Below are 144,179 nucleotides of genomic sequence, written 5' to 3' on the forward strand. Positions count from 1 at the left end.
AGAGCAGATGCATAAAATAAGTCTTAATTCCAGTAACTTAGTCTAGTCTGGGTTGCTCCCCACACTCCTCATACCCGCCCTCCCACCCCCAGACCATCCCGCCTCTTAATCCCTCTCCCACCCCATTCTTCATTAAGATTCATTTTTAAATTATGCTCATATACAGAAGATCAACTCTATACTAAGTAAAGATTTCAACAGTTTGCATCCACACAGACACACAAAGTATAAAGTACTGTTTGAAGACTAGCTTTCCTGTTAATTCTCATAGTACAACACATTAAGGACAGAGATCCTACATGGAGAACAAGTGCACAGTGACTCCTGTTGTTGATTCAACCATTGACACTCTTATTTATGATGTCAGTGATCACTCGAGGCTCTTGTCATGCTGGCTGCTTCACTTTTGATCCAGCTCTCTACTATGACCTGGGAAAGCTGTAGAATATGGCCCAAGAGCTTGGGCACCTTCTACCCACGTGGGAGACCCAGAAGAACCTCCCGGCTCTTGGCTTCAGATGGGCTCGGCTCTGGCCATTGCAGCCATTTGGGGAGTGAACCAGTAGATGGAAGACCTCTCTCTCTGTCTCTGTAACTTGATCTTTCAAATAAATAAAGTAATTATGAAAAAAAAAGTTAACTGTTTAAGCTCTGCCCTTTTGTATTCCTTAGCAGCATGTTCATTCTTCTATTGTAGCCTTAACCATATTGCAGAACATGCAATTAGGTTGAGGTCTTCCTTCAACTTTTTGAAATAAAGGTCAGTATGGTACATGACATCCTGTACATTCATTCAGTCATCAAATACATATATATTAAACATAGGCAGGCACTCTGATTTTGCTGTAGGAAATAGACAAGATCTCAGACCTCCTGGGCATACAATATAGTGGAGAAATGGATAATAAAATAATTACAGTAAAGTGTGGTGAGCATAATGATAGGTGGATGACAGGAGGCATGAAAATGTGTAATGTAATTATATGAGATTAGAAAATGGTTTTCCTGAGGTGGCAACATTTGATCTGAGACATAAAAGATGAGTTAGTGTCAGCCAGATTAAGAAATGGGAAGGTGAATGAGGAGGGAAAATATTCCTTTTGAAGGAACTATAATGTGCAGAGACCCAAAGTTCACAGAGAAGTGACAGAAAACATTGAAGAGATTGAAAAAAATACTGTCAGCCTATCAATAATGACTTATTAAATGCATAAGGTATGGAAAAATGAGTCTATATGTACTGCTGTTTTCTGAACAACATAAAAGAATTTTTGGTCAAACTGTAAAACAAAGTTTTAAAATAGTTCATAGACTTCCTTGCACATTTAAAGAAAAGTCATTTATTTTCACTTTTGACAATTCAAGTTATTTGATGTTAATTTCCGTAATTGCATTGATGTGATAGTCATTGTTAGTCACCTGTATTCACAACTACTTCAATTTTATGTCTCTCTTGTTAACAAAACCTGATTCTATTGCAGTTGCAAAATGCTCTGTTCCAGGCAATGAATTATGACTGCTTTAGAGATCCAATATCCTATATTGAAACCACTAACCACATGCGGCTACTGAACACGTGAAGTGAGACTAGTCTAGGGGGCTGGCACTGTGATGCTATAGCTTATGTAGCACTGGCATCCCACGTGGGCACTCGTTCAACTCTCCACTGCCCTGCTTCCAATCCAGGTCCCTGCTAATGTACCTGGGATGGCAGTGGAGGATGGCTTAAGTCCTTGGGTCCCTGCTACCCACATAAGAGACTCAGAAGAAGCTCCTGACTCCTGACTTTGGCCTGGCCCAGCCTTGGCTGTAGTGGCCATTTAGGGTGTGGATCAGCACATAGAAGATCTCTCTTTCTCTTGTCTCTCCTCTGTCTCTGTAACTTTGCCTTTCAAGTGAAATAAATCTTTAAAAAAAAACCAGAAAAACAAGAAATAAGACTAGTCTGAATTGACAATACTATAAATATAAAATATACAATGAACTTCTTTAAAATTTTTTACTTATATAAGGTGAATACATTTCATGTATTTACTATAGAAAGATTGGAAAGCATAATGATTCTTCCCACCCTATTCTCCCTTCTTCCCACACTCTCACCCTCCGTCCTGTTTTCCTTAAATTTTTATGATGACATACTTTCAGTTTATTTTAGAATCACAAACTTAACCCTACAACAAATAAAGAATTCACCAAGTAGTAACTAATAAAAACCACTGATCCTCAAGAGTCTAGACAAGGGCTGTCAACAATAATCATATCTTAAAATGTCAATTTCACTCATAAACATTACATTTTTTTGGTGCTCCTTGTATTAATTCCACAAATCAGGGAAAACATATACTTGTCTTTTTGGGACTGGCTTATTTTGTTAAGCATAATGGTTTCCAGTTGTATTCATTTTGTTGTGAAAGACAGGATTTCATTCTTTTTTATGGCTGAGTAGTATTCCATAGTGTACATATACCACATTTTCTTTATCCAGTCATCAGATCATGGACATCTGGGTTGATTCTATATCTTAGCTATTGTATGTTAGGCTACTACTGATAACTCTTTCATGTGCTGATTTAATTTCTTTGGGGTAAATTTCCAGAGTGGGATGGCTGGGTCACATGGTAGATCTATTTTCAGATCACTGAGGAACCTCCATACTGTCTTTCATAATGGCTATACTAGTTTAAATTCCTACAAACAGTGAATTAGGGTACCTTTTTCCTTACATTCTTCAACATTTTTGGATGATGGCCATTTTAATTGTGGTGAGGTGAAACATCATTTATGGTTTTTATTTGCATTGCCCTGATGGCTAGTGATCCTGAGCATTTTTTCATATGTCTGTTGGCCATTTGTATTTCATCCTGATTTGAAAATTAAAAATTGCTGGTTTATATCTTTTCCCCATTTTTCTTTTTTTTAAAAAATATTTTATTTATTTGAAAGGCAGAGTTACAGAAAGAGAGAGGGACAGACACAGAGAAAGATCTTCCATCTGCTGGTTCACTCCCCAAATGGCCACAATGGCTGAAGTTGGGCCAGCCTGAAGCCAGGAACAAGGAGCTTCTTCTGGGTATCCCACATGGGTGCAGGAACCCAAGAACTTGGGCCATTTTCCACTGCTTTCCCAGGCATGTAAGCAGGGAGCTGGATAGGAAGTAGAGCAGCCAGGACACAAACCAGCATCTGTATGGGATGCCAGTGTCACAAGCGACGGCTTTACTTGTTAAGCCATAATGCCGGCCCCATGCCCAGTTCTCAACTGGATTGTTTGTTTTATTGTTGTTGAGTTTCTTTCTTTATTTTTTAAAATAATTATTTTATTTATTTGAAAGAGTTACACAGAGAGAGAGAGAGAGAGAGAGAGAGAGGGAGAGAGTCCTTCCATTCCATTGGTTTACTCCCCAAATGACCACAACAGCCAGAGCTGAACTGATCTGAAGCCAGGAGCCAGGAGCTTCTTCTGGGTCTCTCACACAGGGGTCCAAGGAGTTGGGCCATCTTCTACTGCTTTCCCAGGCCATAGCAGAGAGCTGGATCAGAAGAGGAACAGCTGGGACTCGAACTGGCACCTGTATGGGATGCAAATGCTGCAGGTTGGGGCTTTAACCTGCCACACCAGAGCACTGGCCCCTGCTGAGTTTCTTGAGCTCTTTATAGATCCTGGATATTAATCCTTTATCAGTTGCATAGTTTGTAAATATTTTCTCCTATTCTGTTGGTTGCCTCTTCACTTTATTGAATGTTTCATTTGCAGTATAAAAGTTTCTTATTTTGATGTAATCCCATTTGTTTATTTTCATCTTTAGATTGCTTGTGCTTCTGTGTTTTTCTCCAAGCAGTTTTTGCCAATGCCAACATCTTGCAGTTTTCCCAATGTTTTCCTTTAGTAATTTGTTGGTACCAGGTCACAGATCCTTGATCCATTTTGAGTTGAGTTTTGTATAAGGTATAAGGTAGGGTTCTTGTTTCATGCTTCTGCACATGGAGATCCAATTTTCCAAGCCCCACTTGTTGAAGAGACTGTCCTTTCTCTTGGGATTGATTTTAGCTCATTTGTCAAAGATTAGTTGGTTGTAGATGAGTGGATTAATTTCTGGGGTTTCTATTCTGTTCCATTGGTCTAACCTGTCTATTTTTGTGCTATTTTGATTTTAACTGCCTATAGTAAGTCTTGAAGTCTGGTTTTGTGATGCCTCCAGCTTTGCTTTTGTTGTTTTAGATTGCTTTAACTATTTGGGTCTTTTGTGTTTCCATATGAATCTTAGCTTCTTTTTTCTTCCTCCCCCTTCCCCCTCTTCCTCCCCCCCCTTCTTCTTCTTCTTCTTCTTCTTCTTCTTCTTCTTTTTTTTTTTTTTTTTTGTAGATCTGAGAAGAATGTCATTGGTATTTTGATTGGAATCACATTTAATCTGTAAACTGCTTTCAGTAGTATGGACATTTTGATATTAATTCTTCCAATCCATGAACATGTAAGATTTTTCCTTTTTCATTCTGTGTGTGTCTTATTCTATTTCTTTCTTTAATGTTTTAGAATTTTCATTGTAGAGATCTCTCACATCCTTGTTTATATTTATACCAAGGTATTTAATTTTTTTTTTTTTAGGTGTGGTGAATGGGCCTGACCTTACAAGTTCTTTCTCAGCCATTGAATTGTTTGTGTATACAAAGTCTATTGATTTTTGTGTATTAATATTATATCCTGTGCTGCTAGAGCTGTGGCACAGCGGGTAAAGCTGTCACCTGAAACGCTAGCATCCCATATGGGTGCTAGTTTGAGTCCCAGCTGCTCCATTTCTGATCCAGCTCTCTGCTATGGTCTGGGAAAGCAGTAGAAGATGGCCCAACTCCCTGGGGTCCTGCACCCATGTGGGGGACCTAGAAGAAGCTCCTGGCTCCTGGCTTCAGCTCCAGCCATTGTGGCCATCTGGGGAGTGAACCAGCAGATGGAAGACCTCTTTCTCTAACTCTGTCTTTCAAATAAATAAAATAAACCTAAAAATGTAATCAACACATCTTTTCCCTAGTCAGCCATCTTGGAATTCCCCCTACCTGACAGATTTCAAGAAGTACAAAAAAAGTAAAATAATTCAATAATTTAAATTATGATTGCATGTTGGAATAATTCTTTGGATATATTGAGTAAACATTAAAATTAATTCACGTGTTCCTTTTTACTTAAAAATGACTACTGGAAAATTATATATGATACTTGCATTGCATCTACTGGAAAGCAATGATCAAGATGAATCTTAACCATTCTCTTTTCTCTTCTAAAGATAAAGATCACCGTGGAATCTAGTTCTGGCCAGCAATATTTGAGCATAATTCTGCCAAGAGTTTTCTGGGATTTTTTTTTAACTTGTGGCAAGAAAGGACTGAAACTTCACTGCCCTTTTTCTTTCCAGCTTATTTTCCATTGAATTGTAGACAATGTAGTCATTTAAAATGTTTTTAAACTGCTTTTTTTAATGGTTCAATATTTGTGAGAGAAAGGTCAACAGAATCAGAGATTTTTATTGTTGAAAACATTGATCCATTGGTGCTGTATAAGAAAATGCCATCTTATACATTTAAACTACTGCTGTTTCCAGATGCTGTTCCTTATAGTCAGATGAATTATTAACTGATATGATTGTGTCTAGTGCTGTCCTTCAGGTGAATGGATTATACCTGTTCTCAGCACCTTCTGACTACTATGTACTTAGGTTTGCTTTTTTTCTTTTTACTATTCATGTCTGCTTTTTTAGAAGTAATCGAGGGGGATGGAGCTGTGGCTTAGCAGGTAAAGCTGCCATCTGCAGGGTTGGCATCCCATATGGGTGCCAGTTAGAGTCTTGGCTACTCCACTTTCAATCTAGCTCTCTGCTACTGCATGAGCGAAAGCAGCGGAAGGTGGCCTGAGTACTTTGGCTCCTGTACCCACATGGGAGATGTGAATGAAAGTCTGGTTCCTGTCTCATATCTGGCCCAGCCCTTGCTGTTGTGGCCATCTGGGGAGTGAACCAGTAGATGGAAGATCTCTCTCTTTCTCTCTGCCTCTGCCTGTCACCCTCTGCAACTCTACCTTTCAAATAAATAAATAAAAACCAGAAAAAAAGAAGTAATTGAAAAAATTGTTGGGTAAAGTGTTCTGTAAATGTCAGTTAGATCAAAGTATTAACAGTGTTGTTCAAGTCTTCCATAGCCACTCTGCTACTTTCCCCAGTTTTTAATCAACTATTGAGAGAGGGATGTTGAAATCTCCAACTAGGATCATGATTTAACTGTTTCTCTTGTAAGTCTATTAGTTTGTGGCTTTATGTTATTTGAAACTCTATTATTAGGCACATTAATATTTGGAATAATTATGAATTCATGATTAAATAATACCCTTTATGAAATGATCTTTACCTCTGATAATATTTTTATTCTATAAATCTGCTCTGATATTAATGTAACCACTCCAACTTTCTTTTTATTAATGTTCACATGTATAGTTTCCTAGATCATTTTATTTTTAACCTATTTTTATCTTAATATTTAAAATTCGGTTTCTTATAAACAACAGGTGTTTGAGTTTTATTGTCTTATTCAATTTGATAATTTCGCTTGTTAATTTGAGGTGTTTAGGGCATTAACATTTAACAGGATCATTAATAGGATTGAGTTTAAGTCTATAAATTTACTATTTTCTATTTACTTCATCTGTTTTTGCTCCTGTTTTATTTTAGATTAAATATTATTTCATGAATTGTTCATTTTTGTTGATTATATCTCTTCAATTTAGTATGACCATTAGACTTTCCTTGTTTCTCTCTCCTTGTTATAACCTAGAAATTTTCTCTAGCCAGTATACTAGGGTAATAATAGGATTCTCTTCATTTATCTATTGACTCTCAGAGACTACTGCCTTGCATTGCTTAAGTCCATTGTATTGAAAAACCATTGTGTCTCATATTTTATTCATTTATCTCTTTATTTGAAAGTCAGAATTACACAGAGAGAGAAGGAGAGGCAGAAAAAGAGAGAGAGGTCCTCCATCTGCTGGTTCACTCCCCAACTGGCCGCAGTGGCTGGAGCTGCGCTGATCTGAAGCCAGGAGCCAGGAGCTTCTTCTGGGTCTCCCATGTAGGTACAGGGGCCCAAGGACTTGGGCCATCTTCTACTGCTTTCCCAGGCCATAGCAGAGAGCTGGATTGGAAGTGGAACAGCCGGGACTTGAACTTGAACTCAAACTGGTGCCCATATGGGATGTTGGCACTGCAGGCAGCGGCCTTACCCGCTACGCCATAGTGCCAATCCCTGTCTCTCATATTTTGACTGGGTTTTGAGTTGTTTCCAGTGGGACAGTAAACCTAATCCATGATACTTCATTTTGGCTGGATGTAGAAGTCCACGTATTTTTAAATATAAAACTAAATACATACAAAATAAGTAACTGACATGTAAATAGTGAAATGTAATTTGCTGCTTTTTTTTTATAAGTTTTCTGTTATCTTCCTTTAAAATGGTGTGTTGACTTTAACTTAGAACAGAACAATCCTTGTTTCTCTTCTTTTACACCTCACTAGAAGTCAATTTAGCTCTTCTGTAATTCCAACTTTAAAAATATATCCCAGCTCAACTACATTTAAGGCCAGTACTACCTGCGCTAAGCCACCATCAGCCTGGAGACTGCTTAAATTGAGCTTAACAAGTTTCCCTGATCCTAACTCTCACCTCCTCCACTGTGTTCCCCCAATACCAGATACACATTTTTTACCAATTTAAAATTTTTTACTGTAATTTGTAGTGATCTATACATGTCTTAAGCATAAAATTTTATTTTCTCTGTTCTAAAATATGTGATTTTATTTTTTTCTTGACTTATCACACTAATGAAAATACACAGTGGATAGAGTGGCAAGAATAGACATCCTTGTATTATTTCCATTTCTAGAGGAAAGTTTTCAATCTTTTTTTTTATTAAGTATGGTGAAAGCTCATGTTTCTGGATTTACATTTCATGACATATTGTGAGATTTGGTTTGTTAATATTTTTACAGAACTGTTTTTATCTTTATTCATGAAGGATATTATGTGTATTTTTCTTGTAAAGCTTTTGTCTGGATTTTGAAATCAGGGTTATTCTGGCTTCATACAAGGTATTGAGAAGTGTTTTTTTCTCCTTTATTTTCTAAAAGAGTTTGTGTAAAATCAGAATTATTTCTTCCATAAATGCTAAAAGGAATTCATGAGTTCATAAGTTTCAGTCACTTTAGTAGCACCAAAGTTTGATCTCTTTTTCCTGCATTTGGCAAAAGCTCAATGTTTGGGCTCCCACTTCCTCTACTGGATTGGGAAAGTGCTCTTGAAAAGAAAACAAGGGGCAAATAGGGGTTCACTTTGTGTTTTCTTATATTAAAGGATCATGGACTTGCTGGCCTGGTTGTCGCATGCTTGAAAATTCTTGCTTCATACACAGACATGTGCACATAAGGTTGTTAGGTTAATGATGGACCATATACTACTGTGATCCTATAAAGTCACATTGCCTAGTAACATTGTAGTTATCTTGGTTCTACTGAGTACACTCTATGATGTTGGCACAGTGACAAAGTCACCTAGTGATGCAATTCTCAGATTGTATCCACATTGTTAGTAATGCATGACATTTTATCCAGTTTTATAGTTGCTAATGACTGGAGCATAAAACCACTACCCATTTTTTCCATCGTAGTCAGCATTGAATGTTTGGAGCAATGTTTTGTAATGAAAATCACATTTAGTCAGGCCTTGCTTCCAAACTCTCTGTTCAAATGGAGTGCCACCTTATTCAGAGCAGAATTCAAATTGTTTTCTATGACTAACAAGACCCCACATAAGCTGGCCTCCTACTCATGGACCAGCCTACCTGTTTGATCTCAATTGCTATAATTCTCCCTCTCACTTTGTTATAGGCACGCTGGCCTTTTTGTTATCCATTAATATACCAAGCTTTTCTGTTGGTATTCTCTATCTACCAAGCTCTTCCCCAGATCTTCCCATGATTTAGTAACTCACTACATTCTTGTCTCTGTTCAAATGTTACTTCTTCACAGTAGCTTTCCCTGAACACTCTAACAGATAACCACAGCACCCTTTTCATACTCTGTTGTTCTGTCATGCTTTATGTATGTTCAAAGTGCTAACACTCTCCAGGAATCATCTAGAGTTGTGTGTGGGGGTCTCAAATTGTGTCCTATGAAGCCAGTTTTATTCCATATCTTAGTAAGTAGTTCTAAAAATACAAAGGTGTGAGTCTTGTCATTTAATAACTTTGGGAAATAAATTGGTTTAAAAACACTTAACTTTGAGTTCTCTAAACTTTTATTATACTAAAGTAGATTATAAATTTCTAATTTGAGAACATTATGTACAACTATGCAGTATATTTGTATTTCAATTATTTTAAAATTTTTTTCTGTGATTTTCTTTTCTTAAACTTTTATTTAATAAATATAAATTTTAAAATCTTATTTGTAGACACCTCTGTCAATCATCATATAAAATCACCATTTCACTAGAACAAAATATGGCACCCATTGATCCAGTGTAGCTTCCTCACTTAACAAATTACTATGTTGAATTTCTTTCTTTCTTTTTTTTTTTTTTTTTGACAGGCAGAGTGGACAGTGAGAGAGACAGACAGAGAGAAAGGTCTTCCTTTGTCGTTGGTTCACCCTTCAGTGGCCGCCGTTGCCAGTGCACTGATCAGAAGCCAGGAGCCAGGTCTTTCCTCCTGGTCTCCCATGGGGTGCAGGGCCCAAGCGCCATCCTCCACTGCACTCCCTGGCCACAGCAGAGAGCTGGCCTGGAAGAGGGGCAACCGGGACAGAATCTGGCGCCCCGACCGGGACTAGAACCCGGTGTGCCAGCGCCGCAAGGCAGAGGATTAGCCTAGTGAGCCGCGGGGCTGGCCACTATGTTGAATTTCAAAAAGCTTCCTTACTTGTCCAACCTAAAAGCTGTTTAGCCATACGATTGCATTCTGGATCCAGGTTTCTGTCCTTTTGAACAATATCATTTCCACTGAATCAAGTTTTCACTTGTGTCTGTGGACTTTTCTATAGCCTTTCCCTTCTTGCCCTGTAGTTTCATGCTTCTCTTCTGTTGAATTATAACCAAATATCTTTGCCCAAAATATTAGTAAGTGGACTCTTATTAAGGGTTTTAGGTATTCTCTTCTGATTAAAATATTGAATTCAAATATGTCAATTTTATGATACTTAGAAGTCATTGTTCCCCATTCTTTCTAAGATACTGGCTCTGCTCTATAGAGATAAGTTGGACTCTGAGCTCCAGTTAGGGTATATTTTATTAAAAAAATAATGTAGAGTTGGGGCCGGTGCTGTGGCGAAGCAGGTTAACACCCTGGCCTGAAGTGCCGGCATCCCATATGGACAACGGTTCAAGGCCCGGCTGCTCCACTTCCAGTCCAGCTCTTTGCTATGGCCTAGACAAGCAATAGAAGATGGCCCAAGTCTTTGAGCCCCTGTACCTGCGTGGGAGACCCGGAAGAAGCTCCTGGCTCCTGGCTTTGGATCAGCGCAGCTCTGGATGTGCGGCCAATTTAGGAGTGAACCAGTGGATGGAAGACCTCTCTCTCTGTTTCTCTCTCTCTGCCTCTCCTCTCTCTGTGTAACTCTTTCTAATACAAATAAATTGAAAAATAATGTAGAGAATAAAAATTGAAATGATAAGGACTGAATTCACTGACTACCTGTAGCATAAATTATTTTTACCTCTGTTTCAAAGAATAAGCAGTTGCTAATTAAAATAAAATTTTATGTGTAGATCACCAGTTATTGGTACAGAATGAGCCTTTGTCAAGAAATATAAGCTATAGAAAATTCTGAAATCCTCAAAATTAAAACATATTTTAACAAACATGCAGACATGGTCATATTCAATCAAGAATATTCATTTGCTAGTACCTAATGATTATTTTTCATGGTTGGTATGTAATGAGTCTTAGTTTGACACTGTCTATTCACATGACTTAAACTTCCAGAACCTTTTTTCTTCATCTATCACTTGAAGAGATTGGCTGAATAATTGTTAAATTTGCAGACCAGACTAGGAGTGATGACAATTATTTTCTAAACCAAGTGTCCACAAACTTTCTGTGAAGGGCCAGAGCAAATATTTTAGGTTTTACCAGCTGCATGTTCCCTGTTGCAATGTCTCAGCTGTACATTTGTGGTTTAAAACAGCCATAGTCAATATGATAGTCCCTCCTCTTCAATGGGGGATATATTCTAAGACTTCCAGCGAACTTACCACATTATAATACCAAATCATAGTTTTTCCTACACATACATACCTATGATAAAGTTCAATTCATAAATTAGGAACAGTTGGGGTCGGTGTTGTGGTGTAGAGGTGAACCTGCTGCCTGCAGTGCTGGCATCCCATGTGGACACTGGTTCAAGTTCTAGATGCTGCACTTACAATCCAACTCCCTGTTAAAGCACCTGGGAAAGCTGGAGAAGATGGCCCAAGCACTTGAGGTCCTGTACCCATGTGGAAGACCTGGGTGGAGTTCCAGACTCCTGAATTTGGCTTGGCCAAACCCTGGCCATTGTGGCCATTGTGGGGAATGAACCCACAGATGGAAGATCTCTCCTCCTCCTCTCTCTCTGTAGCTCTGCCTTTCAAATAAACAAATTAATCTTAAAAAAAAAAAAAGGAACAGTAAGAGATTAGCAACCATAACTAAAAATAAAATAAGGATTATTTGAACACAAGTATTGTGATTCCATGATAGCCAATCTGATAACTGACAAATAAGTGGGTAGCATTTATAGTGTGGGTACTCTTTACAAAAGGTTCATTTACATCTGTGTTTGGTGAGACAGAGTAGGACAGCGTGTTTTCATCATACCACTGAGGATTCTGTGTAATTTAATTTAAAACCTATGACTTTTTTTCTGGAATTTTCTATGTAATATTTTTGGACCATGCTTGACCATAAGTAACTGAAACTGCCGAAAGCAGGTTTTGCTGTTTTCAAATACAATTTTATTTACACATGAAAGTGGAGTGAAGGGGAAGACATTTGGCACAGCAGTACGGTGCCACTTCAGATGCCAGAATCCCATATTGAAGTGTGTGTGTTCAAGTCCAACATCCACTTTCAGTTTCCTGCTAATGCACACTCTGGGATGGCTTATACAATGTGAAGTCATCTCATGTGTAAAAATGACCTCTTTTTATAAGTATGGCATTTCCTCTTTGGTGGCTGTAGACAGCATGGATGCAGTCTCCATCCACTTCTACAGCTTCTACTGCAGAAATCAAGTGCTTTTTTTCTTTCAATTCTTGCTTGCCTTTTATAGGAACTCCTGATCCTATGGTGGAAAATAACCCAAGCTTTTCAGAAGACTTTAAGGGTAATATTAAAATTGCTTCATTCACATTTTGAAATTCTGCTGATATATCAGGTAAGGACTCTTACAGCTACAAGTAACAGAAAAGCAGAGACTTCATTATCAGGACGCTTATCGCTAACAGGAATTCTGGAGGTAGGTGGCAGTTCAGTGACTGAGTGAACACTGGGCCATCTTTTCATTCTGCCATTGCACCACTCAGCTTGGTAGCTCTATTTACCAACATACAGACAAGATGAGGACAAGATGCCTACCACAGCTTCAAGCATCGTGTCCCAACACAAGTATTCCCAGTGGAACAGAGAGAAAGGATGAAGAGACCTCCTTATATTCTCTCTGTTTTAACGTGAAGCAAAATATTTATGAGAAATCTGCTAGCAGACTTCCCCTTACCGCACTGGATCCCTGGCATCTGCTTAGATCAGTCATTGGCAAAGAGGAGTGGTTTCCTATGACTGCCTTAGACCAGAAGTTTGTAGAACAAATTCAACCAGGGCCTGTTTTTGTAAATAAAGTTTTATTGGAATACAGTCATTCCCATGCATGTTTATATCCTCCATTTATGACTGCTTCCACACTACAACAGCAAAGTTGACCAGCTGTGACACGGACTATCTGCTCTGCAAAACCTCACATATTTACTACCTGGGCTTTATAATGAAAGTTTGCTGTCCTCTGGCTTAGACTATGGTTCATCCTCTAAGACTGGCCACAAAATCAGGATTCTTTTTACAGGAAGAAGAAATGGCTCTTTGGAAAGCAGCTAATAGTGAGACCACCACCTTCACTTATAACATTTAGCAGTAAGCTAATTCAAATTCCACTAAATGGCCAACAGATACACTTTTTAAAACTCTTCCAAATTCTGAGTTTAGACACTTGACCTCTTGTTTCTTATCTTTTTTTAAAAGATGTATTTATTTGAAAGGCAGAGCAACATTGAGATAGGGAGAGAGAGGAGAGAAGGGGAAGAGAGACGCAGAGAGAAAGAATCTTCTATCTGCTTATTCACTCCACAAATGGCCACAACAGCCAGGGTTTGACTAGGTTGAAGCCAAGAGCCACGAACTCCATCCTGCTCTTGCAGATTGGTGGCAAAGGCCCAACCATCTGGGCCATTATCCACTGCCTTTCCAGGAGCATTAGCAGGAGGCTGGCGGGAAGCAGAGTAGCTGGTACTTGAATGGGCACTGTGATATGGGATGCTGGCATCACAGACTGTGGCTTAAACGGGTGCACCACAATGCTGTCCCCTCTCCTCCTCTTGTTTTTGTTTCTATTTACATCATCCTTAATAATAACCCTAGCTCTTGGTTCTTCTCTCTTGGCTCCTCTCCTCCTCTCGTCTCTCTTCTCTCTCCTCTCTGTCTCTCTCTCTCTCTTACAGTCTCCTCTCTTTTTCCCTCTTCTCCCCTTCCCTCCAGTCTACTTAAAAAAAAAAAAAAAAACCTAATCTCTTGGCTCTTCTCTCTCAATACTTCCTTTTAGCCTTTAGGGATGTAAGGGGAGTTCTTCAGGGTCCAAAGTTTTACAGAAAATATAGTTTGGGATTCCATTATTGTATAAAACTAAATTTAAATTTTTTCATCCTGAAACACATGATAAGGATGGCTCCTTGCTTCACATTACCCTGGTTCCTGATTTTCTTTCTTGGCAAGGTACTGTGGACCTGGCTAGATTTTTCCCTTGATTCCTGAGAGCTGAAGAACTTTGAGGAAAAAACTATGTTATCCCACAGAGAAATTGGTACCCACCAAATGCTAGTCAACAAGGTGTGCCAATCTTTAAGGAAATTTGAAACAAATGAAAAGAGATACTGGAGGAATTTTCCGAGTTCACTGAGTTCAATTTCTGTAACTTAGAGGTGCTGCTTTTGTGAGTTTGGGTTGCAGCCAGTTGAAGGAATCTATGAGGGTAGGCATAGTTTTTATTTTATTTTATTTTTTCAATCACCATAAATCTCCTACTCTTTTCCTGCCCCAAATCGTACAGCTTTTTATCTAGGTATCACAACAGAAGGGTTTAAAAATAGAGGCACTGCATGAAGAAGCAGGGTCTGAGACATGAAGGAGAATGTCTCAATTTGTTCATCAGCCATCAGAAGCTAGTTTCAACATCTTCAGATCTAAGCTTCATTGGGAGGTCTAACCCAGGATTTGTTTAAAAATTCAGCCAGAGTGCAATTTTGGAATATAGGAGATCTATGAGCTAGGGCAGACAGATCTTCCATGACCTGTTTTGTGACTGCAATTTCGATTCAAAAAAGAGAATGCAATTTAGTTGATCTAATTGTGCCTCCTCTTTCCTGAGCATAATAGCCCTGTGGGGCAGGAGGGTGGAGAAAAAGGAACTTCCAGGATTTGACTTCAAAATTTGCCTGTTTAAGCCCCTGGACCTCTCAGTCCTCCCACATCCCTGTGTTCCTGCCCTCTGCATAGGGATTGTGTGGCAGCTGTCGCTCTGCACTCCCTAGCCCAGTCCCTTTGGCTCTGGGCCATCCACCTCTCTCGCTGCAGCTGCCATCCTTTCTGCTCTCACAGGGGAGTGGAAGTGTTTCCTTCTCACCACACTCACAGCTGTTTTCGGATCCCAGTGTCAGCCTGCCTCTTAGTGTGTAGGCACTTCTGCCAAATATCTGGAGCATTTCCTAGGGCTTGGGAGGAAATGAGTTTGAGTGACACAATCACGTGTCTTCCTAAAAAGTTTTCTTCCTCACTGCTAGCAATGGGTGCCTCAGCATGTGTTCTGGACAGCTTGACCTTCTGCTACACCAGATGAGGTGGTGCGTTTTTCTTTCTCTTTCTGGATGGGAGGACATCGTTTGTGTTTTCCAGGCATTGCATCTCAGTATTTCAAGAGCACAAGCAGGTTCTTGGGCAGCTAGAAGCCCTGGAGGCCTGTCATTTCCCCCCAGATTTCCAGTGCCAGTATGATGATTAGATTATTCCATTCTTCCCATTCAATTGTCATCCATTGGTCCTCAACACACTTGAAATAAAACCATGAACGTCTCATGTTAATAGCTGGTTTTCAGGTGCCAGGGTTGTGGCACAGCCTCCTATAAGGGCTCCAGTTTGAGTCCTGGCTGCTCCAGTTCTAATCCAGCTCCCTGCTGCTGTGCCTGGGAAAGCAGGGGAGGATGGCCCAAGTGCTTGGGCCCCTACACCTCCACCCATGTGGGAGACCCAGATGAAGCTCCTGGCTCCTGGCTTGGGTCTGGCCCAGCTCCTGCTGTTGAGACACTTTGGGGAGTAAATCAGCAGACAGAAGATATCTGTCTGTCTCTCTCCATAACACTGCCTTTCAAATAAATTAATTTTAAAAGAATATTTGGTTTTTAGGTGTTGAAGTTGTGGCACAATGGGTTAATCTGAAGGCTGTGATGCTGGCATCCCATATCAAAGTCCTGGTTCGAGTCCTGGTTGCTCTGCTTCTGATCCAGGTCCCTGTTACTGCACCTGTAAAGTAGCAGATGATGACTCAAGTACTTGGTCTTCTGCCCACCTAGTGGGAGACTGGATGAAGCTCTGGCTCCTGGCTTTAGCTTGGACCAGCCTGGACCAGCCTGGGTGTTGTAATTATTGTGGGGAGTAAACCAGCAGATGAAAGATCTCTCCCTCCTTCTCTATCACTCTGCCTTTCAAATAAATAAAATAAATCTTTTAAAAAGAAATTTTAAAAAAGTTTTATTTTATTTATTTGAAAGAGTTACACAGAGAGGTAGAGAAAAAGAGAAAGAGAGAGACCTGGTTCACTCTAAAATGGTTGCAACTACCGGAGCTGGGCCGATCCAAAGCCGGGAGCCAGGGCCTTTTTCAGGGTCTCCCACATTGGTGCAGAGGCCCAAGCACTTGGGCTATCCTCTGCTGCTTTCCCAGGTGCAATGGCAATGAGCTGGACTGGAAGTGGAACAACTGGCACCCATATTGAATGCTGGTGCTGCAGGCCAGGGCTTTAAACCACTGCAACACACAGCCAGGATCAGAAGAGGAGCAGCTGGATCAGAAGAGGAGCAGCTGGGACTAGAACTTGTCTCCATGTGGAATGAAGGCATTGCAGGCAGAGGCTTAGCTCACTACTCCACTGCTTTGGTCCCTGGGTTAAATTTTTCATATTTAGAGGGCTGGAGTTCATTGTCCAAGATAAAAAACACTAGATTCTCTGGCTTCAGGGCCAGAGAATTGCCTGATACTTCCCTGCTATCCAAATTTTTATTTAGAACACTTTAAAAACAATTTTATTATGGTGCTGGCAATATGGAATAGTGGTTAAAGCCACTGCCTGAAGTACCAGCATCCCACATGGGCACCAGTTTGAGTCCCAGCTGCTCCTCTTCTGATCCAGCTCTCTGCTATGGCCTGGGAAAGCAGCAGAAGAAGGCCAAATTCCTTGGGCCCCTGCACTCACATGGGAGACCCAAAAGAAGATCCTGGCTCCTGGTTTTAGATCAGTGCAGCTCCAGCTGTTGCAGCCAGTTGGGGAGTGAACCAGTGGATGGATGACCTCTCTCTCTCTCTGCCTCTCCTTTTCTCTGTGTAACTCTTTCAAATAAATAAATGAATTCTAAAAAAAAAGAAAAGAAGTTTCATGTATCTTATTACATCCAAGTATATTTAACATGCATCTCTGAAAAATAAGGACATTCTCCTACAGAACAAATCTTTTTAAGCCTAATAAAACTATTAATTCAATAATATCTAATAGTGCATCTATTTTTAGGTTTGTCTGTCTCACAGTGTGTTTTATTGCTGTGGCTTTTTTCTTTGTAGGAACCAACTGGGGATCCTATATAGCATTTGAGTATGATGTCTTTCATACCTTTTAACCAGTTGTCCACTTTTTGTTCTTCATGCCATTATCTTTTTAGAAAAGTTCAGGTCACTTGCCATGAAGAGTGCCCCAAATTCTATATTTGCTTGATTGTTTCCTCACAATTAGATTCAGGTTAAAGTACCAAGATCAATGCCAGGTTGCTGCAGCGCTGGCTGGACTAAATCTGATTACTTGATTGAGATGGTGACTGCCCGATTGCTCCATTGCAAGGTTAAACTTTCCTTACTGTAATTAATAAGTTACCTGTGGAATAATACTTTGAGACCAAGATTTCAGCATCCATTGATGATCCTTGCCTGAATTAGTTATTCCATTAGGGGTTGCAAAATTCCTATTATCTCTGTAGGCTGCCTATAGACCAGGCACTGTCTCCTCTGAAAGTTATACTTCAGTGTTCCGGGACCATTATGTCTAGTGTATCCCCCTGTGGACACCAGTCCTGGAGTGGTGATGGAGAAGATGTGAGCCATGGGATCACATAGCAAACGAAGTAGCAGATCAGCTGATCTGAGTTTCAGAAATGATAGGCAGCACATGTTGTTGTGATACAGAAGGGCTGCTATGGTGACAGCAAAGTTTCAATTCTACAATTTTTGAATGGTCACAATTGTGTTTTCCATATCATAGCTAAATTTTCCTTCAAAATATTCTTGAAGGGAAAAACTTAAAGCAACATATATTTGATGTAAATCTATTTTTAATCCCTTGCCTACTGTTTTCTGTTACCTCAGTCTGCTTTTTCTGCTTCTTTTTTTTTTCTCCTCTATCTAGAAACTTTCTTTTTTTATTATTTTGTCATTGAGAGGCAAGACAAAGAGAGAGACTTCACACAGACAGACACAGACGGAAAACTTGTATCCACTGGTTTACTTTCCAAATGTTCACAATAGGCAGGGCTGGGTCAGGCTGAAACCAGAGCTTAGAACTCAATCCAGGTCTCCCACATGGGTGACAGGGCCCAGCTACTTGAGTTATCACCACTGCATCTCAGGGTATAGAGAAGCAGAAAGCTGGACTCAGGAGGCAGCTGGAACTTAACCTCCAGCTTCCCCAAATGGCCTGTGGTTGTCCTGACATATTACTTGCTAGGTCAAATGCCCAGCCCCAAATACGCATTTTAAAAATCTACTCAAGGCCAGCGCCGCAGCTCACTAGGCTAATCCTCCGCCTTGTGGCGCCAGCACACCGGGTTCTAGTCCCGGTCGGGGTGCCAGATTCTGTCCCGGTTGCCCCTCTTCCAGGCCAGCTCTCTGCTGTGGCCCGAGAGTGCAGTGGAGGATGGCCCAAGTGCTTGGGCCCTGCACCCCATGGAAGACCAGGAGAAGCACCTGGCTCCTGCCATCAGATCAGCGCGGTGCGCTGGCCACGGCGGCCATTGTGGGGTGAACCAATGACAAAGGAAGACCTTTCTCTCTGTCTCTCTCTCACTGTCCACTCTGCCTGTCAAAAAAAAAAAAATCTATTCAAAATGTTTCTAAACTTGAATTTTCTGTTTTCTCAATTTACCTCTTCTAATTCACCAGTTCACTATTTTCTTACGGTTGGTCTGTCCCTCCTGCTCATCTAGGTAGAATGAGGACATCAGAAATGTTAAGGCAACTTTCAGTTATAATACATGATGCCCTAGGTTTGACTGTGAATATAATAAAATACCCGATTTTAGAAAATACTCACTTTAGAAGATATTACAATATACTCTCGAACAACCATTGATGGATTTAGATGTCTCAGCAGTACTCTGTCTATTTTAAACCACATTATTTTGTTAACCACACCCTTTGTTTTTCTACAAAGCTGAAAAATAGGAAGCTATTTTTTCTTGGCAGTTCCTAACCACATTTTTGCACTGTGCTTTCACATAAGCAGTTGTTGATAATCTACTGATAACTGTTGTTATGTACAGAAAGCATGCATGTGAGCTACAGAAATGAGTGAAAAGAATGTATATTTAACTTTGCAAACATCAAGTTCTTATGGTAACAAAAACAAATAGATTCTCTCTAGTTTTCTCACCTGTCCTAGAAACAGCCCCTTGGTTGCTCAAAGATCATTGTCATGATCTACTCTGTAATTTAAAACAGGGCAGCCTTTTCACCAAGATAGCCCCAAGGGTAAAGAAGGGAGCTCCTGCCCCTCCCAAAGCTGAAGTCAATCAAAGACTTTGAAGGCCAAGAACCCAGTGCTGGAAGGTGTGCACATAAAATGGACCTGCAGGTTGCTCACCCTCCAACAGCCCAAGACATTGTGGTTATAGACAACTGAAATACCTCCAGAACAAGTGCCCCTGGGAGAAACAAGCTTGACCACATGCCATCATCAAGTTCCCAGGACCTGAGTCTGCCAGGAGGAAAATGGAAGACAACAACACATCTGTGTTCACTGTCGATGTCGAGGCCAACAAGCACCAGATCAAACTGGTTATGAAGAAACTGTGACTTTGACGCGGCCAAGGTCAACACACTGATCAGCCATGATGGAGAGAAGAAGGCATATGTTCGACTGGTTCCTGATTACGATTCTTTGGATGTTGCCAGCAAAATTGGAATCATCTAAACTGAGACCAGCTGGCTAATTCTAAATATATATTTTTCATCATATAATAAAATAAAGATGAAGATTCAAAATTTCTTTGGTCGCGATGTGATTTATTTATTTTTAAAAAACCCCACAAGTCTCTAGCAATTCTTTCCTGAATAATTTATAACTCAAAATAATAGTGGCAATGTTGTAGCGTGTGACATAATTCTAAACTGAAAGATGCAATCTTTCTAACTGATACAGCTTTAAATTCAATTCTCGGAACTACAGGTAGGGGTGAAGCTCACGCACAGGGTTGGAGAAGGCCTTCGGTATTGGCAGCACCTGAGACTGCTGATCAATGTCGCAGGGGTTTGGAAGCAAAGAGCTGAAGGAGACTTTTTCTCCATCCTATGAAATCCTTTTTTTTTTTTTTTTAAAGATTTATTTATTTATTTGAAAGTCAGAGTTACACAGAGAGAGTAGGAGAGGCAGAAATAGAGAAAGGTCTTCCATTCACTGGTTCACTCCCCAGTTGGCCACAACGATCCGAGGCCAGGAGCCTCCCAAGGACTTGGGCCATCTTCTACTGCTTTCCCAGGCTACAGCAGAGAGCTGGATTGGAAGTGGAGCAGCCGGGACTTGAACCGGTGCCCATATGGGATGCCAGCACTGCAGGCGGTTGCTTTACCTGCTAGGCCACCATGCCAGTTCCCTATGGACATTCTTAACCCTTTACTTTCCATGCTGTTTTTCTAGACAAGTCCCTCCAAATGCTAATTCAATCCCTCTGTAAACCTTCTGAGGCTAGACATATAGGGAACTTACCTAGATAAATGACATTTCAGGAATGAAGAAGATCAGCTTTGAAGTCTGTTTAATATTAGCCAACAGTATCCTAAACTTAGTTAGCCTTGGCAATTTTACTTCTGGCTGAATAAAGCAAAATGATATCAAAGACATTTTAAAAGAAAACCAGTGATAGTTGTGTTCTGTAGGACTCTCTTTGGAAATTAAAATTTAATGACTGTATATTTGAAATTAAGGCCTAAGTCACATAGCTTCTGAAGGCTCCTTTAATCCTTGTAACAATAAAATTCTGGCAAGGTGTTAGTGAGATCTTGTTTCAACATTAAGTATTATAAAACACTATAGGTACATATCTGCTATAAGGTAAAAAAATATATTTTATTAACACAAGTGCAATGAATTTTAGTTACATGACATTTAATTGAATGGTTAAAAAACGACATCATCACATATTGGAGGCACTGGATGATGACACAAGTACTTGGTTTCCTGCCATCCATGTGGGAGACCCAAACTGAGTTCCCACATCCTGGTTCTGGTCTGGCCCAGCCGTGGCTGTTGGAGGCATTTGGAGACTAAATCAGGTATGGAAGACTTTTCTTTCTCTGTCTCTGCCTTTAAAATAAAATGAAAATACATAAAAGATTTTTTTAAATGACATCATTTTAAATTGAAAACAAAATTTTATTATAATCTAAATATGTATTAGGTTTAAGACTCAGATGTTTTTTATTACAATTTTTAAAAGCATTCTCTTGTAGTTTTTTGAAATTAAAAGACAAGAAAAAGTGAAAATCTGCCTTTGAAATTTTTTTCTTTTTTTAAAGATTTATTTTAAATATTTTTTTTTATTTTGACAGGTAGCGTTAAGACAGTGAGAGAAAGAGAGACAGAGAGAAAGGTCTTCCTTCCATTGGTTCACTCCCCAAATGGCCGCTATGGCCGGAGCTACGCCTATCTGAAGCCAGGAGCCAGGTGCTTCTTCCTGGTCTCCCACATGGGTGCAGGCGCCCAAGCACTTGGGCCATCTTCCACTGCCCTTCTGGGCCACAGCAGAGAGCTGGACTGGAAGAGGAGCAACTGGGACTAGAACCTGGCACCCGTATGGGATTAACTAAGTGAGCCATGGTGCCAGCCCCTAAAGATTTATTTATTTAATTGAAAGGCAGAGTTATAGAGAGGCAGAGGCAGAGAGAGAGAGGTCTTCCATCTGCTGGTTCACTCTCCAATTGGCCTCAACCGCCAGAGATGTGCCAATCTGAAGTCAGGAGTCAGGAGCTTCCTCCAGGTCTCCCACACAGGTGCAGGGGCCCAAGGACCCGGCCATCTTCTATTGCTTTCCCAGGCCATAGCAGAGAGCTGGATCGGAAGTGGAGCAGCCAGGACTCGAACTGGCACCCATATGGGATGCCGGCACTTCAGGCAGCAGCCTTACCCACTACGCCACAGTGCCGGCTCCTCTAAAGTCTCTTGATGACCTTTCATTTCTGGTGACTAGAATAGTTACTTAGTTAATATGTTGGGTGTCTTATATTTGCATTTGGAGGAATATATATTTTCAATAATTTTAGCATTATGAAGAGTTCTTTGCAATCCAGTCTTGCTTTAGCATCTCTTAGAGAGTACAGTAGAGAACAGATGTTCATTGTTAACAAATGTTAAAACATGTTGTTCATTGTAAGAAATGTTAAAAGAGGCTTACATTCTTATTTGAAACTTACTGAGGCATATGATATGGAAGGAATCTTTGGAGAGGACAGGAGGGATTGAGGCAGGGCCACAGACACATCTAGACCTGGCGCTCAAAGGCTACCGTGACTCCACATTTTTCATCTCCTGTTCTGGGATTTATCTGTGTACTAGAAATTGCATTTGCCAGTTAGCTCCTGAGTTTTACATTTGACACATCAGCTACCTGGACTTTCTCAGTTCTATTTCTAAAAATTCCTGGAAAGATTCTTATTGGCTTAACCTGGGTGACCTTATACTTGAATTGTGTTTCTCTGAAAGATGTCAAAATCCTAACCTCAAGTAGCTGTGGATATGATTTTACTTGGAAATAGAATCTTTGCAGATTATCAACTTCAGTGGATCCTAACCCAATAGCACCAGTGTCTTTATAAAAAGGGGCATTTGGACACAGAGACAGATAGGTGCGCAGGAAGAACACCATGTGAACATGAAAGCAGACATGTGGTGATGCATCCACAGCCAAGGAATGCCAAAGATTGCCATCAAAGCAGTAGAACCTGATTCTTCCTCACAGCTCTCAGAAGGAATCAACCTTGCTGACATGTGTATCTCAAACTTCTAGCCTCTAGAACTGTGAGACAGTACATTTCTGTTGTTTAAACCATCCAGTTTGTGATATGTTGCTACAGTTGTCCTAGAAAACAAAAATACAGGACCATAATGGCTTATGGATGAGCTTATGTATACCAAGAGAACCCTAAAAAAGGTTGGGGTGGAAGCTGTTTCTCAGAAATTGGTACTAGGAAGATAATGTTACAGATTTTCACTACTGATTTCCCAGTGCAATTTATTATGATTTGAAATTCAATTCAGATCAATAAGCTTGAAAAGTTAGGCTGTGAAAATATTTTGTAGGGGGCTGGCGCTATAATGCAGTAAGTTAATCTGCCACCTGCAGTCCCACTTCCAATCTGGTTCCCTGTAAAGTGCCTGGGAAAGCAGTGGAAGATGGCCCAGGTCCTTGGGCCCCTACCACCCTTGTGGAAGACCTGGAAGAAAATCCTGGCTCCTGGCTTCAGCCTGACCCAGCCCCAGCCATTTCAGCCATTTGGGGAGTGAAATAACGAATGAAAGATCTCTCTCTGTCTCCTTCTCTTTCTCTGCAACTCTGCCTTTCAAATAAATAAGTAAATCTTATTAAAAAATATTTTGTGGAACTGATTTAGTTTGGCTAGGAATTGGGTAGATAATTAGAAATAAATTAGTAATTTTCAGAGAGAATTTAATTGGCATACCATAATTATAGGAAAAGTAAAAAGTCTGGTTTGCTCAATGGTAGGTTGATACCTTAGAAAAATATAATTTGTGCAAGGGAACCAAGAATATTTAAGAATCTGCTGATAAAAGATTATGTTGATTAAAATGCTGGATTCTTGTCTTGAAATAGTAATGTCTCTGATTATTTAATGACTGGAGTTCTGTTGTAGTGGTTATTTATGATAGGCTCCACTTGAGACACCATCTTGTATCTATTGCTAACTTATACTCTATCTCAACTTGTTATTCCTGGTAAGTATAAGTATTCAGGTTAGACTGCATGAATAAGTCATTTGCATCAGAAAGAGTACAGACTGCCTTTTTCTACTATGTTTTCTCATCTGGGAATATGGTATGGAAGACTGTAGATTAGGGATTAGGCAACTACAACCTCAAGGCCACATTCAGCACGCCATCTGTTTTTAGAAATATAGTTTTGGGGGCAGACGCTGTGGTGCAACAGGTTAATGCCCTGGCCTGAAGTGCCAGCATCCCATATGGACAATGGTTTGAGTCCCAGCTGCTTATCTTCTGATCCAGCTCTCTGCTATGGCCTGGGAAAGCAGTAGAAGATGGCCCAAGTCCTTGGACCCTTGCAACCATGTGGGAGACCCAGAGGAGGCTCCTGGCTACTGGCTCCTGGCTTCGGATCGGTGTAGCTCCTGTCATTGCAGCCATCTGGGGAGTGAACCGGCAGATGGAAGACCTCTCTGTCTCTACCTCTGTCTGTAACTCTGTCTTTCAAATAAATAAAACAAATCTTTTAAAAAGAAAAACCAAAATACAGTTTTGTTGGAACATAGCCATGTCCATTAATTTCTATTGACTGTGGCTCATTTTATGCTACAAGAGCAGAGTAGAGCAGTTGCGACAGAGACTATAAGGCCCACAAACCCTAAAATATGTACTACTTGGACTTTTACAGGAAGTCTGCCAACCCCTGAACAAGATAGCTGTGTGAAGGGGAAGCAAAAGTGTGTGTGTGTGTGTGTGTGTATGTGTTTCAGTTAAGTCTACTAAGGACAGTCATTTTGGTTTTTAGAGTAAAATGTAATAGCCAAATTATTAATAATATGGATTCCACATCCTTGAAATGGACCAAATGGTTTAAAATGCTTTCTTGAGCTCATTTTTTTCTTATAGTTGTAATTAGCAATTAGTTCCTTCAATTATTTCAATTATTTTTTCTATTGCAAATAACTAGTTGCAAGACTTTAAGATGGAAGGGTTGTCATAGGCATCATGTAGTTTTTAGGGTTTTTGCACTAATGCTGCTTAAAGTCAGGAGGATGTTTATGCTCATCATCAGTGGCTTCATTTCCTTAAAGGAAATCACCTGGGCCAAATGCTAACACGTTCAATATATTCTTATTGCTTCATTGATTTGAAAGAACAGAAATGGGGGCCAGCACTGTGGCACAGCAGGTTAACGCCCTGGCCTGAAGCGCCGGCAACCCGTATGGACGATGGTTCAAGGCCCAGCTGCTCCACTTACAATCCAGCTCTCTGCTATGGCCTGGAAAAGCAGTAGAAGATGGCCCACATCCTTGGGCCCCTGCATCGACGTGGGAGATGTGGAAGAAGCTCCTGGCTTTGGATCGGCACAGCTCCGGCCATGGTGGTCAATTGGGGAATGAATCATCGGATGGAAGACCTCTCTCTCTCTCTCTGCTTCTCCCCTCTCTGTGTAACTCTGACTTTCAAATGAATAAATCTTTTTAAAAAAAGAACAGAATTAATGAAGATATTTTTATTTGAAGAATGAATTTTAAAAAACCACTCATAGGGGTAGTGGCTTAGCAGGTTAAGTCACCACCTACAATGCCAGCATACTCTATGGGCACCGGTTTGAGTCCTGGGTACTCCACTTTGATCCAGCTTCCTGCTAATGTACCTGGGAATGCAATAGAGGATAGCCCAAGTGCCTGGGCCTCTGTTTCCACATGGGAGACCATGAAGAAGCTCCAGGCTCCTGGCTTTGGATTGTCATAGCCCTGGCCATCACAACGATTTGGGGAGTGAACCAGTGGATGTAGACCTCTCTGTCTCTCCCTCTCTCTCTCTCTGTAACTCTACCTTTAAAGTAAATAAAGTAAATCTCAAAGTGTATATATATATATATGTGTGTGTGTGTGTATATATATATATATAGCATTGTGACTTTAGAATATTACCTAATCTTGGGGCCGGCACTGTGGCGTAGTGCATAAAGTCGCCACCTATGGTTCCAGCATCCCATATGGGTACTGGTTCTAAATTAGGCAGGCGTACCCTAGTAGGCCAGACCTTCGAGATGAGCCCCTGGAAAATCCAGATGCTGAATGGTTTACTGATGGCAGCAGCTATCTGAAGGAAGGAGTTAGAAAGGCAGACGATAGAAGCCCAAGAATTACCACACAATACTATAGCCCAAAAGACAGAGCTTATTGCATTGACTAGGGCTTTACAACTGGGAAAAGGCCAGAGAGTTTATATATATATATATATGCAGATAGATAGATAGATTCCAGATATGCTTTCCTTGTGTTGCATGCACACGCAGCAATCTGGAAAGAGAGGGGCTTAGTGACTGCAAAGAGTTACCCTGTTAAATATGGGAAAGAGATACTGGCTCTACTTCAGGCAGTCCCGGAGCCTTTAGAAGTGGCCGTCATCCACTGCAAGGGACATCAGAAGGGAGAAAATTATATTAACCAGGGAAATGCGTTAGCAGATAGAGCAGCTACACAGGCAAGTTTGGAAATGGCCCTTATATGTCAATCTGTGGAAGTAGCTAAGGAACCTCACTATACGGAGCCTGAAAATTAATGGGCTCAACAGCGAGGCTATACTAAAAAGCAAATGGATAGTAGATGCTAAATCACAGAATTATGCTACCAATGGCCACTTAATGGAAAATTACACAGCTCTACCCACTTGGGAAGAGATGCCTTAGCACAACTGGTCTCCCGAGCTTTTGGAGGAAAGGGACCAGATATGGTCATAAAGGAAGTGACTCGTTCTTGGCCACTATGTTTACAGAATAACCCTCACCACGTAAGGCCACCTCCCCTGTTGACTCCTGTGCAGAGGAGGGGAACATAAACAGGTGAAGATTGGCAGGTTGATTTTACCAATATGCTCCCTACAAGTAATTATAGGTACCTTCTAGTCTGTATTGACACTTTTACAGGATGGATAGAAGCCTTTTCAACCCAAACGGAGAAAGCACACGAGGTGCTTAAAGCCTTGTTGAAAGACATCGTGCCACACTTTGGACTCCCACGGTCACTCCAGAGTGACAATGGACCTTTGTTTATATCTAAAAGAACCCAGTAGAACCCAGCAGCTCCTGAGAAAAATGATGACCATGCAGGAGACTCTGAGGATGGCAGTGACTGAAAGAGATCCAGCTCGTGAAGTGAACTCATTAGATGAGATAGGCAGAGACTGCCAGACCGAGAACAGGCAGGGTCTGAGCCCGCATTCAGCAGGAAGTAGCTACAGAAGATGGAGACTCGATGCCCATCAACATCCCCTTAAGATTAAGGTTTGGAGTCTCTGAGGGGGGAATGAAGTAGGCAGGCATACAGGTTAAAATTGGTCAGATTTGTGAACTGGAAGACCACGCCCCTGTGTGACCTCATGCTCCTACCTGATGCCTCCTACCTGTGGCCTCATTCCCCTACCTGGCCACTCCGGGGTGCCCACCAGCCAATCAGGTTAATTAACCACTCCCCTTTGGAGTGGGTTAAAAGCCTGGGGCTCAGTGTGCTCGAGGCTCTGCCCTGCTCTTCTTCCCTGGCCTCTCGCCAGGACAGGGCTTGCTGTAGCCCTGCGCCTCCAGGGCACATGGCTTTTGGGCCAAGTGCTCTAGGCTTCCTGGCCTAGATACTCATCCACATGGCTGGTTCCTGGTGCTCGGTATGAACCCCCATTCACTTCTCTCCCCTAAATAAGCTCTCACCCTTCTATGCATCTTTCTCACTAAATAAAAGCTTAAAACGTACCATGCTGCCTCGTTTATCTGTGCCAGTATTTAGAATTCTTCTCTAAATACTAGGCAAGAACCCTCTCGGGCTTATTAATATCGGGGATTTGGTAATAAGCCCGTGGTGAAATCGTAAGGCACCCCAAATAGCATTTCTAGGGAACTTTAAGGGGCCACATTTCAGGGTAAATTTTAGGGGGTCTTGTCTGATTTCAGTTCCAGTAGCTGCTGCTCCACTTCCAATCCATCTCTCTGCTATGGCCTATGAAAGCGGTGGAGGATGGCTGGAGTCCTTGGGCCCCTGCAACCAAGTGGGAGACCAGGAAGAAGTGCCTGGCTCCTGGCTTCGGATAATCGCAGCTCCGGCCATGCAATCAACTGGGGAGTGAACCAATGGATGGAAGACCTCTCTTTCTTGCTCTGCCTCTCCCCCTCTCTCTGTATAACTCTGACTTTCATAGAAATAAATAAATTAAAAAAAAAGAGGGGCTTGCACTGTGGCGCAACAGGTTAACACCCTGGCCTTAAGCTCAGGCATCCCATATGGGTGCCAGTTCTAGTCCTGGCTGTTCCTCTTCTTTTTTTTTTTTTTTTTTTATTTTTTTTTTTTTTTTTTATTTATTTATTTTTTTTTTGACAGGCAGAGTGGACAGTGAGAGAGAGAGACAGAGAGAAAGGTCTTCCTTTGCCGTTGGTTCACCCTCCAATGGCCGCCGCTGCAGCCGGCGCACCGCGCTGATCCGATGGCAGGAGCCAGGATCCAGGTGCTTTTCCTGGTCTCCCATGGGGTGCAGGGCCCAAGCACCTGGGCCATCCTCCACTGCACTCCCTGGCCATAGCAGAGAGCTGGCCTGGAAGAGGGGCAACCGGGACAGAATCCGGCGCCCTGACCGGGACTAGAACCCGGTGTGCCGGCGCCGCAAGGTGGAGGATTAGCCTATTGAGCCACGGCGCCGGCCCTGTTCCTCTTCTGATCCAGCTCTCTGCTATGGCCTGGGAATGCAGTAGAAGATGGCCCAAGTCCTTGGGCACCTGCACCCATGTGGGAGACCAGGAGGAAGCTCCTGGCTCTTAGCTTCGGCTCGGCGCAGCTCTGGCCGTTGTGGCCATCTGGGGAGTGAACCAGCTGATGGAAGACCTACCTCTGTCTCTATCTCTCTCTGTAACTCTTTCAAATAAATAAAATAAATCTTAAAAAAAAAAAGAAAAAAAGAACATTACCTAATCTCTGTGGGTTGCAGTGACTTTCTCTATAAAATAGAGATAATAAAAGCACTTGCTGTATGGAGCTCTGATGATTAAATGAGATGGTCCATTTAAAGTGTTTATTGGGTATCTTGCATATAATGAAAGCAGAATACACTCATTCCTTGATATTATTATTGCTATTTCTTCAGCTTCATATCCTAATTCCCCTGTTATATTTTAGCTGTACAGGACACTAATTCATCTATTTATTTAGTAAATGTTTGTTGATTGCTCAATGTGTTGGTAACTATTCTAGAGAAAAGAATTCATAGGATTTTTTTTTCATTTGTTTGTACAGATTTATTATAAAGAATTATCTGGAGACTGAGAAGTTACAAGACCTGAAGGCAGTAACAGTAACCTGTAGACCAGAAAACCAGATGATATAGTTCCAGTCCAGGTTTAGAAGCCTGAGAACTGTGAATGTAGCTAGGTAGACATTAAGCTCTTTATGTATAAGAGGGGCCAAAGGAAATGGGAATTTTTGTGTGGATAGAAGCAAGCCTTGGGAGCAGACCAGCATCACATATCTGAAGCATTGCTCTCCTTCGATAACCCTGGCGGGCAGCTCCTCACCCCCTCCCAGGGTGCAGCTTTGGGGACTCTTCCCCACCCTACAGGCAGGGGCTTTTAGGTTCATTATCAAGTTCTGAGAGGAATTTTAGGAATTCTACACCTTGGAAGTCTTCTACCCAGTGACATTCCAGGCAGGGTTTGAGGAGAGGACAAACAGGCGGTCCATATCTGATAGGTTTTAGGATTTTAAGGTTTGAAGAAGGCGAGGAGGTGGCTGGTTAAAGCAGAAAAGGCTTTGTTTTAGGCTGGGGCGGAGGGGGAGGGTGAAGAGAGTGGGGGTTTGAAGCAAGGTTCCATTGCATTCACGCAGCAGAGTCCCTTCTGAAGGTGCTTGCTGGGGGACGTGCAGAGAGCCAGGAGAACCTGATAAGGTGGGTGGGGAGTGTTTAGAAAGTCTCCTTAGTAAATGTTACAGTGCATTGTCTTAGCAGTTTGAATGTCCCAAGTGAAGGGCTTCCTCATTCCACTAGCCTTTAGATTATCTGTCTGTGACTAGTTTCATCAGGTTTGTGGATTTAGGCCTCCGCGGCCTAGAAGGTTCTAACAATACACAAATCCATAAGAACTGCAGTCTGAATGCAGACTGGCTCTCAGTTCTTTACTGAGATGCCCACTCTGTCTGTCAGGTATCCTCCCTTCATTGCGTCTCTTCATTGACGTTGGCTAGCAAGCTTACTGCTACTCTGTCTCATGTCTGATTGCTTTCTTGCATGAAACAAGAAACTCTGAGCAGCCCTCTCTGGTAACAGAACCAGAAGAGCTGATAATCTAATTTCCAGTCCAAGTCCAGAGTCCAGTTGAGGTTCAAGTTCAGTTCTGAGGCAGGAGAAGACAGATGTCCCAGCTCAAAACAGGTACACAGAAGGACTGAATTTTTCTTCACCCTGCCTTATTGTTCTATTCAAAACTTTAATGGATTCAGTGGTGCCCACCCACACTGGGGAGGTTTTACTCAGACTGCTTGTTCAAGTCCTAATCTCATCCAAAAGGATCCTCATAGACACACACAGAATAACGTTTAACCAAGTATCTGAGCACCACGTAACCTATTTAAGTTAATGCATAAAATTAATCCCAAGTCTGCACCTTGTCAACCTGACATCCATATACATCCTTAAGCCATAGTTGCTCTCCCAATAAAAACAATACCAGGGTAATAATTACATCTAACATAATAAAATTATCCTGCATACAATAGGAAATGCACTAACCTCTCCCAGAGAGGTGATATTTACTCTTCTCCTTGGTGTCCTGTAACATAGATACTATAATGTAAACTAAATAATTTTTAAATGCCATGATACATTGTGTCCTACATAAATTAATGAGGGAAAAAAGGTATTTCTTAACAAACATAAATAAATATGCACAAATATGAAAAAATAAGGAGGAAATATTCACCACAATTTCAGTTCTCATTTTTGTCACTGGTCACATGGTTGTGGCTGGTATTTATAACTACTGTCTTCCACGATCCATTTTCTACTGCCTTTGCCTTTAGCAAACACAGCTGGCTAGAGTTCTTGACCCAGTGAGGTTGTAACCACAATAAACCAACTTCCTTTCCCTTCTTTCTATATTTTACATAACAAAACCCAACTAATGACAATGTGAACTACCTGTGACTAGTCTAGGGCATAGTTATATTTGCATGGGACTTCCAGGAACCTACAGAATGGAATAGAAGCCTAGACCCAGCTGACAAAGGAGCTTCCACCCAGCTGATGCTGAGCCCATTGTCTAGAGGCCTCCACTGGCCTCCGTGGAACAAAGCCTGAAATCAGATCTGCATAATCTTCAATTAAATATTTTTTGTTCTAGGCCAGTGCCACGGCTTATTAGGCTAATCCTCTGCCCCCGGCACCCTGGGGGTTCTAGTCCTGGTCGGTTGGTCGGGGCGCCAGATTCTTTCCTGGTTGCCCCTCTTCCAGTCCAGCTCTCTGCTGTGGCCTGGAGTGCAGTGGAGGATGGCCCAAGTCCTTGGGCCCTACACCCGCATGGGAGACCAGGAGAGGCACCTGGCTCCTGACTTCAGATCAGCACGGTGCGCTGGCCGCAGCGGCCATTGGAGGTGAACCAAGGGAAAAGGAAGACCTTTCTCTCTGTCTCTCTCTCTCTCACTGTCTACTCTGCCTGTAAAAAAAAAAAAAATACTTATTGTTCTTTTTCTAACCTCTTCTGGAAGCTACCCTGCCCTTTTTTATTAGATTTATTTATTTATTTGAAAGGCAGAGTTACAGAGAAGTAGAGGCAGAGAGAGAAAGAGAAAGAGAGAAAGTCTTCCATCTGCTGGTTCACTCCCCAAATGGCTGCAATGGCTGGAGCTACATCAATCCAAAGCCAGGAGCTTCTTCTGGGTCTCCCGCGCAGGTGCAGGTGCAGGTGTAGGTGCAGGGGCCCAAGGATTTGGGCCATCTACTGCTTTCCCAGGCCATAGCAGAGAGCTGGATGGGAAGTGGAGCAACTGGGACTTGAACCGGCACCCATATGAGATACCGGCATTGCAGGCAGCTGCTTTACCCGCTATGCCACAGCACTGGCCCCTACCCCTGCCCTTTAAAAACCTCTCTTACTGGCTGAAAGAGCACATTTTGAATCCAGAGATCTCTCTTTCCCCAAGACTGCCAGCTTCTTGATCAACACTCATCTCTGGTAAATTGGCTACCCAAGCTGTGAACAGCAAGGAGCAGCAAGGACCTGAGTAATTGTCAGGTCACAAAGTGACACAAACCTGCATTCCTGAAGGGCCCAGCGCCATCAGTAGTCCTGCCTGCATTTGATTGTTAGAGTTTTCCATTGACTCAATTACAAAGCACGGTAATACTAAGAGATACTCTAAGGGGTCTTCTGTTTCCCAGACATGCTTTCCTTTATCCCTGGTGTAAAATAGCGATCCAGCCACCCCTTGGATCAATCAAGCCAGCCAGCATAGTCACTTCCTTCTTTGACTGCTGATTCAGAGCCATGAGGACTCCAAAGTGGCTGTGTAGCAGTCTTAACTTCCACTTTAATCGAATTGTGGAAATATTCGTCCATTTGAAGCCAAGCCCTGTAGGCCAGCAAAGCGTAAGTTTGTGGCAATAGGAAGCAAACATTTTGCTAGTGGACCAACTGGGGTAGTAGTAGATGGTGTCATTCCTATTTCTGCCCTTGAATTATTAGATGACAATTTAAGATACACATCCTTCTGGAGAACCTGTCCTGGCCCTGTAAGGTATTGCCACCCAGCTATACTGTAACTGAGGCTTCGGAAGCCATTCCATCACTGTATCAACCACGCCCCTCCAACATGGGGGTGGGACATATTATGTATAACCACCATAAATCAGGCTCAAGTGTTCCTTCCCTCTATCAGTTGATTGCAGGGAACTTTCTACAAAGCCATAGGTGCAAACTGGGAGAGGGCAGGTGCTACAGCAGGAGCAGGGACCAAGGACATCTGAGCCACTCCATGTGACTTACCTGTGCTTTCAGGTCTTGCTCAGGCATATATTGATGGGACAAGGACCTGAGCCTCAGCCATTCTCCCTCCTTGCCCAAATGATAGATAAGCATTGGAATGCATTCCTTGCCCTTGAATCTCAACTGGGTCTCATACCCTATTGCCTTCATACCCCACCCTGCATTCTTTTCCAGGTTCCCAAGGCCTCACCCAGTTCCAGGAATTCCCCTCTGCCTGCTACCCTGTACCCCCACATCCATCCCTAGCCTTTCTGAAATATACAAAGGCCTGGGCTCTGTGGCCTGGGGCCTTCTGCCATGTGTTCCGTCAAGTGCTTGCCAGCAGTTGGTCACCCACCTCTGCGAATTTATTTTCTCTGAATAAATTTGGTCTGGCTATAAATTCGTATCCTGCCTCCTCTCTATTCTGTAATAACCTCTTTTCCTAACATATATCAATACATACCACTTCCATTTGATGACCACGTGCTGATGCGCATACCTAACTTTATGGCCTAGTGGGTCGGATAACAGCCCTTCCATGGTGGGCAGCTCAGATCACATGGGAGCTTGTGATTGTTCAGACTCTACTAAGGCTCGGCATCAGGCCAGGGACTATTTCAAATAGAGAATAGTTACCTGAAGAGGATGACAGGGCTTTGCTAAGAATTCTAAGGGCCTGCATTGAAATTCACCTGCAGAGACCTGCCAAATGTTCCAAAGAGCATCCCTCCCCGCTACTGACACCTCAGGCACCATTAGATTTGCTGGATCAAGTGGCTCACTTGGAGAGAAGCTTGCACAGCAGTCTGAACTTATTGTAGAACCTTGTCTTCCTCTGGTTCACGTTCGAAACTAGAACTTTTTGAGAACACACCTAAATAAGGAATATGTAGGTTCACTAGGGGTTGTGCCTCTTTGCTGATAGTAGAAAGGGCCAGATAAGCTTTCCTATACCTTAGAAAGGGTATCTTGATGTGCCCTTCACCCCTGATCCCTACAAATTTAATTGAGCTAGAAGGTCTCTGAATTAAAAAAAAATTATTTCTTACTCTGATACACAAATGTCTTGCTGGTATGTCAAGAACAGTTGTGACTTCTTGTTCACTAGGGCCAATTAGGGTAATGGACTGATCAACAGTTTGTGGAGGGGAAAGGCAATCAAGATCCTTGTGAAATGAATTATGACACAGTGCTGGAGAGTTAATATACCTGTGAGTTAGGACAGGGGATGTGTATTACTGGCTTTAACAGCTGAGAGTAAAACTGCTTCTGGTGGTCTTTACTATCAGGTATCCAGAACAAAGCATTTGCCAGATCAATAGCTGCATAGCAGGTACCAGGGGATGTGTTAATTTGCTCAAGCAATGAAACCACATCTGGTACAACAGCTGAAAGTGAAGTCACCATCTGGCTAAGTTTACAATAATATACTGTCATTTTCCAAGATCCAACTGTCTTATGCACAGGCCAAATAGGAAAGCTGAATGGGGATGTGGGGGAATTATCACACTGGCGTTTTTGAATGATGGTACAACGTTGATAACGGCACAAATCTCTGTGACTCTTCCAGGAATGTGGTTTTGTTTTGATATACTATTTTCTTAGGTAGAAGCATTCTAGTGGCTTCTCCTTGGCCTTGCATACCATAACATCCTTTACTCCACAGCTCAGGGAAAACATGTGGGGGTTCTGCTGGCTGCCGAGTACATCTATTCCAAGTATAAATTCTAGAACCAGAGAAATAACCACAAATGGGTTCAGGACCTATTGAGTTTATTGTGTTATGGTCCTGAGCTAAATTCCACTGGTCACCTGACCCTTATACCAGATTAGTGAACCACAGTGATGTTTTAGATCTCCTGGAATTAGTGTCAGTTCAGAGTCAATGTTAGGTAGTCTCTCATAGATCTTTTTTTCTTTCTCTCCAGTGTACAGTTACCCTGGTAAAAGGTAAAAGGTTCCTTTGGGGAAAACTGGGAGAGAAGTAATAGTATAAATTTTATACAATGTTTTGTGATCCTTTCTTTCAAAAGTTCTGGGTCTGAAAACTAGCTCAAATCTTGGAATCCACTTACTTTGCCTTGAACTGTCTAAACTGATCAAGAATTTAGTAGGTTTTCTATCTATTTCACTTGCAGGTAAACCATGACCTGTTAATCAATGCCATAGGTCTATGTGAGTCAGACTTGTTAGGAAAATGGCGCAGTTTTATCTAGGCGTGATCTACACCCTGACCCCATCCTTGGCTCTAGCCCCCGCGCCATTGCTGGAAGCCAGGTGGCCACATGGCCCACCCTCATCCTAATGGGATTGGCTGCTCCTGCTTCCCTGCCTGCCCTCTGGCAAAGTTTTAAAGGATGTGCTCCAGAACATGCGAGGCTCCTCTCTCGCTCCTCCCTTACCCCCTCTACCCCACTTCCTCTCCATCTCCTGGCCTCTGTCTCTGTCTCTCACGCTCTCCTTCTCCCTCTTTTCCTTCTTTGCTCCTTTCCTCCAGTCTGCTGGGTTTTCTCTCCCTTACTCCAGTGTTTGGTGTGTTTTGTGGCAGCCATACAAGACTATTCTGACAGCTGTTTCAACTCTGTTTTCCATTATAGTAACCATGTTGCTTTTTGAGTATAAACACTTGACCTCAGCCAAACAGTTCATTACAGTGTAGGGTAACTCACCATAGGTCACACTTCATACTTCACCTTTAAGGCCCTCTGTGGCTTGAGTCTAGTTATAGGTCTACAAGCAAAGAGAGATGGAAGGGGTAGGAGGCGAAGGAAAACCAGCAGGTGTCTTGGATGGTAACTGCCTCAATAGAGGTCAGAGTTTCCCCAGGGAATTCAGGGTTAATTCTGCCAGATGAAAATAAAGGGACCTCTTCCCTTCTACTGATTCATCAGAATGTAGAGGCTGAATGTCTCCATATACAGTTTCCTCCCATGTAGCCATTATAGTGTGAGGGATTGCCTTTTATCTCCCCAAAGTACACACCCTGCAAGGCCAGGAGTTCAACTTGCATTGTAATTCAGCCAGGTATAAGATGAGATTCTGTGTTTGATTTTCCGCAGTCTCAGCTCTACAACTTCTGGAGATAAGGGTCTCCTTCATGATACAAATACAATAGTCCCACTTTATCTATGACTTCCTTTTTTGTGGTTTCAGTTACCTGCAGTCAACTCGAAATACAAAATGGAAAATTCCAGAAATAAAAGACCCATAAGTTTTAAATTTCATGCCATTTTGAGTAATATGATAAAATCTTATGTCTTCTGCTGTGTCCTGGCCAGGACATGAATCATTTCTTTGTCCAGCATATCCATACTACTGTATACATTACCCACACATTGGTCATTTAGTGGCTGTCTCAGTTACCAGATTGAATCTTGCATGACTTAAGTTCAAGTGATCCTAATTTACTTAATAATGACCCCGAAGTACAATATCAGTAGTGCTGGCAATTTGGGCCTTCTGAAAAGAGGCCATAAAATGCTTCTGTTCAGTGGAAAGGCAAAATTTCTTGACTTAATAAAGAAAGAAAAGAAAAATATGCTGAGGTTGCTAAGATCTATGGTAAGAACAAATCTTATATGAAACTGTGAAGAATGAAAAAGAAACTCAAGCTAGTTTTGCTATCATACCTCAAATTGCAAAAGTTATGGTCATAATTACACAGTTAAGATGGAAACAGCATTACATTTGTGGGGGACAACAATAGAAAATGTGCTTCAGCTGACAGCAATATACTACACCAGAATGCATTGAGTCTGTATGAAAATTTTAGGAAGGGATCCCCTGAAATGTGACACCAAGCCACTTATTGCAAGTAAGTGATGGTTACACAGAAAAATATGACAATTACTGGAGAGGATGCATCTACTAATGAAAAAGTTGCTGGGACTGGCACTGTGGCGCAGTGGGTTAAAGCCATGGCCTGAAGTGCCGGCATCCCATATGGGCGCCGGTTTGAGTTCCAGCTGCTCTTCATCCGATCCTGCTCTCTGCTATGGCCTGGGAAAGCAGTAGAAGATGGCCCAAGTCCTTGGGCCCCTGTGACCATATCAGAGACCCAGAAGAAGCTCCTGGCTCCTGGCTTCAGATTGTCGCAGCTCTGGCCATTGCGGCCAACTGGGGAGTGAACCAGTGGATGAAAGACCTCTCTCTCTGTCTCTACCTCTCCCTGTAATTCTTTCAAATAAATAAAAATAAATCTTAAAAAAAAAAAAAGAAAAAGTTGCCACCACATCTCTAGCAGTTGAAGAAGTTGACTAAGAAGAGGCTGGCGCCGCGGCTCTCTAGGCTAATCCTCTGCCTTGCGGTGCTGGCACACCGGGTTCTAGTCCCGGTCAGGGCGCCAGATTCTGTCCCGGTTGCCCCTCTTCCAGGCCAGCTCTCTGCTATGGCCTGGGAGTGCAGTGGAGGATGGTCCAAGTGCTTGGGCCCTGCACCCCATGGGAGACCAGGAGAAGCACCTGGCTCCCGCTTTCAGATCAGCGTGGTGCACCCGCAGGAGTGAGCCGGCCATGGTGGCCATTGGAGGGTGAACCAACGGCAAAGGAAGACCTTTCTCTCTGTCTCTCTCTCTCTCACTGTCCACTCTGCCTGTCAAAAAAAAAAAAAAAAAAAAAAGAGTATAGAAGTTGACTAAGAAGAAAGGATACTCTATTAGTCATCTTTTGTCTCTATAATAAATACCTGAATTGCTATATTTCAAAAGCTATACCTAATGAAATTTACATTTATTAAATAAAAGCTTTCTAAAAATAAATAAATAAATAAAATACCTGAAACAAACCACTTGTAAATGAAAGAAATTTATTTTGGCTCATAAATTTGGAGGTCCACCACCCAAGAATGCATGGAATCCACTGGGTCAGTTTTTGGTGCTGGCGTTGTATCTGGCAGAGTCCCAAGGTTGTGCAGAGCATCATCACACAGCAGGAGGGAATGCATGTAACTGTCTATTCCTGTGTGGTTTCTTATAAAACCACTGAGATTAAATCATGGAATCTCTATTGTAACAATTCAATCCAATCCAATCACGCCCTGAAGGCTCTACCAGAAAACACCACAACTGCATTAATTTCCCAAATTTTCCATACCATTAACATAAAATTTTGGTGATTAGAGCTTTAACACATGGGATGTTGGGAGAGACTCAACATCCAAACCATAGAAGATATGATCCAAAGCAAGTCTGAAACTGTGATTAAATTGTAAGCTTTTCTGGAGTAAGATTCCAAATAGAGTCCACATTCTTCTAAGTGCTAAAGTGTCACCAGGGCACAAAACATGGAAGGATAGATACCTCTGGTACTATGTGTTAATGCTACTGGGCATATGACACCAGACATAGTATACAGAACAAAGAATGTGCCCTGTTGGGCTGGTGTTCTTGTGTAGGGGTTAAGCTGCCTCCTGTAATGCTGGCATCCTATATGGGTACCAGTTCACATCCCTGATGCTCTACTTCTGATCCAGCTCTCTGCTAATGCACTTGGGAAAACAGTGGAGGATGGTCCAAATATTTGGGCCCCTGCTATTCACATGGGAGACCCAGATGAAGCTCCTGGTTCCCGGTTTCAGCCCGACCCAGCCCTACTCAATGGGGCTATTTGGGGGAGTGAACTAGTGGCTGGAAGATCTCTCTCTGTCTCTTCTTCACTCTCTGTAGCTCTACATTTCAAATAAATAAATAATTCTAAAGAGAAGAAAAAAAAGAATGTGCCCTTTCAAAAACAAAAACAAACTCTCTTCCCAAGTTCTGGCAACCTACTCAGACAGTGTGGGTGGCAGCCATCTTGCTTATGGTCCCACTAATGCTTCCTATCAAAAATGGAATAATATTTAGAAGAGGAACAAATGGAATTTAAATCCTATTTATAGACAATGCACTTGGACACTCTGAAATTTTACCTTCAAATACAACTTCATTTTTCAGCTCCTTAACCAGAGCATTACTCAATTTGTCAAGGCCACAAACATCCACCTGGTATTTGATCAGCAGTTGGTGTAAAAGCTTAAGCTGGGCATAATACAGTGCTGGAAATCATTCACTGTTACTGACGCAATCACATTCATCAAAGTTGCAGTGGATGAATTAAAAACAGAAACTGTAAGTGCCTGCTGGAAGAACTTATGGAGTGAAATTATGAATGATTTTAAAGGCTTTCTGGGGATGAATGGAGAAGTTAGGGAAATCATTTGCCCAGCAAGACAAGTTGGTGGAAGATTGGTTGACATGTTTGATGAAGGAGCAGAAAAACATATTGAAGGCCATAAAGAAATGAGGAATTGGAAGAATGTGTTGAGTCATCTATAGAGGAAGAGGAAGATGAAGATGAAGAAATTAAAGCAGAACCAGCAATCTGAACATTACAAAAATTTTCCAAAGTGTTTTGAATTGTATATACATTAGAGTACAAATTTATGGAATATGATCCTCAGATATAATGTAGCATTGATATCATATGTATGACCACCAAAATATGATAATGTCTGCAGCAACACTTTGATGAGGTAAAAGAAAGACACAACCATTTCTGACTACAATGTTCTTCCCAAAAGTTTTGGCAAAAACAAAAACCCTGCAATTATTGAGGATTCCCAACCACTGACACTGTCTGCTCCTGACATTAAACCTGATGCAGAATCACACAAAGCAGACCATGGTTCTTCTGATTATTGTCAGAAAGTCAATGGCAGCCAAATGCTGGGGCTGGCATTGCAGCAAAGCAGGCTAGGCTGCCACCTGCTACACTGGCATACCATATGTGTGCTGGTTGAGTCCTGGCTGCCCCACTTCCAACCCAGCTCCCTGCTAATGCATCTGAGAAAGCAGCAGAAGATGGCTCAAGTCCTTGGTTCCCTACCACACACATGGGAGACCTGGAAGAAAATCCTGGCTTCTGGCTTCAGCCTGTCTCAGCCTTGGCTGTTGCAGACAACTGGGGAGTGAACCAGTGGATGGAAGATCTCTCTCTCTGTCTCTTCATCTCTATCATTGTGACATCCAAATTAATAAGTGATTTTTTGGAAAAATGTATTTATTTATTTGAAAGGCACAGTTACAGAGAGAGAAAGGAAGAGACAGAGAGATCTTCCATCCACTGGTTTACTCCCCCATTGGTTCCAACAGCCAAGGCTGGGCCAGGCTGAAGCCAAGAGCCAGGAGCTTCTTCCAGGTCTCCATGTGGGTGCAGGAGCCCAAGAACTTGAGGCATCTTCTGCAGCTTCCCCAGGCACATTAGCAGGGAGCTGGATCAGAAGAGGAATAGCTGGCACTTATGTGGGATGCCAGCATCACAGGCAACGGCTTTATTTGCTAAACCACAGCACAGACCCCAAGAGTATGGTATTATGCGTGGTTCCAGGCATCTACTGAGGTTGGGTCTTAGAATGTATCAGATAAGGGGCACTACTAAAGAAGTTTTCAGAAAATATCTGCATTGTTTGTGCTGGGAATTCAAATCTCTAAGCTAATTCTTTTTTTCTTCCCACCATTTTCTCCATCGACATCAGGAGCAACCAGCGAACCTCTTTATACTTGTTTTCTAAAAATATTTGAAAGTATCCTGTGCCATGATCATGCCCTCACATATATGTCTACTCTCTTACTACTGGAAATAACATTATTAGCATCTTTAAGTGTAATCAGGTTAGGCAACCATTCTAGAAATCCCAGAACTGATTCACAGAGCTCACCCTTAAAATTTTCTTCCTCTAGAACCATTTTCATTATCAAAATCTGGATTGTTAAGAGGAACAGAACTCTTCCCCTCCCTCCCCCATGAGTATGAGAAGGTACTTCAAAAAGTTCATGGAGACATGGAATTAAAAGGTAATACACTGTTTCCATGAATCATTTGAATATTCCTCATTCTATCTATCATCTAACTTTATTATTATTTGATCATGTGGTTATGAAGATGAGGTTCTAAGATTTTAGTTGGCAAGCTGAGGACCAGTGATGTAAGTTTCAATATCTGCCTAAGTCCAAAGGCAGGAGAAGTCATCCTACTTCAATTCAACTGTACGGGAATGCTATGAGATAGTGTTCAAAGAACAGAATGCTTGAAATCTTAAACTTTAGATTTTAAAGCTGCACACAGTTGGAATAATGACAAAGAGACTATAGGAAATGAAGAACCTGGAGGCCAGCGATTAAGAATGTATCTGGGGGCCGGCGCTGTGGCGTAGAAGGTAAAGCTGTTGCCTGCAGTGCTGGCATCCCATACGGGTGCTGGTGTGAGTCCCAGCTGCACCACTTCCGATACAGCTCTCTGCTGTGGCCTGGGAAAGCAGTGAAAGATGGCCCAAGTCCTTGGGCCCCTGGACCCACATGAGAGACCTGGAAGAAGCTCCTGGCTCCTGGCTTTGGATCGGCTTAGTTCCGGCCATTGCAGCCAATTGGGGAGTGAACCAGTGGATGGAAGACCTCTCTCTCTCTCTCTCTCTCTGCCTCTTCTCTGTGTAACTCTGACTTTCAAATAAATAAATATTTTTAAAAAAAGGAGTTTATATGCAGGTCTGTTGAAACTATGAAGAGTGATAACAAAGGTACCCTACCAACAGAGTTGCTGAGCATGGTGATTAATATGCCATGGAATCTCATTGAATTCCCCTGAATGAGCTGTGATTTTCTTCTTCCCTGAGATTTGCACATACTGTTTCTGTTGGAATTCTCTTTCCATTCATTCTTTCAGTTTAGACATCACTTTTCTCTGTAAGGCCTATATTGACTTTGCCCAAGTTGGCTGCTTGCCCTTTGTGATTCTTACAGTACTTCAAAATTACTTGTCATGGGACTCATCAAATTGCAGAGGATGTTTTGTTCCTAAATCAGCCTCTTTACATAGACTGTAATGTCCCAGAAAACACATTACATATCTTTGCATCCATTCAATACACATCTGTCAAGTGACAAGTGGTTTCCTATTAGAATGTGAGCAAATCAAGAACATGATTGCATCCCCAGTATATAGAATAGTGTCCAACAATGGTAAAGTCCCAGTAGATATTATTGAAAAAGTTCCAACAAAGGCCAAGATTCATTAACAATGATTATTTTCAAAAGTTTGTAGTAATCAAAACTTGGTAGATGAGCAACCCAGTGAACATTTGATTATAAGAAAACCTGATCATATCTGAGCTTTTTTTTTTTTTATCTAAAAATGTTTCAAGCATACCAGCTAGCTAATAAAAGGCAAATGGAAAGTTGAACCAAAGTGAACATTTACAGTTAAACTTTAGGAGGGAGTTGAGGAGATTTAGATGCAAAGGTTGGGTCAGTTTGCATTGGAAATATGCTTGGAATTTATTGCAGCTGCTGCAAGTGGGATAGCCTGGAGGTGTCTGCATTGTGGGAGGACAGCTGGTTTGTGGAGCAATGAAATTGGGGTAGCTCTTCTTAGTAGTCAAGTTCTCCTTATCATGGCACATTTCTTTTCCTTCAAGTTTGTATGGCCATATGCTAATTCTGCCTAGAGAAAGTTCACCAAAGAACTACTTATGTATTACATAGATCAGAATTCTTAATCTTGCTTCTGTGCTAGAATCACTTGTGGAGCATTTTCAGAGAAGTTTGCCTGTTCCTTCAGAGGTTTTCATTCAGCAGGTGCTTTTATAGGCTTTGCAGGTACTTCTAATGCGTGGCCGAGGATGAGGACCACTGAAAGAGTTACCCTTGTTTATTCCAGTGAAGGACTTCACTGTGAATTATTTATTCTCCAAAATCCAAATCACTGGAATCTTCAGTGCCCTACAGGAAGGTCCCCATTATGTTGCATGATTCATCCAATAAATGGAAACATTTTGTTTGTTCTGGTGTTGTACAGGTTAAACATTCATCCATATGGACAATTCTCTGAGTTTCATTTCTTGAACTTCGTGACTAAGCTGTGAGATAGTGATGGCCTTGCCCTGAGGTAAATGCTCAAGAATAGCATGCTTCCTGAGATAGAGGCAAAACACAGCATTTAACAATCTTACATGAAAAAATGCCCAATTTCTAAATAACAGAAATTATTAAATTTTCAGATTAAAACATTTTAGCATTTACTTAACTCTTTTTATACTAAGCAAGTATTCCTAAAGTTATAAGAGAATATAAGATGATATTTGGGTTCTGTGTTAATAGATTAAAAAATGGATTAGGAATAGATAAAAATAAATTAGATAATAGATAAAAAAGATAATGCAACACTGAGTACGTCTCCATATTTTTAAAAATTTTTTTTTCTCAAGATTACACTTATTACAATCATACACTGTCATGCATTGGTCAATGGCAGACTGCACATATGATATTGGTCCCGTAAGATTTTTTTTTAAGATTTATTTTATTTGGAAGGCAGAGTTACAGAGGCAAAGGCAGAGAGAGAGAGAAAGAGAGGTCTTCCATCTGCTGGTTCACTCCCCAGATGGCCACAATGGCTGGAGCTGTACCAATCCAAAGCCAAGAACCTGGAGCTTCTTCTGGGTATCCCTGGTAGGTACAGGGACCCAAGGACTTGGGCCATCTCCTACTGCTTTCCCAGACCATAGCAGAGAGCTGGAGAGGAAGTGGAGCAGCCAGGACTCAAACTGGCATCCACATGGGATGCCGGCACTGGCTTTATCCACCACTCCACAGAGCCAGTCCCAGTCCCATAAGTTTATGTTGCCTGGTGACTTTGTGAGGAGTCAGATGGGTTAATAGGCAGTCAGGGTCACCCCAGTGCTTGCTTTTCTTCCCAAAGCTATCTACAGGAAGATCAAAACTGCCTGCCCACTCCTTCAAAGTTTCCAATCTTATCTTGAAAGTAGCAAGGGAGGGGTGACTCCACACTTCTGACCTCTCAGTTTACTGTAAATCAAATTAAGTATCCCACCCTAGTTATGGCTCTTGTTTTATCATGAGCAAGCCAGACAGGATAAAAGATTGTAAATCAGGTCTTTTGATGGGGTTTGTCTCCGCCTTGTAACTCAAAGTCAAGTTTTATTCTTCCCCAAAATTGTTCTTAAAAACCCCACTACCACCAGCCCCTTCAGGTTTTGCCTCTCTTGGAGCCTCTCTCCATGCTACTCTGGCTGGAGGTCTCTGACTACTAAATCTTGCTTTTAAACCTTTAAATCTTGCTTTTCTCTTTGCCTTGTCCTTGGAAATTCTTCCATGTGAGCAAAGAACTGAGGTAATACTATTTTCTCCACCACTATTTCACCTGTAACAATATTATTGTCTTAGTTTGTGTAAGTATGACGTTCCTACAATTAGATCAGCTATATTTTTCAGAATATATACCTGTTGTTAAACAATATACAACTGTATGTTACCATAAAATTATTCCTATGGGGAGGGATGGAGGAAGGGAATATCATTATAGTCTTAGAATTGTATCTACAAACTATATTTTAAAATTAAAAAAAATCTTAAAAATTATTTCTATTTTCTATATCTGTTTTTGCTCTTTAAAGATAGTAGGATCCTTTCCTATCTTGTTCTTTTTCTTCTTCTATTTCTTGGAAGGAATCTTTAGAGCAGGTGCTTTGTCTTTTTCCTTGTGCATTTAGAGAAGAACCATACCTGTGCAGGCTAAATGTATAGCAGAAGTTTGAACCGTCTACCTGTGGCCTTACTCAGCCTCTTTGAGCCTCCATTTCTACACACAATCCCCACTGATGGTGATTATAATAAGGGCTGACCAGAACTGCAGAGGCCCCACATTTATAATGGCTGAAGCATAATGAATCTTTGATGTCTATGAGTTTTATTGCTTCTTTTCTTGCAATGCATCCATAGAAATGCAGTTCTTTCTATGGAAACTGGGGCATTGGTATTTCTACTCTAGCCTCCAAACCATTGTCATTTAAAACACTCAGAATATGCCCCAGGTTGGTAACCTAGAGATATGGTAGAGAGAGAGAGATCTTCCATCCATTCCACTCCCCAAAATGCTATCAAAAGCCAGGGCTGGGCTAGGCCAAAGATAGGACCCTGGAATCCAACCTGAATCTGCCCCCTGGGTGGCAGGAATCCAAGTACTTAAACATATCATCTGTTGCCTCCTAGGGTATGCATTAACAGTAGTTGGATTAGGGAAGCAGAGTAGCTGGGACTTGAATCTGGCACTCTGGTATGGGATGTGGGCATCCCAAACAGCAACTTAAGTACTACAATAAATGCCTGTTTTCTTGGTTTCTTTCTTAATGTCTTAGTACCATCCGTAATATTGCAGTAGGCGTTTGCCATGTCTACCTTATGTTGATGGCCCCTACCCATCTAGTTCTTTTCTTTCACTTCAACTTTGTGAGGTTCTTTTCCTTGACTTCAACTCTGCTGAACCAGGCCAAATTTCTTGCCTGACAAAGCCCTTTTAGCATTTCATCTCTTCTGCTTTGTCTACCACCATCACCTGCAACTGTGCAGTGTGGGACTGGACTATTTAGAATCTCACTACCCCCAGGCAGAGGCCTGACTCTACTATACATCTGTACTGGTCACGTGTGGAATCTAGGCCTTTTCCATTGCTGCAACACATTTTAGAAACACATGACGGTCCAGTTTAATTTCTAATTCTTCTAGGAAAATTTTCCTCTTCTAACAAAAAAGGCCACCAAGGGTTTTCTCGCTTCATAACTTGATGAATACCTCCGTTAGATAGGAAGTCAGATATGAGCTTATGTGTGTGTAACAATGGCCAGCATATGCATCTGCATCTCAAAGCCATCCTGACAATGTTTCAGGGGCAGCCCTGTATTCGCATCCTGCCCTGCCCCCTTCTACCTGATAACCTGCCAGGTGGGGGTCTCCTCTCTACTCAACCATGTAACCCACCCCTCACCTCCCACCCCCGCCCCAGTCCGAGCCACTGGGCACTCTCTGGTTCTGTCTGGAGAGGTGCCCACCCGTCCTTATGGATGTCCCTTCCCTAATAAACCTTGCTATTTTACCTCCCACTACTCTGTCTCACGCCTGAATTCTTTCTTGCATGAAGACAAGAACCCTGCATTTCTCCGGTAACACCTCCATTTGGACTACTATTCTGTTGCATGTTATTAATTATTTTCTCTATTTTGTGAGGTTTTCAGATAACATTTCTGGGAAACTTTTGCTACAGCAAAGAATCTAGGCTATTTCAGAGTAGAAAATATGGTGAGTCTCAGATCTGTAATTTACAGCTATGACCTTTAGCAAGGTACTTAAATATTTTTGTTTTGATTTTTTAAAATTTATTTATTCAAGAAGCAGAGGGGGACTGGGTTGGGGGAGGGAGAGAGAGAGAAACAAAGAGAGAGTGAGGAGTGAGTGAGAGTCATTCCATGCAATGACTCACCCCCCAAATGCCCTCAAATGACTGAGGCTTGGCTGGGGCTGAGCAGGGCTGACGCTGGAAGCCAGGAACATAATTCAGGTCTCCCACATGAGTGGCAGGGACCCAACTTGTTGAGCCACCACTTGGTGCCTCCTGGGGTCTGCTTTGGTAGGAAACTGAAATTGGGAGCCAGAGCTGGGAACTGAATTCAGGTGCTCTGACAAGGTTCGCAGGAGGCTCAACTAGTGTTTTAGGTCAAATGCCTGCCTTTGCTTTGATTTTTAATCTCTAAAATGAGGATGATAATATTCTCCCTATCCAGACTACCACATAGGATTGTTATGTGTGACAGATGAAACTCCATTATTGAAATCCCTTGTAAATGGTGATAGCACCATGCTAACTGAAGAAGACTTAGTGTAAACTCATATAATTGAATTAAAGAAATTGATACACTAATAAACATGTGAAATTATAGCACTCGGTATTATGGTATACTTTATTGGAGGGACACAAAGGAGTCGCTATTTGACATTATTAAAATTTCACTGAAGCATTCATAATAATATGGTATACGTCTACTTGTTCTGTGTAGCATAGTAAGCACTTAGGTTCTTGCTACTCTAATAGAGTAGTTGCTTGTTTGGACTGGTAGTTGGAAATCTGAATTCCCCTGTCTACCTGGGCAACAATGGCAGGAGTGAAAGTAAAAAATAGATTGATCTTCACTCTGATGATTCTAACTTTTCTTACCCTCACCTCTTTCCTCTGAATGACCCAATTCTTTATAACTGATCACTGTAGATCAATCAACTTTATTTTTCTAACTGGCATCTGTACTGGATCCGATTAAATCCTAGGTGAAGCTCTCAATGGAACCTTTGATCATGCCACCAAGGCTTTCATTTTAGAAGTATGACAAGATGATTAGAGCATTTTAAGATCTTGGTACTAGGCAACAATACAAAGTTGAAAGCTGCCATGAAATTCTGCTACTGAGCCAGAAAGCCATCGTTTGAGGCACTGATCAACAAAGAAGTAGAATGTTAGGTAAAGAAGTTGAAATTCAAATCAAGGGGAATAAGGTGCATTTGGAACACTGTCAAAATATTGTTGACTTTATCAGATCTTGACCCAAATTAGGAAATAGTGAAAAATTTAAGGCCTCGATTTCATAGAGGTCCTATCTGTAACTGCAAGTTGCTTTATAATTATTTCCGTGCCTAGAATTCTTAATGTTAAATAGAAAATGAATAATGATGTTTCAAAATTTCATTAATATCAATGAGGTAAAGAGAGATTTTGTTTTATTGGAGAAGAATTCTGGAATAGTGAAGGGTCTACATGAAGACAGTGATTATATCCAAAATAGGATGAAGTGAAATGCTGTCGTAAGGCCAGCAGTAACAATAACACAGTATAAAATGAAGTCTGGGTTGAATGTATATAAACTTTTAAAGCAGAAGCTGTGTGCTTTCCTCTTTTTGATTCCAACTCTTTCTAGGCTTTCAGTGTCCCTTTCTATCCAATGCTTGCCACTGAGGCACTTATTTATCCAGCAGCCTTGCTCGGTGTCTCCACTTCTCTGGGGTGTCCAACAGGTAACCAGTTACCAATTTTCAAACTCTAAAGGGAACTACTGAATTAGTATGTTACTATCCTTCCTCTTTCTTTCATATCATTTGCTTTTTGGTGGGATTTATTTTATGGCATGATAAGAGTAAAATAATAATACTAATAATAGTTAATTTCATGCCATTTCATACACAGCAGGCATTGTTCTAAGTACTTTGTGTATGTTACACATTTAAGCATGATATCAGTTCTATGAGTTACATGCTAATGTTATATATATTTTATAGGACATGGTATTGAAACACAGAGATACTAAGTAGGTCATAAACTCAGAAGTAGAAGAACCAGGGATTTGAAACAAGACAGTACTCCAGAGTCCCTACTCTAGGCTATGCTGTCTAACTCAGGGGATGGAGGATATACAGTGTATAATGGGAAACATTGATGCATTGGAGTCATAAACATCTATTCATTTGTTGTCTCCGCCCTTATTGGCTGTGTGGTTTGGGCACGATACTTAGTTTCTCTGAAATTCACTTTCTAAGATATAGAATAGTGACAACACTACTTAGATTTAAAAGCTTATTGTATAGACACAAATGCATATGAAACATCTACCATCAACGTATAAAGCATTCTTCACATGTTTGAATGTATCAGTGGGTAGAAATGCGGAAGATACTTCTGTGCAAAGGGATTTTCCACCCCTGCATGTCTCAGCCTGAGAATAGGATAGGCCAACACGGAACATTGGTAACAGCCCATCGTCATCAGTCAGAACTGGGAGAAGGTTAAGGGCAGTATGACTCCAAGAAGCAGAGATGGCAGTTACCAGCCTACAAACTAGAGAATACCTGAAACACAGTGTACATGAGACCCTCATGTAGATAGCCATTTATTGGTAGCCAGCTTTCAAGAGGTGATAACATTATTAAGCAAAAGTTTATTACAGGAGGAAGTACTGTCTACATGACATACTTATTTTTATGTGACGTTTATGCTTAACTAGAATATAGAATTCACTGCAAGTGTTTTAAATTATCTTTATATTTGACATTATCAGGTAGAAAGTGAATTATAATTTTATTATGCTTCCTTCGTATGTTTCTCAAGATGTAAAAATTTGAGCCTTGATTTGTCTTTGTGTAGGTAATTCTTTTTAACTTCATATGCCAAAAGTAAAATCTGTTAAGCAGCTACACTCATTTTCTTTCTAATTTTGTAAACCACAGGAAAGATGTTACATATTACAGACTGTCACATTCAAGGAACAATGTCAAGAAATTCACAATTGCCAATGATATCATGAGACTAGAATTACAGAAGACAGTAACTACACAAGTGTTGATTATTGAAGTAACAATACTTAAAATGTTTGTCCTTCAAAACCAAATTCTAATGAATAGAATGTGTCATTATTTTAAAGATTATTTGTGGTTACCATTAAGAACATTTCACATCTGATACATGTCATTGATAATTTACATTAGCTTGCCACATAAGGGAAGATACTATCCTACTTTTAAATAAGTCTTGTGGGAAAACTGTTTCTTCCTTGAGGTTAAACAATCTGATATACATTTTTAATGTAGGGATAATCTAATGCAGTTTGAATGTTAACCCATGTTAGGTTGTCACATGTCAACTTCCCAACCCCCAAATGACAAAGACTTAAATGTTTACTGTGTGTGTGTTTTTTTTTTTTGTTTTTTTTTTTTTTTAACAGGCAGAGTGGACAGGGAGAGAGAGAGACAGAGAGAAAGGTCTTCCTTTGCCATTGGTTCACCCTTCAATGGTCGCCATGGCCGGCGCACCGCGCTGATCCGATAGCAGGAGCCAGGTAGTTATCCTGGTCTCCCATGGGGTGCAGGGCCCAAGCACTTGGGCCATCCTCCACTGCACTCCCTGGCCACAGCAGAGAGCTGGCCTGGAAGAGGGGCAACTGGGACAGAATCCAGCGCCCCAACCGGGACTAGAACCCCGTGTGCCGGCGCCACTAGGTGGCGGGTTAGCCTATTGAGCTGCGGCGCTGGCTACTGTGTTTTAAAAACACATTAAATTTGATCTCCATAGTTTCTGGATTATATACAGAAGCCAGAAAGTGCATTAATAAGACTAAATAATATTACTAAAGAGTTAAAATCCAAGCAATAATAAGTGAGGTAATCTATAATGGAGGAAAGAATGTTAGAATAAATTTTAATAAAGTTAGATATATGAATGACTATAAGAGACAGGTAACAGTGATTATTAGTTCTCTTCCTAATTCATTAAGGATGGGAAAGGAAGTGGTTTGAAATTGCAGTAGAAGAGATTTAGGTTAGATATCAGAGAGAACTTCCTAAAGGTGAGGGTTGTTGATCAGTTTTTAAAGAGCTCTTTAGAGATATTTAAAAACAGAATAGAAACTTTTCCCAAGAGATGGTTTAAAAGCAATTGTACCCAATCACAGTGACATGAATAAGATTGTATTCTGAAGTCTCTCTTTTCAATATTCATCAGTGAAATTTGGTCTCTGTACCTGTGTTTCAAGTTGAGAAAGTGTGACTCATTATAACAAAATAAAGCAATGGATTTCCACAGCACATTGACAAAGCTGGGGGGTATGGTAAAAGTTGAATGTGTTGTGAAGATGAGGAATAGGAAAAGAAAGCGAAGTATCCTTAGTTTATGGAGACTAAGTACTGATCTTGAGGGTAGGGGAAGCACTGCATTGGTAGAATGATCGGTTTTTGTGAAAATCAGATAAAAATTCCAATATGAATCTGCTTTCTTTTGCCTTACCTTAAAAAATAGCATTTCAAAAACTGTACATTTCTGAATAAACATGACATAAAATCAAAAGTCAGAGTGCAAAGTGTATCAGTAAGAGTTTAGCTTTTTCACTGCTCTTGCATCCAGATAAGGAACAGCACCTGTAGTGGCTGCTGAGATGCACTGCTGTGCCTGAGCCACTCATCCCATCTGTCGACAGCTGGGACTGTTGGTTGCTGAGACAAACAGCCAATTACCTCTCCAGGAATTTTCCTCTTCCAGGACGTATCCTCTGCCAAAAGGAATTACTCTGCCTAAGTCTGTGCATTCTCCCTAGGGTTCGCCTGCATTTCTGCATCAGTGACTTAGTGATGTTTGGGCTGGGGAAATTTTTTTTTTTTTTAATTTTTTGACAGGCAGAGTGGACAGTGAGAGAGAGAGACAGAGAGAAAGGTCTTCCTTTGCCATTGGTTCACCCTCCAATGGCTGCCGCGGCCGGCACACCACACTGATCCGATAGCAGGAGCCAGGTGCTTCTCCTGGTCTCCCATGGGGTGCAGGGCCCAAGCACTTGGGCCATCCTCCACTGCACTGCCTGGCCACAGCAGAGAGCTGGCCTGGAAGAGGGGCAACCGGGACAGAATCCGGCGTCCCGACTGGGACTAGAACCCGGTGTGCCGGCGCCACTAGGCGGAGGATTAGCCTAGTGAGCCGTGGCGCCAGCCTTGGGCTGGGGAAATTTCAAAGATCCAGTCTGTTTGCCTTTATTTTTAGGATAACCCTGAATGGCCATTCCAACTTCAGAGATTCCCAGGGATCAGTTGAAACCTTTGTCTCAATTGCATTGCAGTCCATGGTCTAGTTTCCCTAACTTCCTCACCAGCAGATTGTTAGTTCTGTGAGTACTTTCCAAAAAAAATTTTTTTAGATTTATTTTATTTATTTGGAAGACGGAGTTACAGAGAGAGGTAGAGACAGAGAGAAAGGTCTTCCATCGGCTGGTTCACTCCCCAGATGGCCACAATGGCCAGAGCTGCACCGATCCGAAGCCAGGAGCCAGGAGCCTCCTCCAGGTCTCCCACGTGGGTGCAGGGGCCCAAGGGCTTGGGCTGTCCTCTACTGCTATCTCAGGCCATAGCAGAGAGCTGGATCAGAAGAGGAGCAGCTGGGACTAGAACCGGCGTCCTTATGGGATGCCAGTGCTTCAGGCCAGGGCGTTAACCCACTGCGCCACAATGCTGACCCCCCAAAAAATTCTTGCATGCAGTCTACATCTGAATATGTTTCACAGGGAACTGGACTTAAGGTAGTCAGTTTCAGAAGTAGATTGAGGAAGAAGACTCTACAATGGGGTTTTGGAGATGGAACATTCATCAGGTAGCTGGTAGTGAGGACCTCAACATTGGTAGGTAGTAAGTTGAGTACTGATGCTTCAACTATGCTTTATTGGGGTCCAATTATTCATGTAGCTGTTCCTCCATGTATGAGGGGTTATGTCCTGATAAACCCATTGTAAGTTGAAATGCATTGTAATGAAATGCATTTATTACAACTAACCCACCAAACACCCTAGCTTAGCAACAGTGTGCTATAGAGCATGTTGGTAGTTCATTGTCATGATAGTCTGGCTGATTGGGAGCTGTACCTTCTGCTGCTACTGCCCAGCAATGCAAGAGAATTATACTGTATATCCCTAGTCTTAAAAAATCCAAAATTCAAAATTTGAAGTATAGTTTCTACTGAATGTGGCTCACTTTGACTCTGTTATAAAGCCGAAAACTCCTGAGTTAGGGCTGACATTCCACAGCAGGTTAAACTGCTACTTGCAATACGAGCATCCTGTATCTGAGCACTAGTTTGAGTCCCAGATGCTCCGCTTCTGATCCAGCTTCCTGCTAATGTGCCTGGAAAAGTAATGGAAGATGCCTCAAGTACTTGGGTCACTGCCAACCACGTGAGAAATCATGATGGAGTTTCAGGTTTCTGACTTCTGCCTGTGCTAGCCAAGGTCATTATGTTATTTGGAGAGTAAAGCAGCAGACAGAAGATTCTCTCTCTTCTCTTTCTCTCTCTCTCTCTCTCTCTCTCTCTATGTCTATGTCTGTGTCACTTCCCAAATGGCTGCATCTCCTTCTGATCCTCCCATGTGGGTGGCAGGGATCCAAAGACCTGGGTCATCTCTTGCTGCCCTTCTAGGTATGCTAGTAGGGAACAGGATCAGAAACAGAGCAGCTGAAAGTGACCATTGGGATGCTGATGTCACAGGAGGTAGCCTTGTGCCACAATGTTGGCCCCAGTTTATTTTTTCTATCAGTAAATTATCTCTTATTTTTAGAGGGTTGAGTTACATGCCATAAAGCAATAATTGATTATTTTTATTATATTTCATTTTTATTATTTAGTAACCTAAAATCATTAATGGTATAATAAACATAAATACTTTAGTTTACCTGATAAAGAATTACACAATGAATAGTTTATGCAAAGGAAACTCCAGAGCTTATCTACCATCTGACTTAACAACATATAGGCTGACAGAGTCAGATTTGAGGGCATTACAGAGAACACAATAATATAAACAGTTCTTGGGGAACTGCAAGTGTATGTTCTCAACAGAGCTTAGGGCAGCCTGAGAAATTTGGCAAGAAATTAAGACTAGAAAGGAGTCATACACCAGATTAGGAAAGAAAGAGAAAGAGAGGTTTCCAGAATGCCCACATTGCTCTCCCTCCTCTGTAGTGTGCAAGAAGATAGTTGATCATAATGATAGGACTAAGAACCAAAGGGATCATATAAATAAGAATAGTGTTTGCAAATGCTAGCTGATAGAATAAAAAAGGGAGAGAACGATCCAACATGGGAAGTGAGATACACAGCAGACCCATAGAATGGCAGATGTCCTAAACAGCACTCTGGCCTCAGAATCAGCCCTAAAGGCATTTGGATCCGGCTGAAAAGCCCATGAGAGTATTTCAGGCATGAAAAGCCAAGACACTCTGGGGGGGGAAAAAAAACCTAAATGAAAGATCTCTGCAAGTGAGATCCCAGTGGAAAGAAAGGGTCATCAAAGAAGGAGGTACCTTTCTCTGAAGGGAGGAGAGAACTTCCACTTTGACCATGGCCTTGCCTAAATATGATCAGAGTCGGTGAACTCAGGGGGCTTCCATAGCCTTGGCAGCTCATGACAAGAGCCTAGGGTGATTACTGAGGCCATAAACAAGAGTGTCAATTTGTAAAGTCAACAACAGGAGTCACTGTGCGCTTACTCCTCATGTAGGATCTTTGTCCTTAGTGTGCTGTACATTGTGATTTAATGCTATAACTAGTACTCAAACAGTATTTTTCACTTTATGTTTCTGTGTGGGAGCAAACTGTTGAAATCTTTACTTAATGTATGCTAAACTGATCTTCTGTATATAAAGAGAATCGAAAATGAATCTTGATGTGAATGGAAGGGGAGAGGGAGTGGGAAAAGGGAGGGTTGTGGGTGGGAGGGACGTTATGGGGGGGAAGCCATTGTAATCCATAAGCTGTACTTCGGAAATTCATATTAATTAAATAAAAGTTAAAAAAAAAAGAAGATAGGGGAGGGAAGCAATCAGTCAATGGGTTAAAACTGGAAGCAAATAGATGAAGTAGGCAAAAATGGAAGTGAATCAAACTACTTCCTTTTTCTTTGTCTTCAGTTTCACTTGCACACAGAGACTGACAAGAGTAGATGGACTGAACCTTCTTCCCTAAGGGAGGATGACCTTTTGTTGCAGTGTCTCCCATATTTTTTCTTACTTCCTTTACTCATCCTCCAAATTTATCTAAGCTATCGGACATCGTGAGCATGCTCAATATTAGCTTTGAATCATAAAACAGAGTCAGACTTCCAGCTCTCTGTTGATCATGATCTCAGCTTTGGTTCTAAGCTTCTACTTTTAGAATGTTTTATGAACAAAATCTCTGCCCCAACAGTCACCAGCAATACCCAGTGTGTATACATTGCAGAGTTTCCTACATCCTGAACCCTGACTGTCTTGGATTTAATAGCAGCTGTACTTTCCAGGGAGCTAACCACCAGCCAGCCACATGTTACCATTTGAGCCTGCTCACAAGTCAATCTAAATTAATTAAATCAATAAAAATTACTTAAGTAACATTAAATTTTTTTTCTCCTGTTGTACTACCCATACTTTATAGGCTTAACAGCAACATGTGGGTAGTGTCTAGCATATTCAAGAGCTTAAGTAAAGAACATTTCCTTCACTGCAAAAAGTTTTTTTTTGGACAATGCTGTTAAATCTGAAGTCTTCAGAGTACTGGCTTGATGAAATTGTACTCTATGTGGACACACTTGAGTGACATACTTGGAGTAAAGATATAGATCAAGCCAGCTTTCAGGCTTCATCAACTTCCTAAATAATTCAGCTTCAATGGTCAGTTAGAGAGTCTGGAGTTATTTATAATGTCCTCATCATTTTGTATTCAAAAATCATCTCTGCCCCTTCTCTTTCTAGTTCCATTGCCACTGTTCTTAATAATAATAATCATGGCAGTTAAAAGTTGAGTGTTCTACAAGTGTAGACATGTCATCAATGGAATAGACTAGAGACCCCAGAAATTAAACCACACATCTACAATCAAGTAATTTTTGACAAATTAGCTAAACTCACTTTCTGGAGAAAGGGCAGTCTCTTCAACAAATGATGCTGGGAAAATTGGATCTATGCATGCAGAAGTATGACATAAGAACCCTACATTACATCCTATACAAAAAAATCAACTCAGTGTATCAGGGATCTAAGTTTAAGACCTGAAACCATCCAAATACTAGAGGAAAACATAGGAGAAACGCTGTAAGACATTGGCATAGGCAAAGACTTCTTGAAGAAGACCCCAGAAACACAGGCAATAAAGACAAAAACAGAAAAATGTGATTATATAAAATTAAGAAGGTCCAGCACAGCAAATGAAACACTCAACACAGTAAACAAGCAACCAACAGACTGAGAGAAGATGTTTGTAAATTATACATCTGATGAGGGTTAATACTTGTGATTTATAAGGAGCTCAAGTCAGTCAACAACAACAAAATAAGCAATCCAGCTAAGAAATGGGATAAGTACATGAACATGCATTTTTCAAAGGATTAAATACAAATGGCCAACAGACACATGAAAAGATGTTTACTTGCCACTAGAGAAATGCAAGTAAATACCACAATGAGGTTTTTACCATAATGAGGTATCACTCATCCCACTTAGAATGGCTATTACCCAAAAATCAAAAAATAACAAATGCTGGCAAGGATGTGGGGAAAAAGGTACTTTAATACATTGTTGGCGGAATGTGAACTAGTACAACCTTTATTGATGACAGTATGGAGATTCCTCAGAAATCTGAAAATAGGTCTACCATATGACCCAGCCATTCTACTCCTGGGAATTTACCTCAAGGAAATGAAAGAATTATCCCTGCTCCCATGTTTATAGCACTTCAGCTCATGAGAGCCAAGATATGGAATCAACTCAGATGTCCATCAACTGATGACTGGATAAAGAAATTGTGGTATATATACACAATGGAGTACTACTCAGCTGTAAAAAAGAATGAAATCCTGTGTTTCACAACAAAATGGGTGTAACTGGAGACCATTATGCTTACTGAAATAAGCCAGTGCCCAAAAGACAAACATTATGTTTTTCCTGATTTGTGATAACTAATATACAGAGTAAAAAAAATGTAATGAATAAGTGAAATTAACATTTTGAGATTTGATTATTTTTATAGCCCTTATCTATACTCTCAAGGAACAGTGATTTTTACACTTAATATGTATTGAATTCTTTATTTAGTGGAAGGTTAAGCTTGTGATTATAAAGAAAACTGAAAGTATGTCATCGTAAAAATTAGAAGTAAAATCAAGGGGCCGGTGCTGTGGCGGAGAGGGTTAAAGCGTCCGCCTGCAGTGCCGGCATCCCATATGGGTACTGGTTCGAGTCCCTGCTGCTCTACTTCCAATCCAGCTCTCTGTTATGGCCTGGGAAAGCAGTAGAAGATGGCCCAAGTCCTTGGGTCCCTGCACCCACTTGGGAAACCTGGAGGAAGCTCCTGGCTCCTGGCTTTGGATGGGCGCAGCTCCTGCCATTGTGGCCAATTGGAAAGTGAACCAGTGGAAGAAAGACCTCGCTCTGTCTCTACCTCTCTCTGTAACTCTGTCTTTCAAATAAATAAAAATAAATCTTTAAAAAAAAGGAGGTAAAATAAGAAAGGAAGGAGGAAGAAGGGCGTGAGAGGGGGTGGTGTGAGATGGATCATTATGTTCTTAAAGTTGTATATATGAAATAAATGGAATTTGTTCCTTTTATATACATAAAATAAAAAATTTTTAAAAACTGAGTGTTCTATGTACCAGATGCTATGTGCTTCATATATATCATCTCACTTCTCTCAATTCCATGGGGTGACTAATGATATCATCCCCATTTTATTAATGAAAAGATTGAGGCTTAGTGCAATCAAGTGAGTTGCCCAAAGCAAACAGCAGGTAGGTCGCTGGCAATGCCAGGATTTAAACCCTTATTTTTCTGAGCTCAGAGCCAGCCAACTGTAAGATTATACTACCTTCACCTTTATATACTTAGATGGTTGGAAAACATCTGGCTGTTTTTCTATCATTATTTTTTCAATATTTAGTTCAGACGGGGCACTGTTGTCAGATTAATTGTCCAGATTAATTTTTACTTTCCTCTTCAAAAATTTTAATATCTATATTTTATTTTGCTTCTACACAAAACTTCCTGAAAAAAAATTTTTTTTTGGACAGGCAGTGAGAGAAAGAGACAGAGAGAAAGGTCTTCCTTTGCCATTGGTTCAGCCTTCAATGGCCGCCACGGCCAGCACGCTGCCGCCGATGCACCACGCTGATCCAATGGCAGGAGCCAGGCCTTTCCTCCTGGTCTCCCATGGGGTGCAGGGCCCAAGCACTTGGGCCATCCTCCACTGCATTCCTGGGCCACAGCAGAGAGCTGGCCTGGAAGAGGGGCAACCGGGACAGAATCTGATGCCCCGACTGGGACTAGAACCTGGTGTGCCGGTGCCGCAGGCGGAGGATTAGCCTATTGAGCTGTGGCGCCGGCATAAACTTCCTGAATTTTTAAAAGGGAGTTTTTTTGCTTTTTTTGGTAACTCATAAAAGTGTGCAATTGATTCTAAAATGTATAAATAACATTTATGTTTTGGGATTTTCTTTTATAAAAACATTTATTATTATTCATGTATATGATTGACCATGACTGAGATTTCAGTCCTACCTGAACTCTGAACATGAACTTCTTGTCCACCTTTCTCTCCGGAGAATCCTTTACTTCTAATCAGAGCAGTCTCCTTACATTTTAGGAGTGTGATTATTTTCAGAGTACAGCCAGAACTTCACAATTTGTCATTTAATAACATAGTCTCTTGAATTGCCAACTGACATTTTGTATTTAGTAATGGGCTTACCAAACACCTACTGGTTTCCTGAAATCACACTAAAATACATTTAAATTCTGCTTCTAAATTCTACTGGCACAAAAGGAGGCTAGAAATTGTATTTTCTAGGAAATACAAAGTGACCAGTCTTTCCACAAATGAATATTAATCATACCACATTGAACTTGGAGCTACATCTCTAGAGAAAAATCATTTAGTGAAGCAACTTATGTGTGCCATGGTATAAACTTGCTAACACTCAATTCACCAGGCAATGTATTTTCTTTACAGTTCTATCTGAAAATGTTCAATTGTAGGCAAATAATTTTACGCTCAACATGGTAAACCTTGGAAAAAATTATAATAAATCAGTGGAAATACAGCTAAATTTGGCTTCTCCATAGAAGCTTTGGAAAAATGTATTAACTCCTTAGAAATGTCAGACTCAAACATGTCTAATGGAAGTATGGGTTTACATGCAGGTAGTAAACAGAGATAAAGATGCAGGGGACTAAATACTGGCTGCCTTTCAGAAAGGATTTTGGGATTTGAATCCATTCTGTGCTACTTGCTATGTGCCCTCTACACAGCCTTTTATCTTCTTTGACCTTTATTTTTCTCATTTGTAAAATGCTGATAATGGTAGCTGTCAGGCAAAGCAAGGCATCTCCACCCCATATTCCCTGGAATTTGGGAATTTGTTATGTTCTCTGATGAAAGGAATTTTGAAAACACAATTAAAGATAAGCACTTTTGAGACAGAGAGATTCTCTTGAGTTTTCAAATGGGCCCAATCTCATTGTCTGACCACTCAAAAATGGGGTACTTCTCCTAGCTGAAATCAGAGAGATTCAGTGACAGATGAAATAGCTGAGATCTGAGGCATGAGAGGGATTCATTCCACGTCCCTGGCTTTGATGGAGGGAGGAGGCCAGAAACCTAAGGATGCAACAGCTTCCAGAAGCTGGAGTGACTCTTGGTTGATGGCCAGCTAGGAAATGCACCTGAATCCCCAAATTGCAAGAAACTACACGCTGCCAATAAACTGAATGGACAAGGAAACGTATTCTCTACAGCTCTGAAAGGTACACAGCTCTTTGCCACCTTGACTTCAGCTTGATGGGACTCTCATTGGATTTCTGACCTACAAAACTAAGGTAATAAGTGGTCACTTGTTTTGGAAGCAATATAAAATGAATATAACAATACTACTCCATTTACTTCCCAGAGTTGTGTGATAATGTGTATTAAAAGGCACTGTAGGGGGCCAGCACCCTGGCTCACTTGGTTAATCCTTCTCCTGCGGCGCCGGCATCCCATATATGCACTGGGTTCTAGTCGTGGTTGCTCCTCTTCCAGTCCAGCTCTCTGCTGTGGTCCGGAAGGGCAGTGGAGGATGGCCCAAGTGCTTGGGTTGCTGCACCTGCATGGGAGACCAGGAAGAAGCACCTGGCTCCTGGCTTCGGATTGGTGCAGCGGCCATTTGGGGAGTGAATCAATGGAAGGAAGACCTTTCTCTCTGTCTCTCTCTCTCATTGTCTATAACTCTACCTGTCAAAAAAAAAAAAAAAAAAAAAAAAAAAAAAAAAAAAGGCACTGCAAATTGGAAAAACCCATACACAAGCTAATTGCTATGGTTGATGCCCTTAGAATCATTGTGCTCTTCCCTGCTTTTGAATTGGCACCTTTTAACATACCAGTCTTAGAAAAGAATAGTTGCTATTTACTGTTCAGCTACTATGTGCAAGATATTGAGCATGTGCTATGTAATTTCATTTGCATGAGACGAGATAGAAAGCATGAAGGCAGTTTACATATGTGGAACCTAAGAAGAGATTTGATGCTCCTGCATTTTATAAGATTTCTATTTCCAAGGGTGTAATCTGCCTTCAGAAAAAAACAGTCAGGGTAGGAAAAATCTTGAAATGTTGTTCCATTGACAAAGCAGTAGGAGAAAGTTGACATAAGTGTGTTTTCTTTGCTCTTTTTTGATCACAACAGAAGAAAACTAAAATAGAAGTTATCCGAGAAAGAGATGCAGCATTTGAAGTGATTAACTATAGGCTATTATCCAGAGCGATGCTCACGGAAATATGCACAGTTTACCTTCAGATCTTGTCTTGGAAGATCCCTCCTGCTGAACCATGAGCTGTGATCTGACAGGGGCCCCAGTGAGCTGTCTGCTGTGTGCGCATTCTGTGTGCTAAGAGAAATTAAAGAAGAATGCTCAGTTTGAAAAGGAGGCGTCAGGTATAAGGCTTTGAGTCCTGAAATCCCAAACATATATCCATAGATGAAAATGTTCTTTGAAAATGAATACAAGATGTTCAGCTCCACTCTTGGAGATACTCTTCCAAACAGCTGCTGACCTCTATAGTCAGAACACACGTTGTGTTTGATAGGGACAGAATGTTAGCTATGGCTGGTCGCAGGAAGGTAAGCAAACAGGGACTCAACAACCATCCTGGATTACTTAATGATTTTGATGCTACTTTCCACATTTAAAGACCCAAGGCAATGGGCTATATTCTCCAAAATTTTGATACACTTGCACTCCTGTGTCTCAACTTGTCTGTAATACAACGTGTTCATCTGAGATTGGGGATGAAGGTGGCTGCCTTGGAAGAAAACTTCTTGACTAGGCAAAGCTCCAGAAAACACAACCATACCCCTCTTGATCTTAGTTCTAGAACCTGCCCTGGCCAAAGCTGTGAAGTAGGCAGATTTTCTTGCTTTCTGTGCCTTTGTACTTCCCCATTCTCTGCCCCTTCCTCCATCTCAGACTCCTCCACTCCTAAACACAGAATCCTCTGATGTTACTCTTGTTTTCCACAATATTTAGTGAACTGATTGGTCATTCTGTAATCTCAACATTATCTGAGGATCTTTTTGTGTTTTAATGGAGAATTCTCTCAGCATGGTTATTTCAAAGGAAGTGATTTCCAGTGGCTACACTACAGAATTTATAAATTTATAAATTCTTGGAGCCTCTCAAAGGTTGCCTATTGCACCTTCATGCTCTTCCTCTCAGTTAAGGAGCTGAGTGTGAGTACAGCTAAAATTTCCTGGGCACCAGTTGTTAATTGTTCAATAGGATCCACCAACATTTAGGCAATCCAGTTATAACCAACATCTTGCTATGGCTGTGAATGATGAAAACAGATATAACTCATACTTGCTAAACATCTGAATCCATATTCAAAATTACACCCACAAAACTGATACTATTATAAGAAATATGGCAGAAATGCTGTCCTAGGGCTTGTAAGCTATTATTTCTTACAAAGTATGAACTATACCCACCCATCAACCTGACACTAATTATAAAGCTGGTACTAATGGTTAGTGTTCAGTATATGTTCATTGAATAGACTACGCATTAGGCAACTCAGTTCTGTACCCTGGGATAAGGCACATGGGAGGATCCAGGAAACAATACTAATTTCTTATATCAAGAGCTATTAGCAATTGATAGAAGCCTATGAGACATATAATTTTATTTCTCAACTCTGTTAGAAAAAGTGTTTTATGCAAGGGTAGAAGAGCTTAGAATGTTCTCTATTCCCCTATCAGTTCCAGATCACTGTCTCTTAGGTCTGAGTTACTTTTGTATCCTAGATGTTCTCATGCTGCTTTCAAAGATCTCTAACTAAGTCTGCACCTCAGGGAAGACTGGAGAGGAGAGATTGATCTGCCAGGGACATTCTTTCTTTCCATACTGGGTAAATTCACAATTGCCTGATTTTTCATCGGGGAAGAATTAAATTCCCATTACTATTGATGAATTGAAATTTAGAATTCTGGTTTGAATAAACTAATATTTCACCAACTGTGTCATTCTAATGTCCATTTAATAGAAATGTAATAAATAAGTCAAGGAAATTCTTAGAGATAGATATCTGGATTTTAAGATTTATTTATTTGAAAGAGTTACAGAGAGAGAGAGGGAAGAAGGAAGAGAAAGAGAGAGAGAGAAAAATCTTCCATCTGCTGGTTCATTCCCCAAATGGCTGCAATAGCCAGCACTGGGCCAGACTGAAGTCAGGAACCAGGAATTTATGAGGGTCTCCCATGTGGGTGGCAGGAACTCAAACACTTGGGCCATCTGCTGCTGCTTTTCTCAGGCCATTAGCAGGGAGCTGCATTGACAGTTGAACAGCTGGACATGAACCCGTCCCATATGGGATGCTGGCATTGCAGGCAATGATTTTACTTACTATGCCACAATGCTGGCCCTAATGTTTGGATTCTCTAGCAAGGGTACTCTAAAAATATTATGTCTTGGGGTTGGCATTGTGGTATAGCAGGTTAAGCCCCTGCCTGTAGCACTGGCATTCCTTATGGGCACTGGTTTGAATCCAGGTTGTTCCAGCTCTCTTCTGATCCAGCTCTCTGCTAATGTGCCTGGGAAAGCAGCAGAGATGGCCCAAGTACTTGGGCCCCTGCCATGCACATGGGAGACCCTGGCTTCTGGCTTGGCCTGGCCCAGTCCCGGCAATAGCAGCCATTTGGAGAGTGAACCAGAAGACCTTTCTCTCCCTGTCTCTCCTTCTCTCTGTAACTCTACCTTTCAAATAAATACAACAAATTAAAAAAAATTATCCAGACAGTAATTCATGTTAAGTGTGGGCATAGTAATGACATCTGTACTACACGATGGCCTAAGTGATAAGTCTTATGGTTATTGTAGATTTTCACCATTTAAGTCTTATCCATTTGACCTCTCACATATTTCTGACATATATATACTTTTTTTTTCTATCCTCATGGCTATATTTAGCTCTCTCATTTTCATTTTTACTTTTGTCATAATTTCAGACTCAGAGAAAGTTGCAAAAATTGTAAAAACCCAAGTTCCCCAAATGGTAACATGATATTTATTTTCCCATTTTCTTTTCCTTGGTATTTTTTCTCCCTAGATTGTTTGAGAGTAGGCATCATGTCACTTTCCTCCCAATTATTTCATGGTGTATTTTTGTACTTTTAAAACAAAAAAATTTCAATTTCATAACCATAACACAGAAAGCAAAATCATTGTGAAGTTAACACTTACATAATACTATTATCTAATTTACAGGCTTTATCCACACTTTACCAATTTATCCTGTAATGTCCTTGAAGCAGAAGAAAATCCCATTCCATGACTTGCATTCAGTCATGTCTCTTTACTTTCTTCCACCAGTTTTTGCTTTTTATGACATTGACATTGACATATGAGGTTGACATTCTTTTATGACACTAGGCAGGCTAATTATTTTGTAGATTTTCTGCATTTGGGTTTGCTTGGTGATTCTTTTTGATTTAGATTGAGGTATGCATTTTTGGCAGGAATACTCAGAACGTGATGTCTTCTTCGCAGTGGATCATATGGACAGGCACATGATGTCAATTTGCTTCATTACTGGAGATGTCAACTCCCATCACTAGCCAAGACAGAGTCAGCAAGGTTTCATAAAGTGGATTTGCTGTTTTTCCCTTTGTAACCTGTAAGTATCTTGTGGGAGAATCTTCATTGTTCATCAGGATTACATGATAGCCTCTGCTGGATACTTCTGCTACCCTGCTACTTCCTTCACCTGCCCTTCTCGGTTCTGCTTTGGGCCTACGAATTGACTTGCTCCCCTGCTTTCTGGTTGGGATGGACAGTGGGGATTCTTGCACGTGATCAGAAGAGGGTGGAGAGCGAAGCCCATGGATCTATTCCCGCAGTTTCCTTCGCGTAGGTTTCTTCCCCTTGGACGTGCTCTGTTCTTCCTGGAAATCAGGCAGGCCCTGTCTCAGGCTGAAGCTCTGGATTTTGGAAATATCCCCTTCTCCTGTTGCTTCAAGCTTAGAGGTAGAGCATACATCTCTAGCAGTTTCCCTACATTCTTCTGGTATCTTGCACACTCTCCTCACATTTCCTAGTTTGAATGTGTCACCCTGCTAGGGTCCTGATGATACAGTCTGTGAGTGCTTTGCTAGTTCCCTTCTTTCCTACTTTCTCTCAGTTGCAATTACAGCTTGCTGATCCCCAGAACAGTCTCATCGCTGACTTGCTCTTATGTCAGTCCTGACCCAGGCAGAAAGTACATTCTATGCCAAAGGCATCAGGGAATTGGATCTAGGATGAGCTGTTCTACTCTGCAACCAGTCCTCCAGCATGCCTGGGGACTTTCCCTTACTCCCACATTGCTGGCACAACTTCTGCCAGCTGCCTTGGTTTTCTGCTTCGCATTCTGACTTCCAATGGGGGCGGAGTCCTCTTCTGACCTAGTATTTTTTTTCCTTTTTTTTTTTTTTTTTTTTGAATAGGGCTCTAATATCTTGCTTCACCTTGATAGTCCCTTTCTCCAAGATGCTGGGCTCAGATTCCTACTTTTTTTCTGGGATCATGTTTGGAATAGGATATTCTCCTAGATGTGCTATCATTATTTTGCTTGCCCTTCCAGTATCCTCTCCGTCCTGTTTCACGTTCCCCTCTCCATGCTAATCTATGTGGACTTATCAGTTCTTTGCTTCTGGCTTCCAGTTAGGCTTGGCCAATGGGAATCCTGGTAGGAGATTCAACAGAGTGACTGAGATACAGGTATTTGCACCCTCAGCCTCTTCCCTTTGGAGTTCTCTTGCACTGACCACCTCCTTCCACTGAAAATCAGAGCTTCTCTCTGGGCAGTCTCCTGTTTCTAGATTCTAGGAATGATTCCCACTTTTCACTGCTTCTGCCTTAGGACTGATTACAGCTTAGCTGGGTGTATTAGTTTCTCATAACCTTAACGACAAAACCTGAGAGGAGCTTCTCGGGAAAGGAAAAGGTTTATTTTGCCTTATGTTTGGGAAGCCCATTGTTCTGGATCAGTCAGCCCCGTTAGACTGGTGTCTGTGGAGGCTTGAGTGCAGAGGAGGATCACATGGTAAGCCAGGCAGCAGAGAGAGACACTAGCTGAAGTGGCTTTAATGATCATCCCTCTCAGGAGAACTACCTCCTGAGGGCAAGCCCCCAGCGATCTAAAGACCTCCCATGGGCAGCACCTCCCAGCCACCATCATTCCATCAAGTCTCCACATCATCCATCAACCATTCATATTAACCCATTAACTGATATCTTCAGACTTTGGGGTTTAAATGTCTGCCTGAGTGTTTGGAGCCAAGTCCTGTTCAACCCATAACATCAGGTAGTGGTATTTCATTCTCCCTTGAGCTCTAGTCTGCACTTTTAGAATTAGTTCCTTTATCAACACCCCTTGAATTATCCCAATCTGAGTGTGATAGATGACTGTCTCGGAGCCTGACTAATACAGGTTCTGTGTACAGCCCATTCTGTCTTGATGGATGATCTAGTGCCTACAACAACATTTTGCCAGACTCATGGATCTCAGATACAGATGACTGCTACAGCTACCATTGAGGATCATTGGACTGTTTTGTGGATTATAGACTACTTGCTTGGGCATCAGTCTTACAGTTGGGTCAATTTCTCCAGGATTTTTTCCTGTCCAGTGCTGGCCTCATTCCCCTTATCACTTACACTACTCAGTATCAGTATGCCTTGTAGCAAAAGCAACATTTGGCCAAATGAAAACACAAGTTGTCTCTCTGTCTGTAAGATATATGAAACTGACTGCCAGTTTGGACCTATCCCTTATGATGTTAGATTCCAGAAAGTCTTCAAATTTACTTCTACTATGGATGCAAAGATATGTCCAATATATTCACACATAAACCACCAAGAACATGTTTTTGAATATGATATATAATATAATTTGCAAATTTAAAATTATGACTATTTTAGATATTGAAAAATAAGTATAAATGTACTTCATTGGGTGAGGTTTTACTGTCAAGAATATTCTGTGTCTACTTGGTAATCTTAAATCTCACCATATATGGAGAGATTTGAAAGTGTTTAAAAATTGAGTTAGTAGATTACAAGTCATGTTAAAATATTTTCAACTTACTGTTGTTTTTAGGATAATAAATTCATCAAAAAGATTTATTTATTTTGTTTGAAAGGCAGAGTTACAGAGAGAGGCATAGGGGGAGAGAGAGAGAGAGGGAGAGAGAGAGAGAAATCTTCTATCCACTGTTTCACTCCCCAAATTGCTGCAAAGGCTGGGGTTGGGCCAGGCCAAAGCCAGTAGTCAGGAGCTTCACCTGGGTCTCCTACAAGGGTGGCAAGGACTCAAATACTTGGGTCATCTTCTGCTGTTTTCCCAGGCACATTATCAGGTAGCTGGATTGGAAGTGGAAGAGCTGGGACATGAACAGGCACCCATATGGGGTGCCAGTGTTGCAACAGCAGCTTAACTTGCTACACTACAATGGAAGCCCCCAGGACAATAACATTTTGATATAACTTAGAAACGTATCTTTGTGAACTTCTTAAATTGTGCCAGGCACAGGTATAATTCATAGAAACAGTCCTAACTGCAATTGTTTACTTTCAGCATGGTTGATTTGGCCTGCAATATAATTACATTTGGAGTTTTCTAGACTATTTTAGTAATATAGTAAGTATATTGGTAATGTTTAATTCTATATTTTTGGTGGGATAATATCTATTGTGACATTTTGTGGTTGCTATTTGTGCTTAGTTTTGAGTTGGTAGGTTCATGATTTGACAGGATTTGCTATAATTTGTCCTGTGTTAAATGATTGATGGGGTGTTGATTCCAAGATGGCAGATTAGGGAATGACATATTACACTAGGGTAGTGAAAAAAGGAAAAACGAAAAGTCTAGGAAGTACACTCTCAGGCAGAGAATTGGAGAGAAAACTACACTGGAAATCCTACAAGATAGAGAGGAATGCTGTGGGCCTGTGTGGAGGGTGCTGATGCGCAGCATGAAAAATGACTGCAGCAGCCAAGAGCTGGAGCAGGAGGCGGCTTGGTAGCACAGTGGAGACAGAGGTGAGACCAGACTACAGCAACTCATGGTGAAATAGCCAGAGGGAGAGCATGGCGTGTGTCCGGACTGGAGCCCTAGGGGCTAGCAGTTGCTAGCAGTTGCCTGTGAACCAAGTGAAAGTAGAGGGGGTACGGTTATCTTGCCCCAACTTCACCCTGACACCTGCTGCCCAGCTGAGAAAGGGGTTTGGGTTGCAGTTTCAGAATCCTCTGTGTGCGTGCACAGCAACTGCCTGAGACAGGATGCCTTCTCAGCAGTACTGATGGCAGTGGTGGGGAGAGGCAACATTCAGCCAGTAGAGTAGCTCTTGGGTATACATGTGACCCAGAGATTGTAGTAGAGGGAAAAACCTGCAGTCCCCACTGACTTTGAGCCTAGCTGGGCACATATGTAGAACAGTAAGACGCCCCCAGCCTCCTAAGATCAAGATGCCTAGGTGAAGCTGGCTTGGGGAATAATCTGCCTCTCTGTTGACTGGACAGACTGGCAGGGCAGAAACAAATCTCTGCACGCAGACACTCTGGGCGCCTCATGTGCTGAGACCATGGGGATTTGGTGGTTACATGAGAAGGCGCAGGTGTAGCTGGGTCCCTGGGCAATCACACTTGGAGCTCTATTTGGTTGTTTGGGGCAGGTAATTGCAGTGGAAACTGTGCTCACACTGATTGTGCAGATCATAGAGTAGCGTGGATGATGGTTGAACACTCTGGGAGCTAACACCTAGGCATTACTCAGCTTGGAAAAGAGGTAAGGGTGTGATCACACCAACAGAGGTGATCATCCCCCCACTTCTGTAAACAAGATGATACCTACCATACCCAACTTGGGAGTTACCTTGGATACTCGCCTCGCCCTGGAGCACTGACCAGTGTTCCTTGGCAACACCCACCACACACATCTCGGTATTCACTGAAAGTACAGACATTCCACTAAGCCACAGAGGAATAGCTCAAAGATAAAAGCCATCAGAGAAAAAAAAAAAAATAAAAAGCAAAAATCAACTCCACAAATACCTAAAAACAAATGTAGAAATTTAAGAACAAAAAATCAGGAAGACATGACCCCACCCTTATTCCCCCCAAAAGAACATAACATTTCAATAGTAGAATTTGAAGTTGAAGAGATTGAGGAAATGTCAGAAATGGAATTTTAAAAATTAATCACAGGATCACTCATAAGCAAATCCATGAACTAAAGAAAACCATGAGGCCAGAGCTGTGGCGTAGCAGATAAAGCTGCCGCCTGAGGTGCTAGCATCCCATGTGGGCACCAGTTCAAGTCCTGGCTGCTCCACTTCTGATGCAGCTCTCTGCTATGACCTGGAAAAGCGGTGGAAGATGGCTCAAGCCCTTGGGCCCTGCACCCATGTGGGAGACCCAAAGGATAGTCCTGGCTCCAGGCTTTGGATTGGTACAGCTCTGGCTGTTGCGGCCAATTGGGGAGTGAATCAGCAGATGGAAGACCTCTTTCTCTCTCTCTCTCTATCTCTCTCTCGCTCTCACTCTTGCTCTTGCTCTCTGCCTCTTCTCTATCTGGGTAACTCTGACTTTTGAATAAATAAATAAATTTAAAGAAAATAAAACCATGACACAAGTGAAAATTTTTCCCATGAAATTGAGATTTTAAAGAGAAATCAAAATGAAATATTAGAAATGAAGAATTCAATAGATCAAATAAAAAATGTGGTGTGAAGCTTTAACAGCAGACTTGGTGAGGTGGGAAAAATATCTGAGCTGGAAGACAAATCTTTGGAAATCTTTCAGTTAGACAAAAAAAAAAAAACAACAACAACAAAAAAAGAAAATTTAAAAACAGTGTTGGAGATTTAAGGGATACTATCAAACAACCCAACATATGCGTCTTAGGAGTTCCTGAAGGCATGGAATTAGAGAACAGACTAAAAGGCCTATTTAGTGAAATAATTACAGAATACTTTCCCAATTTGGAGAAAGAAAGGGACATCTAAGTAGAGGAAGCACATAGAACTCTTAGCAGACATGACCAGAAAAGATTTTTACCACAACACACTGTAATCAAACTTTCCACAATAAGACATAAAGGAAATATTCTAAAATATGCACAAGAAAATGCCAGATTACTTTCAGAGGATCACCAATTAGACTCACAGTTGATTTCTCATCAGAAACCCCACAGGCTAGAAGAGAATGATGAGATGTAGTGCAAGTCTTAAGAGAAAAAAATGTCAACACAGAATACTATACCCTGTAAAGTTCTCATTTATGAATGAAAGTGAAATAAAGACCTTCCATAAAAAACAGAAATTGAAAGAATTTGTCACCACTCACTCAGCCTTAAGATGCTTAATGATATGCTACACACAGAAACACAGAAAGATGATCATCATTAAAAATGAATGTGAAGGCAGAAAGTCCTCCAGTGAAAGTACAAAAGAAATCCAAAGTAAACAACAGGAATATGTATGGAAGAATGTCAGGGCCTAGTCGTCAATAGTCACCTTGAATGAAAATGGCCTCAATAGTCCAGTTAAAAGATACAGACTGGCTGAATGGATTAAAAAACAAGAACCTTCTATTTGCTGCATACAAGAAACATATCTTACCAACAAAGACACACACAAATAGAAAATGAAAGGATGGAAAAATATATTCCATGGTAACAGAAAGAAAAAAAAATGGAAGTTGTTGCCATCCTAATATCAGACAAAATAGACTTTTTTTTTTTTTTTTTTTTTTTTTTTTTTTTTTTTTGACAGGCAGAGTTAGACAGTGAGAGACAGACAGAGAGAAAGGTCATCCTTCTGTTGGTTCACTCCCAAAATGGCTGCCATGGCCAGTGTGCTGCACCAATCTGAAGCCAGGAGCCAGGTGCCCCCTCCTGGTCTGCCATGCGGGTGCTGGGCCCAAGCACTTGGGCCATCCTCCACTAGCCTCCCAGGCCACAGCAGCGAGCTGGACTGGAAGAGGAGCAACCGGGACAGAATCTGGCACCTCAACCAGGACTAGAACCCAGAGTACCAGTGCTGCAGGTGGAAGATTAGCCTAGTGAGCTGCGGCGCCAACCCAAAATTGGCTTTAACACAAAAATCATTAAAAGAGATGAAGAAGGGCACTATGTAATGATTAAGGGATCAATTCAATAGGAATATATGACTATAATAAATGTATATGCACCCAATTACAAGGTGCCTGGTTATTTTAAAGAAATGTTAGTGGATCTAAAGAGAGATATATAATCCAAAGAAGAATAATGGGAGAATTTAACAGCCTACTTTCATCAATGGACAGATCAACTAGACAGAAAATCAGCAAAGAAACAACAGACTTACATAATCAACACTAAAGACCAAATACACCTAACTGATATCTACAGAACATTTTACCCCACAGTTGCAGAATACACATTCTTCTCACCAGCATGTAGAACTTTCTCTAGGCTAGACCACCATATGTTGAGTCATAAAGCAAGTCTCAGCAAATTAAAAAAAAAAAAAAAAGAAATCATACTATGCATCTTCTCTGACCACGGTAGAATGAAGCTGGGAATCAACAACTCAAGAATCTCCAGATCATATGTAAACAGATGGAAATTGAACAATATGTTCCTGAATGAACAGTGGGTCATAGAAAAAATCAAGAGATATAAAAAATTTTTTGGAAAGAAATGTAGATGACAGTCATCATATCAAAACTTTTGGGATACAGCAATAGCAGTGTTAAGAGGGAATTTTATAGCACATGGTATATACATGAAGAAGTTGGAAAGGTACCAAATAAATGAGCTATCAATGCATCTCAAGGACTCAGAAAAACAACAACGAATCAAACATAAAATTAGTATGAGGAAAGAAATAATTAAAATTAAAGAATAAGCAAAATTGAAACCATAAAAACAATATGAAAGATCAGTGAAATGAAGAGTTGATTTTTTGAAAAAGTGAAGAAAATTGATACACCATTAAAAGGAAATGTAACAACAGATACTGCAGAAATAAAAAGAATCATCAGGAATTACTACAAAGAGCTGTATGCCAACAAAATGGGAAACCTTGAAGAAATGGATAGATTACTAGACATATATAATCTACCAAAACTGAATCATGAAGACATAGAGAATCTAAACAAACCAATAACCAAGGTGGAAATTGAATCAGTAATAAAGACCCTCCCAACAAATAAAAGCTCAGGACTGGAAACCTTTACTACCAAATTCTACCAGGCATTTAAAGGATTAATTTCAATTCTTCTCTATTGAATTGAAAACAATTTAAAGGGAGGAAATCCTCCCACACTCCTTCTATTAAGCATGTATTATGTTAATTCCTAAGCCAGAAAAGATACAATACAGAGAGAATTATAGGCCAATATCCCTGGTGAATATAGATGCAAAAAATCCTTAACAAAATATTAGCTGATTGAATCTAACAACACATCAGAAAGATGATTCACATGGATCAGGTGGGATTTATTCATGGTATGCAGGGATGGTTCAACATTCATAAATCAATTAATGTGATATATCACATTAAGAAACTGAAGAACAGAAACCATATGGCTATCTCAATAGATGCAGAGGAAGCATTTGATAAAATACAACATTTTTAATGATGTAAATCTTAAGAAAATTGGGTATAAAAAGAACATTCCTCAACAGAATCAAGGGAATTTACGACAAACCCATGGCCAGCATCCTGTTGAATGTAGAAAAGCTGGAAGCATTCCCCCTAAGATCCAGAACCAGAGAAGGATGTCCACTCTCACCATTGCTCTTTTTTTTTTTTTTTTTTTTTACAGGCAGAGTGGACAGGGAGAGAGAGACAGAGAGAAAGGTCTTCCTTTGCCATTGGTTCACCCTCCAATGGCAGCCCACTGCGCTGATCCGAAGGCAGGAGCCAGGTGCTTCTCCTGGTCTCCCATGGGGTGCAGGGCCCAAGCACTTGGGCCATCCTCCACTGCACTCCCGAGCCATAGCAGAGAGCTGGCCTGGAAGAGAGGCAACCAGGACAGAATCTGGTGCCCCGACCGGGACTAGAACCCAGGGTGCCAGCGCCGCTAGGTGGAGGATTAGCCTATTGAGCCGCGGCGCCGGCCTACCATTGCTCTTTAACTATAGTCCTGGAAGTTTTAGACAGAGCCAATAAGCAAGAAAAGAAATCAAATTGGAAAGGAGGAAATAAAACTACCCCATTTGCAGATGACATGATTCTATACATAAGGCATCCAAAAGGCTCCACTAAGAAACTAACAGAACTCATAAAAGAGTTTGGTAAAGTGACAGGATATAAATCAACACAGAAAAATCAATAGCCTTTTTATACACAGACAATGCCATGGCTGAGAAAGAACTTTTAAGCCATTCACAACAACTCCCAAAAGATTCAAATACCTTGGAATAAATTTAACCAAGGATGTCAAAGATGTCTACAATGAAAATTACAAAACACTAAAGAGAGGATTAGAAGAAGACATACACACACACAAAAGGAAAAATCCTTCATGTTCATGGATTGGAAGAATCAACATCATCAAAATGTCTATACTACCAAAAGCAATTTACAGATTCAATGCAATCCCAATCAAAATACCATTGACATTCTTCTCAGATCTAGAAAAGATGATGCTAAAATTCATATGGAAACACAAGAGACCTCAAATAGCTAAAGCAATCTTATACAACAAAACAAAGCCAGAGGCATCACAATACCTGATTTCAAGAAATACTATAGGGCAGTTATTTTTTTTTTTTTTTTAATTTTTGACAGGCAGAGTGGACAGTGAGAGAGAGAGACAGAGAGAAAGGTCTTCCTTTGCCGTTGGTTCACCCTCCAATGGCCGCCGCTGCAGCCGGCGCACCGCGCTGATCCGATGGCAGGAGCCAGGATCCAGGTGCTTTTCCTGGTCTCCCATGGGGTGCAGGGCCCAAGCACCTGGGCCATCCTCCACTGCACTCCCTGGCCATAGCAGAGAGCTGGCCTGGAAGAGGGGCAACCGGGACAGAATCCGGCGCCCCGACCGGGACTAGAACCCGGTGTGCCGGCGCCGCAAGGTGGAGGATTAGCCTATTGAGCCACGGCGCCGGCTCATATAGGGCAGTTATAATCAAAACAACCTGATACTGGCAAAAACAAACAAACAAAAAACCAGACACATAGACCAATGGAACAGAATAGAAACTCCAGAAATCAATCCACACACCTAAAGCCAACTTATCTTTGACAAAGTAGCTAAAAGCAATCCCTCGAACGAGGACATCCTCTTCAACAAATGGTGCTGGGAAAGCTGGAGGTGCACATGCAGAAGTATGAAACTAGACCCCTACCTTACACCTCACACAAAAATCCACTCTAAATGGATCAAAGACCTAAATCTATGAGCTGATACCATCAAATTACCAGAGAACATTGGGGAAACTCTCCAAGATATTGGCATAGGCAAAGACTCCTTGGAAAAGACCCAGAAGCACAGGCAGTCAAAGCCAAAATTGACAAATGGGATTACATCAAGCAGAGAAGTGTCTGCACTGCAAAAGAAACACTCAGCAAAGTGAAGAGGCAACCAACAGAATGGGAGAAAATGTTTGCAAATTCTGCAACTCATAATGGATTAACATCCAGAATCTATAAAGAGCTTGAGAAACTCAACAACAACAAAACAAATAATCCAGTTAAGAAATGGGCAAAGGACTTGAACAGGTATTTTTCAAGAGAGGAAGTTCATATGGATAACAGACATTTGAAAAAATGCTCAGGATTACTAGCCATTAGGGAAATGCAAATCAAAACTACAACAAGGTTTCACCTCATCCCAGTTTGAATAGCTCACATACAGAAATCAATGAACAACAAATGCTGGCAAGTATGTGGGGAAAAAGTACACTAATCTACTGTTGGTAGGAATGTAAACTGGTGCAACCACTGTGGAAGACAGTATGGAGTTACCTCAGAAATACGAATATACATCTACCATATGATCCAATCTTCCCACTCCTGGGAATTTATCCAAACCAAGAGAAATCAGCATCTGAAAGAGTTATCTGTACCCCCGTATTCATTTCAGCACAATTCACAATAGCTAAGAGATGGAATCAACCCTGATGTCCACCAACTGTTGACTGAATAAAGAAATATATATTAGCTGTAAAGAAAAATGAAATCCTGTCTTTTGCAACAAGATGGATGCAACTGGAAACCATTCTGCTTAGTGAAATAAGCCAGTCCCTAAAAGACAGATATCATATGTTTTCCCTGATCCAAGGTAACTAATAGAGTACCTGAAATGTAATGTTTAGGAGTGAAAAGGACATTTTGAGATTCTATGATCACTTATAGCCATTAACTCTTCCATTGAGTGCTTTTTTTCCTTCATACTACTTGTTGAACTCTTTTACTTAGTGTAGGGTTAACTACACAATCATTTAGTAAGCTGAAAATAGATCTTTGTAAAAATTAAGTGTGACTGTCAGATGAAGGAAGAGGGTTCGAGCTTGAGGGGGAGGGAGGGTAGGAGAGAAGTATCACTATGTTTCTAAATCTGTATATATGAAATACATGAAACTTGTATAACTTAAATAACATTTAAAAAAGGGAAAATAAATGATTGATGGTCCTTGTCCAATTCTTAATGAGCTTGTATTTCTTTCTGTTGAAGTTGGCATTAATAGGTCTTCTAAACAAAGATGCCAAGGATTGACCTGGAATAGGCTCTAAATTAATTTCCAGCTTTGAAGATGTTCCTTCTAGGTCAGGATTGAGGCCAGGTAGTAACACCGTGTAGGAGAAAAGAATTATCACTGACTGCTTCCCGCCCTGTGCTGTACATTGCAGGAATTTTCAACCTATTTAGTTAGAGATGTAAATAAATTCTTTTACAGAGACTAGAAACATCCAAGACCTCACTTAGAATGTTCTGAGACTCAACCTGTTTATAGTTTGGATAGATATTGGAGGAATTTTTAAGAGATTTCACAAGCAATCATGTGGATTCCTGATTATAGACAATGCTTTGATACTTTGCTATTCTTTCATCAAAACCATCTATTTCACTCTTATTTGCTGTTAGTGTAGTTGCCAAAGAATAAGTAAGAACAAGAGGAAATGTTTAGGACAGGAACAGCTCAAAATAAATTGTTAAAATTAGGTTTTGGTATCATCAGTTACATGATGTTAGATATACTAATCTCATCGCAGTAAATTCAGAAGCTATCTGCATTGCTTTGCCAGTTGAAAGGGAAACAGAATATCAGGGCTTGGAGGAACTCTATAACTGACTGGTTCAACTCTGGTTTATGGATTAAAAAATGACTTTTATTGGAAAAGTCATAGCTCCACCAGGCTTCAGTTTGCTAATATATATTATTTTATTTGTTGAAAAAACAATTTTGATTAAACAATACTGCTTGCAGAATTTTTTTTTTTTTGGTTGCTAGGAGGGACAAATATTTCACTAGCTGTTGTTTTACTTGACCAAGCTTATGATAACAAAGTAGAGCATAACTTTACAAGATAACAGGAACCTGAAAGAGGTAAAACAAATTAAACTGTAAGATTTCTTATGTCTGTTTCCTGAGTTTTATTAAAATTTTCTGTTTCTCCACTGTTTGATATATTGTAAACTTGGTCTAGTTTATTGCTGGTCTATGCTATTTAAGTTTGCCGTGTTATACAATATAGAAGGCAAGTGGAAAAATACAAAGGAGCCTCATGGTAAATGAGATTTGCACTCTCCCACACATCTTTATCTAGTTGCACAAGCCAACTTGTTAGTGGAAACACTCAAGGTCCTGTTCCCATATCTTAGCTTCCAGATATAATGTGGCTGAGAGGGGGAAGGGCCAGGAAAAAGTATCAGGTCATTTGTAGAAAACTGTCTTGCCACTTTGGTACCTGAAAGTTGAAAGCTAAAATTTTAATTCCTGACAATGAGAGTGCTGTTGTGGTGCTAACGTTCAAGCAGGTTTCTTTGTATTGGTCATATTCTAGTAGAGCCGTGCCCCTTTGCCATCAGAAATGGAACCACTATAAGATTAGGCTGTGGCCTTCTCAAGAATAACTTCTCCCCAGAATCCCCAGAATGAACACCTAGGTAACAGAGTAAGAATATATGCATTCACAGACTAGTTGCATGGTATGGCCATTTGACAGCTGAATTGAGAGACCACATTGACACTCTTAAGTTTATAGCTTACTTTTAGGGATGAAGTCAATTTAAATAAATATAACAAGAGCCACAGCTAAAAATTTCTCCAAACTCCTAACAGCAACTTAACCCAACGAAAGCAGCTGAGCCCCAGGTGTTTGTACCTTGCTTCATCTTTCTTATCAACCAGCCTCCCAAGCCTCCCAAACTGTGTGACAGCTGAAACACTGTAATATTGAGGTCAGACAAAAACTGGTCCAGGGCTAGAGCTGAATATCATTAGCATGCTGCTGCTACCACCCTGAGGCACCAACTGACTGACCCTGGCTTTAGAAAACATTGAATAATTTTCAGGCCTAAGGACAGGACACATGGTTTAAGCCTTTGAACTTGATGTTTTTATGTCAAATTTAGCTTTTGGGTATATGTGAACTGCCATAACTAATTGCTTTCATTTCTGAAAAAAAATATGACTTTAAAGCAGGAGAATATTGGTCTGGGTGTATAGCCTCATGGTTAAGGTGTCTGTGTCCCTCATCAGAGATCTGGATTTGATACCTAGCTCCAGCATTCCCATTAATGCATAACCTAGGGAGCAGAGGTGATTGCCCAAGTAATTGGGTTCCTGCCACCTACATAGGGAGTCATGGATTGAGTTTTTGATTCCCAGCTTTGGCCCAGCCCAGCCCCAGCTGTTGCAGGCATTTCGGGGAATGAACCAGGAGATGGGAGCTCTCTGTCTGTATCTCTCTTTCTGGCTCCTAAATGTATTTTTAAAAAGCAACACAATACCAACTATTATTCAAGTAAAATTATACTACTAATGCCTTGCATTCATAAAATACGTTTGTATGAATTATCTTCACTGATCCCCCTTATAATTCAGTAGGGCAAGCCAGAAGAAATGTTTGTCCTATTTTACAAAAGATGAAAAAACTGAGAGTTACAAAAGCTGAGGGGTTTTCCTAGAGTGACTTATAGGGCTGATATCAGATCACCTGGTTTCTAGTGCAGTGCTCCGCTGGCTGAGACAGACCTGCCATCAGCAGCCAGCCAGCCTGTCAGCTCATTGGGTTGTACACACAAGTTATCTGGAGCAAGGTGCTGGTATTGTAGCCAAGGTATACATTGTTCTTCTCTTTGTAAGTCTAAAATGACTAAGCAAATGCCTTTATTTGTTTAGTTATCATGTTGATTAACTGGTATGAGATACAGCAAGTTCACAAACAACTTATCCTGAAAATTTTTAGTAAAAAATTGCATTCCATATGAGGTAGAGGTTTATTATAATTTAAAAATCTTTGTTAGGATTTTCATTAGCTTATTTTGTTTACTAATTTAAGAGAGACAAACAGACAGACAGACAGACAGACACAGGGAGATTTCCCATCTGCTGGTTCACTACCCAAATGCCTGCAGTCTCCAGGGTGCCAAAGCCAGGAGCTGCGAATTCAATCCAGGTTTTCTATGTGGGTAGTAGGAACTCAACTACTTGAGCCATCAACAGTGCCCCTCACCGGAGCCCACATTACCAGGAAGCTAGAATTAGGAGCTGGAACTGGGGACTGAATCCAGGTACTCTGGTGTGGGAAGCAGATGTCCTAACCAATATCTCAACTGTGAAGCCAAATGCCTGCTCCTGTGTTATTATTTTAATTGATTCTGGATGAATGAAGTAACACATTTACAGTGGACTCTGAAAAACCCATGAGTATCAACATACATACTGAGTGTTGTATGGTCAATGTTTCTGCATTTATATATGAAATTCCATTTGGTGACGAGAAAGGCAATGTATTTTGGTATCCATAGAGTCAAAGGGAAACCTGAACATATCTAGAACAATTAAAGTATTATCTAATCCTATGTTATTAATAGAAGAGGAGAAAATAGGAAGGAAGGAAATGAAAACTGGACAAACCATGGAAGTAAAAAATCGAGAGTTGTGTTATGTGCTTATTTTGTAATTTCACATATCTGCTAATACGAAGACATTAACTTTGCTATCATGGCCATGTTAAAGCTCTGTTTTTCTGCATTCTGATGAGTTTTTGCTCTCCGTAAACATTCCCCTTCCTTCATTTAATTGTAGTTTCACATCTGTCATTGCATTTGTATTACCTATGCTCTACTCAGCAAATCAGATGTGCCACAATGTGCATGAATAGTTTAAACTGTGTCCTATTGCTTCCTCTGACAAAGACTCTAATTTCAAAGATTAGAGAGTTGAGTTTTAGAATTTAAAAAGTAAGGGCCAGCGCTGTGGCATAGCAGGTAAAGCCACTGCCTGCAGTGCCAGCATCCCATATGGGTGCTGGTTCAAGACCTGGCTGCTCCATTTCCAATCCAGCTCTCTGCTATAGCCTGGGAAAGCAGTGAAAGATGGCCCAAGTCCCTGGGCCCCTGCATCCACGTGGGAGACCTGGAAGAAGCTCCTGGTTTCAGATCGGTGCAGCTCCGGCCATTGCAGCCAACTGGGGAGTGAACCAGCAGATGGAAGACCTCTCTCTCTCTCTCTCTCTACCTCTCCCTCTCTCTCTCTCTCTACCTCTCTCTCTCTCTGTGTAACTCTTTCAAGTAAAATAAAGAAATCTTTAAAAAAAAATTTAAAAAATAAGATTAAGTTGGGTCAGTTAATACACTTTCATGCCCAAGTCACCAACATATGGATTTTGCAGAATAGATACTCTAAGGATGGCAAATTGTTATGGTGACAGGTACTCAACCTATACACACACACACACACACACATACATATTTTTTTACTGGGTATGGCTCTTTGGGGTTCTTGGTTAACAAAGAAGCACAGATAATAGGAAGAATCTTGGAAAATTTTACTTATCACTTGGTGTTTGATACAAAGTCAGACAGTAACCTAAATTGAGCCTGATCATAAGGCAGATGTTTACAAAGATTTTGAGTTTATGCTTCCTATGTAGCAAAAGAAGATGTATGATTGGCATTTCCAGCAAGAATACTGTATGTTGAGATGTGGTATTAGTCGGAGTGTTCAGGGATATTATCAGTTAAATAGATTTTTATAGATGCTGCAAGGACTTAACTGTCAGGTAAAACACCAATAGGTTACAAAAGGAGAATGTGGGCAGTTTTCTTATAGCCTGTGTACTGACAGAAGCCCAAAGACTGAGCCCCTTAGGGAGTGAAAAGCTATCATGCGGTGCTCTAGAATTTAAACAAAAGACACATTGATCAGAGGGCAAAGGGGAAGATGTGAACATTACTAGGCCTGAATCCCAAATTTTACGAGGAGACAAAGGCTGGAGAAACTCACTCATATTCTAGACTCTGCAGCAGAGTGTCTAAGAAATATGTTTCTTTTGGCCATAATTTCAGAAATAGCACACATCAGGAATTCCAATCAATTGAGTGAGGCACACTGGCAGATATTACGGTGATCAAAATTTTCCCCCATTTATTTGCTTGTTTATTTAATTTTTGTAGCTGCTGGTCTTAAGATTCTTGGGTTACTTAAAAAGGATATGGAAACTCTTTTTCTTAACTAAATCATGTCATTGAAAGAAGATAAAGAACTTTAGAATTCTAATTTTACAATGTTCTTTATCCTTCTAATTCTATTCCTCTCCTGGTTATCTGGGAAGCCCATTTAAACACAGAGAATCTTGTCCACAGACTTTGAACTCTTCTTGATTTATCATCTGAAGTTTACATATCACTCTTGTCAATGTCAGCTGGAGAGAGCAGAAATGTTCAAAAGTAACTAATCAGGGCAACAAGCAGCCAATCAAAGGGGCCCAGTGAAAGTCACTATCTGGCCATTCCTAGCTCTCTGTCTTGGTGTTACCAAACTCCTAGTAGAAAAATGTGGAAGGAATCAGTTCTCCACTTGTTTCGCATATTAGAATTTTAACTTCTATAAACTCAGATCTATGCAAGATTAATTTAATAATATCATTCAACAGTGAGGATGTCTAAAATCAATCTAAGGGTGGTAGTTCTCAATTGACTGCTCTGGATTTTAGCCCCAAAATAAGTGCCTCATCTGGAGGCACAATAAGCAATATGTCTAGACAGAAGTACATTGTGGTAGCAGGAAACAAGAATGTCTGCTGGGTGTTGAGTTAAAGGAACTCTTTGCATTTCACCTCTAAGAGTTATCTGTATAACCTCCCTGGTTCTTGTCGAGCAAGGAGGTGGATCTGTGTTTCCCAGATTTTTTTTTTTTTTTTTGACTCAAATACCTTTCGATGAAACATGCAATCTATCAAAGTCTCTTTAAAAAAAGTCATTTATGTTATATATGATAAATAAATGATTTCAAAGACAAGCAATATTTTCACATCAGTATGTCTGGTAAAGGTTACTATAGACATTTCTATTCCTTAATATTGTTTTGATATGCATTGTGCAGTAGTCATTGTGTATTTAAATACACATTTCTGGCCTTGGAAAAGTACTTAATTTTCCTGAATTTCATGAGAAAAAGCAGCATTTGTTGATGGATCAACTAAAAATAATATGACATCATGTTTCACTTGAGATCAAATAGATCTTTAAAAATAAACGAAAATTTAACTACCTATTGTGCATCAAACCTTGACACAAAATTGCTTTGATTCCTATATTTAGTATTCTTATATTTTACTTTAAAAAGCTAGCTTATTTTAATAATTTTTGTCCTTTGATTCTAAATGGTAGGGTAACAGAGAAGGTTTTAAGCTGCTATTTCCAAGTACTTATCCACAAATAACATATTGAGGGCTTAGAAAGTCTTTATTCTTAACAAATGTAAGTAAAATTGGATAAAAGGTTATTATATTTTCTCTTTGACTTGAGGTGCATTTATATTTCAGCTAACATTTTTTGATCAGATACATGTAATATATAAATTCACTGTTGATCATCATGAATAATTTTCATAATTACCATTTTTATGCTTCTTATCAAGATTACGTGTTGCAAACAATAGAAAGCCATTCTTAAAAACTGAAGCAAGAAGAGAACTGAATGGAAGGCTCTGGAGTGATTCACAACACCAAAGGAAGCATGGGACAGAACAAGAATGCGGAAACTCTCAGGATCTTGTGAGCAGTAGCTAATTCATAGCTACTTTCGTAGCTAATTCATAGCTTGGAGAGTGTCATCACAGAGATCAGTCAGATTCTATAATTTTTTTCCCCTATTTTTGGCCACTCAGTTAAGATGCAAAGTCCCAGGAAAGGGAAATAAAGTGACCTATTCTGAGTCACATGCTAACTGCATGGTTGTGGAAGAGACGAACGCCATGATTGACAACCTCACTTAAACTGCACTCACTAGGGAAGAGGTACTGTCCAATAGGGAAATTAATGTGGCTTCATCAGAAGGTTCTGGGTGAATGTGAACAATATGGGTTAACAGCTGTGTCTTCTGTTTCCAGTCGTTCATTATAGGTTAAGTTATACGATGTATAATTAAGAATAAAATTTATTTAAAACTAAAGAAACAGTAAAACATTCCACTGTAGTATTAACTGGATAATAAACTGAATGAATCGCGAGAATGTTCATCTGATTGCCATATTGGCTGCCATGAATGCTCATTTGATAAGCTATTGCAGACTCTAAGATGCTTCTAATTAAAGAAGAGCAATTATTTTACCTACCAACTTAACATGCTCCCTTCCCTTGCTCTAGTGGACAGAGGCTTTTTGGTATTTCTTGCACTTTCCCATCACAGCAGGAGGCCAATTTTCCATTTACCTCAGGAAAAAACAACTTTATCCCTAGCTCTACTGTTGGGCCCTGATGTTTGTCTAAAGCATAGTTTATTCTCCTGAGCCTGAGGATTAAGTCCCAGAGAACAAACTGCATCTGAGAAAGATCAGTTCTCTTTTTGCGACTTCTGGGAAAGAGTAATTGTTTTTCCTCAGAATTTTTCTGGAGAGACTTTTTTATTTCTCTGCATAGTAGAGGATAGAGATGTGATGGCTGATACTGCTGTAGCCATTTTGTTAAAGTGAGAAATGTCAAGCTTGAAGTCAAAGTTGATACAAGGAGGAGAGTAAGTCAAATAGAACTGAAATGGCATCAGAGACCACTGGCTCAAACTATGCTCAAAGCCATAACAATTTCAGAACCTTAAATGAGCCGAAATGTATTTGATCAGTTATGCTAGTTTGAATTGGGGTGACTGTTATTTTTGTCTGAAGCCTTCTAACCGCTACACTGCATAAAAGCTTTATGAACCTTAGAGTTCATGAATTACTGGTTGCAAAATGCTGGAGTCCATGATATTGAAGGTTATCTCTAACAATAAATATTTTCTGAGATTAATTTGATAAGAGGGTGAAACTGAAGATAAGTTGGAGAAATGCATGATTGTACATACATTCTGCAATTACTCTTATTGTTGAGGTACATTTTCCATCTTGTTAGCTATTTTAATTAAGAAAGAGGATTATTTTTCTTTTCATCTCCCATGATACTTAATCTTTGTGCCTTCTACATTTTTATTTTTCATTCAATGCATCATCTTTCTGCATAGTTTCAAAGTCTATTAATGATCTCAAATTTTTGTGTTTTTTTGGGGGGGCAATAGGAAATTGTAAAACATACTAGATATTTAATAAATCATGTTGGGATGAGGTTTTGATTTTAGGGATCTTAAAAGAGTCATTTTCTAATTTGACTGCACATTAGAATCACCTGGGTAGTTTTAACATGGTAGTTCTTAAAGCTGAGTGGGCTTGTTAAAAGATTTCTAGGCCAGCCTCAAGTTTCTGGTTCAGTAGTTCTAGGATGGGGCCCCAAATGTTGCATTTCTAACTTGTTCCAGGTGGTACTGATGTTGCTAGGCTAGAGACAACTGCTTTACAAATATAGCCATCCTTGATTACATAAATCAGAATCTTCTGGGCTGGGATCATTTTTAAAGCTTCCCAGGCAATTCTGCTAGAGAGCCAGGCTGAGGAATATTGTCCTGAACAGAGGAGCATGGCTAGCTTTTATTTCCTGCTGAGTTCTTATGGAAGACTTTTTATTATCTCAAAATACATAAACAAAGAAACAAATAAATAAATAAAAATAAAAATAAACCCAAACAAACAAAACAACTCCAGAAAACTCGTTCTTACATTTCAAAGGAACACCTTGACCCGCACACTCTGTTTCATTAGATCAATAAAACTTAATTTAAAAAAGGGAAGGACTGAAGTTATTTCTCAGGAGAATCATAGAGCAAGGCCAACTACCAACTATCTCCTGCCCCAAGAGGAAGTATCGATCAATTCAAAAGAATTTCTGTAAGGGCTTATCAGTCAGGGTCCAACCAGCAAAACAGCAATAGTTTAATGAGGGGAGTTACTTCCGTGGGTTATGAAGGGGATTATCAAGTGCCCGAGGGATGGAAGGAGGAGGTGATGTTATCGGAGCACAGGGGCCTGGGTTACCTGAAGGAAGCTGGCACCAGGACGGACTTTTCCAGGGGTAGCCGGAGCCAAGGAGGAGGAGCTACAGCTCCTGCCAGGGATCGTCTCCAAAGCCTCTCTCTTCCGTCTGTGTTTCCAATCAGCGCTTCTAATCCGCTAACCCCACCAGAACAGCGGCTGACACATGCAAGAGCTGAAAGACAGCCCCTCTGGCACACAGAGCAGAGCAGAAGAGAAGAAAGGTGACAACGAATCTGAGAATGTCCACGCCAAGAACCAGCACACTGTTGCTATTTCTGGGACCATTCGGGACCATTTTCAGTGAAATCAAGAGAAAGACCATCCATGCATGCACGTTACTCTTAACAACATTTAGGCTCTCTAGCTAATTGTATTGGAATTTTAATCTAAACGTAAAAAATGTGTGTGCATGTGACATATATGCTTGCTGGATATCTGCAATTTGGCCAACTGACAACCTAGTCCGAACACCACAATGACCTTTTTAAAGTAAAACTACAAAAGAAATGTCCTAGTATCTGATGTAGGAATTTCACTCCCTCCTCTCCTTATTCTCTTCCTTCCTCTTTTTCATTTTAGCTTTAAAAAATTTATTTGAGGGGCCGGCACTGTGGCGCAGTGGGTTAAAGCCACAGCCTGCAGCGCTGGCATCCGATATGGTTGCCGGTTCGAGTTCCAGCTGCTCCACTTCCAGTCCAGCTCTCTGCTATGGCCTGGGAAAGCAGTAGAAGATGGCTCAAGTCCTTGGGCCCCTGCAGTCACATGGGAGACCCGGAAGAAGCTCCTGGCTCCGGATCAGCTCAGCTGCAGCTGTTGCAGCTAACTGGGGAGTGAACCAGTGGATGGAAGACCTCTCTCTCTCTGCCTCTCTTTCTCTCTCTGTGTAACTCTGACTTTCAAATAAATAGATCAATCTTAAAAAAAAAAAAGTGTGCTATTGGATCTTTTGGATATGATATAAATGCTCTTGATTTCCAATTTTTTTGAGTGGGAGTGGCCAACATTTAATGTTTGGTGGCTACTGGAAGGAATCACTAATCTCTCTATAGCCTTACAGGCTCAAAGGGTGATTTTTGGGAAACCAGGTTATCCTGACCAGGCCCTGTATATTGAGATCTGGATGGACTTTTTTTTTTTTTTTTTTTTTTTTTTTTGACAGGCAGAGTGGACAGTGAGAGAGAGAGAGACAGAGAGAAAGGTCTTCCTTTTCTGTTGGTTCACCCTCCAATGGCCGCTGTGGATGGCGCGCTGCGGCCATCCGAAGGCAGGAGCCAGGTGCTTCTCCTGGTCTCCCATGGGGTGCAGGGTCCAAGCACTTGGGCCATCCTCCACTGCCTTCCTTGGCCACAGCAGAGAGCTGGCCTGGAAGAGGAGCAACCTGGACAGAATCTGGCACCCCGACTGGGACTAGAACCTGGGGTGCCAGCGCCACGGGTGGAGGATTAGCCTAGTGAGCTGGGACGTCAGCCCTGAGATCTGGATGGACTTTCTCTTCAACCCTGCAACGTGGCTGAAAGCCAGCCTAGAGACACAGGTAAAATCATCAAAAGGAGAGTGTTTTGGTGGCCCAAGGAAAGGATAATCCACCCCCTCCAGTTATTCCATGCCTGCCAGAGGATTTATATATCCTAGACTCTCCACTGTATAGGATTGCGCCGAGGGCCCTGGCTGCCCCGACTCTCGCACTCTAACACCCCTGTGGACCCATCAGCACCTGTAACTCTGAGACCCTCAGAGCGTCCCCAGTGACTGATCAGGGTCAAGAGAAGACCGGCTCATTTGCATTAGCATTAGCTCATTAGTCTGTTGTCCATTTTCTCAGAACCACTGACCTTGTATTTTATGTTGCCTCTAGACTCTTTGTCTACATCTAGTTACAATTTCATTGACTTTCAAGGGCATATACAGAGCATGGGTTACAATCATGGACAGGTGTGAGATAACGGTTGCCCACACAAGCCAAGGCCTAGAGTGCTGCTGAGCTGTGCAGAAATTGGCTACACAAAGCTACAATTTTACCTTCCTAATCTAATCTTTACTAGAAGTCCCAGTGTTCAAAGCAGGCCCTTTTTAAAATGTACCTCCTCTTTTGCAGTTCTTTCTGTAACTCTTTACTTTCTTTACTGTACTTATTTAAAGGTTCACTTAGATCTGCTCTACAGTTTTGATATCCTAACCATTGTTGTATTTGTAGCAGATATTGAATTAAAGCTTTAGTAACATTTATCTTTGTTTAGTGGGAAGTATATACCAGGGAGCCTGTTGCCTTTTAATTCTTTTCCACAAACAGCTTAACCTTGCATAAAGCATTAATCCTTTCTCCTACTAACATTGTGCTTGATTAAAATTTTACAAAGCAATGGACATTTGGGGGATAATGAGACTACAAGCGTTCTTCCCTAAAATTAGGAATACAGCAATCATTAGCGGGGCCATCAGGAAGCTCCGGCTTGCTTATGCAGAGTGTAGTTCCCAACAAACCTAAAACCACAAGAGGACCACAGCTGTCCTTCTCACGCCTTGCTGAGACAGACCTTCTGCTGTGCCCTTGTCAGCCAGCTGAAGTTGCTTTGGCCTCACCGGCGAGAGGGCCAAGCAGACTGGAGAGAATATTTCCCCTTAGCCACCCCGATTGGGACCCAAATGACGACAGTGGTAAGGAGGCTCTCGATTGGTATTGCGATTCTCATAAGGGAGGTGCATGTGGCAGCCAAGAAGCCAACTAATTTATCTAAAGCATGTGAGACCGTCCGAAGCTGGATGAGTCCCCGGCAGCTTCTCTTGAGTGTTTCTTTGAGGCCGACCGCGTGTACACCCCCATGGACTCAGAAGCCCCCGAGAACAGCGGCGCCATTCATGTGACGTTTGTATCCCAGTTGGCTCTAGATATTAGACGTTAAGTTACAAGGATTGGAAGGGTTGGGAGGAAAGCTTCTTTCTCAATTGGTAGAGGTGGCTCAACGAGTCTATAATAAGAGATGACCCTGTTAACCACCCAGACAAAAAAGATGGCCAAGAGTATGGCGGTAAGCTTTGAAGAACTAGAAAGGAACCTCAGAGTTTGGGCCAGACAAGGGCCCGCTACTGCAACTCACTGCTGTCTTCTCTGGACTTGCTCTGTAACAAAGGCAGTCGCCAGCCGGCTAATAGACTCCTAATTTCACCTCTAATTCTCGCACCCCGCAACAATGATTCAAATTCAGGCACTCTGAGGCGGACTGCAGGCTTCCCAAGGAGTGGAAACTATTGCATCAAATGCCCACCTTGGAGCACCAGTTTTTCTGACATTCTAGCCTTTTTTTTTTTTTTGGAAAAGTAAGTCTTGTTTAGGATTGGGATGATCCCTACCGTGGCCATAAGGTCATAGGTGGTAGCTGTTTGATATTTGTAAATACATGTTTATATCATATGTTTCCCTGCCTGCCAAAGCTTAAACCTTCAAACTTGAACAAATAGGACTCTTGCTTCACTTTTTTCTTTTTAAAAGATTTTTATTTATTTATTTGAAAGTCAGAGTCATACAGAGAGAGGAGAAGCAGAGAGAGAGAGAGAGGTCCTCCATCCAATGGTTCACTCCTCAATTGGCCACAATGGCCGGAGCTGCGCCGATCCAAAGCCAGGAGCCAGGATCCTCTGGGTCTCCCATGCGGGTGCAGGGGCCCAAGGACTTGTGACACCTTCCACTGCTTTCCCAGGCCACAGCAGAGAGCTGGATAGAAAGTGGAGCAGCTGGGACTCAAACAGTCGCCCATATGGGATGCTAGTGCTTCAGGCCAGGGTGTTAACCCACTGTGCCACAGCACCAGCCCCCTTACTTCACTTTTGATTTCTTAGACTTTGACATTGCGTAAGACTCAAGTGTGCTAAGATCCAATTCAAGGAAATTTCTTGAATTCCTTTTGAACTTCCTGAGTGAAACCATTCTGAGTTGGCTTGAATCCATTATTTGAATGGTATAGAGGCTTACATTTTCAATATAATTTGCCTTTCTGCCTCATATCCATAACCTCATCTGTTGGGATATTTCCTGTCCAGGTTAATCATCTGATGATCTTTTTTCTTTTTAAAGATTTATTTATTTATTTGAAAGAGAGACAGAAGGAGATCTTCCATCCACTGGTTCACTCCCCCAGATGTCCGCAATGGCCAGGGTTGGGCCAGGCTGAAGCTAGGAGCCAGGAGCTTCTTCCAGATCTCCCCTGAGGGTAGCAGGGTCCCAAGCACTTCAGTCATCTTCTCTGCTTTTTCTAGGCCGTTAGCAGGGAGCTGGTTGAGAAGTGGAGCGGCTGGGATATGAGCTGGCACTCATACGGGATCCCACACTGCAGATGGCAGCTTTACTTGCAATGCCACAACACTGGCCCCTCTTTTTACTTTTTTGTTTGAAAATTTTTAATTTTTTTTTGAAAGACTTAGGAGGAGAGACACACACACACAGAGATCTTCTATCCATGGATTTACTCCCCAAATGGCCACAAGTGCCAGGGCTGGGCCAGGCTGAAGCCAGGAGCCATAAGCTTATTCTAGGTTTCCCATGTGGGTGGAAGATCCCTACGCACTTCAGCCATCTTCCACTGCTTTCTCAGGCACATCAACAGGGAGCTGGATAGGAAGTGGAGCAGGTGGGACATGAATTGGTGCACATAAGGGATGCCGGCATTGCAGGTAGTGGCTTAACTTGCTGTGCCACAGTCTGGCCCCTGTTTGATGATCTTTTGTCCCTAAACCCCTAATTATTCTTTCAGTCTCCAGAATAATAGTCACCGTGTGACTTGTATTTACACTCATATAAATATCTATTATTAACTATTACTGATCATCAAATTCTGACTCTTCTCAGAGGATCAGTTTTAGGAACCTTCTCAACAATTCCACGTTAAAGAATTAATAACTGCACCAGCCTTGGTCCAGACCCAATGGGTGGCCAACACCATCTGGGGCCTGTTAGTTAATGAGCAGCTGTGGCATTATATGCTCCTTGTAAAAATACTGCCCTTTGGCTCACCTAACTTGGTTCCAACCTTTAGGCCATTCCTTATGAAGAAAAGAGGCTGAAAGGTCAAAGCTGACGTTACTCCGGCTCCCTTACAGCCAGGGTTCCCTGATGTGCCTGTGTGCAAGATCTGGAGTTCAAACCAGAGGTGGAGGCTGTGCTTCTGCTGTTACTATGGGCATATTTGATCAGAGCATTTGACTTTCTGCAGTGAGCTTGACCATTGTGAACATCTTAGGTGTTGAGGGGTGGCACGTACATCGTCATTCTGCAGGTGTGGATTTTGGCTAGGTTAGTGTGCTCCTGAATGAACAATTAATCCCGTTTTCCCTGTTCTTCAGATGGCTGATGTTGACAGAAGTAGCAGCTCCCACATATGTCCATTGTTGTATCTGAGAATCATTTCTGGAAGCTGAGCCTGTGTCTTGCTCCCCCAGCCTAGCCACTGCTCTCTAAGTACCTGTATCCCTATAGCATCTATCTTTCTGATTAGATAAGCTGGCGTGGTTCTGTGTCTTCAACTAAATCCTAATATATTACTAAATGTTAAAAAAATGCAAATGTAAATATTTCCCCTTATTTCCAGAAACATACTTCACACTTATTAGGAATCCTGTCCAAGTTAGTGGAAGGAAAATCAACTAGATTTATATTTTGGCCTGCTCAGTTACTTCTGGACTTTATTTTGTTATTTTAAAATTGAATTTCCACTTATTTTTATTAATGCTACACACATATACAAGACTTGAAATGTCAATGTTTTTACTAGGCTTTTAGGACAAAAATAGTAATTACCTGTAGGTGTTTTTCCACATCCCAAGTTCTTACTCCTTATATATATATATATATTTATAATTTCTTGTTATTTTCCTTTATTTCTAAACAACATACCTAAGTTGCTGTTTGAGTTTTTCTGCCTTAATTTACATATTATTTTTGACTTCCTGTTTTTAAAATATAAAGATGTATTTATTTATTTGAAAGGCATACTGACAGAGAGAGAAAGGGGGAGAGGGAGAGAGGTGAGAGAGAAAGAGAGAGAGGGAGAGAGAGTGAGAGAGAAAGTGAATCTTTGATCTGCTGGTTCACTTCCTAAATGGCTGCAACAGCTAGAGCTGGACAAGGCTGAAGCCAGGAAATATGAGCTACTTCTGAGTCTCCAACATGGGTTCAGGGGTCCAACCACCTGGTCCATCTTCTGCTGCTTTTCCAGGTGCATTAGCAGGGTGCTGGATCAGAAGTGGAGCAGCCGGAATTCAAACCAGGGCCCACATGGGATGCTGGTGTCTCAGGCGCCTTGACCTGCTATGCCACAATGCCAGCCCTGAGATCCTCCATCTGCTGGTTTATTCCCCAAATACATGGGCTGGGCCATGCTAAAGCCAGGAGCTGGGAATTCCTATCTTCCATGTGGGTGGTAGGAACTGAAGTAATTGAGCTATCTTCTGCCACTTTCCCAGGATGGATTAACAGGAAGCCAGATCTGAACTGAAAAACAGGGGTAATGAATGGGCAGTCCTCATCAATGGATATGGGATGTGGGTGTTGCAAATGGCTATGACCATGGCTATGACCCTGACTTCATTTTATAGAAAGTTAAAGCTTATCTTTTCTCCTCTCTTCTTTGACCTATAGACAACTTCATAATTCCCTTTCTCTTCCTTTTCTTACACTGACAGCAAATTTTCTTACTTTTTGTGTTCATTTACGTTTGCATTTGTCCATTGTCTATTTTTTTTTTTTTTGACAGGCAGAGTGGACAGAGTCTTCCTTTTTGCTGTTGGTTCACCCTCCAATGACCGCCGCGGCCGGTGCGCTGCGGCCGGCGCACCGTGCTGATCCGATGGCAGAAGCCAGGTATTTCTCCTGGTCTCCCATGTAGGTGCAGGGCTCAAGCACCTGGGCCATCCTCCACTGCACTCCCTGGCCACAGCAGAGAGCTGGACTGGAAGAGGGGCAACCGGGACAGAATCCGGCACCCCGACCAGGACTAGAACCCGGTGTGCCGGTGCCGCGAAGTGGAGGATTAGCCTAGTGAGCCGCGGCGCCGGCCTGTCCATTGTCTATTGCCCTGACAGAATACCATGAATGGATTGATTTATAAAGAAATCTAGCTCGCTCATGATTTGGGAGACTGAGAAGTACAAGGGCATGGTGACAATGGCAAGGGTAGGATGTTCATGCTACCTGCTACGCTGTTTCATGGCACAAAGCAGAAGCATAAGCAAGTATGTACCAGAAGACAAGACACCCAGGTGGATCCGATTCCCTTTAAGCCTCCTCTCATAGTAACCTAACCCACTCCTGCAATAATAACATTCATCTGTTCATGAGGGCCCCGCATTCATGACCCTCAACGCCTCCCATTAGACCCCACCTGCCAACACTGCTGCACTGGGAATTAAGGTTCCATCCCCCACTTCTGGGGGATATATTGAAATCATAGCAACATTCTGTGACCATGTACACGTTATTTATAGCTGAACCATGTACTATACAAGGATCACATTTTCTGTACCATACAATTTCCCCCCTCGGAGGTAATCATGCTCTTTCTCTTTTGCTTAGTTTTCTATGTAGCTCTTTGCTAATGCACCTGCAAATTCTTTGCCAGAGGTAAAAATCTCCCCCAGTATAATAAACACATCAGATCACTTTTAAATTTCTTCTTAAAAATAGATTTATTTGAAAGGTAGAGAAACAGAGAGAGAAGGGAGGTAAGAGAGAGAGAGAAAGAGAGAGAGAGAGAGAGAAAGAGAGAGAGAGAGAGAGAGAAAGGAGAGAGTGATAAGAGAGGGAGAGATCTTTCATGTGGTGGCTCACTCCCAAAATGGCCATAACAGCTAATGCTGGGCCAGGCCAAAGCCAGGAGCCAGGAACTCCATCTTGGCCTCCCACATAGGTATCAGGAGCCCAAATATTTTGGCCATCTTCTGCTCTCTTACCAGGTGCATCAGCAGGGAGCAGCTGACACTCTGATATGCTATGCTGGCATTGCAAGGGGCAGCTTAATCCACTATACCACAATGCTGGCCACTAAATTTTTTCCTTTTAAATTTTTCCTTCCGTGTTACCTCCTGGAGCTGCTTTTGCTCCAGGCTAGGCCTTCTGGCAGCTGTCATCTATATTATAGCTCTCTCTTGTGTTGGATCGCCTGTTGCCTGACTTTTGGTGTGCAGGTTTCTTGTTTTATTACCCATCTTGTAGAACATTTCTTCTAGTAGCTTTCTGAGATAAACATTTTGGGGGGGGGGTGGTAATTTTCCCTTTCTTCTTTCTACATCTTCATTTGAGCGATAATTTAGCTGAGTGTTCAATGTTATTTCCACATTTCATTTTGGCTTCATTGCTTGCATTTGGTGATATCCCAGCCCCGAAACTGTGCCTAGTGCACCCTGAACTCTCATTAGGCTCCATAAAATACAAAGTCTAGTCCTTTCCAGAGGCCAGAGAGGGCTCGGAACTGAGACGATTTATTTTTGTGTTGATTTTCAACTTGTTCTCTTTTAATCCCTCCTACACCATTTCTCTCAGAGATCAGGTGTCCCCCATTTCCGAGTTCTTCTGGTGTCCGGTGTGTGTATTGCTAGATACTTCTCATCTGCTAAGTCAATAACCTCTCATCCATCTGCTTTTTAGCTTTTAGAGTTTCGTTATTGCTGTCCTACTCTCCTTGTTCTTAGAGGCTTATCCCTTTAATCCTTTAACTGTTAATTTAGAGGGGTTTGGGGAATAGGAGGACGAGGTAAATACAGGCAAATCGTTTGTCATATCCAATTGGAGGTCCTTTGATCCTTGGTTTTCACATAATCTATTTACAGGAGCCCTGGGTTGTGAATAATTGATTCCTTCACACTTATGGATTTTGACCCTTGTAACAAATCCAGAAACTTAATAATATGACTTTTTTGGATGTAAAAACAAACCAGTTTCACAAAATCAGTCATTTATGGAGGATGTTTTTTGAGTTACCTGAAGATCGCATAATAGTTTCTTTAACTCAGTTAATGCACAAGATTATCCTAGGTCATCCTATCTTTATTTGACCTTTACTCTCTAATCTGATGCATTTGTAGTCTTGGGTGACTGCTCTGTTCTCTCAGCCTGTTTATATTTGTATTTTAGGTATCTATTAATTCACAAAGGCATTGCAGGAAATTACTGTGCTAACATGAACAATACTTCAGTTAAACTCTCATCTAAGAAACATCTGAACTTGGAATATGGTTTTCCTCTGGGTTGCTACTCCAGGGATGCTGACCGAGTCTGAGGCAAAAAAATATAACCTTCATAATGGGATATCGTTAAATGCCAGACAATGGGACGCACTGATGAGAAGGAGGGACTAAGCTGACATCGCCAAACACCAGATTTTACTGTTTGAATGCCTGATTTTGGGGCTTATAGAAGTAACTTGTGATAACTGTAGATAATTTAATTGTAGAGAAGAAAGCAAAATTTATCACTAATTCCACAACTCAGAAATATCATCTACTGTTAATCATGACACACTGAATATCCCTCATCTGAAATGCCTGGGACCAGAAGTGCTTCAGATTTTGGATTTTTTTCTCATTTTGGAATGTTTGTATTTACATAATGAAATATCTTGGGGATGAGACACAAGTATAAGCATGAAATTCCTTTGTGTTCATATACATCTTATACACATTTCCTGAAGGTAATTGTTGACACTTTTTTGGTGTACCTGTGTTTTGACTGTAACCCATTATATGAGGTAAGGTATAGAATTTTCCATTTGTGGTATCATGTTAGCACCCCAAAATTTTGGATTTTGGACCATTTCAGAGTTTAGATTTTTCGATTAGGAATGCTTAATCAATATTAATATTTTAATATCCAACTTTTTCACACATAAATGTATGTTTAAAAGCCTTTCATCACAGAAATTTTGAACCATACTTTTTTAAAAAAAAGATTTATGTATTTGTAAGTCAGAGTTATATAGAGAGAAGAGAGAGAGAGAGAGAGGTCTTCCATCCGATAGTTCACTCCCCAACTGGCTGCAACAGCCGGAGCTGAGCCAATCAGGATCCAGGAGCTTCCTCCAGGTCTCCCACACAGGTGCAGGGGCCAAAAGACTTGGTCAATCTTTCACTGCATTCCTGGCCATAGCAGAGAGCCAGATTGGAAGTGCAGCAGCCGGGACTCGAACCGGTGCCCATACGGGATGCTGACACTGCAGGTGGGGGCTTTACCTTCTGTGCCACAGCACCGGCCCCAACTACGCATTAAGGTAGATGTAAGTATATAATGAATCTCTATGTACCCATTATCTATCCTTTACAATTATTAGCATTTTGTCAGTTACATTTCATTTATTCCTCACTCTACTATCTATTCATCCCCACTCTACTTTTTTTGTTAATTGCATTTTATTTTGTTATATTTTTGGGGTGCAGAGAGAAAACTCCCATCTGTTGGTTCACTCCTCAAATGTCTACAATGAATGGGTCAGGTTAGAGCTTAGAACTGAATCCAGGTCTCTCATGTAGGAGGCAAGCACTCAGTTACTTGAGCCATCACTGTTGCCTTCCAGGGTCTGCATTAGCAGGATGCCGGAGTCAGGAGCCAGCGATGGATACTGAACCCAGGCACTTTGATATGGGATGTGGGCATGTTAACTTCTATGCTTAATACCTAGTGGTTAAGTATTTTAAAACAAATTTCAAGTATTATGTAGTTTAACTTACAAAAGCTTCATTATATATGAGTATCTTAAAGTATAAAGTCTTTTGTTTTAAAACAGAATCACAATGCTATGAGAATTATTATAATTAAAATAGCAATTCTCTAATATCATCTAATATTAATGCATATTTAAATTTTCTTAATTATCACAAAGTTGTTTTAAAATTCAGTTTGCTAATAAGGATGTAAACAAAGAATACACACTGCATTTAGCTGATATGTTTTAGTTTCTTTGAGTCCATAATAATTTCTCTTCCTTTTTAAAAAAATGACATTTTTTTGTGGAAAAACCCATTATTTGTTTCACAGAGTATTTTTTAAAATATTTATTTATTTATTTGAAAGTCAGAGTTACAGAGAGAGAGAAGGAGAGGCAGAGAGAGAAAGAGAGAGAGAGCTTCCATCCACTGGTTCACTCCCCAATTGGCAGCAACAGCTGAAGCTGCCCTGATCCGAAGCCAGGAGCCAAGAGCTTCCTCCAGGTCCTCCATGTGGGTGTAGGGGCCCAAGGACATAGGCCATCTTCTACTGCTTTCCCAGGCCATAGCAGAGAGCTGGATGGGAAGTGGAGCAGCTGGGTCAAAAACCAATGCCCATATAGGATGCCGGCACTGCAGGTGGTGGCTTAACCCACTATGCCACAGCTCCAGCCCCTGTTTCTTTATTTTCAATGTTTTCTGATAATGGGTAGTTGGAGCTATTGAGTTGATACTGATTGAGGTTTATTTATTGCTATTTACTTCTTGGCAGACATACTTCATAATGGTACTGTGTGATTCCTGTTACAGTGTGTCATGAAACTTATGTCTTATTGTTTGACCTTCAATGATGTTCAACTCATTTGGCAGGTTTTCATGGTAATAGCTGATCTGTCCACTGTAGCGTTTCCCTTTACCAGGTTTCATCATCTCTATGAACTTTTTTTGTAGTACTTGAAAATGTTGACTCTCCAATTCTATAACTTTTTCTTTTTGCATTTGTTACCAGAATTCTTCTATGCAGAACTTTATTTCTTCTAGTATTTGAGTACGCAGGGATATAGGAAATGAAGTGAAATGCATTCGCTTTACTAAGTCTCAGGACCATGAATTGGTTAAAAAAGCAACTTTCATGCATACTTTTTCTTTTTCTTTGACAGGCAGAGTGGACAGTGAGAGAGAGAGACAGAGAGAAAGGTCTTCCTTTACTGTTGGTTCACCCTCCAATGGCCGCGCGGCCAGAGCACTGCGGCCAGCGCACCACGTTGATCTGAAGCCGGGAGCCAGGTGCTTCTCCTGGTCTCCCATGCGGGTGCAGGGCCCAAGCACTTGGGCCATCCTCCACTGCCTTCCTGGGCCACAGCAGAGAGCTGGACTGGAAGGGGGCAACCGGGACAGAATCCAGCGCCCTGACCGTGACTAGAACCTGGTGTGCTGGCGCCTCAGGCAGAGGATTAGCCTATTGAGCCGCGGCGCCGGCCTCATACATACTTTTTAAACACTGTTTGGAGAGCCAGTTCTCATCTGATGTAAAATTCTCCAGAATTTATCAATTGTAGCAGATACCACTTGGGTATGTGATGTTGATCATGGGAAAACCATAACTGTGGGCGCAGGAGGTGCAGGAAAAGCTGTTTTATCTTCTGCTTAATTTTGCTTTGAACTCAAAACCACTATGAAAAATGAAGTCTATTTTTAAAAAGGCAATGTTAGTAATCGTCCTGAGGAAATCATCCTGAGGAAGCATTCAAGGGAATGAGTAAAGGCATGGCCCCCAATTAAAGCCACTGAAAGAGCAAGGACACCTTAAGACAATCAAATTCAATGGTTAAATAATTTTAATGTCTTTAAAAAGTATTTATTTTATTTATTTGAAAGCAGAGTGACAGAGGGATAAAGAGAGACAGAGTGGTGTGAGTCCTGGCTGTTCCATTTCTGATCCAGCTTCCTGCTAACGTGCCTGGAAAAGCAGCGGAAGATGGCCCGAGTCCTTGGACACCTGCCATCCATGTGGGAGACCACATGGAGTTCCAGGGTCCTGACTACCTGCTGGCCCAGCTCTGGATGTTGTGGCCATTTGGGGAGTGAACCGACAGGTGAAAGAATTCTCTCACTGTGTCTCTTCCTCTCCCTCGCCATCAGTCTGCCTTTTAGATAAATAAACATGTCTTAGAAAAAGATATTTAAGATTGCAGAGAACTCTGAGGCCAGAACAACTTCCTTATAGTGTTCTAAGCATGTTTCTACTTCTAGGGTTTTACTCATCTTTGTAATAAAAATTTGCCACAATGGTTTTCCTGTTTTCATTGTTTATAAGATAAATAATTCTCTTATGTCTGAAGATTCATGTCTTTCAGTCAGTAAGATTTTCTTCTATTTTCAATTTTTATTTGCTTTTAGTTAAGAATTCTTTATCAATAATGCCAATTTATCCACTTAGTGATCCTTCTATTTTCTTTTTTTAAAGATTTATTTATTTATTTGAAAGTCAGAGTTACGCAGAGAGAGAGAGGCAGAGAGAGAGAGAGAGAGGTCTTCCATCCCCTGGTCCACTCCCCAAGATGGCTTCAATGGCTGGAACTGCGCCGATCTGAAGCCAGGAGCCAAGAGCTTCTTCTGGGTCTCCCACGTGGGTGCAGGGGCCCAAGGACTTGGGCCATCTTCTACTGCTTTCCCAGGCCATAGCAAAGAGCTGTATTGGAAGAGGAGCAGCCGGAACTAGAACTGGCACCCATTTGGTATGCCGGTGCTTCAGGCCAGGGCATTAACCCGCTGCGCCACAGCGCCGGCCCCAATACTTTTCTTTTATGCTCTTCATTTTTATTTTCATCTCTGAAAGTTTTCCTTTATATTTCTGGAAATGTTTCCAAATTTTTACTTTAAGGTCACTGGTTCAATATCTTTTTTTAAAAGCTTTTATTTATTTGGGAGGCAGAGTTATAGGCAGAGAGAGGAAGAGACAGAGAGAAAGAGAGAGAGAGAGAGAGAGAGAGAGAGAGAGAGAGGTCTTCTATTTGCTGGTTCACTCCCCAAATGGCTGCAATAGCTGGAGCTGGGCCAATCTGAAGCCAGCAGCCAAGAACTTCTTCCTGGTGTCCCACATGGGTGCAGGGGCCCAAGCACTTTGGCATCACTGCTTTACCATGTCATAAGCAGAGAGCTGGATCAAATATGGAACAGCCAGGACACAAACCAGTGCCCTTATGGGATGCTGCCACCACAGGCAGAGGCTTGGCCTACTACGCACAGCACCGGCCCCTGATTCAATATCTTTTGAGTAGGCTTTGTAAACAATAAAATTCTATTACCGTTTTTTACCTTCAGCTTTTTCCTCTCAATTTTTTAAACAGCATTAATGCACTGTTTAAATCTTACCTTGTCCTAACTCTAGTTTTGACTCTTACTGTTTCCCCTTTCAAAATCTACTCCCATTTCAAATAATTCTAATCCTCTACCATCCTATTGAAAAACACCTGCAATTTTTCTTAATTGTTCTTATTGTGGGAGGAATTTCCCTTGTGTCAGTCTGTCATCAGCTCTAATGTTTGCTTGTTTGCTGACTCACCCTGTTAGAATACTTTTGCCAGTGGGTCTGTGTGTAGCATCTCATCTGATTTATGGCTTATTGGATGCCAACAGATTTCCAACAGCACAGCAAACTGATAGTCACACATCCTAGCCTATTCAATAGGTACAGATTCGCTGGATCAAGTGCGTTGTGTGTCATGCACAGTGTCTACTTTCTGATACTTTGAACCCAAGGAGTAAGTAAATGCAAAACAGTTTGACTAACAGAGTTGTTTTTATTTTGACGTCTGCCCAAGGGTAATTTACTTTTTGAAGCAATGTCTGAGCATGCAGTATATTTACTGTCACCACCATATCCTCCTCCTCTTTCCACACACACACTTTTATTTTTATTGATTTTGGAGTCTCATTCTCCAAAGAAAGAAAGGTACAATGAGAGCAGAGGCGGGGGCTGTTATAGCCCTCTATCTCTAAGGCAATTTGTATTTTGGATGGGATTAATTGTTAGGTCTTCCAGTTGGAACTGATTCTGGGTCTTTGATCTGCATAATATAGAGTGAAGGATGAGAGAAATCTTTTTCTATTTTCTTTCATATTGGTGACTTTCTCTGTTTCAAGTGGCTGCTGATTATGATTTACAATTCATCTCCCTAATTTCTGAAGTTAATGGAATTTTCTCTTTATTTCTAGTAATAGGATGGCTGTCAGATATCATCTTTGATATCATCAATTTTTGTTTTTCCTCTGCCTTCTCAGGTATTTTAGGAAACATTTGGGACAGTCTGCAACCTGGATTGGGAGCCAAGTGCCAGTTTTTGAAATATTTGTGTGGATTCCAATTTTAAATATTGCTGTGTTGGCCACATCTGGCATCTCTTCATTGCCTACCTATCACTGTGATAAACTGAATACAAAGAGACTAGCATTCTCCTCTATTCCTATTACATGGTTTTACACTAGTCCAGGATTAAGAGTAAGAATAAACTGAAATTTGTGGCTAACTACTGTCAGAAAGTACATTTTCATTTCAAGTGATTAGAATCATGATTTAAAAAATATTTAAGAGGCAGAAAGACAGACACCCAGATAGATGGCAGAGGAGGGAAAGTGGGAGAGAGAGAAAAAGAAAGAGCGAGGGAGACCATCTGCTGCTTCACTGCCCAAATGCCTGCAGCTGGGGCTGACGCCAGAGTCTGAGAACTCAATCCAGGTCTCCTGCAGGGGTGGTAGGAGCCCAGTTACTGAGTTATCACCTGCCTGTCGGAGTCTGTATCGTCAGGAGCCAGAGCTGAGCATTGAACCCATGCACTCTGATGTGGGACATGGGTGTCACAACTGGGTACTCAACTCCTGGACCAAAATGCTCACTCCCAGAATCATAAGGTTTTTTTTTTTTTTTTAAGATTTTATTTATTTATTTGAGAGGTAGAGTTACAGACAGTGAGAGGGAAAAACAGAAATGTTTTCCATCCGTTGGTTTATTCCCCAGATGGCTGTAATGGCTGGAGATGCTGGAGCTGTGCCAGTTTGAAGCCAGGATCCAGGAGCTGCTTCCAGGTCTCCCATGTGGGTGCAGGGGCCCCAGCACTTGGGCCATCTTCTGTTTTCATAGAGAGCTGGATTGCAAGAGGAGCAGCTGGAACTAGAACTGGTGCCCATTTGGGTTGCTGGCGCCAAAGGTGGAGGATTAACCTACTGTGCCACAGCACCGGCCCCCAGAATCATAATTTTTGACATCTATTTTTCAGGATTCAGATAGACCAGACTAACTCTACTCTATAGATCACATACTATAATTATCAGTTATATTTTATAACTAATTACTCTTTCTCAGGTATAAAGGATTTATTGCTACTCAAATTTGAATTTGATAAAAATACAAGATATTAAATGCTTAGGTCTGTTATCTGCCCTTACCTACCTTTAAATTCTTTTCTTTTTTTTAAAAAATTATGTATTTATTTGAAAAGAAGAGTTACAAAAACAGAAGGAGAGACAGAGACAGAGAGATCTTCCATCCCCAAATAGCAATAACATCCAGGAATGGGCTAGGCCAAAACCAGGTGCCAGGATCGTCTTCCAGGTATCCAACATGGGTGCAGGGGCCCAAGCACTTGGGCCATCCTTGCTGCTTTCTTGAGCCATAGCAGAGAGCTGGATCAGAAGTGGAGCAGTCGGGACTCGAACCAGCGCCCATCTGGGATGCTGCCATTGCAGGTGGTGGCTTAACCTGCTGTGCCACAATGCTGGCCCCTACCTTTAAATTCTTGTTAGCCTATATGAAGGCTATTCAAAAAGTTCATGAAAAATATACATTATGAAAAACTATGTATAGATTTTGATTTTTTTGCATAGAAATAAGTATATCTTTTAATTTCACTTTTCCATGAACTTTCTGAGTTACCTTCGTATTATTTTTCTACCTTGATACATAATGAGCAGTTGACATCTGAGAAGTACTCCCTGAGAGAGTCCATGTAATGAAATATTGCTAGTTCAAGAAAACTTTAGCTCTGTAAGTGTTCCAGTAGCAAATGGAATGGTTGGCCATGTCCAAAAGAGACTAAACGGGTTCAGAGCTGTGGCATAGTGGGCTGAACTTCCACCTGTGGTGCTAGCATACCATATGTTGCTGGTTCGTGTCCTGGATGCTCCTCCTCCAATCAAGTTCTCTGCTTATGTCCTGAGAAGGCAGTAAGAAGATGGTCCCTGCACCCACGTGGGAGAGCCAGGGGAGGCTCCTGGCTCCAGATTCACCCAGCTCTGGCTGTTAAGGCCATTTGGGGAGTGAACCAGTGGATGGAAGACCTTTGTCTCTGCCCCTTCCTCTCTCTATCTATAATTCTGCCTCTCAAAAAAAAAAAAAGGCATATATTAAAAAAGATTACAAGGAGTTTCATTTTAGGGTAAGAGTCTTTTGTTATTGTATAGGAGAATTGAACATTTATAGAAGGAACAGGTTCGATGGGAATATATCAGTTAGTTACTTGGGCTTAACAAGTTATGCTAGCATTTAGGAACTTTAAACAACAACCATTTATGAAGCTCCATAATTCTATAGATTGGCAATTTGGGTTAGGCAGGTGTACTTGGATTCACAGAGATTGCTCATTTGTCTGAAGTTGGATGTTGGTCAGCTGGCAAGCAGATGGGGGTCACATGGAAACTGGGTCGTCTAGGATAAGCTTATTCACATGTCCGACAGATGGTTCACTATCAGATGGCACAGTGAGGGGCACCTGAGGCACTTGTTTTGCCATTTAGCAGGCTACACCAAGCCAAATGGTACTTTTTACAAATGGGTTTATTTATTTATTTCCATATATATATATATCTTATATGAAAGGCAGAAAGACAGTGAGGGAGAGGGGAAGGGTCAGGGAGATGGAGAGGCTTCCATCTGCTAGCACATTCCCCAAATGGCAACAATAGCCAGAGCTGAGTCAGGCTGATGCCAGGAGCCAGGAACTCCATCCAGGTCTCCCATGTGGGTAGCAGGGGCCCAAAAACTTTGGTCATTATCTGTTGCCTTCATAGGCATACTAGCAGGAAGCTGGATTGGAAGCCAAGCTGCTAGGACTGGAACTCTGACATGGAATGTATACTGGTGTCCCAAGGGGTGGCTTAACCTGCTGTGCCACAATACCAGTTCCCAGAAAGGTATTTTTGTGGTATTCTGTTAGTTAAAGCAATCAACTGAGTAGAGACACCAATTATACCTCATAATGAGATGAGCTGCTAATTCACATTGCAAAGGGACAGGGACAAAGAGAGGGTTGAGACAGGACAGGACAGAGAGAGGGATTTCTGCAAACTACCATAGAATTGTTTCTAATATGGAGGTCGCTTGATCAACAAGTGAGTGTGTTCATTTCCTATGTCAGTTGTAACAAATTACCATAAACTTGGTGGTTTACAGCAGCCAACATTCACTAGTGCTCCTTTTTAGAGGTGCCAGGAGAGAATCTGTTTCTTGTCTTTTCCAGCTTCTGATGACTGTCAGCATGCATTGGATGTTGGTTGTATTATTCATTTCTCTTTCTTCGTGGTCACATTACTTTTTCCTCTTGTGTGGTTGGTTCTCCGTCTTCCAGGGATATCTGTCATTGCATTTGAGGTCCACCTGGATAATCCAGGCCAATTCCTTCATCTCAAGATCTTTAGGCACATCTATGAAGTCCTTTTTCTGCCACATAAGGCACTATTTATTGGTTCTAGTGGTTGGGCTGTGGATAGCTTTTGAAGGCCACAGTAAGGAATGCACCTGTGAGAAGGAAACCAACTGTTTAGCAACACATACTTATTTCCAAATGATAACTTAATTTCATCTGACTCAAAAACTAAAGTAAAAGTGTTATCTTTCTCTCCTGCAAATTTGGTATCAACAGGATATGGGTTTTCTTTCAACTTAAGACAGGATACTGATATTCTATTTGTTGAATGTTCATTCATTCACTCAAAATGTATTGAGCACACAAAGAGTCAGGCACTGTTATGCTAGCCTACATTCTGCGGATATACCAGTAAACAACTCTTTGCATTTTAAGTTGTAATATCCAATATGGTAGCCCCTAGTCACGTGAGGCTACTGAACACTTAAAATGGGGCTACTGAGCATCTGTAATGTGGCTCATTTAAATTGCAATGTATTGCCCGTGGAAACTATACACTGTAGTTTGAATACCTGGCTCAAAAAGGGGATATGAAATATTTCATTGAATTTTTATTGGATTATATTGAAATGGCAATATTCTAGATAAGAAATATTGAATTAAGTAAAATATATTATTGAAATTTCATTTGTTTACATTTTTAAAGTTTAAAATTACATTTTGCCTTGCATTTATGATGTATGTTGTATTTTTATTAGTATGATTTTAAGGGTTGGAGCAAGAGACTAAATGATCTAATAGATTGAAAATGAAATCTTAAAAAAAATGAAATCTTGTCACTCATTACAGAGTATCAGAGTAGGTTTCTCTAGATTGAGTGACCAAGGGGAGACATATTTGACTTTGGAACTGAGATCTAAATTATTTTGGGGGGGATTTATTTACGTGAAAGAGTTACAAATGTTGGGAGAGAGTGGGAGAGAGAGAAAGAGAATCTTCCATCAGCTGGTTTGCACCCAAGATGGCCACAACAGCCAAGGCCAGGCCAGGCGAGGCCAAAGCCAGGAGTCAAGAACTTCATCCAGGCCTCTTATGTAGGTGACAGGGGTCTAAACATTTGGTTCATCTTCCATTGCTTTCTCAGGCACATTAGCAGAGAGCTGGATCAGAAGTGGAGCAGCCAGGACACGAACTAGTGCCCATAAGGTATGCCGCAGTTGCAGGTGGTGGCTTAACCTAGTACACCACAACACCGGACCTTGGGGGGAATTTTTTGTTTGTTTGTTTAAAACCCTAATGGAAGGAACAACTTGGTAGGTTGAAGGCATAAAAGAAATTCTGTGGGTGCCGGTGCTGTGGCGTAGCGGGTAAAGCCTCTGTCTGCAGTGCCGGCATCCCATATGGGTGCCGGTTTAAGACCCAGCTGCTCCAGCTCTCTGCTATGGCCTGGGAAAGCAGTAGAAGATGGCCCAAGTCCTTGGTCCTGTGCAACCAACGTGGGAGACCCAGAAGAAGAAGCTCCTGGTTCTTGGCTTTAGATCAGCTCAGCTCCAGCTGTTACCGCCATTTGGAGAGTGAACCAGTGGATGAAAGACCTCTCTCTCTCTCTCTCTCTCTGCCTCTGCCTCTCTGTAACTCTGACTTTCAAATAAATAAATAAATCTTTTTTTCAAAAATTCTGCAACCAACAGGGATATTAGAATGGGCTAACATTAATGAGGTAGGAATGAGCCAACTCATTTTGTGGTCGACAGAGAGCTCAAACTCAGATTTTTCTCCTATTCAACTTCTGTTAAAACTCTGTATGAGATCATTGATATTTGAGAGGAAAAAATATTAATGGAAGTTTAATAATGTAGCTGTGTGAACTTGGCATGCTAGTTACTTCTTTGCCTCAGTTTTTCATTTATAAAATGGGGATAGTAATAGTTGTACTAACCTCATAGAGGTATCATGAGGATTCAATGAGAGAATGCATGGACACACGTTCTTTTTTTTTTTTGGACACATTCTAAGTGATGTATGCTGACTATTAGCAGTCTTTATTCTGTATTAACTTGAAGCACAAGAGAGACAGGTATCTTTTACTTGAATGACTTTTAGAATTGCCTTACTGAAATAAAATTAAATATGCTTTCAGTTTCAACAATGATTGTTTTAACAATGGGTTGTATGATGTTACTTCTGCTTTTTTTAGTAAACCATCTTTGTCTAATAAGTTATTAAATACTCCTTATTTAAGATTCTATGTAAATTTTTTTCTGAAGAAATTATGTCTCTTTGAATACGTATATGTCATGTTATTAGAGTGTGAGAGGTTAAAGGAAGCAAAAGAAATTAAAAACTAAAAACACAGAAAACCCCCTCATTTTTTCCCTTTTTATATTGTATTGGCTAAAAGAATTCTCAAAGTTAAATTTCTTCTTGATTTTAAGTTAGTGTAGGTTTATGGGATTTGTGATATAATTATATTCTGCGGGCCAAATATATTGTTATAGACCTTCTTTTCATTATTTAAAAGCTTATGACATATGTGTCTTATTATGTACTACTTTAAATCATTTTAAAAATAGGTTAAGTCTAAATTAAATAAAAATATAAAACATTGTTTCTATAAGAAAATGCATTCCAAGTTTCACAGAACCAAGTTATAAAAGAATTTTTGGAATATAGCCTACTTATAAGTTCAGGAATTCCTCATGTATTTTTGGTGAAGATTCTTAAATATCTTATTAAATGTTCTCCTTAGAGGGTGTGTTTCCTAAAAAGAGGAGGATAATTGAAGACCCTGTTTTTTAGATGACACATATTAAATTTCAGAACAAAAGTTCTTTATAAATTTATTTTCGTGTAGGAACTAATATTTGTTGAACATAAATAGGAGCCAGTTTTTAAAATCTAAAGACCTCTTGCTCAGAATTCATTCATTCACTTGTTCATTCATTCATTTAATGCCTGTCAAAGGCATATTTTGTACTAGAGTTGTAGAGATTGACTAACATGTCTGTGAGATGAAGCAGAAGAGTTTGATAATTAAGGGCTCTGTAAAACAACAGGCTGTGGTGTTAGAATTCCATCCTGAAGGCAATGGGGAGCCACTGAAGCGTTGTAGAAACAGAAATGACATGATTAGATTTGCGTTTGAGGATGACCTTTGACAGCTGTTTGGGAGATGAGTTTATGGTGGTAATGGGGAAGTGGGAGGGAGAGAAGGTCAGTTTTCATAACAACCAGGAGAAATGTTTTGGGAGTGGCTGGGGATGTGGCCAAAATGGACCAAATACAAGAAACATTGGAATGGTTGGATTGAGAGAATCTGGCAGGATTGTCTGGGTTGACTTAGGCTTCTAACTTGGGCAATGGAGTAGAAAATACTAGTATATTCCTGGGGACAGGTAGTAAGTCATAGAAGTTTGCTGGGGTTGAATACATTGGTGTTTGTTTTGGGCATGTTGAAATTGAGATGCCTGTGGAACAGCTGAGTTGGTTGTGGGTTTATTGGTCTAAAGCTCAGCTATAGAGATCTGGAGGGACATGAAATATTTGAAGGCATAGGTGTTGATAATTTCCCAAAATATTGTATAGATTAAAAAGATTACTGACAGTGGCAACTTGGGAGAATAAAAGCATTTAGGAAGGAGAATGGTTTTTAATGGCAAAGGTTACAGAGGTCAAGTAAGATAAAGATTAAAAAGAATACTTTGGAATTTTAAATTGGTGGATGGTATCAGAAAATGCATATGGTGTCGGAATACATTTAGTAGAATAGAAGGGGTGAAAGCAGAGTCAGAGTATGAAAAATGAATGAGGGGTGAAGAACTGGAGATGACAAGCTTAGACTTGGGTTGAAGGGAAGCAAAGAGAACACGTGACCTTAGGGGACACAGAGCGACAGAATTCTTTTCATACTGGGGCTGACCATAATTTTACACTGAGTAAGCCTGTAAGTGAAGATGGCAAAAAGTCTGTGATGTGGGAGGGGAGCTGAAGGAATTCTGAGCGGCGAGTCCCCTGGGTGGCAGGAGCGGTACCTTTGCTTTTTAATTGTGTTGAAACTTTATACAGCTCCACTACAATAGGGTAACTTATATGTGTCCTTCATCAATTAGTAATCTTCATTTATAACCAATGGGAGTTTTAAGAAATGATTAATTTCCATTATACTCTCAAAAAGAATAATATCTACCAGCATGGCCCTTGTAAAGTCTCCAGAGTTCCATTTTTCCTTTGCTCTTTCTTCAGATTTTATGACTCATTAGGACTTGTTCTCCAGTAATTCAACCAAAAATTATGTTCAGTGTCAGGGATATGATGAACAGTGCCTGCTCTTGAGACACTGTAGTTGCCCACAGGGCTGAGGCAGGAGTTCACCTCAAAGTACTTGTGTTTGCTGCTGCTGACACAACAGTGGTACCCTGGTGGTCTGCTGTGATCTGTGGTCCATTTGTCCACATAATATGATTGTGACTCAATAAAGTGTTAACTTCTCCTTTGCACAAGTTTTTACTGGATGTTCCGTGAAGTAATCCTGAAGAATTCCTCTCATGAAAATAAAATGAGTTTGTACTATTAAAGCATAAACCAATTCTTCATAAAACATGATTTCAAGGCTTTCATTCCTCCCCTCTTCCCAGTATTAACTGGGTGTCTTGAGGATAAGGAGCTTGCCTAATACTTTTCTTTCAAGAAAAGTTATGCTGGGAAAATCGGAGCGTTTAGGACTCAGAACACCTGGGGTCAATCAGTCATGTAACGTACCAGCTGCGAGTGTGCCATTTAACAGCATCTAGAAAATGATGGTAACACCTGCCCTGCCTACCTCTTACATTAAAAAAAAAAATCCAGTAAATAAGAAGATCATTTGTAACTTAAAAGTTCTGTGCAGATGGTTTGGGAATGTCCCAGAATCCTAATGTGTTTTGGTTCTTTCATGCCTAACGGTTTTCATTAGGGAAGACAATAACATCCTAATTTTGCTTGAATAAATTTAAGCTGGGTTTTGTCCTTTGCAATAGAAGGAATCCTGACTTATGCAGTGGTTTCCTTTAGAATTTGGACACCTGCATCGTCTGAGGCTTGGTCTGAATCAGATGAAATCTGCAGCAATGTGGCCCAATAAAGTAACTTGAATGGCATATCTTTTGGGGTTTACAGGCAGGCACTTTCTTATGAACTATCTCTCAGAGCACAAGCATGGTGCTGTGGACTGACGGAGTGCTTATGGTACTGACTATGGAAGCTGAGAGCAAAATTATAACCACGCTCTTCACGCCTGTGCCGAAACTGAGCATTGGATTGGATAAACATCAGATCTACTGGCCCCTATGGGAACATGAATGAAATCTTATTGCTAGAAAGAAATGCTCCTCGCATTATTAAGATTCAGGATGATTATTTGATGATATATATATATATACGCACACACACACACACATATATAAATATATAAATTGGGGGAGTTAAGAATTCTATTTGGTTTGGAGTGAGCACAAAAGAAGCCTGAGGGAGATATCATCAGACCCCCTTGTAGTAAATTAGCAGTTGCAATCTTGTCCATGGTCAGCTGAGAAGGAATCATCTGCTGGTGATGGATTGCTTAGGAAACTAAACACCATTGCTACCCAGGGTACTCTTTCAGTAGGCATTAATGATTGACAGTACGTGCAGAATGATCCGAGTCATACCGCACTCTGTAATTAAACTTTCTTTTGCCTTCTCTTGACTTCTGTGACATATATTACTCAATTTTTCTTGCCTACATTATAAGTTAAGACTTTGGGAAAAATATCGATAGACTATTTCGAAAGAGCCTTGACCATAGATACCAAGTTGTTTGGCATTAACTTTTGGTTAAGCACCTGCCAACGTGTAGCCACACAGGTGGTTAATGAATAATTAGCTTTTGCCCTGAGCTTATTGATCCCATAGAAGGGCTGTAGACATGCATGTCTGTCAGGTAACATGTGCTTTAATCAACATATTCTGGCCAATGTTATTTCTTGCTTCTGGGCACCTTCATATTTTCTCCTATCACTACATTAAGAAAATATAAATATTTACAAAAGAATATAAGTTCCCCACTCAACAAACCGGTTCCTACGGAATTAAATGATGATTATGCCTGAATACCTTAGGACCTGCAGCCTGTCTGCCTTCAGATAGGCCTGCTTTTTTTATACCTTCCTCATTCTCAGACAGCTACAGCCCTTAGGCAGCTGTGTGCTTTTTTCTTCTGAGGTCTACCTCAACAAGTGTTGCCTTTTGTTCACCAGAGAGTAGGGGTGTTTTGATCATCTTTATCTCTTACGAGGAAGTAAGGCAGGAGTGGTTAAGAGCAAAGGCTCTGGAATCCTACAGAACAGGATTCAGAACCAAGCTCTGCTTTATCTTAAATGTGAACCTGCTCAACTCCTTTAAGTTCTTGAAGCTTCAATTTCTTTATCTGTAAAATGAAGATGTACTGAAGTTCTTTGTTGTTGTAGGATAAAATGGGTTAATGTATGTAAACAGAAGAGCAAACTGCGTCTGCAATGCAACCACAGATACTAGCTGTGGCTGTCACGGTTTAGGGGTAGAGAAAACAAAACTCATGACCTTTTCTGCATATCTTAGGGAGATTTTCTCTCTCAGCTGAATCAGTGGTTCTGTCTCTAGAGCCGTTTCTTGTGGTTCCAACTCATGGGGGTGGGCAGTCAGCCTTTGGATTCTTAGAGGTAGAGGTGATGGGATGTTGGCTTCCTAAAATTTCATAAGGCAGTCTCTGCCTTTCTCTAGTTCAAAAGGTCAGTTGTGCCGAGGTGAAAAAACCCTAAAGCAAATGGAAAGGAGTTCCTTAAAAAGATGAGTCATGAATAAATCCTAATCAGGATACCGGTCTATCAACAAATATTTGCCACTCTTCTGCTCAAGGTGTCAGATCATCTCCTTCCAGGCAAGGAGCCTTTTATCATCGACATAGCATCCTTATGTACTTGACTTTTTAAATCTTGACAAAACTCCCTGGAAAAACAGGCTCAGTTGGCACTGGCACTATCCCTCCCCCAACCTTTCTTTCTTTTCTTTTTCTTTTTTTCTTTTTTTTTTGTAGATTAGGCTGAGAGGTTAACTTTCTCACAGCAACACAGATGGTAATTAAACCCAGATGTTCCGAGTCCCAAATACAGTGCTTCTGCCACTCTTACATGCCGGGCGTCGCATTTCTGTGGGAGAATGCAGGAGACATTTTAGACAAGGTTCCTCCCCTACGATTCTTCCTCAGTTGCTAGAGACTTACACTCATGAACAGTTATTTATACCTATTGGACTGTCACTGATGCACATTCTTCCCCATGCTCAGTGTTACTGAATATGGCAATGTAGCTAACCTGAAACCAGAGTGTTTTCTGTCTTCCAAATCTTAGAGGGTTCTTTCGCAATGTAGATGCAGAAGCTGGTCTGCAAAACATGGGTGCTACCCTTTCTTTACAATCTGTACTTTCATAGCATATGCCATCATGTTCCTTTCCCCCCACCCATCCTCCTACAGAGCCCAGATGGTGCCTGGCCTGCTCTCGCAAACTTCTGATTGCCACTCCTTCTTTCTCATGCCTGTGCTCCTCTGAGCGCTGAGTGTGAGGAACTGAGGTTTGCCGATATGACATCCAGCTTGAGGCCCGGATGTTAAACTATTCCAAAATACAACTGGTTGGGACATGTTAACTTTGCTCTTCTCAGTCAGCGGCTATCAGCATGTCAACACCTGCACATTATTTCATGAAGTTTTGGAAAGCGCTGATTTTTAATTCAGATTTTATAAAAGTTGCAAGAATGTATTTTAGAAAAAAGACAGGAAATGCCTAGTCATTGCATAGCTGCCTGATATCTCAATAAAGAACAATGTACCTTCCTCTTTTCAGATGCTGTGCTTATGCTGTCAAATTAGCTTGATATTATTTTGACAAATGGGTAAAAGGGATGCAAGCTGACACTCAGTCGCAAAGAGGTTTTAATACCTAAGCTATTAAAATAGCAGCCCAAACATCAGGTAATGATCCTTCCACAGAGTAAACAAACAGATTCGTGATTAATTTAGTGCATATTTATTATCAAAGAGTTAGCAGAAGACTTTTAGAAAACTTTATTTACAAGGAGTTCTTTGATGATGATAATAAAATTTGCCCTAGCATTTCTCATTCAAATACATGTAACCATTGCACCATAAACATTAGCAAGTATTATGCTTGCATACAATATTTCAACAAATGATCTAAAATTCAGAACAACTTGTACCCAAACACTGAGGTTTTTGTTTGTTTATTCCTGTGTCTATTTTATGTTAGAAAATATACGTTAATGAAATCATTGAAAGTTCAATGGTGCTTCACAGACAAATGACTCGGAAAGATATAGACCCAAGCTGGCTTTCTTCCTGCCTAAGGACATGGAGGGAAGTGGAGTGTAAAACAGAATCTTTCTTGATTTATTTTTACTTGGGTGGCTTTGGAAGTTACTCAAAACTTATGTGCTCCGTAAATGACAGAACTGAAAGTCACTCAAGATGCAACTTAAGCAGACACTGCCAACTGCAAATATTTTCCAGAGCCCATTCCTTCTCCCCGTGGCGGGCTGTTCAGTGCCCCTCAGAGCCGATCACATAATGACATCCTGGTTATACTGCTGCAGGAAGGATGCATAAAATACTTTTCTCTGAGCGTCTTTCTTTATGTCATTGCCTTCCTCAAAACCCTTCTTGAATTGCCATTGCTTTAAACACCTTCATCCCTAGCATGTTACTTGGAGACACTTCTAGATCCTTTCTCTGACTAACACTGTTGCCTTAGTTGACACCAAACAGGCAGGTGGGTGCAGGGAACCGACAGTAGTTGAGTGGTTGAGTATTTATGGAGAGCCTACTCTGCCCTAGGCACAGGGCCTGTGCAGCCTGAAGAAGGAAGCACGGTGGAGGGAAATAGCACTGGGCAGGGTGTTAGAGCCAATTTTGGAGGCCGTATGTCCAGTCTAGGGATCTGCATTCATTGAGCTCCATTTCGTTAGTTATAGGGAGTCTTTGAAACATTTTAAACACATTTTTATGGAATCTATTGCTTTGGAAAGTCTTCGTTTTTATTTTTTTATTTTTAAAATTTTTTATTTAGTAAATATAAATTTTCTTTTCTTTTTTTTTTGACAGGCAGAGTGGACAGTGAGAGAGAGAGACAGAGAGAAAGGTCTTCCTTTTGCCGTTGGTTCACCCTCCAATGGCCGCCGCGGCCGGCGCGCTGCGGCCGGCGCACCGCGCTGATCCGATGGCAGGAGCCAGGAGCCAGGTGCTTTTCCTGGTCTCCCAAGGGGTGCAGGGCCCAAGCACCTGGGCCATCCTCCACTGCACTCCCTGGCCACAGCAGAGAGCTGGCCTGGAAGAGGGGCAACCGGGACAGAATCCGGCGCCCCGACCGGGACTAGAACCCGGTGTGCCGGCGCCGCTAGGCGGAGGATTAGCCTAGTGAGCCACGGCGCCGGCCATAAATATAAATTTTCAAAGTACAGTTAATGGATTACAATGGCTCCCCCTGCCCCATAATTTCCCTCCCACTCACACCCCTCCCATCTCCCGCTTCTTCGTTTTTAAAGGAGGTCACAATCAAGTATTAAGCATTTGAATTAAAAAAAAACAAGGCAGATGCCAAATAAAAACCTAAAAATAATTTTCCTTTATGGAATTTTTTTAGGGGGGCATCAATTCATTCACTGAATACATGGTTATTGAGAAATTACCAAGGGCCAGGCAGTGATATATACTCATGATATGACATGGAACAAGACTTTTTTTTTTTTGACAGATAGAGTTAGACAGTGAGAGGGAGAGACAGAGAGAAAGGTCTTCCTTCCATTGGTTCACTCTCCTAATGGCTGCTACTGTGCCAAACCGAAGCCAGGAGCCAGGTGCTTCCTCCTGGTCTCCCATGTGGGTGCAGGGACCCAAGCACTCAGGCCATCGTCCTCTGCCCTCCTGGGCCACAGCAGGGAGCAGGACTGGATGAGGAGCAACTGGGACTAGAACCCAGTGCCCATATGGGATGTTGGTGCTGCAAGCATAGGATTAACCAAGTGAGCCACCGTGCTGTCCCTGGAACAAGACATTTTGATTCCTTTCCAATGGCATGTACAATCACACGGAGGGTGAGTAGACAAGCAAACAAATAGAGAGCTGCGCATTTTATATTAAAGATACCAATAAGATGAAATGGAGACAAAGAATGTTACCAGTTTTTTTTAAGTCACTAGGAAAGACCTCATTGAGAAGGTGTTGATATTAATGTCAAGACTTGAGAGGTGAGAAGTAATAGACCATTCGGAGTGAGGAAAGATGAGCAGTCCGGGAAGGATCAGCCAGGGAAAGCTGAGGCTTGTTTGCGGAACTGAGAGATCAGTGTGACTGAGCTCCATGGGATGAGGAGGAGTAAAGCAGGAGAGGAAATTGCAAAGACGAAAGCTAGACCATATAGGGAGCTGCAATATCTGTTAGCAAGTTTGCATTTTGCTCTCATTTTCTCTTTTGGTCACAGGGCAGCGTATTTTCACATGTAGATATATAGATAATTTTTATGTGAATTATTTGACATACACTTGTATATATATACCTATCCATATATTTTTTCTTTGGGTAATCTTTTTTTTTTTAAATTGTTTAAAACAATTTATTTGTTTGAAAGAGTAACAGAGAGAGAAGGAGTGAATGAGATCTTCCATCCACAGGTTCACTCCCCAGATGGCCACAAAGGGCAGGACTGGGCCAGGCGAAAGCCAGGAGCCTGGAACTCCATCAGGATCTACCACGTGGGTAGATCCCTATGCTGCTGTTTTCTCAGGTGTATTAGCAGAGAACGGGGCTACAGGTGGAGTAGGCGGAACTGTGACAGGTGCCCAGATGGGATGCCAGCGTTGCAGGCAGCTTAACCTGCTGCACCTCAACACCTTCTCCAGGTACTAAATCTTAAAAAAAAAAAAAAAAAAAAAAAGATTTTAAATAGATTGAGGATGCTTGCAATGAAGTTTAATGAATAAAATCTAAAATGCTTATAATTTTAAAAGGAGCCTGTTTCTCATTTCATTTTAACAAAAAAGGAAAAATAAATACCATTTTAATTGAGATTATAGGACAAACTTATTAAATCTTTTTCTTCCAGACTCGTTCATAGTTGCTGACACTTTAAAGGGAGATTCTGACTTCCTGAAGCGAGCTTCTGGAAGGTTTGGTGAAGGAATCTGAAAGTTGTAGCTCTTTTTGATTCAGCTGCCAATTTTGTCCTTCAGTGTATGTCATACTTTATGGAAAAAGCAATTCTGTGAAGCGGAACCCGAAGTCAGAGAGGCCGATATAACTTACAGGCCAACCTCTTAGATAAGGTTTCATGGCCCTTGGTGTGGGAAGATGTCAGCCTGGACCATTGCGACACTGGCTGTGGCAGGGTTCTGTTAATGCAGTTGGGTATAGATTCCAAAAGGTAACATGAGAAATATCTGTAGAAGTTACTTCCTTAAATACTGTTGCCCCACTTAAAAATATTGGTTGCCTTTTCTGCTGAGTTGACACTTACAATGTAATGGCTTCAGTATTAAGTTGTAACTGGAGCAAAAGTTGTTTGAAAACTAAAAAGCTGCTTAGACAAATTGAAAACTCATTAAATCCCAAGTATATTAAATATAGAGGGTGGGGCTGGCACTGTGGCATAGTGGGCAAAGCTGCCACCTTCAGTGCCAGCATCTCATATGGGCTTTCCCACTTCTGGTCCAGCTCTGTGCTATGGCCTGGGAAAACAGCGGAAGATGGCCCAAGTGGTTGGGTCCCTGTACCCTTGTGGGAGACCCAGAAGAAGCCTCAGGCTCTGCCTTTGGATTGGCTCAGCTCTGACTGTTGCAGCCATTTGGGGGAGTGTATCAGTGGATGGAAGACCTCTCTCTCTCTCTCTCTGTAACTTTTCAAATAAATAAATAAATCTTTAAATAATATATAGAGAGAGGGTACAGGAGCAATAATTCCAGTTTATCACTGAGTTGAATAAAAACATACTATCAGATTTAAAGCTTTGTTAGTGTCCAGCTGAATTTCTAAAGAAGTCATTAAGTCAAATAAAAAAAATAAGATGTTTGATGTTCTTTTAGGCCTAACCTTTTCTCAGGATTCTTTTAATTCTTTTTATTTCAATAATGATCTTATACAGAAAAAATGATATTTTTTTACTAAGGAGATTTCTGTTTAACAATTTGTATAGTGAAATTATAAAAAAAGGAGGGTTATTACAAGTTTGCCTGTAAGTGAGTTACTTAATACACTGAGTAGATTCTTATGAAGCCATACTTATCTTGTAATAAAGAGGCCAACTCCTTGAAGAACACATGTTTGTGTTTCATATAACTAATTAATGAGGACTGAAATAATTGATGGTGAATGTAACAGAAGTATACTAGTAGGTACTGAAGTTTATCTCCTTCTTCACTATTGATTCTTTATCTGTGATAATAATATTAGTTGAGTAATTTGACAAAACCAATAGCTTTGTTTTGTGTTCTAGCCAAATGATATAACATTTTTATGGAAGGTAGTATATAAGATTAAAAACTGAAAAAATGTGAATTATTGGGGAAAATAAAAATTAATATCAAATATTCATTTTTTGAATCATTATCTTAAATTTTCAGATCATGTTTTCATGAGTAAGAAAGTGGTCTATGAGGTCAAGCTCAACTTCCTCATTCATAAATGACTGAAGTCTTCACTTTCATTAACCATGACAAAAAAAGGATACACTGACTGATCCTTTGGTGAAACAGTCCTCATTTTAATGACTTAGAATCTAAATAAATTCTAAAAGTTTTCTTCGGCACAATGTGATATAATCAGATATCATTAGCCAGAATAATGAGTATCTACATAATTACATATTGAATAAATATTACATATTGAATAAATACTTATTGAATTAGTGGATTTTTGGAAATTGAGTATAGGAGATAATGAAAAGTAAGGAAAGAAATTATAGCAGATGAAGTGTTTTATGAGTTATGGGCCCACCTACAGTATATAAGTATACTGAGTTAGCTAAGAGGCAAAACAGTAAGGTGCCTCCATGGTCATAAAGAAATTTTATAAGAATGACATTACCATTTATGTGTTGAAAGCCAGTAAGAAATCCCTGGTGACTAGCACCAGTTTCCAGATCCCACAGGTCAAGTGCTTTGTTGTAGGAAATAAGTCTTTTTTTTCTTGGCTCACTTTCCTGATTGAATATTCCCCCACCTCATCCTGCACAGAGTAATTGGAATTTACATATACTTGGCTTGTGACGTCACAAAACTTTTAGTTTGTTTGATTTTTTTGATTTATTTATTTGAGAGGGGGAGAGAGAGAGAGAGAGAGAGAGAGGGAGGGAGGGAGAGGACTTCATCTTCTGTCAGCCACTGTGCTGACTCCAAGGTAACGAAACTTTCAAGAAAACTGAAGTAGTTGTCTTCAAGCAGTTACATATAATAATCAAGGGCTTCTATTTCTTAATTATTGTGTTAGCTTAGGATTTCCAGGTGTATTCAATTCTTCGAAAAATCTAATTGGGTGTAGGTAGTTAAAATTTTCCAAAAAGACTTTCACAGTCCCTGTGTAATAGTCTACCTCACTGGAAAGGAATAGGAATTGACCTTTTACTCATTCTGTGTTACTATGCTTTGCTTACTTGGAGGGAAATGGAACAGGCTATAAGTGACATCAATCTTCTTGGTCTTTTTTTTGATGGGTAAAGGGAGAGCTGTGTGAATTTTTGTTTCTCTCTTTTGCTTTCAGTACAAAGATAATGGATCACCTTTTCTTCAGGGTCTCCCGTCTACTTTTCAAAAGTGGCCAAAAATAAGGTGTCAAGGAGGTTTTACTTCAGGTATTCATTAAGATACATGGGGTTGCATCAATACCTACTTCACTGAAAGAAAGAGCTAAATTCATCCACTAAACTCTTATCAGAGTGGCCATGGCTGTGGGGAAGACAATTGCTGCTAACTTCTCAATATTCAGACAGAAATACTTTAATACAAGGTAAAAAAGAAAACAAATTGAATCATATATATAATTCTTTCAGGGAAGCTGGTTTGTAAGCAATGTGGGTTTTTAATTTAAAAGTTCATATTTTGATAGAAAAAATTTAATAGAAAAATTGCAAAGCCACAAGATTTTTCAAATTCTTTCCCTTATTGCCAAAGTAAAAAAAAAAAAAAAAAAAAAAAAAAAAAGCCCTGAGGTCTACAGTCTTGACTTTTCTTTTTACTTTACAATCTGAGACTTAGATAAACTTCGCAAATTTTTGATTTTTTTTGTTCCTCTCAACTAAACCCCAATTTAATTACAAGAGTAATTTAAAAAATTCATACATGCAGGCTGAGTATGAATTACATATAATTTCCAGAATGAAACACATGATCCCAAATACTTTGTCCAGTGTCGTGGTAGGTAAACTGTTCATTTTATTTTCCAGATCAGCTTACATAGTGTAACTATAGCTTTATTTTATCTACCTTTAAACTCACTTCACCCAACAGAAAAGGATCTGAACTGGTAACACAGTCTAGATAACAAGATAGCATCACGTGGTACAAATGGAGCCTTCATTCTCTTTTTTTAAAGAAACCTCTTAAAACAGGCACTTGACTCAAAGACTTTTTTGTACATCACAAGCCCAAGGCATAGTTTATATCCCACCGATGACAAAAATATATTATCTCAAGGGGAAATTTTTTTCTTCTACAGGATAAAGACAGTTTTATTTGTGGACAGAATGTCCTATGGAGGGACCTTATAATCACATCACTCACTATCATAATCATCAAATGCATGCAATATCTAAGTTCAATTAATGGGAGATGGGACCATACGGACATCTGCTACACTGACGTGGTAAGAAGATAATGTTTGTGCCTTCCATGCAAGTGCTTTGCAAGCATTAAGCTCCTCAGTACCTTTGTGAACTACGGAAGCAATTTTCTGTGCTGTGCTTTCTCTTTGTGCTTCAACATATCTGAGATCAGACTGCTGTTGCTGATTGTCTCTGACTATGTAATGATAACTAGGAACTGAAGATGTCCCTCAGGAGGGACCGTATCTAATTCTGTGTTTTGCGTGATGTCTTAATGAGGAAAAGGACCACATCTCTTTATCATATCACTTCTTTTGTGTCTGTTCAAGTGAGCTGAGTCACAATGCTGGTATTTAGTAAAGGCAGCTCTTGCGATGAACATACATGAGATGGCTTCTGTGTCTTCTGTCCTGCTGCTGAGAGCAGGCGCGAGGAGGCACTTGGACATGATCGGTCAACTCAGATGGCTACGTCCTTGCACTTTCTTTACAGCTGCCTGTCTGTAAGCTTACAGCCTAGGAAAGAGCTGGCAGGAATGAATAGACCTTGTAGACATAACAGTTGTGTATTTGTGTGTTTAGGGGTGGCAGCCATATGGGGGGAAATGTTGTAAGATAGCAAAAGAATGCTTTGTTTTGATGCATAAATAGTTTTAGGGCTTTTGAATTTAAAGGGAGGATGGGATATACAATTTTTGTGTAATTTTGTTTGATGTATTTTATCTCAAAGAAGTACTGATGCAGTTTGCACAGGAGGCAATGTGTAAGATATATGGATGACTTATATTATTGAGTTGAACTGACATTTGTACATCTTACATGTATAATTATTGTTAGCCAAATACAAATTTGATTCCTATATGACATTTGCAGGTATTACCTGCATTTTACTTGGACAAAAATTGCTGTTGATAATTTATGTTACTATTCCCATTCTGGCTTTCAGAAAGAGGCATGGCACAAAAACCAGGCATATATTATCACTTGTCTTTTTTCTGTAGAACTGATATTTAAGGCATTTGGTGTTCATGTTTCTTCATATAGGTAATACAACGGCCCATGTAATACATTTATTTTAGCATTTGATACCAGAAAAAATGTTTTTCTCAAAGTCTTTAGGAAAGAATTATGCAACTTCTCATATTTGCTTTGTTTCCTTGGCTCTCGGGAAGCTCATTATCATAAATAATGATAATAATGATAGTCTTTACATAACTAGGTAATTTGTTTTCCATTTATTTAAAAATAGTCAAACAGGTACAGCCCGATATTTGGATCATGGCAGCTAGTATGCTCACTGACATGAAGATATTGACTATACAACCATATACTAGTAAGACTTAAAACACTCTTAGTTCTGGTAAACTGGCTGGCCAGTCCTTTAGCACAATCTGACTAAGACCCTACTCAAAGCAAATATAATTGCAAAGATAATGGAATTAACGGTTTTCTTGTTCATTGAAAGGAGGCAGCATAGTTCTGTGGTGGAAAGAATCCTAGATTCGGAGTTAACTTGACTTGGATTTTTTTTAAGATTTATTTATTTATTTGAAAGTCAGAGTTACACACAGAGAGAAGGAGAGGCAGAGAGAGAGAGAGAGATCTTCCATCCACTGGTTCACTCCTCAATTGGCCGTAACAGATGGAGCTGCACAGATCCAAAGCTAGGAGCCAGGAGCCTCCTCTGAGTCTCCCACGCAGATGCAGGGGTCCAAGGACTTGGACCATCTTTTACTGCTTTCCCAAGCCATAGCAGAGAGCTGGATTGGAAGCGGGGCAGCTGGGACTCGAAAGGATGTCCATATGGGATGCTGGCACTGCAGGTGGTGGCTTTACCCTCTACACCACAGCGCCGGCCCCCTAACTTGGATTTGAATGATAGTTCTTCTTTCTTGTATGATGCAAGGTATATTGCTAGCATTCTTGAATTTCAGCATTCTATTTGTGAAATATGTAAAGCTCTTAAAATGGTACCAAGTACAAAGTAAATATTCAATAACTATTGATGACTGTTATTCTTGATAATTGTTAAAATTCAAACTAGATAATGCTGGTTAAAACATATCTAAATGATTTTGTGGGGCTGGCGCTGTGGTGTAGCTGGTAAAAGCCGCTGCCTGCAGTGCCAGCATCCCATTTGGACACCGGTTCAGGTCCCGGCTGCTCCACTTCCCATCCAGCTCTCTGGTATGGCCTGGGAAAGCAGTGGAAGATGGCCCAAGCCCTTGGGCCCCTGCACCTGTGTGGGAGACCCAGAAGAAGCTCCTGGCTCTTGGCTTTGGATCGGCACAGCTCCGGCTGTTGCGGCCAATTGGGGAGTGAACCAGTGGATGGAAGACCTCTCTCTGCCTCTCCTTCTCGCTGTGTGTAACTCTGACTTTCAAGTAAAATAAGTAAATCTTTAAAAAAAAGATTTTGTAAGGTATAAAATGAACAGTAATATTTACATAAATATTAATATTAATGAACAATTAAATATATTCTATTTGAATGTAGAGACCTTATAAACATTCCATAATATATGTGTATTAAAACTTTATTTAAAGGACTTAATAGTCTTGCTTTTGCCTGAGTACCATGGAACTTTAAAGTATGTATAAAATTTCCCTCAGAATTTAAAAATGTTTTTATTTAGAAAACTAAAACTATGATCAGTGTTTTAACAGGATAAAAATCTTAACTTGAATATTAGTAAAGTAAAATAATTAGTGAGTATGATTAAGGAATGTCCTAAGAATTTCATAGCTCTAAAACTCCAGGAACCACAGTACTGGTTTTTAGAGTTCATATGTCCATAGGTAGCCTTACCCACCAATTTACAAATATGTTGGCTTTAAAACTTTGTAACTTGCTTGTTTGATACTTACAATGAATTTTCTTATAGAAAACATGTTATAAATTCTGGCTTGTTTTCAGTTTATCCTTCCTTCCAAAGCCAATTTAATCCATATTAATAAAACTGAAGTTTTATGTTTTTAATAAAAAGCAAAAAGCAATTCTCTGGCAACATGTTTTCATTCTAAAGCTAGTACAATGTATTTAAGAATACAGAATATTCATAAAGCTTTTTAATGAAATACTTTCTCAATTTGTAACCTATAATCAAGAACAGTTGAAAAAGAAGTAATTATAAAATCTATTTTTCAGTTAGTTTAATCAGATGCAAGGAAGAAGGGCAGAGAGAACTTCAGTGGTTATCTCAGGGGAGAATTCTGGGCTCTTGTAATAGTTTTGGAGGTTCAATTCAATAAATACATTTTTTTCCATTGAACCTGCCCCATTGAGATTTTGTGCTGCATATTTCAATGAATGCAAAACTGAGTGAAACCCCATAGCTGTAGTTATATGCTAGTGAAGAGCAAGTCCAGCTACATATCACAGGAAAACACAAAATAACCTTGAGTTAAATAGGAGAGAAGTAGATTTTCTTCCCTTTAAGGAAATTTAGAATGTAGTGGTCAAGGGCTGGTGAAGGACTTCAACTTCATTCCCTTGTTCTTCTACTGCTTATGGCTCTGTCCCCAAGGCCATCTCAAGGTGCATCATGGGTTCTGGAAATTTAACCATCCCATCTGTATCTAAAGCTGCAGTAAGATGTGAGGAAGAAGAGATGGGCACACGTCTCATATTTAAGGACATTTGCTGGAACTCTGCTATAGCATTCCTGTTTGCCTTTCACTTGACCTGAACTCAGCCACATGAGTCACCCCAGAAGACTAGGAAATGTGGTCTCTTAACTACATGGCAAAGTCCTCATCTAGAATTCAGGGTTCTATTTATTGCAGAAGAAGAAAATGGATTTTGAGGGTGGCCAGAAGTCTATACAGCACTGTCAAGGCATTTCCATTATAGAATTTGGTTGGTAAATATAGAGAGAATGGTTACACAGGTCACTGTGAATAAAGGACCAGGAGAGAGGTGCACAGAGAGTCCTCTGATAGTCAGAGGGTCAATGCGGTTGGGAGTTCTGTGAATGTTTTCATGATAGGGACAATGTCTGCAGGAGACCTGGAAGGGAAGATGGTGGATTAAACACTGTTGTCCAGGTCAGTTTACTCTGCTCCTTTCTTGCTGGCTGGCAAACTGCAAATTAAAAAGCAAACTATTTTACTCATTTTGTTTATTTCAAAGGCAGAGAGAGAGAATTAGAGATGGGGGAGAGAGAGAGAGAGAGGAGAGATATAGAGATCTTCCATCCATTAGTTCATTCCTCAATCCAGAGTTGGACCAGGTTGAAGGCAACGCCTGAGAACTGGTTCCAGGTCTTCCACATTGATGACTACTTGAGCCATCACCTGTTGTTTCCTAGTACAACCCAAACTTGAGGTCTCTTTTTAACTACTAACCTTTTCAAAGAATGGAGAACTGTATCAGTTATCCAGTCTAAGTTTCAATTAAGTTGCAGGCTAAATGTAAAATTAAAATATTTTAAGCCTCCTTAGAAATGTTTAAGGATTCCTGGCGATCTTGGACCATCAGATGTGCAACACTGATTTAGGGGCTGTTGCTGTGGTATAGCAGGTTAAAGCCCTGTCCTTAAGCGCCGGCACCCCATATGGGCGCCGGTTCTAGTCCTGACTGCTCCTCTTCTGATCCAGTTCTCTGCTATGGCCTGGGAAAACAGTAGAAGATGGCCCAAGTCCTTAGGCCCCTGCACCTACATGGGAGACCCAGAAGAAGCTGCTGGCTCCTGGCTTCGGATTGGCGCAGCTCCGGCTGTTGCGGCCATTTGGGGAATGAACCAGCAGATGGAAGACCTCCCCCTCTATCTCTACCTCTCTCTGTAACTCTGTCTTTCAAATAAATAAAAAATAAATCTTAAAAAAAAGAAACACTGATTTAAACCCATAAAAAGGAGCAATAATTTTTCCCATCCAGGATAATATATTACATTGGTTAAGGGCTTGATTTATAGCCAAACTGCCTATATTTGAACTGTAATTTTGTCACTTAATGGTAGCATAGTTTAGGGAATGTAATTGACCTTTTTCTATTTCAGTTTCCTTATCTGCAAAATGAGATAATGGTAGTACCCATTGCCTAGGTGATAAGGATTAAATGAGTTAATATTTAAGAAGTACTTAGAACTGTGTCTGACATATCATTTGTTTTATGTTTTTTTTTTTAAATCATATTATTTTTTCTTTCACACAATAAGTCAATCTTAACATTGTATGCATTCTAGTCCTTTTGCTTTATTTTCCATCTTCTTTTCCCTTGTGCTTTCAAGTAACATAAAAAGACTTGGCTGGCAACGTGGCGCAATAGGCTAATCCTCTGCATTGCGGCGCCGGCACACAGGGTTCTAGTCCTGGTCGGGGCGCCGGATTCTGTCCCGGTTGCCCCTCTTCCAGGTCAGCTCTCTGCTGTGGCCAGGGAGTGCAGTGGAGGATGGCCCAAGTGCTTGGGCCCTGCACCCCATGGGAGACCAGGAGAAGCACCTGGCTCCTGGCTTCGGATCAGTGCGGTGTGCCGGCTGCAGCGTGCTGGCCGCGGCAGCCATTGGAGGGTGAACCAACGGCAAAGGAAGACCTTTCTCTCTGTCTCTCTCTCTCACTGTCCACTCTCCCTGTCAAAAAAAAAAAAAAAAAAAAAAAAAAAAAAAAAAGTCTTCAGCTAGTTCATAGTCCCTTAAGGCCTAACTTTGGTAGTCACCCAAAGAGAAATTACAACCCCTAGTTCAGCAAGGGCTAAACTCAATTCCTAGATAATGTCCCTTGTTCTCAGATTCTAAACTGGGGGAAGGGAGAGAAGGGTTCATGCTTCCTGGTGCAAAACTGAGCAGGCCTGGGATAGAATCTAGGCTTTGCCACATCTATCTGTATGTTCCCTTAGTTTTTCCAAAACTCCAGTTTCTTCATATGCCAAAAGGAATAGCAATATCTCATAGCATTGTGATGAGAATTACATGAAATGATATAGAGCACTTCACATGGGTCTCAGCCCATGGTAAATGCTCAGGAAAGTATATCTATGGTTATTACTAAAATTAAAGACATTACTACAGGTGCTGTGAGTGAGCTCCCAAAGTCCCTTAGATGTTCAACTGTCTTCTCAGCTAATTCAATCTAAGTGTCAACAGTACAGGAATAAGTGGGAGCTGAGACCAAACAGAGCACTGTTAATTGAGGAGGTGAGAAGGCAAGGTTAAGTTCTGATGACCAGGAAGTGCTTAGCCAAAGCTCTACTTTATACGAGATATACTTTCAACTTGAATACTAAGCAGAAAAGAAAAACCATCCACTGCTATTTTTTTTTTTTTTTTGACAGGCAGAGTGGGGTGCAGGGCCCAAGCACTTGGGCCATCCTCCACTGCACTCCCTGGCCACAGCAGAGAGCTGGCCTGGAAGAGGGGCAACTGGGACAGAATCCGGCGCCCTGACCGGGACTAGAACCCGGTGTGCTGGCGCCACAAGGCGGAGGATTAGCCTAGTGAGCCGCGGCGCCGGCCACTGCTATTATTTTTAAAAGAGAAATTTTGACAGTATGCAAGAGTCAAAAGTGAAATTTTTATCATCTTGCTAATTGAAAACAACAATTGCCATGAAGCATGATATGAAACCTCAATGCAATAGCCATGGAATGTAATAGCATTCGTTTATTTCTTGGAATTTCTGGACAGAAGTGAGAATCCTCTAAATAACAGCCCATGTTAACATGGCCATAATCAATTATTTTAATAAATAGAAAGGTTCCTTGAGGCCCTTGTATACAAACTATATTGTGCATAGTTAGGGAACTGGACCCGTTAAGTCCATAATACGCTTCAGCTTTCTTTGACTGTTTGAAACTCAGATGTTTGTGCTCTGCAGTTAGTATTTCCTTAGCTGAAACCAGATGATTGGTCAGGTCCTGGTTATAATTTTTCCAAGATGATGTAGGATAATTAAAAGTGATTATAACAGGTCATAAAATCTACTTACTATTTCTTTGCTAAGTGGAAATGGACTATTTTAGAAATGGACTTTCAGAAACATGCAGGTTGTCTGTCACCATGGAATTTCTAATCCCCAGTGAACCTGTGTATGTGGTTGTCTGAGGTGGAGGACGATTCTTTTCTGTTCTTTGATTCACTTCAGAACTTTCTGGGAATTTAAATAATAGTCATTCAAGTTCATTTTGTTGTGAGAGGCAAGGTTTTATTGATCAACTGGTACGAGTACATACTATATAATATAAAGATTTTCTTTCACATCATCTCCTTGAGTTATTTTTGACAAAGCTATATTGATATACAAATCTATTCAGTTATTTTTATATTAAGACATAACTTCTAAAATATCACATATTTTACATATATATATAAAAACTGATGCTAATCTGTTCTGGGTTCTACATCTGAACTTACAATGGCCTATGGCCTACAGAAAACAGAATGACCTATTCTTGGATGTCTTATTATGCAGTAGAAGCGCAATGCTGGTAAAAAACACATTGTTAAAACTGGGCAGAAACAGCCTGAATAAACTGTTGTAAACCTTCAATGATGTGAAGAGGTAACAATTTCTACAAAGGGATTGCTCCATTTTGGGGCCAAAATTATAGTTCTGCAAGAGTATACAAAGTTCACCAGATGGGAGGCTACTTGAATTTGGAACCATATATATCTTTTTCTCCTGAAAGAAGGAGGTATTTGTTTCCTGACATGTTATCAGGAAAATTGTTCATTTTTATTCTTCGTCTGTCACTCAAAGTTGTCACTACATTTAGTGGCTATTTATTCTGCACATCATTCGTACCTCTAATGGTGCTGTCAGCTTGTCTGGGATTCACATGCCAGCAACACATTTCTTTATATTTCAAACACAACTTCTGGAAAGTAACTTCCTCCTTCTGTTGTAAATCCCAAGCGAGTCATTGCAAGAAGTTCTAGTCTGCTCACCCTCCTCTCTGTTCCTCATTTTTAATCAAAATAGGAACTAGTGACATTTTCCTTGAATAGTGGAGTCTTGTTTTCAATTATTCCTTTAGCTGAAGTGTTCAATTCAAGCTGGTATCTCCATGCATTTCCACTGAACTTTCTTTGGGATAAAATCACAAATTGAAATGTAAATGGTAGGAAGTAAAGGTGCAAATTGATGTGTAACTCTCATATCATACATATTTCTATAAACTGAGCTCAATAGTAAGTATCAAGAAATAGTGAAATCAATTTTTATTACTCATTTTTTCACATTTTGTCTCAGAGCTCAGAAATGAATGCCTCTCAAACACATTGTAGCTTGAACAATAAATCAGAATTCCATCTGATGCATAACTCAAAATATTTTTTTTATAAAATAAAACAGCATAAAAAAAGAAACTAAACCCAAACCAAAAAACCCTGAATATTCTAATTCTTCCATTGCCACTAATATGCTGCATGATTTAAAATAGGTTAATCATCCTCTCACATCCAGGAATTCTCTTGGTGATGAAGTTATTACCAGTAAAACCAGTTATTACACAGAACAAAAATACTAAGATTGTTTTTGAAAGCTTTTTACTAAAATTCTTCATTTAAATGTTTATAAAAATTATTTACCAAGAAAATATTAACTAATACATAAAAAAATTCAAAACCTAATTATTTGAAGCAATCAAGATAGTATTCTGAAATATATTACCAAAATGAATTTAAAAGCAAAAAATACCAGATGGCTTTAGAATATCCTTTTCTAAAAGAAATGCTAGTGTTGGCTCTTGTCTCTTCAGGGACAAGTGTTCCATCATATATCACTGATGTAATTATTTTCTAACTTATGATTGGTGAACTTAGTTACAGATCACAGTTAATAGGTACAGAAAAGCTAAAATTCTTCTGAGGAAAGAAACACCCTCCCAAAAGAAAATATGTCCCTGCTCATGTAGCTAATGGTTGCCTTGTCTGATGCTGGAGGAGAGTCCTGGGACAGGGGCCAAGAGACTTGGGATCCAGTCCTGCTTCTTCTACCAAGAAGTTTCCTGACCATTTTGAACCTCTATGTCTTCCTTTGAAAAATGCAAGGGTTAGGCCAGATAATTGCTAAGTTTTTTTTTCCAAATCCAATGTCTTAATTAACAATTTTTAAACTAATTTATATTGCATGCAAACATGGAGAAGTTAAAAATATAATTTTAAAAGTTGAGATAGCCATCTTGGATGTGCAGAGGAAACTGGTGGCAGTACATGGCACTTAGGAAACCTGATGATATGTAAATGGTAGCATTCTTGAATTAAAAATAAAATCTATATTCTCTGCTTCGGACAATGAGCTACCTCTGAAGACAACAGGCGGTGCTGGTAAACCTGACTTCAGAGCCACTGCATTTTGTTTCATGCACGGTTGCTCAGCCCTGGCACTATTGCAGTTTGGCATGGGTATTTGTTGTGAGGGTGCATTGCTGGGCATTTCACGATGTTCAGCAGCTCCTCAGGCCTCCATCCATTACAGTGCCGTCACATCCTTACTCCCTATAATGTGGCCACAAAAATGCCTCCAGATATTTGTTCCCAGTTAAGAATAACCTTTCTAAAGTCAACTAGCTTTTTCTGGCTTCCTGTGTTAACCTGTACCCAAGTTCCCAGAGCTGTCCTGAACTTCAACTGGTTTTTAAAAGTTATTTGAAAGACACACACACACACACACACACAGAGAGAGAGAGAGGGAGAGAGAGAGAGAGAAAGCGATGTATCTCTCATCTACTCACCTACTCTCCAAATGCCTGCAATAGCCAGGGCTGGGCCAGGCTAAAGCCAGGAGCCTGGAACTCATTCCAGGTCTCTCACATGGGTGGCAGGAACTCAGATACTTAGATCATCAGCTGCTGCCTCACAGGTTGTGCATTAGCAGGAGGCTGAATTTGGCTGTAGGGCCAGGCCTTGAACCCACTCACTCTGATGTGGGATGTAGGCATCGCAAACAGCATCTTAACTGCTGAGTCAAAATCCCATCCTTCTAACATCTTTTACAGAGCTTACCAAAGCCCACTGTGTTTTCAATGTAGTTCCATGTGCAAAAGCACTAAAAGTAAGAACCATCAATATTAGCTTGTAAGTTATTATATATGGTTGACTACTTTTGCCAGGAACTGCAGAATTGATGTTTTGTGAATTCAGTGTCCATGAACTCCCACATAACATGAACAATATAATTTTTGTCCCTAAACATTTTTCTTTCTGGATATGAAGGTACAGTGTCTGTGAATCTGTAATGGTTTCAGAACATTTACAAAGTAGCACAATAATAGAGTGAGTATGAGATAGAGCCAAGAGAGGGGCTGATAAGGGAGGGAGTCAGGAGTGTAAGACAGATTGTAGGCCATGCACAGCTGGTGTACCCAGGAGTAGTAAGAACCCAACTACTGGAGTTGGCTATGAAGACTGGGAGCAAAGTTATAGTTAATTAGGAGGATTAAGTTCTGGGGGCTCTGTTGTATAGCAAGATGATTATGGTTAATAATAATGTACAGTTGGCCCTCCATATCCCTGGATTAGAACAGCCAAGGATCAAAATATGTGGGGAAAATAGTGTGTGTGTACCAAGCATTTTGCAGATTTTTTTCTTGTTATTCTGTAGGCAACATAGTATGATAAGTATTTAAATAGCATTTACTGTGTAATAGGTATGATAAGTTATTTACATATGATTTAAAGTACATAGAAGAATGTGAGTTGGATATTTTCAAATGTGGCACTACTTTATAAGCAGAATCCTCAGTTTTAAGAAATTCCTTTCTTCAGAGCTCTGAAATGACCTCTAGTCTTCCTGTGAACTGACTTCCTTCTGCCCTCGTGTCTTATCCTGACCTGATCTCTCTGGTTTCTGATTCTTTGTCTGAGTGTTCCTTTCCATATCCTTCTATCTGTTGGTTTTGTTTATCTCTGTCTTCAGACTGTCTAATGTATCCCTGTACTCTGTTTCCTTAGTTGGTTTTCTGTTGTGTTTCCCTGGTCTGGGTTGCAATCCTTCATTCCATCATCCACTGCTACTCCAAGTTCACGATACCAAAGCAGGAGGATCTGTGGGACCTCCAAAAGGGATGTCCAGTGTTTTGTGAAAGAGGAGTAGAGGGATGACAAGTACACTGAGTTGGTTGTAAGTGTCCTTGTACTGTTCTTAGTTGGATACATGAAATTAGATCCATGTCTGCCAGCTCACAGAATAAAACCTGGGTTAGGGGAGGAACTAAAGAAGGAGACCACCAGGAAAGGCTTGGTCAGATGGCAGTGTGTGGCTTTGGATGGAAGAAATATTTCCTTTAGCCCTTCTCCTCTTTGCTCACCTGCATTGCACTCTTTGAGGATAATGCCAGAGTTCACTAGAGCCCAATCAGCACATGGACTTCGTACTTGTCTTATTACCCAGATGTTATTCTGCCATTTGATGTGAAATGTGGCATCTTGTCCTCTTAGACAGTTTCCTGAGACCAAATGTGGCTGCACAAGCCAATTCAAGTTTTGCACACACCAGTGTTTTAGAAAGAACATAGCCCTTTCATTGTTTAATTTCTATCTATTCCGTGGTTTAAGGAAGCACTTTGTAATTTCTTTAAAATGCTTTTTACTTAGGTACAAGTGGAATTGCATATTATGTTATTTGAAAGAATATTAACATAATACAATTTCATGTTGGCTTTCTGTTCTGAGCTGTTCTACTTCATCTCTCTCACTTCATTGTCCATTGTATAAGATTTGTATCATGTTGCTCAAAATGTTACTTTTAAGTTAGATATATTATTCTCATGACCTAAAGTTTTCTTTAAAGTGAAACATTGAGATCAGTTAAAAAAACCAATAAAAGGTAAGTGGTTAAATTCAGAGAATATCTTATGGGTGACAGGCAGACACTAAAAATCATGGGTTTAGAAAATATTTAGTAATGTGGAAAATGCTTATGACACAGTTTAAGAGAAGAGTATAATATAAAAAATCTTACAGATAGTGTAACTCCAAGTATGTTAATAATAATAATATAAATGAAGAAAATATTGGAAAGAAAGCATCAGATGTTGATAGAGTTCATATCTGGTATGAGTTTTTATATTTTTCTTTTTGTGTCTCTGTACTTTCTTTTTAAAATTTTCTTAATCCTTTTTATTTATTTGAAAGACACAGAAAATGAGAGACAGAGAGACAGACAGATAGGCCTGCCATCTACCAGTTCACTCCTCAAATTTCTGCAATAGCTGAGGATTGGCCAGGCTGAAACTGGGAGCCAGGAACTCAATCCAGGTCTCTTATGCAGGTGGCAGGCACCCAACTACTTGAACCATCTGGTTCCTCCCAGGGTGTGCATTAGCAGAACGGTGGAGTCAGGATGGGTTGGAACTGGAACCCAGGCAATCTGATATGAGAGGCAGGTGTCCCTGTATTTAAAAAAATGTGTATTACATCAAAATAAAAGCATAAACATTGTAAATTTGTTTCCTTTTATTTTTTTAAAGATTTATTTATTTATTTGAAAGAGTTACAGAGAGGCAGAGGCAGAGAGAGAGAGGGCTTCCATATTCTGGTTAACTCCCCAGATGGCCACGATGGCTGGAGCTGTGCCGATTCAAAGCCAGGAGCTGGGAGCAGCTTCTGGGTCTTCCATGCAGGTGCAGAGGCCCAAGGAGTTACGTATGCCATCTTTGGCTGCTTTTCCAGGTACATTAGCAGGGAACTGGACTTGAGGTGGAGCAGCTGAGACAAGAAATGTCACCCATACAAGATGCTGGCACTGTAGGCGGCAGCTTTACCTGCTATGCCATAGCACCGGCCCCTGTAAATGTGTTTCTTAATCAGAGATTATTTGTAACAGGTTTTATATTCTAGTTTTACTATTCCCTCAGATGCTGCTGCTTCTTTATATTCATGGCCTCCTGTACTTTGTAAATACTAAGCATTTATACAGACATTTGGAGAACTTTTGTTAGTAATATGTTTAATGCTACTTTTTTGTTACTTGTATATATGGCTTCACATTTTTGTAATAAGATATACTATATAGAGAGCTGTTTGGTATAAAGTAATTATAGATATACTGTTTTTGTGTTTGTTCTTTTAATCTTGGTCTCCAGGGAGCAGAACTGCCAAGAGAGTGTAGGTTTTACTGTGAACTGACAGTCAGAAATCAAAATGAAATGCAACATAGAAAGAGATTGAGTGGCAATGGATGGCTCTGTGCTAGGCATACATACTTCACTTCATTTACTCTCTGCAACACACCCAAGAAAGAGACAGTTACTCTTTGTCACGGAGGTGAGCATGGAAGCTCAATGAGACCAGAGGACTTGCAAAAGGTCCCAAAGCAGGTATGTGCTGCTTTGTCCAGCTTTGAGTTCTGGAACAGACTTTTCTACTGGGCCGTAAACATGTTTATAGGACAGCTCCCGCACACCTACAGAACAGCTACACAATTGAAAATGGAAGTTTGGGAATACAAGATGGAAATGCGCACGCACATTTTTTAATGTTTGTTGATTCCTGATACAATGACTTGTTTTGTGTTGTGTTATCTGTCAGCTCCTTGGTGTCAGAGCACACTTGCTTTTATTACTTTTTAATTTCCTATAAATCAACAGGTTATAATGGTTTCCATCGAGCTGCTTAACAGACGCTCCTACCTGGCCATTACATCTTATCCTGCTCATGGCTCACTAGTGTTTTGGATCCAGAGATGGTGGGGTGTATTTCATTGTGTTAGGATTAAACATAGATGGATAAGAGCTGATGGGTCAACAAAGATTTCCAGACAATTAGAACAATTAGTGTGAGAGCCACACTTATGATCTCATGTTTATCTTCATAAAATTGGCCTAATTGTAGTAATTTTTTAGGTAAGAATGATGGCGAATGCATATGTTACTAATGTTACTTACATAAGTACTTCCTAAGAGAGACGTCTCTTCAGTTAGTGCTATTTAGTGAGGTGTCAAAGTATAGTGGTAGTCACTGTGTTCCAAATGTAGTGGTAGTCACTGTGTTCCAAATGTAATTTTTTTTTGACAGGCAGAGTGGACAGTGAGAGAGAGAGAGACAGAGAGAAATGCCTTCCTTTTTCCGTTGGTTCACCCCCCAGTGGCTGCTGCGGCTGGCGCACCGCGCTGATCCGAAGCCAGGAGCCAGGCGCTTCTCCTGGTCTCCCATGGGGTGCAGGGCCCAAGCACTTGGGCCATCCTCCACTGCACTCCCTGGCCACAGCAGAGAGCTGGCCTGGAAGAGGAGCAACCGGGATAGAATCCGGCACCCCGACCGGGACTAGAACCTGGTGTGCTGGTGCCACAAGCAGAGGATTAGCCTATTGAGCCACAGCGCCGGCCCAAATGTAATGTTGCAATGAAGACCTTTTTGATAAGGTCAGCAAAGGAAGTTGTAGGACTCAAATCACTGGTGACAAGAGTATATGATAATTCTTAGAATGTAAGTATATTGTTGAGTCATCAGAGTATTCAGATGATCATCTGGTTCATTAGATAAAAACCAATAACAAAATAATTATTATAATATTACCAGCAACATCAAAGCTAATAGGGTTTTTCTCTATGCCTTTTTTTAAATTCAAAACTTTATTTTTAAAAATTGCTTCCATAGAGTGGATGTTGTGGTGCAGTAGGTTAAACTACTGCTTGGGACACCCACCTGCCATACTAAGGTGTCTGGGATTGAGTTCCATCTCTAGTTCTGATTAGCTTCCTGCTAATGACCCTCAGAAGGTAGCAGATGATAGCCCAAGTGCTTGGATCCCTATCACCCCTGTGGGAGACCTGGATGGAGGCCCACAATAGTCAGGGCCATTCTGGGCCAACACCAGTATCTGAGAACTTAATCCATGTTTCCTACATGGGTGCTTGTGACCCAAGTAGTTAAGTCATCACCTGCTGCATCCCAGGGTGGACTTCAGTGGGAAGCTGGAAATGAGAGTAGAGCTGGGACACGAATCCAGGCACCCCAGTCATCCCAAGCAGCACCTTGACTGCTTTGCCAAATGCCTGCACCCAGATATACTACTATTGTTCTCTATCTCTTTTTTTGCACAAAGGTGATTGAAGACTTTCTTTCCAGAGGGCATGATATTAGGTAGTGATTTCTGTTATCTAAAAATACTGATTCCTACATGATTGAACCTTCAATGAGAATGCTCCATGAAGTTCACTCATCAAGACCATGCATGGACACCAAAACCAGGAGGAGGCTTCCTGATACTCCAGAGGTCTTCACTGCTTCAGGTCTTGAAACCAGTTATCACAGGAAACAAAATTCTCTCCAAGCATTTCAACTTGTTCTATTTAACAAAATTTCATGTGTGTCTTAGAATTAACTGATTGTTTACTTACTTAACTGAATAGCTAAACATATCCCTGGATCCAAGATCAAAGAGACCCCAGTTCCTGGTGTCAAGGACTTTGTTCTAGTCAGTCATTTGTGTATTGACATGGACACAAGCAACAGTAAATGAACAGGGAAAGGAAAAGGGACAATATCCTCTGAGTACAGAATGAGTCAGTCTAAAGACGTCAGGGAATTCTATTAAATTCTCCAGAGGCAGAAAACCCTGCTGGATGATGGTGAAGGGGGTTTTCCTAACATTTCACTGTCTGCCCTTTCCGAAAGATGTAATGTTTATAAAGCGATGAGCCATGCAGTCCTGATCCAGGGCAGTGTTGTGTGCAAAGGAACTTGGCCATCAAGAGCGATTGCAGAATATCTCAAATGCTTTACTTGTATTTCTCAAATACCATGATGAGGACACACAGCTCTCAGAAATTCTTCTCAAAATTACCCTTTTCTCTTTCTCATAACATGCCTTTATATCCCATAGCTATTCTCTCTCCTGGCTTCTTCTCTGAACTCTCTCCTCTGCCCCCAGCGTGGACTGCCTTTACTTTCCTCTGCCCACACGCCCCTGCTCTTGAGCATAGTTGGCTTAAAACACAGAAAGACAGCTGTTGCATGTTCTCTATCATACATGGAAGTTTTAAAAATGTTAACCTGAACATAGGATTGTGATTATTAGAGGCTGGGAAGGGCAGGGAGGAGGGACAGAAAAATGTAGGATAAAGGACACCAAAACACAGTGGGAACTAATAGGTCTCAGTGTTCCACAGCAGAGTAGGGATAACTGTAGCTCACAAGAATGCATTATATGTTAAATCAATATATTATATGGTACACAAACCCAAAGAGGAGGTGAGTGGTTGGCCTAGTGGTTAAGATGTTGGTTAGGATGGCCATGTCCCATATTAGAGTGCCAGGCTTTGATATTCCCCTCCTGACTCCAGCTTCCTGCTAATGCAGACCCTGGGAGGCAGCCAGTGATGGTTCAAGTGGTTGGGTTCTAGATTGAGTTCATAATCCTGGCTTCGGCCCGGTCCAGGCCTGCTCATTAAAGGCATTTGAGGAGTGAACTAGCAGATAGGAGCTCTCTGCCTTTCTCTGCTTCTCAAATAAACAAACAAATGAACAGAAGGAGAAAGTTGGTACACTCAAACATAAAGGGTGAGGAGGTGGAGGTGCTTACTGTCTGATTTGATAAGATCCCCCTCTATGCATGTGTTGAAATATTACATTGTGTCTCGTGAAGGTGCACAAGTATTGTTAATAAAAACTTAAAAAAAAAAAAACCCTCTGTTAAGTCCTTCCTCTCTACCTACCACCTTGCGGTGTTTCTCGTCTCTGTTGATCTTCTGACAGCTGTCTGCTGTTAATGCCAAAAGAATTGCTTTCTTTTGATATTTCTTCTCTCGAAGATAGAATACAGGAGAGAAAGAGCTGCACAAAGCCAAAATCATTAGTGGCTGAAAAGACTTCAAGGAATAGTATATGTATTTCGACAGAGGTAAACATTTTTCTTAAAACTTACCACATCTGAAGTCTTGCACCTTATTCCTTTAAACTCTTACCTATTTAACTCTTCTGTCAGTGCTGTTGCTCAAACCTTTTTATATATCTGCCACTGCACACTTCATTATAGTTGTGATGCAATCCTGTAGGTCAGGATCACATATAGTTAGAGTATAATTCATATGAAAGATAAAGATAGGAATTTCTATTGGAAATTTCCTCTTTCTTTAAGCCATTCTAGTATTTTCCTGTATTATAGGTTTTGGTGCTTTTGGTACTTTTGGTACTTCAGTTTTTTTTTTTTGTTGTTCTCATCTGATGGAAGAAAGTAAGTTATTTCATATCAATATTCATGACCATTATACATGTTATGACATATTCAATAAGCTACCATTAAAGAGGTTGTCTACCAAACTTATTATTTTCTAAAAATGATCTCATACATAGGTAACTATGGCCATCAGTATGCATAATACAGGAATGAATTCAATAAAGTATTCATGAGTTATGTGCTGAGAGAGATTTTTAAGTAGCTAAAGAGTTTGCTTCGATGTTAGTTGACTTGTAACACATACACACACACAAATACAAATATATATGTGTATAGTTTTAATAATGACATGAAATATAGGAAAAGAATGGGAAAATATTATGAAAGTCTCATCCAAATACTTTTTTAAAAATTTATTTGACAGATAGAGTTAGACAGTGAGAGAGAGAGACAGAGTGAAAGGTCTTCCTTCCGTTGGTTCACCCCCAAATGGCCACCACAGCCGGAGCTGCACTGATCCAAAGCCAGGAGCCAGGTGCTTCCTCCTGGTCTCCAATGTGGGTGCAGGGGCCCAAGCACACAGGCCATCCTCCACTGCCTTCCCGGGCCACAGCAGAGAGCTGGACTGGAAGAGGAGCAACTTCAACTAGAACCCGGCACCCATATGGGATGCGGGCGCCACAGGTGGAGGATTAACCAAGTGAGCCACGGTGCCAACCCCCTAAATACTTCCTCATCAAATTTGTTGACCAGAAATACTAACAGGTTGCAAATGAGTAAATGTGAGCATTCCCCAGTTCTCTGCTTCTTCCCACTCTTGTTGCAAGCACCAATGAACTGATGTCTCCAGCAAAATCCAGCACACAGTAGTCACTCACATTTTTCTTGAAAGAAAAATGAAACTCCCCAAATCAGAGCACACTCTGTTGCAAGGTGGGGAGGGCCTCAGTGTATTCTGTTCATTTAAATACTGAAGATCTGGTCTCCGCATAATCACAGAGTGGCTGCAGATGATTCATCTGAAAGACCTATTTAAGGAAGGAAGTGAAAGTCAGAGGCTAAAAAATGACCCATAATCAGGTGCTGACAGTTGTGTGTTGAAAGGTTCTATGTAAAGCCAAACTTTCCAACCACAAAAAGGGACCTGTTTTGTTCAACATTTTTGCAGTGAAGAAATTAAGGGGAAAGCAGGCTAAGATGAAAGGTCTAGAAATAGTTTTAACTTTCACGCATGACACAGAAAAATAAATCTGCTGAACAGATTAAAAAAAAGTCTAATCATGCATTTAATTTGAATTCCCATGAAAAATTGCAGAATATGTAAGAAGACTATAAAGTTTATTTTGATACAAGATAAATCATCTCATTTGGCAAAAATTGAATGTCCCAGTAAAACTCCTGGACAGGTAACCCAACAATTCAGGACAGGAGACTAGAAGACTTTGAATCGATGTTCCCTGATGTTTCCTCATAATGTCATGTATGCATTCATTTGTTCATGGATTTCCTCTTTTTTTTGCTTTTAAGATTTATTTATTTGAAAGGTAGAGTTACAGAGAGGGGAAGAGAGAGAGAGAAAGACAGAGATAGGCTATCCAGTGGTTACTCTCCAAAAGATTGCAATGGCTAGGGCTGGGCCAGGCAAAAACCAGGAGCCTGGAACTATATCCAGGTCTTCTATGTGGGTGGCAGGGGCTCAAGAACTTAGTCCATTTTTTTTTTTTCAAGATTTATTTATTTATTTGAAAGTCAGAGTTACACAGAGAAAGAAGCACAGGCAGAGAGAGAGAAGTCTTCACTCCCTAGATGGCCCCAATGGCCGGAGCTGTGCCAATCTGAAGCCAGGAGCCAGGAACTTCTTCTGGGTCTCTCATGTGGGTGCAGGGGCCCAAGGACTTGGACAGTCTTCTACTGCTTTCCCAGGCCATAGCAGAGAGCTGGATTGGAAGTGGAGCAGCCGGGACTCGAACCGGCATCCATACGGGATACTGGCACTGTAGGCAGTGGCTCTACCTGCTACGCCACAGCACCGGCCCCCTTAGTCCATCTACTGATGCTTTCCTAGGAACATTAGCAGGGAGCTGGATGAGAAGTGGAGTAGTTGGGTTTTGAACCCATGCTCATATGGGATGTTCATGTTGCAGGCAGTGACTTAACCCACTTCTTCTTTTTTTAATTTAACATACAAAAAGTTTGTGGGAAAAATGGAGTTAAAAGACATTTATTTTGATGCAAAAAATTTGAAATCCATGCACTTATGATACACAATGTCCACAGACTTTTTGAAGATCCCACATCTAGTTAGTTACTTATTCATGCTGAGCATTTTGCTAGGCTTTGAGGATACAAAAAAGTGTCTTCCTTTGTTAAGGAACTTACAGTCTAATTGGTAAGACCAGAAAATGAGCTTGAACTGTACAGCACTGTAAGTGCTGCAACAAAAAATAAGCCCAGATGCTGTCACACAGGGAAACCTAAGAAGGCTTCCAAAACGTCTAAATTCATGAGCTGAGCTTTAAACAAGAATGTGTTTAACCAGCGGATGGAGAAGCACTAGAACATGATTGCTAGGAGAATAGATTGTACAGCCGGGCTGTTTGGGCTTAAGTTTTGGTTTTGCTTGTTACTAAACATGACCCCATGAAAGTGACCCAACCTCTCTGTCCTTTAATTTTCTCCATAAGTGAGGTCAATAATCTACCTACTACTTACTTGTCTCCCGAGTTGTAAGGATGGATAAGTGAGTAATAATTCCAAACTACTCAGATCAGGGTCTGTCTCACTGACGTGTTACCTAAGTGTGTGATAAATACAGAGGGAGAGAGATGGGTGTCCTGGTAGCAGGTACAGCTGCTACAGTGGCCTGAAAGTTCATGATTGCTACATTTAGAAAACAGGAGGGTGTAGGTTCCATGACTGAGGAGCACTGAGAAATAAGGGTGGGGAGATCCGAAGTCTTTGGTAAAGAATATGGCTATGATCCTAGACATCATGAAGGATCTTGGAAATATTTTAACCAAAGAAGGGATAAGATTAGATTCACTGTAGAATGGAGTGCAGGGTGGGAGGCAACTTTGGAGACAAGAAGGCAAATAAGGACAGTGTTTTCAAAATTGTTGATCAACAAAACTCATATGAGGTGTTTTTTAAGACTGTTTTTTCATTTTCTTTGAAAGGCATACACACACACATAAACACAGAGCAAGAGAGTGAGAGAGCGGGAGAGAGAAAGATCTTCCATCCACTGGTTCACTCCCCAAGGCTGAAACCAGGAATTGAGAATTCAGTCCAGCTCTCCCCCTTGGGTGGCAGGGACCACTGAGTCACTGCTGTTGTTTCCCAAGGTCTGCATTTGCAGGGAGCTGGAATCAAGAACAGAGTCGGGACTTAAACCCAGGCACTCTGATATGGGATGCAGCTGTTCCAAGCAACATCTTAACTGCTGAGCCAAATTCCTGCCACCGAGGTACATTTTATTTTTATTTTTTTTAATATTTATTTTTTTATTTGCTTGAAAGGCAGAGTTACAAAGGGAGGTGGGAGAGAGAGAGGGAGAGAGAAAGAGAAATGTTTTCCATCTGCTGGCTCACTCCCCAAATGGCCGCACCAGCAGGGTCTGGGTCAGGCTGAACCCAGGAGCCAGGAGCTTCTTTTGGGTCTGCCATGTAGGTTCCGGGGCCCAAGCACTTGGGCCATCTTTCATTGTTTTCCTAGGCATGTCTGCAGGGAGCTGTATCTGAAGTGGAGCATCTGGGACTCTAACAGGCACCCATATGGGATGCTCATGCCGCAGGCGAAGTCTGTCTTTTTTTCTTTTTCTTTTTGACAGGCAGAGTGGACAGTGAGAGAGAGACAGAGAGAAAGGTCTTCCTTTGATTCACCCTCCAATGGCCGCTGTGGCCGGCGCACCTCGCTGATCCGAAGGCAGGAGCCAGGTGCTTCTCCTGGTCTCCTATGTGGGTGCAGGGGCCAAGGACCTGGGTCATCCTCCACTGCACTCCTGGGGCCATAGCAGAGAGCTGGCCTGGAAGAGGGGCAACCAGGACAGAATCCTGCACCCTGACCGGGACTAGAACCCGGTGTGCTGGTGCCGCAGGCGGAGGATTAGCCTATTGAGCCATGGTGCTGGCCGCCACAGGTGATGTCTTAACCTGTTATTATGCCACAGCACTGGCCCCAGGTGCATTTTATGTATGTATGTATATATGTATGTATGCATATATTTATTTATTTTGACAGGCAGAGTTAGACAGTGAGAGTGAGAGTGGGAGAGAGAGAGACAGAGAGACAGAGAGGGAGGTCTTCCTTCCATTGGTTCATCCCCCAAATGGCCACCTCGGCTGGCGCGCTGTGCCAATCTGAAGCCAGGAGCCAGGTGCTTCTCCTGATCTCCCATGTGGGTGCAGGGCCCAAGCACTTGGGCCATCCTCTACTGCACTCCCAGGCCACAGCAGAGAGCTGGACTGGAAGAGGAGCAACCGGGACAGAATCCGGCGCCCCAACCAGGACTAGAACCTGGTGTGCCGGCGCTGCAGGTGGAGGATTAGCAAAGTGAGCCATGGCGCTGGCCTCCAGGTGCATTTTAAATACACAGACAGCCAGACCTGTTTCTAGTAGTCTCTGACTCAGAAGATTGGCAGTAACTCTGGTAATCTACTTTTTTTTAAAAACAAACACCTTAGATGATTCCTGTCCTTAGATTTTGTCGACCCTGCACAGACATCTGAGAACTAATGATATTTTAGACAAAAGTTGCAGAAATGACAAGGTTGGAGAGAAGGGAATAGATTTTAAAAGGAAAAAGTAATGGGAATTGGTGACCCATAGGATGGAGCCAAGGATGACAGAGTTGGTCTTGGGTGACTAGGTGGATGATGGAAGGGTTGGGAAGAGAACCAGATCTGGGAATGACATTAGAGAGATCAGATTAAGAGAGTGTCAGTGGAAAGAGAGGCAGTCCAAGGTTGCATATGCATGCCTAAGGCACAGGATGGAGATTTGGGACAGGAGATATTAAACTGGAGGTCACCAAAGTATAGGCAGTAACTAAAGCTTGCAAAGTCCATCCACCATTTAATCATTAATTATCTAGGAAGACATAATGCTATTTTATTTGTTCATTCATTTAATTACTCAATTATTCTACAAACCAATTTAAAATACAGTTTTGCACCAGGTACCATGTTACACAGGTTCTTTTTTTTCTTCTTCCCATTAAAGAGACTGTGAAGCGGATAGTGGTGAGCTGTGAGGCGCCGTGTCCTGGGGGCGTAACTGCGGCTGCTGACCGTCCTCACGACTGCTCCTGGCGGATGCAGGAAGTGAGGCAGTGCGCCCCCCGCACTTCCGGGGTAGGAAGCACCAGTGTTACTGGCTGGCTCTCTGGGCCAGCACCAGGGCCTTCGCGAAATGCAAGCACGCCCACAGGCTGAAGACAAGGCCCATGCGGACCCTTTGGATTAACCCAGTTACAGCTGCCTCCCAGGAACACGGCCTGAAGTACCCAGCATTCGTTTCTAATTTAATTAAGTGCCAGGTGGAGCTCAACAGGAACGTGCTCACAGACCTGGCCATCTACAAACCATAGACTTTTAAATCCCTGGCTGCTTTGGCTGAAAGAGGCGACAGGTAGGACTTGCTGCTGCCCTGCCGGACAGCAAAGAGCTGGAAGGGTGTTTTCCCGTGTGGCGCAGGACCACTGCGCTGGCAGCTGGCTAGGAGGAGGCCGCTCTCCCTTGCTGGTGCTGACAGGGAACATAGGAGCAAAAGAATTCGTCAACAGTTTGCAAGTTTCACTTGTAATCGTGTTCATTTCCACTTCAGTAACTCTCAGTGGGGCAGGTTCCCACAACTGCCTTCCACTGACTGCAAATGAAGCCCACGTGGTGTCCAAAAAAAAAAAAAAAAAAAAGACTGTGAAGAAATATCGAAGAGGAAAATATGGAAAAGAATGATGTCATTGAAGCCAGTGGAGAAATTTGGGATGCCCCGACTCCAAATAAGATGATGACTGAAAAAGTTCCATGGGCTTAGTAACAACAAGGTCAGTGGTAACCGAGCAGGGAGTAGAACTGACTCTCCCGAGGGATGAGTAAGAAAATTAGAGTTGAGATACAACTTCAGGCACAAATATGTGGTGAAAAAGTGGAGGTGAGGAAGGAAGATGACAGACGTGGTAGACTGCAGAAATATTTACATGGTCTTCCTTGCGTGAATGCCCTTGGAAATAGTTCTTTCAAGCTGTTTCCTACAAGAGGTGGAATCTATTTCTTCACCCTTTAATCCAAGCTTGGTCAGATGACTTAACATGACCAATGGAGCACTAGCTAATGTGATGCAAACAGAAGCTTGAAGAGTGACTATTTCCCGGGTCTTGCCCTCACTTGCTGTTCTTGGGTACCCTGTGACTGTAACCAGGTAAGCATACCCTAGACTAACTTGCTGGAGCCAGACGCCAACCTGTCACTCTGCGGACAGCCAGCAGCACTGAGTGAGACACTGAATCAGTCACTAGCTCATCTGTCCACTGACTGCAGCCTGCAGCTGCATGACTAAGATTGTTAACCAATCCTAGGGCTGCTCAGCAAAGCCCAGCCCGAATGACTAGTCCAAAAAAAGTCACTGTTCTTTTTTTTTTCTTTCCTTTTTAAAATTAATATAACAAGAAGAGATTTCATGCATTCCATATGTATGGTTCCAAGAAGACAACCATGCTTCTTTTATCTGCCTTCTGCCCCAATGCCCCTCCCTCTCTCCCCTCTCTTCCTTTCAATAGTTTTTGCAAAGATACAATTTTAATCCACTCTACATTCACAGGCTTACTTCACCACTGGCCATAATATCCAGCAAGTGACAAGTAGGAAGACCACAATTCCACAGGGGTGAAAAATGACAGTCATATTACAAAATATCCATTTCACTCCTGTACATTTTTTTGTTTTCTATAGTAACTGCAACATATCAGGGAAAACGTATGACATTTGTCTTTTTGAGACTAAGCATAATGGTTTCTAGTTGTGTCCATTTTGTTGCAAAAGACAGGATTTCATTCTTTTTTGTGTCTGAGTGGTATTTCATAGTGTATATATACACATTTTATTTATCCAGTCATCAGCTGTTGAACATTAAACTGCTCAGTTTTGGGATGGTTTCTTATACAACAAAACTAATATAGAAGGACATTGTAGAAGTGCATTGGAGCTCTCTGCTGTGGCCAGGGAGTGCAGTGGAGGATGGCCCAGGTGCTTGGGCCCTGCACGCCATGGGAGACCAGGAGAAGCACCTGGCTCCTGCCTTTGGATCAGCACAGTACGCCGGCCGCAGTGCACCGGCCGCGGTGGCCATTGGAGGGTGAACCAACGGCAAAGGAAGACCTTTCTCTCTCTCTCTCTCTCTCTCTCTCTCACTGTCCACTCTGCCTGTGGGAAAAAAAAAAAAAAAGTGCATTGGATTTTAACTCTGAGTCCTCCTGAGGTTGATATTTGTCTCTGAGACTTTGAGCTATGAAGAAGAAGAGCTAGATTGAATTGATCTTGCTCTCTCCTCTTTGTTTGTTTGTTTTTGTCTTAACATACTATTCCAGGGAGAAAGAACAAAACAGTAGTATTTGGAAGTGAAGTGGCCGGGTCATATATATATATATATATTCCTTGCTTTGCCTTTCTTGTGGATCTGTCTTGTTTAGAAGATAAAGGTCACTCCCTCTTGTTTCTTGCCCTAAAAGTTCCTGTTTCTGCCTCAGCAGAAACAGGAACAGAGAATGAGTTAGTGAGGTTTGCTGAGCAGACAGAATTCTTTTTTTTTTTTTTTTTAAAGATTTATTTATTTATTTGAAAGGCAGAGGCAGAGAGAGAGAGAGAGAGAGAGAGAGAAAGAGAGAGAGTGATCCATCTTCCATCTGCTGATTCACTCCCCAGATGATTGCAACTGTTGGAGCTGCGCCGATCCAAAGCCAGGAACCAGGAGCTTCCTCTGGGTGTCCTATGTGGGTGCAGGGGCCCAAGAACTTGGGCTATCTTCTACTGCTTTCCCAGCCATAGCAGAGAGCTGGATTAGAAGTGGAGCAGCTGGGACTCAAACCAGTGCCCATGTGGGATGCCGGTACTGTAGACCATGGCTTTAACCTGCTGCTCCACATTGTTGGTCCCACAGACAGAATTCTGTCCAAGGACTTCTTTCCGTGGGGTTAGGAGGGCATGTTGCTTTGTCCACGTGGTCCTCATCTCAGACCTTACCAGTACGTGACCATGAGTTGAAAGGTTCTCAAAGTTCTGTTGTCTTTCAAAACAAAACAGAACGTTCCAACCGAATTTAAGCAAAACCATTTACAACATTTACGATTCTATTACATATCAGCTTTCTTGTGGGGCATTTATTTGAGGAAAGGTACTGTCTTGGATATGAAGGAGGTGGCTTTAGAAAATTAAACCAGACAGACTAAAATGACGATCTGATTCACAAGAGGAGAGAAGATGCATTATGTGATACAAGAGTTATTTTTGGAGACCTTATTTTTATGGCTCTGTGTGCACAGAGGAGAAAACATATGGACGGTATTGCTAATTTAGTACCCTGTTTGGTTCAGGCTTTCTGTGCAGTTTTCTACAGACTGGGCAGCCTGGGTCTCCACTTTTGAATGGAGTGCTGTAAGAGATGCTATCCGACATACAGAACAGTCAACCAAAAATAAAGTAGCAGAACTAATGTAGGCAATTTTCTTGCCTGTGGTTACAAGATGGCAGGGCCTTCCAAATTTGTACACTGTACATTGACATGAAAGTGGATGCCAGCTCTGAGAGCTCTGTGTGGGCAGCCTTGAGAGTATTTCGATTTGAAAATTTTGTTAGTTGCCATAGTAATTGTCAGAATTATGTGGTTTGTTCGCCGAACACCTTTTAGAAGCACCCAGCAAGCAAGCAGTAGTGTTTTACGCTTTTTCCCTCTTGTACATACTTACAGAGAGAAAAACAATAGTGTGTGGTCAGATTTTGAGTTGAATGAAAAACCAGCAAAAATTATCATTTGCATATCTTTATGTAAAGCATGTTCATTTCCTAATTATTCTTTTAATTAGATTTCTCTTCTGCAGAGAAGTCATCAGGAAGTAATTTTTTTTTTTTTTCCAAAACAAGGAGGCCTGAAACCAAGGTTACAAAGCTTCGTAAAAAGAACAGGAAACTCCCTTTTTGTTTTGAATGTGTTGTGTCAGCAATGACGCTGCTCAAGTTCAGACTGAAATTTCGGCTCAGTTGAAAGTGAGTGTGCATGTTTCTATTCTCTTTGTAGTGCTCACTGTAGGCACGGATTACTTCGTCCCTGAATGGTATTCCCAGGGCGAGTTTCTGCAGGTGGTTTTTGAAATATTCAGAGGCATTATTGGGCTAAAGAAAATATTTGTATTGTAGTTGTTATAAAAACCTGCAAGCTTATGACTAAATCTTCAGAGTTCTTATTTTTGCCTCAGAAGGTTTTTTAACCTATCAGAACATTAATTCTTAAGGTACTTGAATATAGAGATATGAAAGATGCCTCAAAAAATTCAAGAAAAATTAAATTAAAAATAAGTTTATTTTGGAGAACAATTTTTGAGATCCAGGTATAGAGGGAGTCTTCATAAAGCTTATAGAAAATACATATTATGAAAAAACTATGCATGGATTTCTATACTTTTACACCAAAATAAACTTACCTTTTAATTACTTTTCCATGAACTTTAAAAAGTATCCTTCTACAATAATAAAAATCTTAGGGTATCTTCTTTGGGTTCTATTTATTTATTTATTGACAGGCAGAGTGGACAGTGAGAGAGAGAGACAGAGAGAAAGGTCTTCCTTTGCCGTTGGTTCACCCTCCAATGGCTCCCGTGGCCGGCGCACCGCGCTGATCTGAAGGCAGGAGCCAGGTACTTCTCCTGGTCTCCCATGGGATGCAGGGCCCAGGCGCTTGGGCCATCCTCCACTGCACTCCCGGGCCACAGCAGAGAGCTGGCCTGGAAGAGGGGCAACCGGGACAGAATCCGGTGCCCCGATAAGGACTAGAACCTGGTGTGCCGGCGCCACAAAGTGGAGGATTAGCCTATTGAGCCACGCGCCGTGTTTTTTTTTTTTTTTTTTTTTTTAAGATTTACTTTATCTATTTGAAAGACAGAGTTAAAGAGAGAGGCAGACAGAGAGGGCAAGGGCCAGAACTGCGCTGATCCAAAGCCAGGAGCCAGGGGCTTCCTCAGGGTCTCCCACGTGGGTGCAGGGACCAAAGGACCTGGGCCATCCTCCACTATGATCCCAGGCCAAAGCAGAGAGCTGGATCGGAAGAGGAGCAGCTGGGACCAGAACTGGCGCCCATAGGGGATGCTGATGCTTCAGGCCAGGGCTTTAACCTACTGCGCCACAGCGCCAGCCCCTGGGTTATTTTCTTATTTTTACCATGAGGGGATAGGGCTGACTTTGAGCTTTGAGTGAGAAGTATGACACAGGAATTGAAGTGCCTCCACTGGCTGGCAGACTCGTAAAAGAGGAGACTATGGCAGTGCTGTTTTTTCTGGAGTTGGGATGGCTGTACATGTTGGGATAGGGAACAGTAGGAATTGATCATCAATTACTGTTTCCAATCAACTTCCCTGAAAGAATTTGAGAGAACTGATAAATGATATTTCTTAC

General features: G+C 41.0%; 1 long non-coding RNA gene across 3 annotated transcripts; it reads right to left on the bottom strand.

Moving 5' to 3' along the window:
• Positions 1-20,907: 20,907 nt before the first annotated feature.
• LOC149123563 (uncharacterized) lies at positions 20,908-83,632 on the bottom strand. 3 transcript variants are annotated; one of them, XR_016216242.1, is made up of 3 exons: positions 83,276-83,628; positions 59,973-60,069; positions 20,908-21,164 (listed from the first exon to the last, which is right to left on the bottom strand). It is a non-coding gene; the product is annotated as an uncharacterized LOC149123563 (long non-coding RNA). The 3 variants fall into 3 exon arrangements; XR_016216244.1 differs by lacking the exon at positions 20,908-21,164 and adding an exon at positions 30,563-30,603 and having other exon boundaries at positions 83,276-83,632; XR_016216243.1 differs by lacking the exon at positions 20,908-21,164 and adding an exon at positions 59,271-59,289 and having other exon boundaries at positions 83,276-83,632.
• Between the last annotated feature and the right edge of the window lie 60,547 nt (positions 83,633-144,179).

Source organism: Oryctolagus cuniculus, chromosome 11, assembly GCF_051225735.1.
Source record: "Oryctolagus cuniculus isolate XC-2025 breed Fujian yellow rabbit chromosome 11, ASM5122573v1, whole genome shotgun sequence".
Lineage (NCBI taxonomy): Eukaryota > Metazoa > Chordata > Mammalia > Lagomorpha > Leporidae > Oryctolagus > Oryctolagus cuniculus.